The 112,623-nt window shown below is 35.9% G+C and overlaps 10 protein-coding genes across 22 annotated transcripts; 6 read left to right on the plus strand and 4 right to left on the minus strand.

Annotated features, from left to right (window-relative positions):
• Nucleotides 1-11,565: 11,565 nt before the first annotated feature.
• On the minus strand, nt 11,566-15,864 carry LOC113634977 (sialidase-3-like). The gene is made up of 3 exons (XM_027134203.2): nt 15,622-15,864; nt 14,002-14,249; nt 11,566-13,914 (listed from the first exon to the last, which is right to left on the minus strand). The coding sequence occupies exons 2-3, from the start codon at nt 14,230-14,232 to the stop codon at nt 12,973-12,975; spliced, it is 1,173 nt and encodes a 390-aa protein (XP_026990004.2). The 5' UTR covers nt 14,233-14,249; nt 15,622-15,864; the 3' UTR covers nt 11,566-12,972.
• Nucleotides 15,865-25,251: 9,387 nt separating this feature from the next.
• Nucleotides 25,252-28,896, minus strand: LOC113634918 (sialidase-4-like). The gene is made up of 3 exons (XM_027134103.2): nt 28,836-28,896; nt 27,679-27,926; nt 25,252-27,591 (listed from the first exon to the last, which is right to left on the minus strand). The coding sequence occupies exons 2-3, from the start codon at nt 27,907-27,909 to the stop codon at nt 26,650-26,652; spliced, it is 1,173 nt and encodes a 390-aa protein (XP_026989904.2). The 5' UTR covers nt 27,910-27,926; nt 28,836-28,896; the 3' UTR covers nt 25,252-26,649.
• A 2,403-nt stretch (nt 28,897-31,299) lies between these two features.
• Nucleotides 31,300-36,274, plus strand: wdr73 (WD repeat domain 73). Of its 2 annotated transcripts, none has more exons than XM_047805865.1 (9): nt 31,300-31,419; nt 31,633-31,723; nt 32,048-32,115; nt 32,596-32,681; nt 32,762-32,850; nt 33,909-33,976; nt 34,215-34,376; nt 35,517-35,753; nt 35,842-36,274. In XM_047805865.1, the coding sequence occupies exons 2-9, from the start codon at nt 31,677-31,679 to the stop codon at nt 36,078-36,080; spliced, it is 996 nt and encodes a 331-aa protein (XP_047661821.1). In that variant the 5' UTR covers nt 31,300-31,419; nt 31,633-31,676; the 3' UTR covers nt 36,081-36,274. The 2 variants fall into 2 exon arrangements, with proteins under 2 accessions (XP_047661821.1, XP_027016758.1); XM_027160957.2 differs by having other exon boundaries at nt 31,303-31,419; nt 35,385-35,753.
• LOC113651969 (sialidase-3-like) lies at nt 36,087-41,545 on the minus strand. Of its 6 annotated transcripts, XM_047805864.1 has the most exons (4): nt 39,855-41,051; nt 37,600-37,835; nt 37,193-37,499; nt 36,877-37,092 (listed from the first exon to the last, which is right to left on the minus strand). In XM_047805864.1, the coding sequence occupies exons 2-4, from the start codon at nt 37,828-37,830 to the stop codon at nt 37,013-37,015; spliced, it is 618 nt and encodes a 205-aa protein (XP_047661820.1). In that variant the 5' UTR covers nt 37,831-37,835; nt 39,855-41,051; the 3' UTR covers nt 36,877-37,012. The 6 variants fall into 6 exon arrangements, with proteins under 6 accessions (XP_027016757.2, XP_047661817.1, XP_047661818.1 ...); XM_027160956.2 differs by lacking the exon at nt 39,855-41,051 and adding an exon at nt 41,340-41,545 and having other exon boundaries at nt 36,087-37,499; XM_047805861.1 differs by having other exon boundaries at nt 36,087-37,499; nt 40,695-41,020.
• xrra1 (X-ray radiation resistance associated 1) lies at nt 40,965-50,461 on the plus strand. Of its 6 annotated transcripts, none has more exons than XM_047805855.1 (19): nt 41,898-41,976; nt 42,102-42,155; nt 42,233-42,345; nt 42,939-43,114; nt 43,346-43,417; nt 43,488-43,560; nt 43,734-43,831; nt 44,090-44,238; nt 44,337-44,438; nt 45,182-45,261; nt 45,395-45,447; nt 45,527-45,592; nt 45,695-45,788; nt 45,888-46,021; nt 46,154-46,450; nt 46,646-46,814; nt 46,895-47,001; nt 48,278-48,374; nt 49,911-50,461. In XM_047805855.1, the coding sequence occupies exons 3-19, from the start codon at nt 42,255-42,257 to the stop codon at nt 50,063-50,065; spliced, it is 2,013 nt and encodes a 670-aa protein (XP_047661811.1). In that variant the 5' UTR covers nt 41,898-41,976; nt 42,102-42,155; nt 42,233-42,254; the 3' UTR covers nt 50,066-50,461. The 6 variants fall into 6 exon arrangements, with proteins under 6 accessions (XP_047661814.1, XP_047661813.1, XP_047661811.1 ...); XM_047805859.1 differs by lacking the exon at nt 49,911-50,461 and adding an exon at nt 48,457-48,850 and having other exon boundaries at nt 41,899-41,976; XM_047805858.1 differs by lacking the exons at nt 41,898-41,976; nt 42,102-42,155 and adding an exon at nt 40,965-40,983.
• A 2,147-nt stretch (nt 50,462-52,608) lies between these two features.
• On the plus strand, nt 52,609-66,541 carry chrdl2 (chordin-like 2). Of its 2 annotated transcripts, none has more exons than XM_027160947.2 (11): nt 52,609-52,796; nt 53,291-53,394; nt 53,566-53,659; nt 54,824-54,969; nt 55,889-55,982; nt 57,176-57,231; nt 57,625-57,793; nt 58,520-58,708; nt 58,813-58,989; nt 61,062-61,154; nt 62,040-66,541. In XM_027160947.2, the coding sequence occupies exons 1-11, from the start codon at nt 52,712-52,714 to the stop codon at nt 62,171-62,173; spliced, it is 1,341 nt and encodes a 446-aa protein (XP_027016748.1). In that variant the 5' UTR covers nt 52,609-52,711; the 3' UTR covers nt 62,174-66,541. The 2 variants fall into 2 exon arrangements, with proteins under 2 accessions (XP_027016748.1, XP_047661984.1); XM_047806028.1 differs by having other exon boundaries at nt 52,659-52,796; nt 53,308-53,394.
• Nucleotides 66,542-72,045: 5,504 nt separating this feature from the next.
• pold3 (polymerase (DNA-directed), delta 3, accessory subunit) lies at nt 72,046-80,345 on the minus strand. Its single transcript, XM_027160959.2, has 12 exons — nt 80,203-80,345; nt 78,985-79,040; nt 78,802-78,904; nt 78,475-78,514; nt 77,521-77,653; nt 76,379-76,634; nt 75,364-75,436; nt 75,114-75,282; nt 74,815-74,924; nt 74,647-74,726; nt 73,873-73,948; nt 72,046-72,564 (listed from the first exon to the last, which is right to left on the minus strand). The coding sequence occupies exons 1-12, from the start codon at nt 80,257-80,259 to the stop codon at nt 72,347-72,349; spliced, it is 1,371 nt and encodes a 456-aa protein (XP_027016760.2). The 5' UTR covers nt 80,260-80,345; the 3' UTR covers nt 72,046-72,346.
• Nucleotides 80,346-96,612: 16,267 nt separating this feature from the next.
• Nucleotides 96,613-98,575, plus strand: LOC113651962 (olfactory receptor 142-like). The gene has a single exon (XM_047805826.1). The coding sequence runs from the start codon at nt 96,951-96,953 to the stop codon at nt 97,893-97,895; it is 945 nt and encodes a 314-aa protein (XP_047661782.1). The 5' UTR covers nt 96,613-96,950; the 3' UTR covers nt 97,896-98,575.
• Nucleotides 98,576-100,424: 1,849 nt separating this feature from the next.
• On the plus strand, nt 100,425-102,814 carry LOC113651964 (olfactory receptor 142-like). The gene has a single exon (XM_027160951.2). It carries the CDS (start codon nt 100,919-100,921, stop codon nt 101,852-101,854), a length of 936 nt encoding a protein of 311 aa, XP_027016752.2. The 5' UTR covers nt 100,425-100,918; the 3' UTR covers nt 101,855-102,814.
• Nucleotides 102,815-109,336: 6,522 nt separating this feature from the next.
• On the plus strand, nt 109,337-111,407 carry cbr1l (carbonyl reductase 1-like). Its single transcript, XM_027160952.2, has 4 exons — nt 109,337-109,727; nt 109,830-110,010; nt 110,314-110,437; nt 110,987-111,407. Exons 1-4 carry the CDS (start codon nt 109,439-109,441, stop codon nt 111,224-111,226), a joined length of 834 nt encoding a protein of 277 aa, XP_027016753.1. The 5' UTR covers nt 109,337-109,438; the 3' UTR covers nt 111,227-111,407.
• The last annotated feature ends 1,216 nt before the right edge of the window (nt 111,408-112,623 follow it).

Genomic DNA, 112,623 nt, shown 5'->3' on the forward strand with positions numbered 1-112,623 from the left:
TAGGATGATAGAGTTTCACCTCCAGAATGCCTATATTGAATCAGCAATGCAGAAGGGAGGAATTCCAGTGTGCTAGACTGCTTGGAGCACACCGACACCATCACACATCTGATCAGTGCAGCATGAGAGTTAAAATTACATCTGGTTGTATTGTGGTTAAAACTTGCTAATGCATCACAGGCTGTGCCATCTAAGTTGGTTGAGGTTGCACTGACCCAACATTGTGTGCCTAGGAAGGTTTTTGACATTTAGAATTATTACAGCTTTAGGCTGAGAATCACTGCTGTGTTCTTAACATTGTAGCATCAATTGGACAAAGGCATCATCACATGGTGATTGCTATGAACATAATGGTCAAGGCAGCTGAGGTTGAGTGCCAAGTCTGTAGTGTGACAGTTCCTAATTAAAGCTTTTATGAACAACCTTACAGGTACAATGACATCAGTCATGGGCAGGAGATGGATCCTCCAAAGCCTGCTAGATCAATCTAAATCCAGGTCACTTAAGCTAAAGAAGGGTAGACATGGTGGACAAGGTCTGCTTTTCCTTTGGTGTAATTTTATCTATTTTGGAGAAGCCAGTCTAGAGTCTAGGCAAGATCTGTGACTGCAGTTTCAGGTGTGGCTCAACACTGTGTACAAGTCAGGTTTACCTGGCAGGATCAGGACTTGGTTTTTCAAATATGAGATTCTCCTTAAATTCTCTGGCTTCAAAGAGGCTATATGAAGGCATATGGAGTTATATTCTCATCAACAGAAGTTCCTGAAAATGTTTCTAGAGTGATTTCAGCTGTTCTTAATAATAAGTGTCATTAACCTGTGACTCTGCAAATCTTGCAACCCTATAGCTGAAAAAGATTTTAAGATATTTTATTTAATATTGACAATTTGCCTCACAAGAGGAAACATGGTGGTTTGTCTCCCCCTGTTCAAAGACATACTGTAGGCTGTGTAAATGTTTGTAATTGTGCCCTGTGGTGGGTTGGTGTGCCTGACTTGTGCCCTATGTCTCATGGGCAAGACCAAGAGTCCAGTCTCTCCAGCACCCTGTGTGGGATAAGTGGTTCAGAATATGAATGAATGAATGAATGAATGAATGAATGAATGAATGAATGAATGAATGAATGAATGAATAATAGTTTCAATCAAACATTCTCCAAATAGGGCTAATAGTATAAATTGTTTCAAAGAATACACTCAATGTATTTTTGTTATTTCTTCCTATTTAGTTAACAGTGAAGGCTATATATAAAAGCTTTCTTGTTTTCTTACAACAGCAGGAAGTCAATATCCTGACACTACCCCATAATTTATTATTTTCATATAAAAACATGCCTCAAAATCTATTTATTTATTTTATGCATTACAATGTAATGTCAATTTGACATATATAACACAACTAACAAGTGTAAGTGCAGTTCTGTGTTAATGATTCTGTTACATTATAATGGATTTGCCTTTAATTACTCCGTTGGCCACTGTGTTTTGTTTTGAGCAAAACTGCAGAGAAATCCAAAAGGCAACATACTGAATGTCCAACCAACAAATATTAAAAGTCCAGGAAAGACTGACCTGTCCTCACAGCTAAGAGAATGCTAAGTGTCAAGCATCCAACAAAAACTGTGATTATAAAACTTGTTTACAGTTAGCACCAATGGAAAGCAGTGAATTTACTGAAATGATGTAGGTTGCAAATGGCCTCGCTAGAGATGGGGAAGTCAGTCTAATGAGTTCAGAGCAAAGCAGTCAATCAGGTGTGTGGACTTACAAAGTGCCTCTAACAGTCTCTTCTGTGCAAATGGCACAAATACTTTAGTACTCTTAGATCAATAGTCAATTTGGGAAAGGTTGTCAGAGAAAAAGATAGACAGGTTACACAACACTGGTTCTATCGTTCCTAAGCAGTGATCTGACTCTGCACTAACAGCATAATCTTTGACAGATCTATCAACTGTTACAGTTTCCTGTGTCAAAACCACAAATCTGCACTTAAATTAGTCTCTCTACTTTATATTAAACATCAAATATGACGGTTACTTGTCTGTTTTTTTCAGATTTAATATGTAGACTTTCTGTCCTCAACTTTTTCCTAAGGTTTTTGCATGAGATTCTTTGACAGGAAAGTGTGATAGCAATCCTTGTAAATCTTTGATGTTTCAAAAAAAAGAACATCTCCTCCCCTAAGTATGGAATCTTTGAAAAGGAGGCATTCAGTGAAATTACTTTGAAGAAGGAATAGTGTTAGTTTGATAAGACTTCTACCAAGCAAAGTGAATTTTCATGTTATTTTATGCTGTGTGCATTCAAGCACCTTGACATTGAGTGTGTTGATTTTAGGTTCCATGGCAAGGTCAGTGTTTTGTGTGTGTGTGTGTGTGTGTGTGTGTGTGTGTGTGTGTGTGTGTGTGTGTGTGTGTGTGTGTGTGTGTGTGTGTGTGTGTGTGTGTGTGTGTGTGTGTCACTGCTTGCTACTTAATAAGATGGGAAGAGTAATGTAAGTTCATGGTGCATTTCTAATAGCTGTTTCAGTAGTTTCACCATCACCATATGTTGCAAAAGACTGTTGAAGGTTCTTGTTTAAAAACTAAAATTTGCATGCAATGTGTGTTGTCCAAAAAAGGGCACGTAAAAAGTTTTAATAAACATTTAATACAACTGCCTTCAATTATCTTTTAACCAGACTACGCTAAAGTACTGATATACTGAATATAATATGGAATAGGTTCCGCAGATGTCATAAAGTTCTTCAATTCCATGGTTAAACTTTTCTTTCACATTTTGATTTAGTGTCCATGGTGATTAGATTGAGCATACTGTATTAGGATAAATCCCTGACCCTCTTTTCTTTCCTATTGTTATCCTGAGCTTTTAAGTTGTTCTTTTTCTTAACTGTAAGTGCTTTTAGTCTGTCTACACTGAACAATGAGCTATGCTAAAAAGCCTCTTAATAACATATATGACTTCTACAAAGAATACTTAATGACAGAGAAAGAACAACATGATTAATAGATGAATAGTGGCACCATATGCTGTATATTTAATCCATGTAGTTACATGAGTACTATGACCTGAGTTCAAAAAGATGTAATAATAATAATAATAATAATAATAATAATAATAATAATAATAATAATAATAATAATAATAATAATAAATAAAAAGAAAAAATATTTATTTATTTGTCTTTATGCATCAATATATTGTGAACTGGGTTGTTGTGGATGCTGGAAACGTGTGGTTCAAGGCAGGATACACCCTGAATGAGAAGAATGACAAACACACTCTTCCAACTCCAACAGCAATTGAGAGTGGGCAGTCCACCTACTGGCTTAACAGAGCTGAGGATCTGACTGCTATTGGCATCTCTACATGGCATTACCAAACTTATGATACACGATCTAGGCACCTCTCCTGATATTGCTGTCTAGTCTGTGTGTATGGTTGTTGTTATTGTTGTTGTTGTTGTTGTTGTTGTTGTTGTTGTTGTTTTATCGTTGTAAGGCTCTATTGGTTTTTCTTTGAAAAATGAAAGTCAAACAAAATGTAATAATAATGAAAGGTATTACAATTAACAGAACATGCTAAAAACATGGAAATATAAATTCAAGTGATATAAACCAAACGATTCATTCAACGTGCGAAAATGGAGTTCACTATTGTATCGAGTCATAATGCAAGTGTGACATCTGCTGGGTGGTGAATCACTGACTGAATTTTTCTTAAAACCTTATAATGTACAATCTTGCCATGTGAGCTTGTATTGCAAATAGGATATGTACTCCATAACTGTCATACCAGGAAAAATGTCTCTGTCACAGCTTGGATACATGATTAACAATTCTGGATATATGATTAACATTTTAAATCTTAGACCTACCTAGGTATTATGTTATATAATAGCTCCCATTAGAGCATGAGTAATTAAATATGTAGTGTTGTTAATTAAATAATGACCATGTACAAATGTCTTTTCCTGTACTGAAAGGATTAACATTCAGTTAATATAATATGCAATGGATAGTTTAATGTAAAAATCTGATTAAAATTTCTACATAAGTTTAAGGGTATGTATAGGAAACCTATTGTCCAGCATATTCATATAAGTGCATATATTGGATATAAGTTAGCTAATTAATAGAGAATGTTAATGCATAACTATTTATGAGTTTACAGACTGGTCTCTAAATGCCAGCTCCTGGATGGTCCATATGTTTACTTTTTCTTCATATATAATACATGAATAAAAAATTACATAAGTTCCACATTAATTTTATATGATAGGGTAAAAATGCAATATACTGTATAAATATATTATTATGGTTTAAAAAAACATACTTAAACATAGGGATTATGTGTGTTGGTCAGTTTAGGTGTATATTATACAGTATAGCAGTTGCATTGCCATAGCTATAAGCATACATTATATGAAATGCTGCTCTATGTTCCCTCTCATCAGTAAATCTAATATTATTTAAAAGAAGTTAGTGTTTATTATGATGTAAGTCATCACCATTATCTGGATGAAATGATGGATAAAATTAAAAAAGGTAAAATAATCTTGTATGTGTTCATGCGTTTGTTGAATGATGTCACGTTTTGTTTATGAGACATGCTTCACCAAAACTTGTGCATGTGTGATTAGATAAGCTATCCTGGACTCCACCTTATTCCCCTACCAAAAACAATATAAATGCAGAATCAGCTATGGCAACAACAAAGGCCAGGAGAGGATACAGAGCCCAAACCAAGTGCAGACCAGACCTAATTATGATTTTGCTGTTGCTGGTGATCTCAGCTGGCCATGGTAAGTATTAGATATATGTGTGTACATATATAGTGCAAGATGTTATATTAGATGATTGTGATTGAACATGGCTCATCATTTAGCATTATTAAGAGAAAAGAACATATAGCAGCAATTTCTTCTTTACGCTAACATGGAAATGGATTTTTTTTATGAGAGATTCTGTTTCTTGGATGGCTTAGATTAATACTAACATCATATAGCTCATTCATCTACTCTTAATAAAAAAAACCTGGGAAGAATCTAGAAAAAAGTCATAAAGATACGATGAAAAAAATGTTTCGAAATTGTACACAGACAATAACCTGAGCTCAGCAATACTACATGCTGTGCCGCCAGGAATGTTTATTTATTTGTTTTTTTTGTTTGTTTGTTTGTTTGTTTACTTTAGTCATAATTCATTTTCATATGAAATCCTTATCTAAGCTATTTAAATATTAATGAAGAATTCTAAAAAGCTAGCCAGATACAATACATGCAATGTTATTATCAGCATCTGTATTATTAGCACTTAAAACTTGCACTTTTCTAAAGCTTTCTGTACAACACACACATCTTACCTGAATTTTGCACAGCATATTCAATTATACATGAAATTACACACATCTGCACTTTATTCAAAACAGGCCTACTGATCTGGCCATTGATCTGCATTCCTATTATATTTTTATATTTTCTTATTTTCCCCTTTGTTACTTATAAAATAATATTTACATTTTGAATTTGGTTCATGCATGTATTTATGTAGGTAGATCAATAGATAGATAGATAGATAGATAGATAGATAGATAGATAGATAGATAGATAGATAGATAGATAGATAGATAGATAGATAGATAGATAGATAGATAGATAGATAGATAGATAGATAGATAGATAGATAGATAGATCACTTTATTAAATCTCTGTGGGAAAATCACAAATTCACCAACAGAATAGTATTTACAGTACAAAATATAATAATAAAAAAACATATTCAATAAGATTGTAAATAGTAGTAAAAAATAAGTAATTCTAATTATATATCCTCTCTATGTAGTGCAATTATATAATGAATTAACAACAATACAATAAATGGAAAGCAACCAAGTGCAAAAATACAAACAGATGTCTAATGAGCTTATTCAAGAAATAAGCACAGTGAGGAATGATCACAACTGGTATAAAAATAAAAGACTTCCAATAACATTTCTTGCTATAGTGGAACTGAACGAGTATCTTGGAGAATGAGCTTTGCTGTTTGACCAATAAACCCTAAAGAGACTGTCATTTACTGTCCAGAATGAATACTAGTTTGTTTAGAGTTTTGCTTTCCATAATCACATCAAAACTGTCCAGGGAGCATCCCAGGACACAGACTTTATAATCAGCTTGTTGTTGACGAACCTTGCTTCTCTTACTCTAATGCCGCCTCCACATCATATTGCTAAAAAGAAGACAGCACTCACAATAGACTAAATTGATAACATATTGCTGCAAACATTAAAGAATATGAGTTTCCTCAGAAAGCAAATAGAATTTGTTGATCCCCTTCCTGTACACAGCTTTCCTGTCATCCTTCCACTCCAGTCTGTTGTTGTGGTAGACACCAACATATCTGTAGGCATCAACCACCTCAACATCCTGTCCCAGCTTCTCAGGCACACAAAATGAGTTCTGCATTGAGATCATGTTGTGTCAACTCACGTTTTATCCATCTTCTCACTTTGCAGAACAGGTTGGATGGTATTGAATGCAATTGAGAAATCAAATAATGTGATTCTCACTGTGCTGTTCTTGCAGTCCAAATGAGATTTAGTCCTTGTGCAGTAAATAAATTACTTAATTGTGCACACCTACCTACTCCCAGTGGTCCAAAATTGGGCTTACTGGAGGGCGAAGGTGTGCCAAGACCATTATTTACAGGACATTCATTACATGTTATGAGTGGGCAACTAGTCTATAGTTATTTAGGAATGATGGAGGCATATTCTTTGAGAATAGGGACAAGACATGGGGTTTAATTTTTATAATTATGTTACATTCCAATATATTCCATTCTATGGAACTGTCTTGACACAGAGGAGCTCACACTTTGATAATAAAAAAAAGTGATCGAAGGGCTATAAGAGGAATAAATCACAAAAATAATTAACTTTGGGGTGGTAACATTAACTCGCTTTTTGATGGGCTGCATTACATAATCCATTTTATTTATTTATTTGTAACAGCAAGTCTCCTGTTCCTTACATCTCTTTGTCAGCTCAAGAATTTGAGATACATAACTGGAGGTGTGGCTACAAAGGACTTTGTAGGCGTCTGTGCTTCACCCGAGAGCACAATGCATGTTATCATGGCTGTCCTAACAGATACAAGTAATTTCCAACTACCTTGAAGGATTTGTGCTGTTCCTGAAAGCTTGAAATCTCAAACCTAGCTTGAAAAGTCTGACTGTTTTATTTTTTGTATATATATCTCTTTGCAGATGCTGTGCTGTTCGATTCAAGCAAATACCAAATAATACTGTGTAAAAATCAAATCCTGCAAATGAAACATAAGGATTTGCGAAGATTTTGGTCTACAATGTTTTTGCAAATATAAAGAACATAACTGTAAGACATGCATTGATTGTTTGCCGTTGTCATAGGTGTACTGTACATAACCCAACAATTTAAAAATAAACATGACAAATGTAAATAAATAGAGCATGAGAAGAGTACAATTACAACACTGTGTAGGGAATAAAACAGTAAGGGGCATGCTATAATAAGAAAATAATTAACAGTCAGTTGATATTATAGTCTACACACAACGTGTTATTCCATTTCAACCCTTAAGATACTGTAATTATTCTCCAGTAATTTCATCTAGTCACATTTTTAATTTAATTGTAGCTTGTTTTTGAGAAATTACAAAAATATAATATCCACCGTATATATCAGATATATGTTTTAACCATTTATTGTTAGTGATAAATGATGTACATTGTCCACAATACAAAGTTGTGTGGAAGTTTTCTGTATAGAAAAGATAACATTTTTGAATGATTACATTGATTAATAAACATCATTGCTCTCAGATAACAATGGCGATGCTGTAAGAACACTTTCCCACCTGCCAGAATCATTCTAGCTGCCATATGCTGTTGTATACACCGTATTACTTGTAGAGTGTGTGATGTATTTTTTACAGACTACTAAAAACTTTTAAAACATTCTAAATAAAACAACAATGGATTGGATCTTTATTTTTCATTATTTTTAAAGGAATTTGATACGTTTTGAAGTTCTGAAAGTGTTTTTTTTTTTTAATTGCGTTAATGTCTTTGTTTATTTAGTCATATTTAGTAGAGGCTTTAGGGAAGAGGTGGCTTGGAAGCCGATTCTGAGATGTCAGGAGTCAGAAATAAACAAACACACTATCCACAAAACAAACTAACCACAGACTCTAATACCCACAATGCACCAGCATACAAACATAACCACACCAGGTCCACTTCCAAGTCAAAGACACCGGACTTTTAACGTGACGTACCTGTTCCTGAGCAAACACACACACACACACACACACACACACACACACACACACACACACACACACACACACACACACACACACAAACAAACACACACCTTTAGTCACACTTTATAAGAGACTTTCACATACCAAAACCTTGTGAAGAATATGTTCATCGTTGCCCATGTTTCTAACATGACCAATCCTGATGCACTGCCATAGTCATTCTGCTTTTTGCCCATAATTTAGACTAGTTTAGCCTGTTTGCTTTATATAACTTAGAAATAGTCAGATATATAACAAAACGTTATAGAAAACCTTTTGATATTTTCTTAAACAAAAACAAATTATGCTGTCAATTCACTGCCTCAACCTGCTGTATAATAAGTGTATAAATATTAATTCAGAAATTATTGTCATAATTTACTATTCATACTCCAACATGTGGCTTATTATGCCAGAATATGTTGAATTCAGTTAGTTCATTAAAGTCTTCCTGACAAATGTTCAGTATTTAAGGAAACTCAAATTTTCAATCTGAGTATCGTTCACATGATACATACAAATGTTTGCAGTATACAGGAGGAATATGAGAACACAAAATAAACACTAACAAGCTTAAGTTTTAATAATAAGCATATTTATTACTTATAAATATCTAATATATGACCATTATACTGGCGTGTTACAAGACTTAATTGGCGTATTAATGAAGTTTAACTGATTAAAAATATGCTTCTTTTATTTTTAAAAATTAAATACAATTAAATGAAATTAAATTACTAACATAAAATATACGATTTATTAACAAAAGATACAGACGAGAAAAATATCACGATCACTGGAAACAAGAACAGGTAATACAAAATAAATCAATTACAAACAGCTGAGTAGCTACAAGACACGTGACAAAAAAACACACCACAGGAGCGCCCCCTAATGTTCCGGCAGAGAATATCCATGCAAAAGTCCTGAAAGTCTCTAATCACTATAGACATCTAAACATACTTGTTTGTGCTTTGTAATCTCTTTGCTTATATTAATATCTCATTTGCTGGCGCCTCAGGAAGGCTGGGGACTCGTGCTTATCACACACAAAAAAGTTTTTTCTTTATAAGTTTTATACAAGACACATGATAAGATGCGTGTTAATCAACCATTCCTAAGAATATCTAGGCTCATGATGTGTTGTCTGTACAGGGGGACCTGATAAACATGAATCCCCAGACTTCTTGAAGCACCAGCAAAAGAGATGTTAACATCAGCAAAGAGATTATAAAAAGCACAAACAACTATGTGTTGATATCTACAGTGATTAGAGACTGAGCAGCCAGCAGAGACTATTTATATGCAGAAATATTCTGTTTTTAAGTAACTGGGTCAAGGAGAAGACATACACAAAAGGAAAAACAGTCCATGGAGAGACATTTTGGCAAATGATTCCATGAATTTTCTCTTCAATCTATTTCTCATTTATTCCTATACTGTATATTTTGTGTGAATTGATATAAGCGTATTATAAAAAGTTTGAGCTTTAGAAAATGCATTTAGAAAGGAAATATCAATGCATTCATTATTCAGCCATCATGGTCATTTTTTTTTACAATCGCATGAAATGGTTACATCCAGTTTGTGCCTTACTAATAAAGAATGAATAAATGCATGCTGTAAATGCATTCATGCTAATGAATGGAGACTCTCTTTGTCCCAGAAGCTTTATATTTAACAGCTCACCCACATGAAAATACAAATCTCCAGTAAATATGTAACTTGCATTTCAGTACTGATGCACTTGAGCTTTTATCCATAGTGACCTACATTTATTTCAATTTATACAACTGAGCAATTGAGCATTAAGGGCCTTGGCAGCTTAGTAGACCTGGGATTCAAACTCATGACCTTCTGAACAGTAATCCAACACCTTAACCACTGAGCTACTACATATTTTACCTCATATTTTGTTCATGTGAATTCCTCTAAAATTAAACAATTTTATTACATAAACAATGCACATAATTTTATGTACTGTGCATCCACAAAACAAGTGTTAAAAAAATGTTTAAAAAATATTTTATTTTTATTTTTTGTTCAATAACAATAATTTTTTAATCCATTTATGAATACACAACTTTGATCAAAGAATACTATAAAACATCACTGTTGAATTTGCAAAATTTCTTGTGTGTATTTATACATATGCATTTCAGGCAACACTGCATTTATTTTATTTATGACTATTATTTTGTTCAGCTCTTCTGTTCAACACTTAGAGTTTGTTCAGTGTCTATTTTTGCAACACACTAGCCCTCTAAGTGCCTTTTGTGTCCAGAAGATGGAAGCATACACCACGGTATTAAATATAAAATGAGGAACTGCAGTGATATGTCCTCAACAACATTCAGCTGGGAAACCTTGCTCGTTTATGTGGATGCCACTTATGTAGATGTTACTCTGAATTGTACCATCTACATAAACATTATTGCGGACCAAGTGCACCTATTCATGACTCCTTGCCGCACTGCAAAAATTACTGAGAAATGTTTTGAGGAATATGACCTACAACTTCAGATCTCAGTCCAATTGAGCATCTTTGGGATGTGCTGGACAATAAAGTCTGATTCACAGGGGCCCTACAACACAATTTACAGGACAGCATCTGCTGCTTTGGTGCCAGATTCCATGCCTCAGTGGGTCAGAGCTGTTTTGACGAAGCAAATTATTAAACTTTTATCATACAACAAAGAATTCTCCAACATAAATCAGCAATCCTGGCGATTCTATTTCCCCAAAAAAAAAAATATTTTAAAACTTTTTTATATTTTTATAGTTTCCATCTTATTACACCTCTGTGCTCTGGTTAGTAAACTGATGACTGCTGACAAAAAAAAAACTATGAAGACAGAATGTTTCAAGGTGAATAGATTAATAAGTATGGATTTATTCCCCCACATCAAATTTTAGAGACGTCCCATCAGTCCAATGTCCATGGCTTATCATTTAGCCGTTGCTCATTTCTCGTTAAGCCATTTCTTGTTTCTCCATAACTTATTTCATTTTTAACTCTGGTGCTTTTATCTTAGTTTTCCTATTTTCTGTGTTCATGCTTACTATAATCCATTTGCTGATTGCCAACATGTGATTGTTTAACTTAACTTAACTTAAATTAACAATTTTTTTCTTTTTCACAAATGCATTATTCCTTAAATTAAAATATAATATCATTCTCAAAATCAGTTGTATATTTGCACAGTAAATCAGAAACCAGGGTGATATAAATATTGTGGGATTTATTTAAAAAATGAATGCATAATCAGGTACACAACTACCAAATAAAAGAAAATGATTTATTTAAAAAAATCACTCAAAATTAATTTAAAAGATTTCACATTGACATGTCTCCATGAGCCATTATGTAATCGTAGTTCTGCTATTTGGAATATAATAAATCGTGAATAAGTAATATTGTGGAAAAATATACTGAAATGCAACCATAGCACTCCCTTAATTATAAGATAGAAGATGCTCTCGTAAAACATAATACTACTGTTATTTATATTTATTAATATAATTACAATCACAAGATCACAGTGGCACATCACTTTTACAATATACATCAGAAGCATCATAATATGATAAGAAATATAAAAATAGTAATGTTTATGGCACAAGATGATGGAAACCTTCCTTTGAGATTCGGGTCCATGTTGGCATGATTTTTCAGGTGCACCTTCATGCAAATCTCCTGTTCTACATGCCACACTTGTTCTAATAGATTACATTCTGGTGAATTAGAAAGCCACTGAAAAGCACTGATCTCATTGTCGTGTTCATGAAGCCAGTTTGAAATGGCATTTACTATGTGACATGGTCCATTGTCATGCTGGATGTAGTCAGATAGGACATGGGTAAATTGTGGCGCACACAAAAGTCAGTAACAGTACTCAATACTCAACAGTCTGTGAAATTTAAGTGATGATTCATTTGTTTGAACAGGCCCAAAGTGTGGCAAGAAAACACCACCTCCATCATCCTGGACTGTTGACACAAAGCAGGCTACAGCCATGGTTTCATACTGTTGGTGCAGATTCTGACCCTGCCATCTGTTTGCCTCAGCAGAAATAGAGATACTCTGAGGTTTCCATTTGCAGAATTCCTGCTGACTGGATGTTTTTTCTTTGTTGCACAAGTCTAAATAAACTCTACAGAATGGTATGTGTGGAAACACCCCAGAAAACCCCTGGCACCAGCAATTATTCAACAGTCAAAATCCACAAACTTTTTATTCTTATTCTAATGGTTGATGTAAACTTTACATTACACTACAGTACCTGAAGCTGCATGATTTTATGCATTGTACTTCAGCTGGCTGACTGACTGACTGACTGACTGATTAAATAATTGCATGAATCTGTACAGGTGTTAATTAAAAAAATGCTCACATCAAGCAAACATCATCTCAAACTGGTTTAAAAAACATTGCAATTTCATTGGAAAAAGTTCAGTATCACCTGTAGCTTTCTCATTAGGTATGGACATCGTTATTAGAATTTCTATAAAGCTTTTTGTTTTATCTATTGTTATAAGTGCTACACAATTTAACCAAGATAGTAATTTTATTCTGATTTAGGTGCTTCTTATTTAGCATTTAGCATAATACCATTCATGTAAATATAGCTACTGACTGTTTAGGATATCACTGAGGGAAAACTCCACAAAGGCTATTTCTTCAAGTTCACTCTTCTTTCCACACTCCATGAGGCAAGCAAAGCGATCAGGTTCCTCACATGGAGTCAGATCTGAATATCCACTGGGGCCATGATAAATGATCCATGGTTTACTCCAACCAGAGCCACTAAGAGGAGATTTATTCATATAAACCCCAAGATCCTTTCTCTTCGTTTTGTCAGTTGGATGAGAATAAATTAGCCAGCTCTCAGTATCTGAAGTCAAGTTCTTTTGTTCTTTAGGTACAGTGATGCTCAACACACTACCCTGGCAACCACGACCACATTCTATCAGGTTCTGGGAAAAATGAGATGGATCAAAATCCACTCCACTACTCTTGCTCAAAGCCTCAACTCTTTGACCTTTAGTGCTTCTTGCATTGCAGTACAATTGACTCTTGCCCTCTTGGTCAATGATCTCTGCTATTATACACTCACAAGATTCTATGCTTATTCGTTCTCCGAAGTGCCATGTGCTCCCACAATCATCACTATAAAATGCAAAAGCTTGGGCCATTGTATGTGGTTGGTGACCGTGATCATTCTTGTACTTGTAATAGACATAAGCAGGAATGATGAGTCTACCATTCTTCATCTGAACGCCGTGACCAGGTCCAACAGCAAACGTGGCCCAATTTTTAATCTCATGTCCAATTACCCTTTCCGTCAAGTCTACTGTGCTGCTCCAATTCTGCCCATTGTCCTTGCTAGTACTGTAACACAACCGAGCCTTGTTCTTACCAGTGCGAATCTGGTGATGTTCAGTGGTATTACCCACCACACAGATAAAGAACAGAAAGAGAGTCTTAGACTCTTTCTCATAGACCGGACACGGGTTCATAGTGCGATGTCCAGGCAAGCAGGCAGCGTCAAGTTCCTGAACAGGTGACCACTGAAAAGAAAAGAAATGCATTTCTATTACCATTTTGTCAAATGAAAGTAAAATGATAAATACAAGCAGTGATTACATTAAGATTACCTGAATGGATCCATTCCTCCGTGCTCCCCTCCTCATGTACAGGAAAGTGGCATCATGATCATTTACTGATTTTCTTTTCTCAGCAAAAGCAAGAAAGGTTTGAGAATCATCAATGTAGATTATAGCTGGGATTCTGTAATTTAAGCCATTTGGCTCTTTACTGAACAAAGTCGTTTTTGGTGGGTCTGCTTGGAGTGTCTTGGTATCACTTCCTGAGTTTCTGCTGTCCATATCTCAATGTTTTTTATCTGGAAACACAGAAACGAATCGGATGACATGCGTTTCCTACTCATTCTGACAAAGTAATACATTTATTGATTATATTTTATGTCCCCTATAGGTTTAATCAGTCACTTTAACATCAGCAGCCCTTACATGGAGGAAGATGGGGAGGATGGCGTTTGCAGTGTATTTTTGATATAAAGTCTTGTCTAAGCTAAAAACTGGACTCTATATGTATCTGGAGTTTATCAGTATAACTATCACACACTTGGAGGAGGATGGGCTGAAGCTATCATGCATATGTTTGATATAGATCCTAGGAAATGTTGGCACGTCCAAATACCGCACCTTCTTTTTTAAAGTGCAATACAAAACATTGATAAAAGTTAGCTTGCATTTAGTTGTTCAGACCTCAGCTTTTGAAACAAAGTCAATGAAATATAGTAGCACAAACAGTGACTTTTAGCTGTGTCCATAAAATATGTTCCCTCTAAAAATAATCAGTATAAAGTGCACAAACTTAAAAATTGTAACCTATTGTCCCATCCAAAAGCATTGGAACAAAAACAGATGTAGATGTGTTAGAACATGGACTGATGCCAGTGTACCATGGGAGATCACCAATATACCATCCATATGTACACACGCCATCTGATAGGATTATAGGATTTTATTTATATAAAAATAAGTTTTTAATATATATTTATTTCTATCTATATAAATATTTAAATATTTATTTACATTGAGTTATATACCCTATACATTGTTTACATCAGCTGACTTAAATTTATAACTATTGCCTTGTCGACAATTGCTTTTTGCTTTGTTTTTGTTCACTTCAATTCTTAAGGCGGATGAAAGTTTGTATGTTTATAAAAATTCACTGACTTCTACAGAACCTTCACTGCAGGTCAACCCAGCCCTGATACAACATTACACATCAGCAACCGATTTGTGCCAAATTCAGTTGAACCCTGACTTTATGCCTTTGTCAGTTAACAGTTAAACCAGTCACTCTTTCTGACAGCTCTATTAATCTAGCAGCAGGTATGTTGACAAGGCCTTTAGCTAAATAAAGGTAATAACCCTGAAAAAGGAACGTGTCCTCGAGGTCCTACACAACAACAACAACAACACAACTACAACTACAAATCAATTATTCATCTTTAAAAAAAACTTAAAATTTCCTCCTTAAAAAGTGATCAATATTTATAAGCATACAGGCTAAACGTTCCATAAACATTTACATTTAAACATGTGTAAAATGTACTGTACTGTTAGACTTGTAACAATAATGTCAGTAATATCGTATTACTTCCTGCGCTTTTCTTCATGTTATGTACCTTAACTATGTCAGAATAATTCATAAAAGAGAACGAGTAAATTATTCTCTTTTACCTCTTTATAAATTTCGCCTCTGCTGCACTTTCAAACTGAAAGTTAAAAGTTCTTGGACCGTTTCTTGGCCGTTAGTCTCGCCGTGTGCACCTCGGAAACGTTCAGTCGCACGGTTTACTGTTAGAAAAACGTATGCGCGTGTACACTAAGCTTTACGGTAGCCTTTGGTTTCAGTACAACACATCCGTCACTGTACCAGTAGCTTTATAAAAAGCCCCAACATGAGCTGATGAGATCTGATTCTTCTTTGTTTGGACAAGATGAATTAGAAGTTCTGAAGAATTGTGACAGTGTTGCTTACATCAATGATTCTGATATTTATTTAACTCTATTTAATATCAGAATCAGAATCGGGTTTATTGGCCAAGTGTGTTGACACACACAAGGAATTTGGTTCCAGCTGTTTGTGACTCTCAAGAGTACAGACATAAATAACACTATAGGGGAGACCGGGGTTGGTTGTCACAATTGTTACTCATGCATGAATTGCTCATCTTCAAAAAATCTTTCAGCAGTAATTCCTACAGGAAATGAAAACTTGGGGTCTTGGCTTCAAATGTGTATACTTTTTACTTTTAGAATGTATTGTAACATGAAGTAATTAACCATCAAAGACACTCCGACACAATGTGACACGAGGTATGGGGTTAGTTGTCCCTATAGAGTTTCAATAGGATTTCAGTGATAAATTGGGATCTAAAAAGATAATGTGTAACTTTTTAGTTTTTTAAGCTAGAAACTGCAAATAAGTTTTAATATGAATACCACCCCTATGATAGTTGTCTCCCCTATGATAGATGCCTCTTATGTTTAAACAATGGGATTAAAGTGGGTAATCAGTTACTTGAATTGTCTACTGTGTTGAGAGGTAAAATGAAATAATATTTAGTGCTAAAACCTCTTTATTATAAATTCATTATGTAAGTTGCCTAACAGCAAACAAAACCAAACAGACCAACAGTCTTAAAAGGTCCACATGTCCAATACTCTTAACAATTTGAACTAAAGTAGGAAACCCTGCACAGCACTGGCTGTGCTTCATTCAGTCACAAGAATCACAGTTTTGCCAAATGTATGCCCCTGCAAACAACAGCAAACAAAAACAAACAGAACAACAGTCCTAAAGGGATAGTTCACCCAAAAATGAAAATTCTGTCATCATTCACTCACTCTCATGTTGTTACAAACCCGTATACATTTCTTTGTTCTAATGAACACAAAGGAAGATATTTTAAGAAATGTTTGTAACCAAACCGTTCGTGGACCCCATTTACTTCTATAGTATTCTTTTTTCCTACTATAGAAGTGAATGGGGTCCACGAACGGTAAACATTTCTCAAAATATCTTCCTTTGTGTTCATTAGAACAAAGAAATTTATACAGGTTCGTAACAACAAGAGGGTGAGCAAATAATGACAGAATTTTCATTTTTGGGTGAACTATCCCTTTAAAAGATCTACATGTACAATATTATTAAAAATCTACTGAACTAAAGTAGGAAACACTGCAGAGCACAGGCTGTGCTTCATTCAGAGTCACAAGAATCACAGTTGTGACAAATGTATGCCCCTGGATTGTGTGCCCACATTTGGCAGCGAACACATCTGAGCCATACGTCCCTGGACTTACCAACAAAGACACAATATATCACTGTCTGCACATTCTCAGTTAAAAAAAAAAACAAATTCTAATACTTGAGTGGTTGGTTGTCACTTGTGCAAACCAACCCCGTGAGCTATGAGACAACAATCCCCAACTGACTTCTTGAAAAACATGCTAAGCTAGCTGCCACATGGCTTTTACTTGATAGCTAAAATATGACTCTAAATAAAGCTACTACTTTTGGCTTTTTAATGAGTGTTTTGTTTTTGAATGACTAATATCCTACAAGCTCTCAACACAAAAACAACACCAACATGAAAATTTACTCTGACCCATGAAAATAAAAAATTGTCTCCTCACCTCAATGTTTTGTGTCTACTCAGCAAAATTACAAGTGCAAATGAGTAAGCTATCAAAGGCTGACAGATTGATATCAAAATTTTACCACAGCGCTATCTAGTGTGTCTGGAATAAGCAATGTGACAACCAACCCGTGAGACAACCAGCCCCGGTCTCCCCTACTATACATTTAGCTTGGGCTATACAAGACAAAACAGACTATACGAGACAATACAAAACAGACGAGACAAGACAAGACGAGACAAGACAAGACAAAACAGACAAGACCAGTGTTGTAATGTAACTACGGAGAAGCACAGGCATGCGCAGCGTGCACGCGCAGTCTAAGCTGTAGGCGTTTAATCGGCTGAAAGCCGCAAATACGGCAATCAAAAGCAGTGAAATGTCACATTCTTATTACCAGAGTTGTAGCACAAACAAAACATTAATGCAAACAATCCATTCAATACTAAATAAAAATAACATTTATTGATTTGGTCTTTGTCTTGTGAATATTTGTTTATTAATGACTGCATTAATTGGACACACTGTTTGTTGAGAATGCACACATACATGAACTGATTTGATTCAAGACTATGGAATAAAAACACTGTCAATAATAATCGTACGTAATTCAAAGCATTTGTGTGTAAATTTCAATTTTGCCGAGTTGGATCCCAAAATTTTCGGCCACGACAGTTTACAGATACGAGGTTTTGTGTGTTTGTTCAAATACAACTCCAAAATGTACGACTATGGCAGTTTACACACACAACGGTTGTTTTCACAACACCTCTTTTTCACACACGAAAACGGTCTGCTGCGAAAACAACTGTCAAAAACACGTCAACACTTTCACAGGCATTACTATCCGAGGGAAGATGAATCGATTCCACGAAATGCATACGCCCCGCCCTCTTTTAAACCACTGGCGAAATGGCGGATCAGCAGCCAAGCGCTCACTCATCGTCAGTGTTGTATAAAGTATAAGAAAGCAACACTTGAGTAAAAGTACAAGTATCATACTAGAAAAAGACTTTGGTAGAAGTGAAAGTCACCTTTTAGAATACTACTCAAGTAAAAGTCTTAAAGTATCTGATATTTACTGTACTTAAGTATCAAACGTCATTTTCTGATATTCAATGTACTTAAGTATTTGAAGTAAAAGTAAAATTTCAGTGATTTTCGGTAGGTATAAGATCAGGGGCAGTTCTAGGGTTTCATCTTTAGGGGTTTTAGCCCTCAGTGAGAATTTAAAACAAGAGTTTTATATTATATGACTACATAGTAAGCCAAAAGTTATGGTATTATTAAATGGCAAAAGTGGACACCAAAATTTTATGCATGATGTAAGGATGCCAGTCTTGAATCAAATCAGTTCATGTATGTGTGTATTCTCTACAAACAGTGTGTCCAATTAATGCAGTCATTAATAAACAAATATTCACAAAGACCAAATCAATTATGTTATTTTTATTGAGTATTGTATGGATTGTTTGCATTAATGTTTTGTTTGTGCTACAACTCTGGTAATAAGAATAGTGAAATTTCACTGCTTTTGGTTGCTGTATTTGCAGCTTTCCGATTAACGTTATACATTAACGCCTCCAGCTCTGACTGCGCATGCACGCTGCGCGTACCTGTGCTTCTCCGTACAGCGTGCAATGCAATCTAGGAGTAGTGATTCACCAAACCTCTCTTATTGCAGTCACACACATTTCTTCTGATTCTATTTTGTAGTAACGAAGATGCTTAGTGGAAATATAACTGAGTAAAAGTATACATTTTATCTAGGAAATATAGTGGAGTAAAAGTGAAAGTTGACATAAATTTAAATAGCGAAGTAAAGTACAGATACGTGACATTTCTACTTAAGTACAGTAACGAAGTGTTTTTACTCCGTTACATTACAACACTGCTCATCGTCTCAGGTAAGTTGGTTTTTCCTTCCAAATTCGGACATGTTTAACTGTTAGTTATCACTAATAACAGAGAGGAGTAATATTACAGAGACAGGTTAACTATAGTAAGTAAGATTAGCTCTCAGAGTAAGGTTACATTAGGTGCTTAAAGAATACAGCTGTTTAGGAGGTCATCACTGCAGTCTGTAGCGTGATGAGATAGGCCTACATAAAAGAATTAGCAATTTTAAGTGTTAACTTACTAACAGCTGTGTACATGCACTGGAATATGCAGGTCATACAATATGTGTTCACTGCTTAAGTGTTAAAGTCATATTTTATTGTTTATCAGGTTCCATTAGGTGACATCTTGCACTCAGCCCTGAATCTGGTGTCGATCTTGACCGACACCTTAAGTGTTGGACAACAGAAAATGGCGAACCAGTCCAATATCAGTGGACAGTCAGCACAAGTAAGAAGGTCCAAGTCAAATGGGCAGTCAGTGCAGCAGGAAATGGCTAGGTGTGAGGTGTGTGTGTGTGTGTGTGTGTGTGTGTGTGTGTGTGTGTGTGTGTGTGTGTGTGTGTGTGTGTGTGTGTGTGTCTTTTATGTAGGCCGATCTTATGGAATAAAAACACTGTCAATAATAATCGTACGTAATTCAAAGCATTTGTGTGTAAATTTAAATTTTGCGGAGTTGGATCCCAAAATTTACGGCCACGACAGTTTACAGATACGAGGATTTGTGTGTTTGTTCAAATACAACTCCAAAATGTACGACTATGGCAGTTTACACACACAACGGTTGTTTTCACAACACCTCTTTTTCACACACGAAAACGGTCTGCTGCGAAAACAACTGTCAAAAACACGTCAACACTTTCACAGGCATTACTATCCGAGGGAAGATGAATCGATTCCACGAAATGCATACGCCCCGCCCTCTTTTAAACCACTGGCGAAATGGCGGATCAGCAGCCAAGCGCTCACTCATCGTCAGTGTTGTATAAAGTATAAGAAAGCAACACTTGAGTAAAAGTACAAGTATCATACTAGAAAAAGACTTTGGTAGAAGTGAAAGTCACCTTTTAGAATACTACTCAAGTAAAAGTCTTAAAGTATCTGATATTTACTGTACTTAAGTATCAAACGTCATTTTCTGATATTCAATGTACTTAAGTATTTGAAGTAAAAGTAAAATTTCAGTGATTTTCGGTAGGTATAAGATCAGGGACGGTTCTAGGGTTTCATCTTTAGGGGTTTTAGCCCTCAGTGAGAATTTAAAACAAGAAGAGTTTTATATTATATGACTACATAGTAAGCCAAAAGTTATGGTATTATTAAATGGCAAAAGTGGACACCAAAATTTATGCATGATGTAAGGATGCCAGTCTTGAATCAAATCAGTTCATGTATGTGTGTATTCTCTACAAACAGTGTGTCCAATTAATGCAGTCATTAATAAACAAATATTCACAAAGACCAAATCAATTATGTTATTTTTATTGAGTATTGTATGGATTGTTTGCATTAATGTTTTGTTTGTGCTACAACTCTGGTAATAAGAAAAGTGAAATTTCACTGCTTTTGGTTGCTGTACTTGCAGCTTTCCGATTAACGTTATACATTAACGCCTCCAGCTCTGACTGCGCGTGCACGCTGCGCGTACCTGTGCTTCTCCGTACAGCGTGCAATGCAATCTAGGAGTAGTGATTCACCAAACCTCTCTTATTGCAGTCACACACATTTCTTCTGATTCTATTTTGTAGTAACGAAGATGCTTAGTGGAAATATAACGGAGTAAAAGTATACATTTTATCTAGGAAATATAGTGGAGTAAATGTGAAAGTTGACATAAATTTAAATAGCGAAGTAAAGTACAGATACGTGACATTTCTACTTAAGTACAGTAATGAAGTGTTTTTACTCCGTTACATTACAACACTGCTCATCGTCTCAGGTAAGTTGGTTTTTCCTTCCAAATTCGGACATGTTTAACTGTTAGTTATCACTAATAACAGAGAGGAGTAATATTACAGAGATAGGTTAACTATAGTAAGTAAGATTAGCTCTCAGAGTAAGGTTACATTAGGTGCTTAAAGAATACAGCTGTTTAGGAGGTCATCACTGCAGTCTGTAGCGTGATGAGATCGGCCTACATAAAAGAATTAGCAATTTTAAGTGTTAACTTACTAACAGCTGTGTACATGCACTGGAATACACAGGTCACACAATATGTGTTCACTGCTTAAGTGTTAAAGTCATATTTTATTGTTTATCAGGTTCCATTAGGTGACATCTTGCACTCAGCCCAGAATCTGGTGTCGATGTTGACCGACACCTTAAGTGTTGGACAACAGAAAATGGCGAACCAGTCTAATATCAGTGGACAGTCAGCACAAGTAAGAAGGTCCAAGTCAAATGGGCAGTCAGTGCAGCAGGAAATGGCTAGGTGTGAGGTGTGTGTGTGTGTGTGTGTGTGTGTGTGTGTGTGTGTGTGTGTGTGTGTGTGTGTGTGTGTGTGTGTGTGTGTGTCTTTTATGTAGGCCGATCTTATGGAATAAAAACACTGTCAATAATAATCGTACGTAATTCAAAGCATTTGTGTGTAAATTTTAATTTTGCGGAGTTGGATCCCAAAATTTACGGCCACGACAGTTTACAGATACGAGGTTTTGTGTGTTTGTTCAAATACAACTCCAAAATGTACGACTATGGCAGTTTACACACACATCGGTTGTTTTCACAACACCTCTTTTTCACACACGAAAACGGTCTGCTGTGAAACAACTGTCAAAAACACGTCAACACTTTCACAGGCATTACTATCCGAGGGAAGATGAATCGATTCCACGAAATGTTGTTAAATGGTAAAAGTGGACACCAAATTTTATGCATGATGTAAGGATGCCAGTCTTGAATCAAATCAGTTCATGTATGTGTGTATTCTCTACAAACAGTGTGTCCAATTAATGCAGTCATTAATAAACAAATATTCACAAAGACCAAATCAATTATGTTATTTTTATTGAGTATTGTATGGATTGTTTGCATTAATGTTTTGTTTGTGCTACAACTCTGGTAATAAGAATAGTGAAATTTCACTGCTTTTGGTTGCTGTATTTGCAGCTTTCCGATTAACGTTATACATTAACGCCTCCAGCTCTGACTGCGCGTGCACGCTGCGCGTACCTGTGCTTCTCCGTACAGCGTGCAATGCAATCTAGGAGTAGTGATTCACCAAACCTCTCTTATTGAGGAAAATTTTCAATCTGAGTATCGTTCACATGATACATACAAATGTTTGCAGTATACAGGAGGAATATGAGAACACAAAATAAACACTAACAAGCTTAAGCTTTAATAATAAGCATATTTATTACTTATAAATATCTAATATATGACCATTATACTGGCGTGTTACAAGACTTAATTGGCGTATTATTGAAGTTTAACTGATTAAAAATATGCTTCTTTTATTTTTAAAAATTAAATACAATTAAATGAAATTAAATTACTAACATAAAATATACGATTTATTAACAAAAGATACAGACTGGAGAAAAATATCCCGATCACTGGAAACAAGAACAGGTAATACAAAATAAATCAATTACAAACAGCTGAGTAGCTACAAGACACGTGACAAAAACACACCACAGGAGCGCCCCCTAATGTTCCGGCAGAGAATATCCATGCAAAAGTCCTGACAGTCTCTAATCACTATAGACATCTAAACATACTTGTTTGTGCTTTGTAATCTCTTTGCTTATATTAATATCTCATTTGCTGGCGCCTCAGGAAGGCTGGGGACTCGTGCTTATCACACACAAAAAAAGTTTTTTCTTTATAAGTTTTATACAAGACACATGATAAGATGCGTGTTAATCAACCATTCCTAAGAATATCTAGGCTCATGATGTGTTGTCTGTACAGGGGGACCTGATAAACATGAATCCCCAGACTTCTTGAAGCACCAGCAAAAGAGATGTTAACATCAGCAAAGAGATTATAAAAAGCACAAACAACTATGTGTTGATATCTACAGTGATTAGAGACTGAGCAGCCAGCAGAGACTATTTATATGCAGAAATATTCTGTTTTTAAGTAACTGGGTCAAGGAGAAGACATACACAAAAGGAAAAACAGTCCATGGAGAGACATTTTGGCAAATGATTCCATGAATTTTCTCTTCAATCTATTTCTCATTTATTCCTATACTGTATATTTTGTGTGAATTGATATAAGCGTATTATAAAGAGTTTGCGCAAATTTGATCATTAGAAAATGCATTTACAAAGGAAATATCAATGCATTCATTATTCAGCCATCATGGTCATTTTTTTTTTACATTCGCATGAAATGGTTACATCCAGTTTGTGCCTTACTAATAAAGAATGAATAAATGCATGCTGTAAATGCATTCATGCTAATGAATGGAGACTCTCTTTGTCCCAGAAGCTTTATATTTAACAGCTCACCCACATGAAAATTCAAATCTCCAGTAAATATGTAACTTGCATTTCAGTACTGATGCACTTGAGCTTTTATCCACAGTAACCTACATTTACTTCAATTTATACAACTGAGCAATTTAACATTAAGGGCCTTGGCAGCTTAGTAGACCTGGGATTCAAACTCATGACCTTCTGAACAGTAATCCAACACCTTAACCACTGAGCTACTACATATTTTACCTCATATTTTGTTCATGTGAATTCCTCTAAAATTAAACAATTTTATTACATAAACAATGCACATAATTTTACTGTTTTTTAATTTTAAATGTACTGTGCATCCACAAAACAAGTTGTTAAAGTTACAGTTTTAGATAATGTTAAATATTTTCTTATTTTATTTTTAATTTTTGTTCAATAACAATACTTTTTTTAATCCATTTATGAATACACAACTTTGATCAAAGAATACTATAAAACATCACTGTTGAATTTGCAAAATTTCTTGTGTGTATTTATACATATGCATTTCAGGCAACACTGCATTTATTTTATTTATGACTATTATTTTGTTCAGCTCTTCTGTTCAACACTTAGAGTTTGTTCAGTGTCTATTTTTGCAACACACTAGCCCTCTAAGTGCCTTTTGTGTCCAGAAGATGGAAGCATACACCACGGTATTAAATATGAAATGAGGAACTGCAGTGATATGTCCTCAACAACATTCAGCTGGGAAACCTTGCCCGTCTATGTGGATGCCATTTATGTAGATGTTACTCTGAATTGTACCATCTACATAAACATTATTGCGGACCAAGTGCACCTATTCATGGCTCCTTGCCGCACTGCAAAAATTACTGAGAAATGTTTTGAGGAATATGACCTACAACTTCAGATCTCAGTCCAATCGAGCATCTTTGGGATGTGCTGGACAATAAAGTCTGATTCACAGGGGCCCTACAACACAATTTACAGGACAGCATCTGCTGCTTTGGTGCCAGATTCCATGCCTCAGTGGGTCAGTGCTGTTTTGACAAAGCAAATTATTAAACTTTTATCATACAACAAAGAATTCTCCAACATAAATCAGCAATCCTGGTGATTCTATTTCCCCCCAAAAAAAAATATTTTAAAAAAATCTTAGTTTTCCTATTTTCTGTGTTCATGCTTACTATAATCCATTTGCTGATTGCCAACATGTGATTGTTTAACTTAACTTAACTTAAATTAACAAATTTTTTCTTTTTCACAAATGCACTATTCCTTAAATTAAAATATAATATCATTCTCAAAATCAGTTGTATATTTGCACAGTAAATCAGAAACCAGGGTGATATAAATATTGTGGGATTTATTTAAAAAATGAATGCATAATCAGGTACACAACTACCAAATAAAAGAAAAAGATTTATTTAAAAAATCACTCAAAATTAATTTAAAAGATTTCACATTGACATGTCTCCATGAGCCATTATGTAATCGTAGTTCTGCTATTTGGAATATAATAAATCGTGAATAAGTAATATTGTGGAAAAATATACTGAAATGCAACCATAGCACTCCCTTAATTATAAGATAGAAGATGCTCTCGTAAAACATAATACTACTGTTATTTATATTTATTAATATAATTACAATCACAAGATCACAGTGGCACATCACTTTTACAATATACATCAGAAGCATCATAATATGATAAGAAATATAAAAATAGTAATGTTTATGGCACAAGATGATGGAAACCTTCCTTTGAGATTCGGGTCCATGTTGGCATGATTTTTCAGGTGCACCTTCATGCAAATCTCCTGTTCTACATGCCACACTTGTTCTAATAGATTACATTCTGGTGAATTAGAAAGCCACTGAAAAGCACTGATCTCATTGTCGTGTTCATGAAGCCAGTTTGAAATGGCATTTACTATGTGACATGGTCCATTGTCATGCTGGATGTAGTCAGATAGGACATGGGTAAATTGTGGCGCACACAAAAGTCAGTAACAGTACTCAATACTCAACAGTCTGTGAAATTTAAGTGATGATTCATTTGTTTGAACAGGCCCAAAGTGTGGCAAGAAAACACCACCTCCATCATCCTGGACTGTTGACACAAAGCAGGCTACAGCCATGGTTTCATACTGTTGGTGCAGATTCTGACCCTGCCATCTGTTTGCCTCAGCAGAAATAGAGATACTCTGAGGTTTCCATTTGCAGAATTCCTGCTGACTGGATGTTTTTTCTTTGTTGCACAAGTCTAAATAAACTCTACAGAATGGTATGTGTGGAAACACCCCAGAAAACCCCTGGCACCAGCAATTATTCAACAGTCAAAATCCACAAACTTTTTATTCTTATTCTAATGGTTGATGTAAACTTTACATTACACTACAGTACCTGAAGCTGCATGATTTTATGCATTGTACTTCAGCTGACTGACTGACTGACTGATTAAATAATTGCATGAATCTGTACAGGTGTTAATTAAAAAAATGCTCACATCAAGCAAACATCATCTCAAACTGGTTTAAAAAACATTGCAATTTCATTGGAAAAAGTTCAGTATCACCTGTAGCTTTCTCATTAGGTATGGACATCGTTATTAGAATTTCTATAAAGCTTTTTGTTTTATCTATTGTTATAAGTGCTACACAATTTAACCAAGATAGTAATTTTATTCTGATTTAGGTGCTTCTTATTTAGCATTTAGCATAATACCATTCATGTAAATATAGCTACTGACTGTTTAGGATATCACTGAGGGAAAACTCCACAAAGGCTATTTCTTCAAGTTCACTCTTCTTTCCACACTCCATGAGGCAAGCAAAGTGATCAGGTTCCTCACATGGAGTCAGATCTGAATATCCACTGGGGCCATGATAAATGATCCATGGTTTACTCCAACCAGAGCCACTAAGAGGAGATTTATTTATATAAACCCCAAGATCCTTTCTCTTCGTTTTGTCAGTTGGATGAGAATAAATTAGCCAGCTCTCAGTATCTGAAGTCAAGTTCTTTTGTTCTTTAGGTACAGTGATGCTCAACACACTACCCTGGCAACCACGACCACATTCTATCAGGTTCTGGGAAAAATGAGATGGATCAAAATCCACTCCACTACTCTTGCTCAAAGCCTCAACTCTTTGACCTTTAGTGCTTCTTGCATTGCAGTACAATTGACTCTTGCCCTCTTGGTCAATGATCTCTGCTATTACACACTCACAAGATTCTATGCTTATTCGTTCTCCGAGGTGCCATGTGCTCCCACAATCATCACTATAAAATGCAAAAGCATGGGCCATTGTATGTGGTTGGTGACCGTGATCATTCTTGTACTTGTAATAGACATAAGCAGGAATGATGAGTCTACCATTCTTCATCTGAACGCCGTGACCAGGTCCAACAGCAAACGTGGCCCAATTTTTAATCTCATGTCCAATTACCCTTTCCGTCAAGTCTACTGTGATGCTCCAATTCTGCCCATTGTCCTTGCTAGTACTGTAACACAACCGAGCCTTGTTCTTACCAGTGCGAATCTGGTCACGTTCAGTGGTATTACCCACCACACAGATAAAGAACAGAAAGAGAGTCTTAGACTCTTTCTCATAGACCGGACACGGGTTCATAGTGCGATGTCCAGGCAAACAGGCAGCGTCAAGTTCCTGAACAGGTGACCACTGAAAAGAAAAGAAATGCATTTCTATTACCATTTTGTCAAATGAAAGTAAAAAGATAAATACAAGCAGTGATTACATTAAGATTACCTGAATGGATCCATTCCTCCGTGTTCCCCTCCTCATGTACAGGAAAGTGGCATCATGATCATGTACTGATTTTCTTTTCTCAGCAAAAGCAAGAAAGGTTTGAGAATCATCAATGTAGATTATAGCTGGGATTCTGTAATGTAAGCCATTTGGCTCTTTACTGAACAAAGTCGTTTTTGGTGGGTCTGCTTGGAGTGTCTCGGTATCACTTCCTGAGTTTCTGCTGTCCATATCTCAATGTTTTTTATCTGAAAACACAGAAACGAATCGGATGACATGCGTTTCCTACTGTCCCCTATAGGTTTAATCAGTCACTTTAACATCAGCAGCCCTTACATGGAGGAAGATGGGGAGGATGGCGTTTGCAGTGTATTTTTGATATAAAGTCTTGTCTAAGCTAAAAACTGGACTCTATATGTATCTGGAGTTTATCAGTATAACTATCACACACTTGGAGGAGGATGGGCTGAAGCTATCATGCATATGTTTGATATAGATCCTAGGAAATGTTGGCACGTCCAAATACCGCACCTTCTTTTTTAAAGTGCAATACAAAACATTGATAAAAGTTAGCTTGCATTTAGTTGTTCAGACCTCAGCTTTTGAAACAAAGTCAATGAAATATAGTAGCACAAACAGTGACTTTTAGCTGTGTCCATAAAATATGTTCCCTCTAAAAATAATCAGTATAAAGTGCACAAACTTAAAAATTGTAACCTATTGTCCCATCCAAAAGCATTGGAACAAAAACAGATGTAGATGTGTTAGAACATGGACTGATGCCAGTGTACCATGGGAGATCACCAATATACCATCCATACGTACACACGCCATCAGATAGGATTATATTTTATTTATATAAAAATAAGTTTTTAATATATATTTATTTCTATCTATATAAATATTTAAATATGTATTTACATTGAGTTATATACCCTATACATTGTTTACATCAGCTGACTTAAATTTATAACTATTGCCTTGTCGACTGCAGTGATGACCTCTTAAACAGCTGTATTCTTTAAGCACCTAATGTAACCTTACTCTGAGAGCTAATCTTACTATAGTTAACCTATATCTGTAATATTACTCCTCTCTGTTATTAGTGATAACTAACCCTTAGACATGTCCGAATTTGGAAGGAAAAAACAACTTACCCGAGACGATGAGTGAGCGCTTGGCTGCTGATCCGCAATTTCGGCGCTAGTGGTTTAAAAGAGGGCGGGGCGCATGCGCATTTCGTGGAATCGATTCATCTTCCCTCGGATAGTAATGCCTGTGAAAGTGTTGACGTGTTTTTGACAGTTGTTTTCGCAGCAGACCGTTTTCGTGTGTGAAAAAGAGGTGTTGTGAAAACAAGCGTTGTGTGTGTAAACTGCCATAGTCGTACATTTTGGAGTTGTATTTGAACAAACACACAAAACCTCGTATCTGTAAACTGTCGTGGCCGTAAATTTTGGGATCCAACTCCGCAAAATTTAAATTTACACACAAATGCTTTGAATCACGTACGATTATTATTGACAGTGTTTTTATTCCATACAAGACTGGTATCAATGCATCATGCATACAATTTTGGTGTCCACTTTTGATATTTAATAATACCATAACTTTTGACTTACTATGTAGTCATATAATAGATAATATAAAACTCTTTTTTTAATTCTCACTGAGGGCTAAAACCACTAAAGATGAAATCCTAGACCCGCCCCTGCTCTTATGCCTACCGAAAATCACTGACATTTTACTTTTTACTTTTACTTCAAATACTTAAGTACATTAAATTTCAGAAAATTACTTTTGATACTTAAGTACAGTAAATATCAGATACTTTAAGACTTTTACTTGAGTAATATTCTAAAAGGTGACTTTCACTTCTACCAAAGTCTTTTTCTAGTACGATACTTGTACTTTTACTCAAGTATTGCTTGCTAGTACTTCATACAACACTGGACGAGACCAGACAATACAGACGAGACAAGACAAGACAGTGTGAGACAGCGTGTTTCCTGAAAGAGAAATGCAGAGTGATAACTATGTGATGAAACAATTCCATCTGAATTTAAATATGAATACAAAATATTGCTGTGTATCAAATCAGAGATAATCAGCACATGATAATACTCACGGGCTTGTGTCCAGATTCCCTCACCTTCAGCAGAGCATCCATTTTATCCACCTACAAACGAACAAACATGCCTATTCATATATGTGTTATAAGTTATATACATATGAAGATATAAAGGACTGATTCTGTAATTGTGAATATGTGTAAATGAAGAATTGATGAGTGGTTGTTCAGAAGTTTGCCATTGAGCTCCTTCATCGCCCAATTCGCTGCTCCTCAGACTCAAACTGGACATTCTCATTAGCAACAACCTTCAGGAGAGGCATGTTACTGTATGTCAACACAGAATTAATATACAACTTTACTATTTAAAAACAACATGCTAATCATGTTACACAGATGTCTTTCAGATCCAAACAGTTCAAATCCATGCATGACAGGACCTTCCCAAAGCTGGAGAAGGTTTCAAAAAGGGTCACGTTGTCCTCAGTTTTCCTACGCAGCTGTTACTAAGAGCCGGATCTCTCTGATACCACATGAGGTAGGAAAACTCTGAGGCTACAAATGTCCCATTTATATAGATAGTATGTTCCATTTATGTTTCATTTTTTTATCCATTTCTTATCTATGTAAGTGCTCCATAAAAACAAATAACTTATATTTGTTATATTTAACAAAACAATTAACAAACAGTTCTGCTGCAACTGCACTTGAGATTGAACTAGTAATGATTTTTGATCAACATGCTTTGTTTAGGTCACAATTTATAAAAATGTGAATTATTAATATAATAAATCATGAATGTAAGTAAAATATAATAATAATAATAATAATAATAATAATACACATTACGCATTACAATAAAACACACACACACACACACACACACACACACACACACACACACACACAAACACACACACACAAAGACCGTGACACACACACAGAAAGTGACACAGACACGCACGCACGCACACACACACACACACACACACACACACACACACACACACACACACAAACAGTGACACACACAAACAGTGACACACACAGACATTCATGGGGCTATTATTCATGCTATTTTATGACTATATGATAGATATGCATGATGAACAATTTGTAGTTTATAAAACAAATGTACAATGATCAGAATTAAGTCACAAATAAATTGCCAGTGCATGTGAAAGGATGTGCAGTGTAAAAATTTGCAGTATGAAGTTAAGTAGCCAGGGATGAAAAATCCCTAGCTATACTATGGAGTACTATGGAGTATCTAGTATATACTAGATTATATAAATTTTCTGTATTTTTCTCAGCCTTTGCTTGGGGCAAATGGTCACTTTGGTGCACATGCCTTGCTGATGTATGGACATTATACACTACATAATCCAGGTTTCCTCTCCTAAACCTTACAACATATCTTGCAATAGAAATGCTTTTTTGTGGACATTTTATAGCAAGTACTTGGAATTTATTCATCTTCATTATTTCTAATTGTTTGCTCTAAAACTGTAAGTGCAAAAAAGTCTCTGAAGTGTTTTTCTATCTCTGTGCATCAGGTGGCAGCAAACAGCACCCTGGGCAGAAAGTGCGTCATATTGTAGGCAACGAAGAAGATTTTCCGGAACTCAATCTCTATTTAACAACACGCCGTTAATCTGTATGGACCTTCTGTAAGTGCACATTGTAGGGTATATAATAATAATAACAACAACAAAAACAGTCATCATAATAATAATAATAATAATAATAATAATAATAATAATAATAATAATAAAAACAACCTTCATCTTGAGGACTGTTTGGTATTGAATCCTTAGTTACATTCACTAAACTACAGTATTGTCTCAACTTGTTTATTATATTTATATTATTATTATTTATAGTGAGTCAAAGAGTCAGAGAGAGGAAATCTCTTGATATTAACATCATGTCATCTGATGAAGAAGAAGAATGGTTTATGCAGTCATTAACCCTGTAAGTCCTCGGGATTTATTAGGGGTGTGTGTGTGTGTGTGTGTGTGTGTGTGTGTGTGTGTGTGTGTGTGTGTGTGTGTGTGTGTTTGTTTGACGTTGCATAATTGTTGAAATTTAAAATAATAATCAGTATGTAAGCATGGGATATCAGTTAAGATCAGGAGTCAAATACGACGATTTATAATGTTAAGAATTATTTTGACCTACTTAGACTTCTGGGGTTTATAAATATGGGTCAAAAAGATTTTTTCCACCTCGTTTAAAACACTCGAATGTTTAGTGCACTTTTGATGTTTTCATTATGTATGTTGTCTTTCTTTGCAGCTACAAAGACCTGCATGTATTTCAGCTCGAGCATCCAACAAAAACAATTGAGTGGACTGGCGAAAAAAGTAAAGTATTTATGTTTAGTTTAATAGATAAGAACCTCTGTTCCCTAAAAAGAATAAAGAATAACATATCCAAGAATAACATATCCATATCTTTATAATCCTATAAAGAATAACATATCCAAGTTCTAACACACTTCCAGGGATGTGCTGTTGGGAAATAATTGTGGTAAAAGTCCATTTTTTTTATAACAATAATTATATTCGCTTTTATTCTTCATATACTACAGCAATTATTTAAAGAGTAAATGTTTTCTTATGTCTTTTTAATGGGTTATGGTCAGTAGAGTATCCACCCTACCAGGTGGTACTTTGGAAACAATAACATATTAGAGCAAATGTGTTAATATTTGTAGTGAAGGTGCACTTCTAACATTTTCTAAGAAGTCAGATTTGTAAATTCATCAGCGTTTTGATTTAAGAGAGAACTTGCATGGTGTATATTTTGGATTGAACTGTACGGATGCTTTTTTTTTGTCGCAGGTGTATGTGTTGCAGGCTACTCGTCTGAGAAGAATGAAATTTTAGAGCTGCTGTTGCCTTTGAAATTGTATGCAAAGAAGAACCAGGTGAGTCGGGAACCCGAATAAATTTACAAACGCACTACCAAGACTAAACTAAATATAATTTACATCTTAAATGTGCACAGGGTCTCTGTCCAGAGCGGGACTTTAAAGTGCAGCATGGTGGATTCAGCGATGAGCCGATTGAGTGTCTCAGACATATCTTTGGTAAACGGTAGGTTTACTGCATGAGTTGAATCTTGCTAATGGCTATGTAGTGTTATAATAGTGTTCGTTTTAACGGATGTGCTCATTCGTTCTGCTGGATTTCTAGGCAATACAGAGGGTTGTGCAGATATTTTGTAGATCAGAACTGAAATTTTACATTGATGCATAGAATGTCAGAAATCTAGGACTGTTTATGCCTAAACCATCTAGTCTGACCGTGTGTCCGTCTGTCATTCTAATTAGCACTGTATCTCAAGAGGTACTGAATGAGGTACAGATACAAATATTTGGATCACTTAACAAGTACACACCGATGTCGTTACATTACACCCCTCCAGGTAATTATATGTATTAAGGATGCCTCCATTAATCTGGATTAAAAATGGTCAAAATGCTACTTTTGGTTTTCTGCAAATGTAGATAAATTATAACAAACACTAATAACTTGTATATTTTGAAAGTGATTATTTAAAAAAAAAAACCTTTTTGATTATTTTCCTTTAATAATAGTAAGAATATCAGCTTTTTAGACATTAGACAACTGATATACAAAATAATTAACATTTATATCAAAAATGTTATGTCCCTCTGCTGAGATTATTACAATATGCAAATTGACTGATTTGTTGTGAAAACAGAAATGTAGTGGGAGGCACGGTGGCTTAGTGGTTTGCACGTTTGCCTCACACCTCCAGGGTTGGGGGTTCGACTCGCGCCTCCACTTAGTGTGTGTGGAGTTTGCATGTTCTCCCTGTGCCTCGGGGGTTCCCTCCGGGTACTCCGGTTTCCTCCCCCGGTCCAAAGACATGCATGGTAGGTTGATTAGCGTCTCTGGAAAATTGTCCGTAGTGTGTGATTGCGTGTGTGAATGAGAGTGTGTGTGCGCCCTGCGATGGGTTGGCACTCCGTCCAGGGTGTATCCTGCCTTGATGCCCGATGACGCCTGAGATAGGCGCAGGCTCCCCGTGACCCGAGAAGTTCGGATAAGCGGTAGAAAATGAATGAATGAAAAACAGAAATGTGTTGTAGAAGCAACACTGTTTATCTGTGACCGTTTATTTGCAGATGTGTTGTGACCAGCGGACAACATAGTTCCAAACTCCAGGTTTGGGACATTGGAGATGATGATAATGGTATTTATTCTGATTACTCCTTTACTTTGTTTGACTTTATATATATATATATATATATATATATATATATATATATATATATATATATATATATATATATATAGTTAAGCTAATTAACTAGAAAACATTTTTTCTAACCTTTTACCAAACCTCACCATTCTTCAACAATTGCAACAATACTTCTGGAGATGACTGTATTTTTGGAATAATTTAAACTTTGCCATCTTTTGGCATCCAGATGTGATGAGGAGGACAGGAGTTATAAATTGCAGTCACACATCAACCACGGGCAGAAAACTTGCCTCTGGTTTCACCGAGGATGCTTCTGTTCTTCATGGCTCTACAGTCCACGATGTTCAACACACTGATGTAGCATCAGGCAGAATGCTTTATGCAGTAGGTAAAGATGAAGTCTTCTGTTTTATATTTACTTCACATTTTGCCAAAAACCTCTGGTTATTATCGACTGGAAAACTATAGTCAAGATGCAGACCCTGCATAGTATTCCAGCAGGCTGAATCCATCACTTACTAATAAATACAATAGCAGAGTCAATAAACATATTCAAAAAATGGCATTTCAGCAACTTCAGTTTTCTAAATTGAACCAGGTTGGGTCTTGTAGCAGATACTTTGTCTAATCACATGTATTTATGTCAATTGTTTAGCTGATGGCAGCTCATTATACCAGAGTTTATTCAGTCTCTCCAGGATTTTGCTGATTGTTGTAGCTTTTTGCAGCAGCTTTTTTTGCCAGCTCTGAAGTATTTTGTGCTGTTTTGCCTAAATATACTTGGATTGGCAAATCTATTAAACTGCTGCCTGTAAAACACACATAATTACTTTCTGTGATAGCTGTACCAATATTGAATCGAAGAGTTTTTGGCTGAATTCATGCAGTGATGATGTGAAACAACATGTCTTGTCCCAAACCTTCAAAAAAATTTGGAACGTCAGAGTTTTGCAGCTTTGATTTTGCATTCATTTCTGCAATCACAAAATTGCAAAATCCTTGAGCGACTGATTAGCTACAGCGGTAAGGATATTAGGCCCGAAATAGAAAAGTTTTCACAAATGTTTTGACCTTTTGTAATCTGATTAATGAACTAATAATTGGAAAAATTAGGAAAATTTGTTTGGTCAAAGACCAATGGACTATACATGTGTTTTAAATTAGAGGTCTCATCTGCTTAAAGTTTAATTCAAACCATCAAGCACCACTACAAACGAAAGCAATCACTTCAATTGGTTTTATTTATAGCCAGTATCATCTATTAACTGGTTAAACATCAATAGGTAATCCACAATTTATTCCTGTTAGTTTATCTGTACCATTGTAAGCATAGAATTTCATGCAAGTGGACCATAACAAATTTAGTTTTAAACGGAACACATTTTGTTGTTTACAGAAACGGACTCCTTGGATGTAGTGAACTGTCTACAGTTTGTGAATACAAGTACATTTGTTATTTGTGCAACTAATGGCACTTTGTACATGGGAGACTTAAGAGATCAAAAGGTCAGTTGTTATGCTCTCTCAGAGAATACGACTGGCTCAGAGTGGGCTTTTGGATTGAGGACAGCTGAGCCACAGTGTGACCCTGCATCATGCATTGTAGCAAGACTGTCCTCCTCTGGTCAGGTAATCGTATCTGATCTCCGAAACCCAAGCACTCTAGTCGGACAAGCCCAGCTTAATCTGCAGCAAAATCATCTCAGTAATGAGTTTCTGACGGTCACATGGGCTCCTGCTCTCGATAACCATCTCGCTGTATCAGGTATGTCATATTCTTGTATCTTCTATGTTAACCTGAGGTCTTTGTTTGGGGAAAAAAGGAATGACCTTGTTGATGTCTTCATTTTAAGGATTTGATGGAACAGTGCAAATCTTTGACACACGACGCTGGAGCATTGAATCACAGACGCCTCAACCAATATTTGTGCACCGTGGTCACAACTTCTCATGTGAAGAAAATTCTGATACCTCACTCCTGGTGACTACTCATGTGTGGCATCCACAGAGACCAAGAACCTTGCTCTCTGCAGCTTCAGATGGATCTATACATGTTTGGGACTGGGTAGATAATGAGAGTTTAATAAAATGACAAAAGAGAATTCGATCCCTTTTATTAATTAAAGGAAATAGATTTTTCAAGTTATAGTTGAAACTTGTTTATTTCTGTACATCTTACATTAATACTTTTGTTTACGTAATTTTTTTTTTTTATGATTACAGAAATATGGATTTGATATCATTGGCACTGATAAATAACAGTAAAAAAAAAGTTTTTGCTCAATATGCCATGAACATCTTATTGTTTTGCTTTTTCTCCCATCAATGGCTACATTCACATGCAGATCTCATACATTTCAGTAACTATATCTGAAATATAAAGACTAATTATGTCCGAGTTTTTTTTCAATTGATTATCTAGGACTACAATATAAACATAAGTCATAGTCTCTTCTGTGTTAATGTGGATATTGGACATCGCCAGAATGTATTTACGTTGCTGTGATGCTGATACATCTACATCTGGATACATCTGTACAGCTGCATATTAGTCCTGTATACATAGCTAATGATTGTTCATGATATCACTGAGGGAAAACTCTACAAAGGCTATTTTTTCACTCTTCTTCCCACATTCCATTAAGCAAGCAAAGAACTTGGGCTTCTCGCACAGAGTGAGATCTGAGTACCCGCATGGGCCATGATGGATGATCCACGGTTCGCTCCAACCAGAGGCACTAAGAGGAGACTTGTTTAAATATATCCCAAGATCATTTCTCTGTATTCTGGCAGTTGGATGGGAATAAAGGAGCCAAGTCTTTGTATTTGGTGTTAAACAGTTCTCTTGTTCTTCAGGTGCATCAAAACTCACCACACTACCCTGGCATCCATGACAGGGTTCTACTAACTTCGGTGCAAAATGAGGTTTATCAAATGCTGCTCCACTGCTCTCGCTCAAAGCCTCGACTCTTTGACCTTTAGTGCTGCGTGCATTGCAGTATAGCTTGCTTCTGGAATTCTGTTCTACAATCTCTGCCATCTCACATTCACAAGACTCAGTACGTACTCTTTCTCCAAAATACCATGTGGTCCCACAATCATCGCTATAGAAAGCAAAAGCATGGGATTTTACACATAATGGAATATTAAAGAGGAAGAGCCATCGATGAATATAATAGACATAAGCAGGAATGACGAGTCTACCATTCTTCATCTGAATGCCGTGACCAGGTCCAACAGCAAACGTGGCCCAGTTTCTAATCTCATGTCCAATTACGCTTTCCGTCAAGTCTACTGTGCTGCTCCAATTCTGCCCATTGTCCTTGCTAGTACTGTAACACAACCGAGCCTTGTTCTTACCAGTGCGAATCTGGCGATGTTCGGTAGTCTTACCCAACACACAGATAAAGAACAGAAAGAGAGTCTTAGACTCTTTCTCATAGACCGGACACGGGTTCATAGTGCGATGTCCAGGCAGACAGGCAGCGTCAAGCTCCTGAACAGGTGACCACTGAAAAGAAAAATGAACATACAGTATCTATGACATATCTTTGCCCAATGAAAGTAAAACAAAGTTAAAGTAAAACAATCAGAGTTTGCACCAGCATCACCTGAATAGACCCATTCTGCTGTGCACCCCTCCTCATGACCAGGAGAGTGGCGTCAGAATCATCTGCTGATGTTCTTTTCTCAGCAAAAGCAAGAAATGTTTGTGTTTCGTTAATGTAGATTAAAGCTGGGATTCTGTAAGTTATACCGCTTGGCTCTTTACTAAACAAAGTGGTTTTTGGTGGCTCTGCTTGGAGTGTATAGGAGTCGCTTCTTGATGTTCCGTTATCCATTTCTCCTAAAAAAAACATATGAATTAAATGTTATGACATTTCCATCATTGAACCACCTTCTGTTTAATCACACAAATATGCAGTGTGGGAATATGATTATTCAGTCTTTGCATGGTCTCAGGTCAGAGTTCACCAACGGCCAGAGTCATAATCAGACCTGCCAACCTTGGAAAAATTTTTTTGAGTAGCAACTTACTGCAGTGACGCAGCGCGAGGTCAGGCACATTTGCTGGTTAGTGTTCACAAGCTCACACATCACAACTTTTTACTATATTTTCCTATATAAATACTGGCAAATAAAGTAAAATTTGATCTGTGCATAAAACTTAAACTTGAGGCACAACACCGGTCAAGAACTTCTGAGGGGCATATAATCGCTTCTTTTTAGATTTGCTTCCCTCTCTGTCAGTATCCTCATCTGACATCATGAGTATTACTAACTGCAAGGCACACACAACACACACACATCATCATTCTCATGTTTTTCATAATAGGTTTCCATGCGCGTTTGCATGAAAACACTTTGTACATTATTAATATGTTTTAAGGCACAAATGGCATGTATGAAGATTTGCATTTTACAGTACTGATGTACAAAATGTACAATAATACTTGGCTGCTACTGAAATAAAGAGTATAACGTTATGTTATTACGCATGACCGTTTGATTATAATGTCTGCATACTATTTTAACAACTCTTTATGTATTGCCATAAATTAGATCTAATGAACTAAACAGTAACTTCATATCTGACAACACATACATGTGTTAATTTTCTCAGCAATAATGTAAGACTCTAGACTTTGGGTTTGACTGGCTGATCATATAATAATACCTCCCTCATCATTTCTACTTTCTGCTTCTATTTCCCTGCTTTTCACAAAAAAAATCTGATGTCCATCAGATGTGATCTACAGGAGCCAGTAACAATCGAGTCAGAATACGATTGATATTTAAAAATGACATTAGTTTCGTCATGTTATAGCATGACTGCGTGCTATAAAACGGATACACAGACGCTCGCGGATATTGATTTCTGCCTGCTTGCGCCGGTTTGTCTTTTCCATTAAATTACGACGGCAATGCGTTTACAGGCATGACTTATGTTTCCTATATAAATACTGGTAAATAAAGTAAAACTTGATCTGTGCGTAAAACTTAAACTTGAGGCACAACACCGGACACTTGGCACATGCCCCAGTAAAGGAGTCTAACGACGCCTGTGGTTCGGCAGGCTTATTAAAATGGATGAAATTCACAATTCTGGCCATTTACCTTTAAAACGTTAAGTCCTCACTTGTAAAAAACAGTCACTGTAAGAAGAAGAAGACGGACAGAGAGAGATGAAAACCACATTCGTTTTGACGGCTCTCCGCTTGTAGCGATGAAGAGTTTTAAACTTGCGCTATGATTGGTCGAATTATTATTTTCCCAGGTTGCTGCCCAATGCGGTTACACCCATAGGCGCATTGCCCCGTGAGCAAATGCACAGACAGTTGAACTCAAAGGCATCAATGTTTTTTACAATGCGTATTTTGAAGTGACAAATCGTAGCAGCGTACTTTGATGTCTAAATGCGTATATGCTACACAAAATGCGTAAAGGTTGGCAGGTCTGCATAATGGATCTGGATCCCATCCCAATAACACATAACACCGGACATAAGGCAGGAATACACATTGGATGGGATGCAAATCCATCACACACCACCATGCACACACACACACACACACACACACACACACACACACACACACACACACACACACACACACACACACACACACACACACACACACACACACACACACACACATACAAACATATAAAATAAAACCTCATTCAAACCTAAGAACAATGTATTTTAACCAAGCCATCAAAGGAGGAGGAAAAGCATGCAGACACATGCAGGGAAAAAAACAGGACAAAACAGTCATACAGGTAGATTTATTTTAGAAAACAAATAAACAACCAAAAACTACGGTTATGGTTAGGGTTAGATTATCAAATAGGCCACGCCTACCAGATGATGCAATATCTGTCACGCTGTTCTGAAATCCCTGGAAATAAGTGCATCCCTTTCCTAGATGGTGCGCTTCTTCGGTCAGGAGACCTCTTATAGATATATGAGGAGACCTTTGTACTCAGTCTGGAAATCGCTGACCCATTGCATTATGGGAAATGTAGTCCCCCGAAGTCACATGTCTTTAAATTAGTTTAACGTTATATATTTTATTTCCTCCAATATATGGAGGAAAACATGATTATTAGCATATAAATATTGTATGTATTGTATGGGATGTGGTAGGTGTTGGGCTACAAATCAGACGGTTGTGAGTTAGAATCCAGGTCCACAAATCTGCCACTGCTGGGCCCCTGAATAAGGCCCTTAACCCTTAATTGCTCAGTTGTATGAAAAAAAGAAGTCGCTCTGGATAAAGGTGTCTGCTAAATGCTGTAAATGTATGTCTAATAATTCAAAAAGGTTCATTTGAGAAGTTTGTATAGAATTTATCCTTGTCATGCACTTCTGTCTAAGTACAGTATTGTGATGTGAATAATAATATGCACCTTTTGTGAACATAAGAATAATCTGGTTATACGAATACATAAAAATAGTTAACCAGAACAGAAAAGTGCTACACGGCGCCCCCTTCTGTTTAATTTCAACGACCTCACCACGAGTCTGAATTCCCCTTATCTTCCAACTAAAGCCCTATTCGGACGGGACTAGTTTTACAGGGGGTCGTTAGAGAAATTTCAGTTTCACAGACTTACTTTGTTATTTTAATCCCGTCCGAATCTGCCATGTCTGTCTTTTTCTCATACGACCTGTGTAAAAATTGCAGAGCAAATTACCTACTGTTTTTCAGCTAAATCGGCGCTCCTCTGAGAAATCTAATCCCGTCTGAATGCGAATGTCTGTGATTGCCGAAAATGTTTTTTCCAAAACGCGTTTTCTTGTCTGTTTTGGTCAACGTGAACTACCGTATTAACCCTAGCACACCGGTATTCAGGTTTCTGCTTTCTGCACACCAATAATGGATGTAAATGTGTTTGCTTACCATGCGAAGAAATTTAAAAAATGAAATCAACAAGAAGAGCCAAATCACGTAAATTGTTAAGACTGGCTACTGTAATATCAGTTTTAGGTATCAGTTTTTCATTTCTATAGTCAATTACATAACGTGAAAATTATATAAAAACGTATTTATTCCAGTGGGTTTATAAGAAGTTCTATATAAAACCATATGATGTTAAAAATGTATTACATTTGTTTTTGTTTTATTATTTTTAACATTATTATAACGTGTATAACATTTTTAAACACTTGACAATTTAGGATGTTTACATTTTAAAGTGCTTAAATGTAAATTTACTTCATTTCAAAATACATTATTTTTCGCCACCATTTTACTATTGATCGGTCATATGACCGAACGCAATCCACCCATCCTGGACATGTGGTCTTGTGCAATGCCCACATGTAAAACACAGACACTCCTACCTCCGTAATAAACACAGAGATGTTAGTCCCGTCCGAATCCATACATGAAATGACAGACGTCGGCTGAAAAAAAATTGTAACACAAACGTCGTATGGAAAACTAGTCCCGTCCGAGACTGTTGTCTGGTTTTGTTTCTTTTTTTTATCTTCCATCTAAGCCTAGGGGTTTGGTACTCAAAGTTCCCCTTATCTCTAGAGATATCTTTAAAAGGTCAAAAACATATCTCTAATATTTTCTAATCCTCTATATTATAGAAATAACGAGATAGATTTAATATTAGAGAATTATATTAGAGAATTATTATAGAGTCTATAATAATTCTCTAATATTTTTCTATCTCTATTTTTTTCCTGTTTGTGTTGCACCAAGGAGTATTTTCTACTATTCTCTCGTTATTTCTCTAAAACAGATAAGCACGTTAAGCATTTATTTATTTAGCTTTTAGCATTGAGCAACTGTAGCATTTATTTAGTCTGCCACTTTAAATGCCAGCAGCACGTGATGAAAATGACAGCTAAAAGCACTTGAACTGAGTGCGGATCTTGCCCGATTGCATTATGGGAAATGTAGTCACATAAAGAACACTATCGTCATTAATTTGAACTAGTTTAAGGGTTTTCTGAAAAAGAATAACAGGTATGTTTTAATATTTGTTGACGAATGCTATAGTAAACTGCCCAATGTTGCTGTTTTTTTAGCGTATCTTTTAGCAGCTGTGTTAAATACTACAACTCCCAGATATGTTTCGTGTTTGTCGCTAGGAGACCAGACTACAACAATCGCCTTAATTGCTGGGAAATTAAATAGGTTAGCAGGTAATATATCTGCAAAATGTACCGTATGTTGGTGGCTAATATTAAATTCGACATTTTAATTGTTTTCTCCACCTTAGACTCTCCTAAAAAAGACTAAATATGGCTGGTTTGGGAATTTACAAACTGGACAATGGAGAAAGTTTTCCTACAAATTGTTTCCCAATAAGGTCGTTTCATCAGAGTAAAGAAGGTATAAACAGTTATATTTTATTATGCAATTAAAACAGTGTTACTGTGTATGTATATGAAACTATACCTCACAATGTTTTAGGGAATACTTAGTGCTAAAGGAAAGCCTGAGATGTTTATTAGTGCATAATACAGAAGGAAGTTTGGGCAAAAAACATTATATATATATATATATTACACACACACACACACACACACACACACACATACATATATATATAGAGTACAACAAAATATGACGTTTCTTATCCAAATGTCAAGAATGCAGAAAATAAAATTGATAGTGAATCATTTAAAATATATAGAGAAAAGGATATGGAATGACTCACTTTTACTACTGTAAATATAAGAAACTATTTTAGAAGTGTGTGCGTAGGGCAAACTGTGATCAGTGATTAATTAATAGAAACGATGGTGATCACGGAATAATGACCAGTGATTAGTAATTGACAACAATGGAAAACAGTGATTGTTTATTGGGCACAATGGAACAGTGATTGGTCATTTGGAACACAAAAATGCAACTCAGTCTTTATGCACTACAGCTGTTTGGGATGCTAATTGTTCAAAGTTATTATTGTTTTCTCTTTAAAGGAGCAGGGCGTTGGTTAATTGCCCAAAGAGTGAGTGTGGAGGAACGATATAGGCTCCTTAAGCAACCAACATCATTAAAAAACTCTTGCACAAGACCATCGGCTCAGTCTGAATGTGAAAGACTTGAGCAAAGGACAATAAAATGTTCTGGAAACACTTTAAATGGAGAGATTTTGGTGAGAATGACTGCCAGCATTTGTTCATTATTTATCACAGTTTTTAAAATGCACTCCATTTATCACTATTTATCATCCAGGTCACTCTGTAAGAGTGCAGTAACTGGTGTATGTGATGTGTGCTGGATTGCACAGGCTCATACCTGTACAACCTATGCTTTCTTTTTAATAGTCTATTTACTGTTTAAATTTGAACTGAATATGAAGTGTACTTCTCTTATTCTTCTCCAGATGGCTCTGCACTGTGTGGAAAGACCGTCTGATCTCTGCTCTGTGGACATAAGTGAAAGAAAGCTGGAGTCGGTAGGACAGATTTGGTTTGGTTTTTTTCAATTTCAGTTTCCTCTGATCTGATTCATCTTTGTTTGGACAGGTTACACTTGAAGGGTTGGAGCAATTTGATAGTGTTGCTTACATTAATGCTTCTGACAACTTTTTAACCCTAGGTAATATACTTTTTACTTTTCATATCATGAAGAATATTCTATTTTAATCATGTTTTACACTATTATTAAAATATAATTATATAATGGATAAACAATTTTTGGGATTTTAGGAAAATCAATTATCAGATTTGGCCATTGATCAAACCCATATGGTGTTTATCTGATACTTTTAGAGGCTTTTAGCAGGTTTCCTGCACTGAGGGAGCTGGAGTTGTTGTTGAATGGACTCAGCACTGTGGAAGTTAACGCTGTAGATTTTCCTAGATTAGAGGTAGGTATTATGCCTGTAATAAATGCTATAGAAATCAGAATCTTCCATGATTAGCTTGAATTCCATGCTGGTCTGAAAGGTTTTATGCCGCATGGTGTTGGGTGATGAGCCAAACTTTGTCAGTGAAACTGTATTTTTCTGATGTAGCTCACATAATCTTGCAGCCAACCTGGAAAAAAAATATTTTGTTTTTTTATTTTTTTAACTAAAAGATATTTTATTAAAAATCTTTTTAAGTATTTTTTTTTCTTGGTCTAGGTCCTGGACCTCTCCTACAATAATTTATCAAGTAGCGGTATATTAGCCATTGGCCTTCTACCAAGATTAAAGGTGCTTCATCTGACCGGAAACAATCTGCAGACACTTCCACCTGATATGGCTGGCTTTAATACTCCCGATGGTGATGTGTACGTGGTGTTTTTTTGTTTGTTTGTTTTTTTTACAATCCTGTTTTCTATATAATATATAGTATTTGCACAATAAAATTTTAAATTGACTTCAACAGAGCACCAGAGTCCAATACGTTGTTTCAGGCGCTTGAAGTGTTGATGCTGGATGATAATAAACTGACTTCATGTGTCTTCAGAAGTCTTTCAAATCTAACAAGGTTAGATATTTCCATCACTGTAACGCTAGGAATGTTTTGGTTGAAAGAATTACTTTTGCATTGATGCACATTCAGAAAAAAAGGGAAATAATCTGCACTTGTTTATGATGATAATTTGAACATTGATTATGTAACTTTAACCTAAACACTTCACTCTTAAAAGTAACTATAGTTCAGTCATTTTTAAATGAACATTATATGAAAATTTTCAAGTGAAAGATACAAAAATAAAGATCCAAAAAATTGACCCTTAAGGTTAAGACCCCAGCAACAAGGAGATTTTGTGTTAAATGTTACATTAAAGGTATATTTTAGTAATTATTCTGAAATGTATATAAGGTTTAATTTCATCATTCTGAATTGTGTACAATTCCCAATACATTATTTGAGGCTATGATTGAAAGATGCTTAGCAATATATCCATACATACTATCAATAATCAAGTTCCTGTGAAATAAATTCCTCTTATCATTACAGCAGCTACTGTATAAGCAGCTATAGCTCTGTTTTTCACATTCTTGTAGTTAATAAGACAAAAATGCAAGTTGTCATGTTACAATGCAAACTATTTAAGTACATTTACTGTATATAACCTGTCATGAGCTGTTATTGAATATTATTCACCTTAGTAAATCAGAAATTTGGTATAAAAATGTATTATGATAACTATAATAGTTTTTCACTTATTTGCACTTTTTTTTAAATAATATTAATTTCTAAACTATTAATGCTTATTATTTCAGGCTTCAGCATTTAAATCTAGAAGGGAACGCCATCTCTGAAGTCCCTTACCTTCAGCCGACACCTCTGCTACAGGTGCCAGGTGATTCAGATCTGAAAATAGTGCTTACAAACAAAAAATGCCATGATTTTATATATAATGATACTCCATTGGAAGCCCTTGACGTTCCATTAATTCTCTCTTTTCTTTTTCTTTAATTCCTGCCACTCCCAAGTGAACCAACAGAAACGTTTTAATATAAATACTGATATGAAGTCATCACAGTTGGTATTAATATCATTCTGTTATAAATACTTTTTTATTTTCAGTAGAATTTCTTCTTTTGAATTTTTTTCTTCATATTTAGGAAAATGAGGAAGATTTCTGTCCACCATTACCAGAACTTCGATATCTGAATCTGGCAAAAAATAAGGTCTGTTTACCATCTGCTTCCAGCTGTCACAGACTTAGTATATTAAAAAAACAGTGGTGTATATATAATTATTATTTGTTTATATATTTATTATTTTTCCAGATATATGAAGAAGAGGCTTTGTTGGCTGTGGCATTGCTTCCTTTCCTTACCGAGCTTGTTATCCACTCAAACCCTCTGACTACACAGAGGAGTGGTAAGCTGTTTGTGCTTTAAATTTTTTTTAATGCTATAATTTAATGTCAATTTAATGCTATAAAGTTTTCCATTTTTTTCTATTACGTCTGTGTTTTAGGTGATCCACCAATGTTGACCTGGTTTCTTCAAGACAGACTTGGTATTAAAATAAGACGTAAGAAGTCAGATGAAAGACGTAAGAAGTCAGATGTAAAGCCACATCTTGTGCTCCCTGTCAAGCCTAAAAGAAAGGTTATTTATCCATTTATGGGTCTCATATTCTTTATTTTCTTTAGGCCTCTGATGAATTCTCAGATCTAAGTGGTCTGAAGTTAGACAGTAGCTCCAAAATGTTACATTCATCTTTTCCTCTTACAAATGCAGGTACAAACCAAAATCCCAAAGGAACGAAAGGTTTCCTCGATCACAGAGGCCTTGTGTGCTTCAGAACTCTCTTCTACAGACAGTGGCTCTAAAGAACTAAACAGACAACAGACATCAGATTCCATGTGCTCTGACACATTGCATCTCAGCTCTCCATGTACCAACACTGAGGGGATGAAGAAGGAGATAGAGAAGAAGAATGTCCCTGCTTCCAATGTATCAAATCCTTTGGAAAGGGAAAATGCAGAAATTCACAGCGAGAGTCAGCAAAATGATGAAACATTCTTTGTAACAGAGGTGATTTAGCTTTAATTATGGGAATTATGAAAAAATGGAATAGCTGATAGTGTTAGTATTACACGAGCAGAAGTATTTGTTCATGTAAATAATTCTGATTAAAACTGTATAGCAGTTGGGGCAGTATTTGGTTTTTGGGGATTATCAGGCTGAATTGCTGATTCAAAATGAAAATGTTATTCTTCTTTTTGTTAGTTCCCACAGGTAAATGATTTGCTAGAACTTCAGTATCAGGACAAAACAGAGCAGTCAGCAGACAGCACACATCTTGGAAGAAATCATGATAAACAATGCCCTGAGAAGCTCCTTGGTTATGAAGTTCTGCTAGATGATAACCTGGACTTAGACAGGCCCGAGCCTGTTGGTAAGTGATGGCCTTAATAGGCCATGATGATAAGGTAATATTTAAAGACGTAATATTTATGGCTTTTTATGGCTTGTCAGGAATACAGCAGACCGTAACAGCTTTGGAGAACATGCTGAAGAACCTGCTTGTGTACAGAGATTCCAAAGCAAATCTACAGAGACCATATAAAGAACAATCTAAAAAAGTAAGAAACTATATTATTTATCCTTACCTAACAACCTATGTTGTGATTGTCTCATACAGTGAATATCATTATTTGATCAAGTTATTAGATAGTTACATGCCATAAAAAATGCACTTGACCACCTCCGTTTGAAATCAGATATACATAAGAATAAGAATGCATTTAGGTAATAGAACCAAAGTGACTGAATTTATGACTGAGAATTCAGTGACTGAGAGAATTTTTCCCACCAGTGTTAGTAAAGAGATAATGAGAAGACTCGTGTTTAAATTCTGTGAGAGACCTTTACCTCAGTTGATGAGACGGACTGATGTAGATGATCCAGATAATCAAAGAAAGGCCCTTTAAAATTTCCCATTGCAAACTTTAAATAATAAAATTTTACAGTAATGTTGTTTTCTATAAGTAGATTTAATTACAAATGCAGGGGTAGGTGGTGGCCTTTCATTGGAATTGATATGAAATCTTTAAATAGCCTTTGTTCCTTTTCACTTTTGTGGCTAACCAGTTTTGTTTTCAGATTTTACTCAGATACAGTCTGTAGTCTTCAGAATGATGTATAGTAGTAAATGTCAAAATTACGAAACTCGGAAGCTCATAACGTTAGTGGTAATGCTGCCACAACAGAAATGTCCAAATCTATTCCTGTGTCTGCTACTGAAGCTATGCACAGTTATATCACAGAGCACAGAAATCACCCAATTCAGATAGACTTTATCCCTCTAGGACTGAAGCAGCCTGTTGTTTTTGCAGGATTTACACTTGTCTGGTTTAGTCTCTTCAAAATGTTGATTTACCAAGAACTTGCTCAATGATGCCATCTAGGGAAGAAGTTGAAGGAAGACATAAAGCAGATTAGCTTCTCCATTTTAAATTTCTTTGAACACAAGCTGGGTTAATTTCTGGTGTTATCATTTGATTAAGAAAAATTATAGCTCATAGCATGGTATTATGGTGATGATGATGAAGATGATGATAATAATAATATAGATATAATACAGTTTCTTACTGAAGAGCATTTAACGTTTCTTGGTTTGAAAACATAACTATTAACGTAACCATGGTTTGAGGTTCTGGTGTGATAACTTAGATATTCAGTTTGAAGTGGTTTCAGTGATTTGTTAGCTACATAAGGATTGTAGCTCTGGAAGAACAATTAAAGAAGCAAACTTCAGACACTAAACAGGTCCTGGCTGACAAAAAAAAGGAGAACAATGATTTGAGATTTTGGGTTTGTTTGTTTGTTTGTTAACAAAGTAAAACATTCTTTTTCCAGATAAAGAATTTGCTTCCACAAAACCCGAAAGGAGAGAAAGTTAAAAAAATTCTCACAGAGATGAAAGAAAGGAAAACAATAAGTGAAGTCCCTCTTGGTAAGCTTTAGAATTTTATTTAGACAAAATAGTGCTTTTTGTTGCCAGTTCTCTAGATTCTTATTCATTGTGTTGTTTGCAGGTTGGGGTTTTGAATACATTAAATTAAATGGAACTATTTATACCACAGCATTGTTGAATTCTTCATTTTGATTGGTCAGATGGTGTTGACTAATTTTCTGTAACAGCAGCAACTGCACAAGAATTAGACAGTACAACAATTTGAAATGGTCTGGAAAAATCACATGTGTACTAACAACCAGACCTAGACAGGTCATCCAAAGAAAACAAAGGCAATTGATGGCAGACACAACATTGTGAGAGCTGTGAGGGGAACACCTATAAAACATCAGTTAGTGTCATCAGCAACAACTTGCACAGGGCTGTAAGAGGAGACTGGAGGTAGAAGCCTTTTTTAATTACCAGCAAATTGCTGCGGTATAAGTGGAATATAACACCTCTGGATGTGTTATAGACTTTATATATACTTGTGTATATGTGTTATATACTTTAGAATGGTAAAATTCTCATTCACACCAGGTAGCACAATTTGTTATTGATTGTTTTTCTATAATAACATGCCCCTAAGTCTTTTTTTTTTTTTTAACTTGGTGGTTCTTGCGGTTCTTACACATTTCCATCTCTGTCTTATAACAATTCAACACAATGCTGCCACTTTTGTTCTGTAACCCACTGTAATAGAGAAATAATCTATGCTTCTATATATAATGATCTGTTCTGCCGTAAAGAGCTGTTCATCACAAGCAATTACATCTCTGTTCTAATCACTGGAGAATATGTACTGTCCTGACTAAAAATCATGACTTCTTATTTTATGTATTGAGTGGTATTATTATGTATAATATTTTAATTGGGTGGTCTGACCCCAAAGTTGCCATGTTCTATATTGTTCAACATGTCTAGATGTAAATATCAGGAAATTAAAGCAGAAAACTGTTGTCTTTTATCTTTTGTTCTCAAAGCATATAGCAAAACAAAATAATTGGCCCTTCCATTCCAGGACTTTCAGAGAGGACTTGGATTTTTTTTTGTATCAGAATATTTCCGGTCCATGTTGTTGAATATTTGTCTTGTTGCACCACCTGGCCTGATCAGTTAAGGTTACACAAATGTAATAATCTGGAGACTGAAAACGATTCAATAATAAATATGCTTGAGTCAGAGATGAACTGTTGAAACTCTTGAGAAATAGGTTTACTGGAAAGTGCTCTGTTTGGCATTGCAGCTGTTCTTTTATTATCTCATCACTTATCAGAGCAGTCCGGGTATGATTGACTGAGCTGGATTCATGCTGCACAGTTGTTATTGCTATTTTCCTACACTGAGCACATTAGACATGTTGAACATTAGTATTTACAGGAGAACAAGGGAACAATTATGCTATATGACTTGATATATTCTATATATTATAACAGTGATTGTGTTTATTTTAGACCATATTTTATATAAAGTTGTGTAATCTTATACAGAGGTTTTATGGTATTTATTATTCTTGTTGTTCATTTCTTTACACAGACAAAGTTCTTCATGGAAAAGATATATACAGGAATGAATATAAAAAGGCACTGATATTACTAGAAGATATGAAGAGCAAGTACAAGATGATCCACTTGAAATCAATGGAGCAAGCAGCACAAATTGAGAGCAACTATAGGACTAAAGAACAATAATGGAACAAATCCACTAACATAAATTAAAACCTTAATCATGGCTCAGTAAAAACATTTTTTATTGATTCTTATTAATCTTCTAACAGACTTTAACAGTCTGTAGTGACAGATGCAAGACAAAGCATCTTCATTTAATGGTTTTAATTAAATACAGTATCTATAGTCTATTTAGTTATAGTCTATAGTATTAACTAAACATGGACTTATACAGTATGTTACATGCTCCACATAAACAAATGTTTTAAATGTGTGTAATATAAATGTGTGTAATTGTTGATACTGTGGTGTTTTTAGTGAGGAGACATTAATTTTACATTTTTGGGAGGGGTCTCTAGTGTTTACGTTTTTCTTTACATTTTCTAAAACAGAATATTTATTAAAGCTGAGTGATTTTTATATTGTGGTTTCTTGATTTTTGTCTTATTAACTTCAAGAAAGAAAAAAAAAATCCAGGTGACAGAAAGACGTTTATAGACGCTATAATAGTGATAGCAGAAACTTGTTTTATAAATCCACAGTTCAACAACATCAAATATCACAATAAATTGATAAAATGTATGATGTTTAATGAAGTGAAACTTTGCTAGCATAGTGCAGTGGTATAAGCATAACACAATGCTGCCACTTCTGATCTGAAACACACCATAATGGAGAAATAACCTATTGTTCTATCTATAATTATCTGTTTTGCTCTGTTCAGCAAAAGTTCTTTAACAAAACTCTTTCCTCACTGTTCAGATAATTGGAGAACATTAAATAGTATGGCGCCTGTTCTGCCAAAAAAATAAACATCACTTCTTACTTTGAGTGTTATGTGTCTAACCCCAGTAAACTAATGCTTGTTACATCAAGAAGAAGTGTTATGACTTGATCTGTCTACAGCCTAATCAAGGGCCCAGTGAGCATAAAGACGTTCAAAGACATTATAAAAATATTTTTGATTTTGGCTAGTGAGAAAGGATTTTCTTTTGAATACGGAGAAAAGATGACTTTTATTACCATATATAAGATTTTGACCAAAATAGGACATCTCTGTAGGGTATAAAAGTAATAACAAGCAGAAAAAATAAGTAAGGTATAATAATAGACTCATGAGATAAGTGTTATTGTAAATACATTCATCATATAAAAAGAAGCACCTTTATCATCTGTATATCACTGGATCCTTTTTCCAGTCTTTAAATCCAAAGGTGAAATTTGTTCGTTGTAACTTTACATTCCTGTACTTAGATTTCAGGGCTGCAAAAGCATTCTGAAATGTTTTTCTGAACCTTAAGGTGGATAGGCTACAACAAAATTGGAAACATCATGGAAAATATCATTGGAAAAAATCACTCCATGTAAAAAAAGTAACTTTAAGTTTTCTGAAACTCTCTTATTAACTTCAAGAGAAAAAGACTGGTGACAGAAAGTCTGCTATATATTTATAGATGCAATACTGTAAGTAATTGCAGCAACTTGTTTCACAAATGTTCCACAACATCAAAAAATAACTATAAATGGCTAAAATGGTTGAAACATCATACAATATTGATTAAACACATTTAATTTGCTGTGTTAAAAGCTGATTTACATTTACATTTGGAAGACGCCTTTATAAAGAGCAAAATGCAAAAGTGATTTTAAGTCTCTATCAAAACTGCATAGGGTTGCATCCAAAAAACTTGTTGTTCAATGCATGTCCCCAAATCTTCACTTTTATAATTTAAATGTTGGTGGTTCCTTCATTCGTGTTTTAGACATGAATTCACTGTAATGGAGAAATGAAATATTCTATTTCAAATGATCTGTTCTGCTTAGGTCATCAAAGCTCTTCAACAAAGCTCTTTTGAATGGACTGCAACATTGGAAAAGTGTTCCGAGATGCATTTCTATTTAACATGTATGTAAAAAGTATTTTTGCCATAGCCTTCCTGTCAGTTTGAAACAATCTGGCCATTCTCCTCTCAGCTCTCTCATCAACAGGGTGTTTCCACCCTCATAAGTAGCTCACTGAGTTTTTATTTGTTTATTTGTGTGTTTGTTTGTTTGTTTCTTTTTGCCCAATTCTGTATAAGCTCAATAGTGTAATGCATGAAAATACCAGATGCGCACCCATCCCACAGTCACTGGTATCACATTTTACATCATTCTGATGTTCATGATGTGAATTTAATCGATTGCATTTTAAAGTAGATTTATTATTGTATAGGTCGTAATAGAATTTGTCAAAACGTTGTCAATTACCTATTAAAATAGCAGTTAAAAATATTTTAATCATTGCTGTGACAGGGATGTGGTAGTTCAGAGGTTAAGGTGTTGTATTACTGATTGGGAGGTCATAGGTTTGAATCCCAGGTCCACCAAGCTACCACTTCTGGGCCCCTGAGCAAGGCCCTTAACCTTTTATTGCTCAGTTGTATAAAATATAAGTCACTCTGTATAAGGGTGTCTGTTAAATGCCTGGAATGTGAATGTATTTTGTGTCTGGTTTTACCCGAGGCACTTGTGTAATATAGCCCGTGTTCCTGTAGGGGGCGCTTTTCTATAAACCCCGCGAGCGCTTTCGGACTGTAACAGTTTCTCCGGTAGTCACTGCTGTCGCAGTTACTAAGAGAAAACGTTAAGGATATCTGTTCACTGGAATTCTTTGTAATTAGGAGAAGAATGGCCTGCCTGAAGCATGTTTTTATTTTAGCCGCTATGCGCTGGTTTGTGGTGTGTGAGACAGAAGCTACTCAAAGTCGAAAAAGTAAGTGTCAGACGACTGACTACATTAAGCAGAATGTTGAGATGTTACTCACTATGGGCTATTTGTATAACCGCAGAGCTGGTGTTAAATTTCATGATGAATTAGCTGTTTGAATGTATTTCTATCGGATATTTTCTTGTCGATTTTATAAAGCGCTTTTTGTCACCTGCTCAAGCTCGGATTCACTCATCACTCATTCACATCATTCACACCATTCACTCATCACTCGTTCAGTCATCACATCATTCACATATCACATCATTCACTCATCACTCATTCACATCATTCACCCATCACTCATTCACTCATCACTCATTCACTCATCACATCATTCACTCGTTCACATCATTCACTCATTCACTCATCACATCATTTTATATATTTTTTTAATTATATTGATTATTATACTAGTAATTTTTTGAAGCCTAAGCTGTAATCCTCAGTGGTAAATTGCAATGTTATGTCTGAGCCTATTTTCTGTGTCATATGTGTAGTGTTTTGCACATTTAAGGAGAAGACGTACAGCCCAGGAGACAGCTGGCATCCTTATCTAGAGCCGTTTGGGTTCATGTTCTGCATGCGCTGTGCTTGTACTGAAGTATGTATTGTACTCAGATAGCTACAGTGAATACTGTGTATATTGTGTGTTTGTGTGTGTGTGTGTGTGTGTGTGTGTGTGTGTGTGTGTGTGTGTGTGTGTGTGTGTGTAAACGAGATTTGTCTCTATATTCTTTCTGACTGACTGTCATGCACCTCTGACCCCTCAAAGTCTGGCCATGTCAAGTGTAACCCCATCAAATGCCCAATTCTACGCTGTGACAATCCAGTAACTGACTCACGGCACTGCTGCCCGCGCTGTGCAGGTATATACACACACACACTTACACGGAACAAGGAATAGATAGTTAGTCAAACAGACAGACAGAGAGATAGGCACAGTTTTATTATATATTATAGATATATACTACTGTAGATATAGATATATACTATCTTTTCCATTTTTTGGTCAACTGTCTGTACACAAACAGATATCGATATACTTCAGATCGATAGATAGACAGATAGAAGAGGCAATATTTTATCAGATTACTAACAAAGTATCTATCTATCTATCTATCTATCTATCTATCTATCTATCTATCTATCTATCTATCTATATCTCTCTCTCTCTCTCTCTCTCTATATATATATATATATATATATATATATATATATATATATATATATATACACACACAGATTAATAGACAGATGGACAAAAAGATGGAAAGAAAGAATTATTAAAGATGACTCCGTAACTTGTTCTGTACTTCTTATTAATCTGTCCATCTGTGTCTATCTATCTATCTATCTATCTATCTATCTATCTATCTATCTATCTATCTATCTATCTATCTATCTATATACATACACACACACACACACACACACACACACACACACACACACACACACACACACATAATCTGTCAGTCTATTGATCTAACTGTGTACATATTCACCCATTAAATGCTTTATTTATAGTATTTACAGACAGACAGAGAGAAAGGTAGGAAGACAGACAAATAAAATATGAGTGACTCTTTTTAGCATTGCTGCATGGATGAGCAGTGAGACTGTCTTCATGTCCTGTTCAGCACAGAGGGCATTAGGATTTTTATAGGAGTTGTTTAAATTCCTTTAATATTATTCATGTGACATGGTTAGTTTAAGGTGACGCCTTGTCTCAGCTGGCTCTGTCATTTTTATGGTTCGTATTTCAGTAGTTACACTCATTATTATTATACATGAAATGCTTTGAGTTTGTGTTCAATTCCTGCCACTCTGTTCTGATTCTCAGGCAGAGGAAATTAATGAGCAGCATGCTTACACTTACAGAGTGTATGTCACTTATAATACTAGTCTGATTTTCTGCCTGTCTTTCTGTTCATGGATGTATAATAGATGGATGGATAAATATGTTGCTTGTCATGTATACTTTTTAATGTTTCCTTATTCGATTAATGTATTGCTTTATTTTGGCACAGATGAGCAGAGGTCCCCGGCAGGTTTGAGGGCTCCTGTTAAAACCTGTCGCTACAATGGAACCACATACAAATTTGGCGAGACGTTCACTAATCACGATCTGTTCCCATCCCGGCAGTCCAACCAGTGTGTCATGTGCACATGCTCTGTAAGGGATTGCATGTTTTGCCCCACATACCTTTTATATACTTAAAACACAACCTTGCCTTCTCTTTTGTACTGTAATTTTTTTTTGTGCCAGCTACAATGCTGTAATTTATGAATATATGCATGCCATTATATTAATATAAGATTCTGGATGGTAATTTAGTCAAAAATAAGTTTACTGCATATACCTTATGACTTGAGGATACCCTTGGTCTTGGTGTAATAAGTTAAGAACAAAACATTTTCTGCTGTTATTGGAAAATACCCATGGGAACGATGGGGTGGTCCGGCAAAAAACAGAATTACTGTGTCCACCTTGATCTTGATCATTTTGTCTATAACAGCTGTCTTTTATTCTTCTCATAACAAAGCATTTTTAAATTCTTTTTTCTTCAAAGAATGAAGCTTCGTCCTATATTAGAATACATTTAATCTTGTGAAACATCTGCAAAACAAGCAATCACTTTCATTATAAAGTTATAAACAGGCATTCCTTCAACAGCCTCATTTTTTTTCTCCTTTACTAAGTTAATAAGACAAAAATGCAGCTTATTATTTTACTGATAGTCCACAGTCTTGTCTGTCCTGAAGACTTTTCTGTAGGGGAAAACAGTTACAGACTTACAGTATGATTAATCTTCTTAATTGAGTAATTGTCTCCTTGAAGGTAAATTCATCATATCAAATATTGTGTGTGTTTTAAAAATCTATGAATTTGGAGTGCAGACCATATAAGTCACTGTATAAGTTGTTACTCTAGAAATAATGTATTAGGAGGCATATTTGAAGATTTGAATTTTAGATTATAGATTCTTTAAAAAAAAAAGGTCAGAATATAATGTGGTAAAATGATGATTAACTCAGTTAATGTAATTTGTCAACATTGTCACTTGTCTTTCTTTTCTTTCTTGGCCTCCAAGGGTGGAAATATCTTTTGTGCACTGAAAACCTGTCAGCCCATCACATGCTCTTCACCCATGTCTGTTCCAGATACATGCTGCTTTGTTTGCAAAGGTGATCATTAAAGAAGTTAATATTTAAGATAATAAAAAATGTAAGGATTGAAACACTTTGGTGCATGCCAGCGATCACAATTATTAATTCATTAATGACAAATTAGTTCCTGCCACTGCTTATGTAAGAGCATCTATAGAAAGTTCATAGCACTCATAGCACACAATCCTGTATTCTTTCCTTTCTATTTAATTAATCAGACAACAATCACAGCTTGTCATGTTACTGATAAAGTGGCAAGTCCTCTATCATGAAACACTAGTGGAAAACTTAGAAGCAGTAACAAAAGTCTGTCACTGAAGATTCCTTCCATAATTTATAAAGGTTTCTTTATAGAAAACTTCACCATATCTATTATAATGTTTCTCTTTGTTAAATAACAACACATGTAAATTTTTTTGTTAGATGTCAATTATGTAAATTTTGAGTTGTTAAAAACGATCATTTATATTATCATAGAATGAGCACTTTAAAAATTACAGTATTTGGCAGATGCCCTTATCCAGAGTGACTTACAGAAGTTGTAAGAAGACATTAAGTAGACATTAAGTGTAAGAAGACATTAAGTATAATTACCTATGTATGTACAGAACATACCATTAGGTATCATTTGAATTACTAACTTCATAGTCGAAGCTGCTGCTGCTTTTGAAAATGAATCACTACCTTCTGGCCAGTTAGATTCAAGAATTCACTTGGTTCACTTTATAAGTTGGGGGGCACGGTGGCTTAGTGGGTAGCATGTTCGCCTAACACCCGCCTCCGCTCCGGGTACTCCGGTTTCCTCCCCCGGTCCAAAGACATGCATGGTAGGTTGATTGGCATCTCTGGAAAATTGTCCGTAGTGTGTGATTGCGTGAGTGAATGAGAAGTGTGTGTTTGTGTGCCCTGCGATGGGTTGGCACTCCGTCCAGGGTGTATCCTGCCTTGATGCCCGATGACGCCTGAGATAGGCACAGGCTCCCCGTGACCCGAGGTAGTTCGGATAAAGCGGTAGAGAATGAATGTGATGAATGTGACTTTATAATTAGTAATTATAAACATCATGCTCATGCATGCATCATGCTCATGTTTTAAAATGAATTGTATGTGTATAGAAATGTTTTATTTTTTGATTATTAAGAATAGTATACATGCAGTTTTCAAGCAGATTTAAGGAGACAACCTGACTCTTGTTTTTCTTTCATGATCAGAGGGTCCACCTGACAATTCAAATGATGATGGAGGATATCAGCTGAACCGAGGAGTAGTATGTATTCTTGTTATTAACAGTGCATCATTACTCATACATAATACATTTTTACATTTATATCGATAAATCTGCTCTGCATAGCCTAGTGCTCAATTGTACGATTTCCAGTGAAATTTAACATTATACATATGTGATAATATGATGCAGGGGTCTTCAGTCTTATCCATAAAGGGCAGGTGTGTACTAAACCCCCTTGCAGAGTCAGGCTATAAGAGCTGGATTAAATTGTTCAGCATTATTTTTGTGAAAGCAAGTCCTTAATTAAAAGAAATGTATTAAATGTTTTGAAGCACATTCAGTTTTGTTAAAATAAGCTGTTTGAAAGGGCAAATTAGCTGCGAGTCAATTACAAAGACCCAAGATCTTCTCTTTTATCTCCTCAAACCAAAGAGGCATTCTGTGGACCAGTGCCCTGGAGAACAGATGAAGAACCAGGCAACACGTGTAACACCAGCTGCAATTAGAGGTTCACCAAGAGGCCTTAACATACAAACACTGCACCTTAAAGGAGCAGCTGATACCACAGTGAAGATCCTCTTACAGAGACAACACCAAAGAGGTGAGCTCCCTAAGATCTCTAGCTGAATTAGTCGGTACGGAAGAGTGAACACGTTTTTTTTTTTTGCCAGGTAGCTAGCATTAGCTAACATTATATGATTTCTGAGAAAACATATGAATAAACTAAAAATAAATTTTGATGTCCAGTTGCTTACACAGAAATGCTTTATGATTGTGACTATATTTAAGTTCATGGAAGGGCTTCAATTTTATTTGCATAGCACTTTAATCGATAGAACTAATTAGTTAGAATGCAGCATTACATAAATCTGGATGTAGATTTTAGATTTAGATCCTTAATGAGCAAAAAAAAATTAAACAGGCAAAGAAAAAATGACAAAACAATATGAGGAATAAACTTAAGAACAGGCAGAGTCAAAAGCAAATGTATACTTTTATGGATGACAGCAGATAGTGAAATAATACATCATTTTTCATACATACATTAACAACATGCTATAAAGACAAATAATACCTTGTGAAAGGGTGTTCAGTATTAGCAAACTAAAATAAAGCATCTTGGGATAAGTGCATGATAGTGGTTTATGATTACAGTAACAGTTCTTAAATACAAATTTCTAGTATACATGTGAGATTATATGCAGAAGACAAGACAAGATCTTTTCAGTTATACTTCTAAGCAGATGTGAAGAAAATACAAACAAGAACACATACAGTATGCAAAATATTTTTGGAGCCAGTACTTTCTCACAGTCCTTTGTCTAAGCTTGCACGTACAGTGGGAAGACCTACTCCCATGGTGATGTGTGGCACCCCATGCTGGGGAAAGTTCTGGAGTGCATCCTGTGCACCTGTAGAGATGGCCTTCAGGAGTGCCGACGCCTAACCTGCCCCGACCAGTACCCATGCAAACACCCCATGAAGATAGAAGGGAAATGCTGTAAAATTTGCCCAGGTAGCATAACACACTTTCAGCTTATTGTCCAGTGATCCTACAGTATATGTCCCTGCGTGTTTTACATGTTGGAATTTCTTTTATATTTTTTCCATATCTGACAGAAAGTAAGAATGAGAACAATAGGACAGATTGTTATCCAGGACAGGACAATAACAATCTTCTGGTGTATAAAGTTGAATCTTCATCTGCTGCACGTGAGGAAGATACGGTGCGAAAAATTGCCATTGAGAGACAAGGAGCCACAGAGGTTGAGGTGCAAGTATGGAAAACAGTAAACGGTAAAAAATATGAATACCTACCACTTCTACCAGCACAGTGTAGCTGAATGTACATCACCTACTCACAGTGATGTGCCTTTGATAGATTGATGTATTTACATTTCTCATATGAAATGCATCTCAGATTTAGGTTGCATTTACACTTTTATTTTTGTGGATAGTCTCTGTAGTCTACTGTTTGATGATTATGAAGTAAATAAATAAATACACATAAAACGTCTAGCTGTAAACAATACAGACGTAAGATACCATTAGCCAATATCACTGTTCAAAGTTTTTGTTTCTTTGTTTTGGTTTTTAAACACACACAAACAACAAACAGGGACGAAAGTGCTAGTTGAATTGTTTCATGAATAAGATGAAGTTTGAAAATATCCAGTGACTCAGCTGTCCAGTGCCCTAGGGGAAGTACATTCCACCATCTTGGTGCCAGAACAGAAAACAGTCTTGTTGTATACTTTCCTCTTACCCTGAGAGATGGTGGGACTAGTCGAGCAGTGCTGGTAGCTCTGAGGGTGTGAGGTGCAATGCGAGGAGTGATGAGGGCTTTGAGGTAAGAGGGAGCTGGTCCATTTTTTTGCCTTTGTAGGCAAGCATCAGTGTTTTGAATCTGATGCGTGCAGCTACAGGAACCCAGTGGAGGGATCGCAGCAGTGTGGTGTAATGCAAGAAATTTGTCAACTTGAAAACAAGTCGTGCAGCTGCATTTTAGATCATTTGACAGATTTTGTTCATAGGTAGACCTAACAGTGAGTTGCAGTAGTCCAGTCTTAAGATGACAAGAGACTGAACAGGTTCCTGGGCAGCCTGTGTGAACAAAAATGACCTAGTCCTTCTAATGTTGCAGAGAAGGAACCGACATGAGTGTGTCACATTAGCAACATGCAAGGAAAAGGACAGTTGAGTGTCCATGGTTACCGTTACCCCAAGGTTGCGAGCTGAAGGGGAGATCAGATCGTTATGCAGGGATATTGCAATTTTATGACCTGTGGATGAATCACCTGGGATCATCAGCAGTTCAGTTTTGTTAGGATTGAGCCTCAACTGATGAGCCATCATCCACAGTGATAGGTCTGCCAGACATGCTGAGATCCAAACAGAAGTTGTGGTATCTGAGGGCGGGAAAGAAAAGATAAGTTGAGTATCATCAGCATAGCAATGGTAAGAGAACCCATATAAGGAAATAACTTCACCAAGAGAGTGAGTATACAGGGAGAAAAGGAGAGGACAATGTACTGAGCCCTGTGGGACACCAGTGGAGAGTCTGCATGGAGCAGATGTCACTCTCCTCCATGTTACCTGATATGAGCATCCTTCCAGCTAGGAAGCTAACCATTCCCACACTGATCTGCAAATTCCAAGACTCCTGAGGATGGACAAGAGAGTCTTGTGGTTGACTATATCAGACGCTGCTGAAAGGTCGAGGAGGATGAGGACAGATAACAGCTTGGCTGATCTAGCATCATGTAGTTTCTCAGAGACATCCAAAACGGCTGTCTCTGTTGAATGTGATGCTTTAAAGCCAGACTGGTAGGGATATTGAAGGTTGTTCTGTGAGAGATAGGCAGACAGTTGATTATAGACAATGCGTTTATAGACAGAATTATGCGATTATAGACAGAACTTTTGAAAGAAAAGAGAGAAGTGATACCTAATGTTACTGTTACTATTGTTGATGTCTGATGGATCCAGAGCAGGTTTCTTCAGGATGGGAATAACCCTTGCTCTATTGAAGGAAGTTGGTACATGATCAGATGTTATGGATCCATTGATAATAGCTGTCTGGAGCATAGAGGAAGGGAGTTGATCCAATAGGCAGGTGGTAGGATTGCAAAAGTTAGCTACATTAGCCTCATAACTGTAATGCAATAATAATGCTGTAAGTGAACACATCAATCATGACTTGCATGGTCATTGACTAGAGGGGAAAATTGTGTACATTTGGTTTTATTTTTTAGTGAACTATTATTTTAATAGACATTACCAGACCTTGTGGTAACGTTTGAATAAATTAGAGACTGCAGTAAAAACTAGAAGTTAAGTTGGAAGCAAATGATTTTTAATATTTCTAGGGGTACTACATCTGATGGAAACTGGTGATGTTCAAAAAAAGGACCTTATAGAACATCCAGAGAATTATATTCTTCTCACTATGTTAGATGAGGGTGAGTCTTCCCCCTTATTTTCCTCCTTTCTTATTTTTTGTGTTATTATGTTAATGCAGTATTTCATGTACATATAGATAAGAAACTGCAGACGAATTGCATGTACAAGTACATAGTGAATGTGTATGAAAAGAATAATACAGTAGATTATTTGAGGCTTATTTGGGGCATCTGCAGGTCAGGGCAGAACAACAGACAAAAGTACATAAAAAAGAAACATTTTTTGAAACAACGTGATTTTCTATTTTAATAGTTATTGTCAGTAAGCAAACTTGACACAAAGTTCTGTCTTTCTTGGTGATTTAGATTTTTTAACATTAGACCAATTATATTCTTGATTCTGGTTGGTCAAAAAGTGTTGAATAATTATCATTAAATGAATTTTACCAGCTATGCTTAGCTTTATGTGTAAGACAATCCACAGATTTATATTAAAGCACTAATTCTAGTTATTATTTCTATAGTAACAACTTACACATTGATTTGTGTGCTCCATATAAGCGAATTTTAAAAGCATCAGCAACAAAAATGTGTCAGAGCTTATTAACAGTCAGTGATAAAGATGTCGCTTTAGGGGTTTTTGATGGCCTTTTTGATAACAGAAATTTCTACAACATTAAGAAAAACTTGGATAAAAGGTATAATGTGTATTTTAATAAATAAAGCATCTAGGTCAATTTTAGGTAATTGGCATAAAACACTTCAGGACATGCAGTTGTTATATCTCCGCTTCATCACAACCCTCTGACATTGATTATTTTTCTATAACAGCATCATGTCCTGTCATGTTTGATTGTTTTTTTTTTCAGGATTTTTACTTCTTTAATGCAATCACACAATGGAATTTTAGTGTTATAGTCTGTGTATATATTTTTTTTCTTTTAGATGCTTGGAGAAAGTTTAAAGAGGAAGAAGACAAAGAGAAAGACTTCAGTAGAAACAGGACATGTGAAGTTGGCATTAAGGAGGTAGTGAAGTACTTAAATCCAGATCAGCTGGACATTCTTTGCACGTCTTAGTCCTCCAAGTGTCCTCTCTGGTCTGGAACAATGTATCAGCTCAGCATCCAACACCTCTTTTATTACCAAAACACAAAACAGAACACAAACAATGTGTTTTAGTGGAAAAGCAAATACCGGCAGAAGAACTCTGCTGTCCCACGTGAGATGTAGCTTTTGTAGAAGCCTTGAACTGGATTGAAGCTATTGGTGTGCTCAAAATACAGAAGGGAAAGTGAACACAAGATATGTCTCAGTTCTGACACAAGAAAGGGAAATATAGTAATATTACTTTTTATTAAGGAAAATCATGTGGGTGTGATTGCTGAACAAAGCAATCACTATATTTGTACAGTAATTCATGTGAGATAAGAATGTAAGCAGATTATTGGCCGGGATGCTTTTATAAAGTTGATAAAGGCCACATTTTTATCACTGTCATCAATTATACACCCATTAAATAATTTTAATACTAAAAAGAATGTTAATATTTATTGGAATTAAAAAGAGATGGAATGGAAACACGCATTAATGAATGGTCAATGAAAAATTTTGTCTGTATGCACAGAACAGTTTATACCATGGTAGTGAAATTAAATGTGAGAACTTCTGACCTGAGGCAAGTGTTCTTACATAAGCTGTTCTGGCTGGACAATGAACCATTGAAGGCACTTTAGGATTTTTAGGATTTGTGGCTCTTACTTGCTCTCCTCTAAAATTTTGGCATGCGCTACAGTGTTATAGTTTGTTTTCTCAAGGGTTGTGGTAGTCTAACAGCATGAGTGCAACAAGAGAGCTCTGTTAATTTGATATAAATGTAGGTCAGAATTTTCCAAGAAAACCGAACAGGACAGGCCTTGTTAGGAAAAACAATCCTTATTTTAACTGCAATCACTAATATATCTAGTATTTGTAAAGTTTACCAACTGATCAGGCTTTCGGCCACCTGCTATGGCACATCACTGTACAGTTCAATTTTCATGGCAGAGGCAACTGACATGATTTCAATAACAAATTCACAAAGGATTGTTAGTTTAATGGAGATGTCCTTCTGCAGCCAAGCCGGAGGTTTGGTGAGGACGTGGACTGTCAGCTGCTTGTCAACAGCCTTGTTCGGGTCACCAGGTGGAGGATAATCCATGCTTGTTCACAGTGAACTGGGCCTGGCCACGGACCCAGACTGGAGAAGTTCAAAGAGTAATATCCACTTTCCCTTTTCTCTGAACCCCAAAAGCCCACTTTCCCTCCCTCCTCAAGCACAATGAGTCATTGTCCTGGACTCACACATAGTGCCAGACAGTGCTGCTCATCTCTCACTGAAGGCCTGACAAAATATTTTGCAACAGAAGCCCCTCAGTTGAAGACCTTAATAGTCACACAATGAAGCTGTGAATTATTTTTGCTGGCTGTTGGATCTGGCACTTTCTGGCAATTTGTTCTCTCCTGAGTGGCTCAGAGGCAGACTCTGTGCTCCAAGGGTGGCTGGTATAAATAGGCTCTAAAAAATTTTAAAAAGGAATTTAAGGTTTTACTTTTGCCACCAACAGCAGAAGACTTGCTGTTAACAAATATATTAAAGTGGATTATTTTGGACTTGAACACAACAGTAGAAGTTGTGAGATGGTATGAAAAAACAAGGCTGCAGCTGATCCTGTTCTAGACCAAATTGTAGAATCATGCAGTTTTTAAATGATGGTCATGTCAATCACCTGATTCGAGTGTAATGAACATGAACAAACTTATTTATTCTATTATCCCTTTTTCACCCAAAATACCTTGGAGGAGAAGCAAAAAAATTATTTAAAAAATAGAGAGACTAAGCACACATTACACAAAGCAGTATAGATTACACAAAAGAAAATACTATACGAAAAAACATAAGTAGAATTTTTTTAGTTTCAACATACTTTTCTGTTTTCCCTGCTTGGTATTCAGAGGAAACATGCCATGAAACCAGTATAGACATTTAACAATTTAAAAATTTTAAATCACAGTTGCAGCTGTCTAATCTGCTTTTGTGTGTGTGTGTGTGTGTGTGTGTGTGTGTGTGTGTGTGTGTGTGTGTGTGTGTGTGTGTGTGTGTGTGTGTGTGTGTGTGTGTGTGTGTGTGTGTGCCATAGCGCATCTCATAAATCTTATTATGCAATCAATGAGATCTTGTGATTTAATTCATTGCTCAACTTTAATGCGTTTGCTTTTCAAGCTACTAATACATATTAGATTTTAACCTATTGTACTCTTCTCAGTGTGTTTATTATCAGAGTGTTTGTTTAATTCATACGTTGATAAAATATTTAAGAATGAAAAGTGTATACCATAATGCCTGAGAAGGAATCCAATATGTTTTTATACCTGAGTTATATTTAGTTCGATGAGTTTGGAACGTTCTGCAACATTTCCCACAGAGTTCAACACTTGTTGCTGGAGCACAAACTTGATTTTAAGCATTGCCATCTTTGGCATCTTTATGGTCCTTTCATTGTTGGATGGAGGTTGGTTTTGAATTCCCTCTAAATAGCATTTGGCCAATTCTGCTATGCATGCTTAGTCTTGGCTCTGGCAATTTGAACAGCTGGGGGCAGTCAGTGGGCATAAATCAAGCAGAAGGGTCAGTTCTCTGTGTGAGTGTTCCTGCTCATGCTTACTACCAGAGATACAGTCATGTTAATACTTTAAATTTACAGGGAGAATGTTTTTTTTTTTTGGTTGCATGTTAGTGTGGAAAATGTGTTCTGGGTTAAATGGAATTGTTCATTAAACCTCACACAGAGGAGACAAAAAAGTATTGAAAAATATTTGTTCAACAATATTTACAGTCCTGCAGCATATAGGCTCAACACAGTCTCTAAATCAATATACAACCTGTTTATTGTGTCTTCATGCCATAAAAATGAAGGATTTCATTCAACAACTGCAGACCTAACAATATTGTTATCTCTGTTGTTAAAAAGAGGAAACTAAAGGCTAAAAAAAAAAAAAACAATATATGGGATATTCATCTTCAGTTACTGTGCTTCATCTTGATCAGGGTCACACTGAGGGCTATCCCAGAGGTGGAAGTACAAACTAGACAGGATGCCAGTCCTGCAAATAACATCATAAACACACACATTCACACCTAGGGGCAATTGAGTATAACCAGTCCAACTACTGGCATGTTTTTTATGAGTAGGAAACCCATATAGACAGTAACCTAAGCTCCGGACAGAACAAGGGACGTGGTTCGGTGACACAGAAACGCTCCCAACTGCACCACCGTACTGTCTAATTATGCCCTGATTAGATACAGTATAAGACCTTTTGAAAATGATTCAAGTGTAAATTCTAAACATGTGGGATTTAAACACACATTTTCATATGTACTGGATTCCTCCATTATCCTGCATGTGTTTTTATTTTGTCATGTGATTGTTGTAGTTTTTTTTTGTTGTTTTTTTTTTTTGTATTTGAATTTTTTGTATGTTCATGCATTTATTTAATCAATCAGACATGTGGCAGCAAGGTATAGCATAAAGTCATGCAGATACAGGTCAAGAGCTTCAGGTAAAGTTCATATCAAACTTTAGAATGGGGGAAAAGTGTAATCTATGAGACTTTGATCGTGGCATGGTTGTTGGTACCAGATGGCCTGCAAATTTCCTTGGATTTTCAAATACAGCAATCGCTGAATTTATTACCGAATGGTGATAAAAAAACATGAGTGAGCGACAGTAATGTGTTTGGAAATGCCTTGTTGATAAGAGGTCAGAGGAAAATGGTCAGATTGGTTAAAGCTGCTAAGAAGGTTATATAATAGTAACTCATAATCACAGAAAAGCATCTCAACATACACAAAAGTGCAGGAGCTACAACAGCAGTAGACCAGATAGGGTTCCACTCCTGTCAAATAAGAACAGGAATCTGAGGCTATTATGGGCACAGACCTATTAAAACATTCCAGTCTTCAACTGTACAGTTTCAGTGAGCCTGTTTCCATCTGAATGTTTGATGTATTGTTTGTTTTAAGATGCTTTTCTGCACACTATGGTTGTAACGAGCTATTTTATCTTATCTGTAGTTTATCTGAGCTATTGTAGACTTCAATAAACAAGGTGTTTTGCCCTGCAGATCCTCTGCACACATTTCTTTTGCACTATTCCGCTAGAGAATGTCGTGTGTGAAAATCCCAGATCAACATTTTATGAAATACTTAAGCCAGATCATCTGGAACAAACAACAATGCCACCATGTCACAAAAATCACAAAGATTTTTCTTCGTATTGATGTTTGATGTGAACATTACCCAAAGCCATTGACCTGATATTCGGGCTTTTATTCATTGGTTTATGCCACATGATCAGCTGATTAGATACCTGCATAAATGAGCAGGTGTTCCTAATAAAGTGCATGGTGGATGTATTTTCACATTTAAATTTTTCACATTTCTCATATGAATCATTTTTCTTCACATATGGTCTTGTGTGAATACTTGCACATGATCCCATGTTTTCACAAGCAGTATCAGGTCATAACACGGTAAAATGCATCATCACACATAAGCACATATACAGTACTTCACATAATCACATTCAAAAATATTTCATGATCACATGAAACATGTGATTTTTTTCTCTAAAGCAAACAACCTTGTAGAGATATTTTTCTTAGAGCATACTGCTGTATTTAAGAAATAGTGAATGAGTGTGTACAAATTCTGCCCCTGAGCTGCTGAACTCAGTGCCTCACGGATATCGAGGAACTGAAGCATTGCAAATCAATTAGATGGCCTTCTGACTCAAAGGGCGCCAAACCAGGGCTATAAGGCAATTAACTCTGATGTGTTAGATTTTATAACTGATTAAGGTGTTCAAAGAACAGTCAAATGAATTCCATTAATACTTCCGAAATCTTTTAAGAGTGCTGCGATGGTTACATTCTCTCACTCTGTTTCATTAAGTCAGGTCCTGATCGTTTCAGCTGGTGATCAGATTCATGCCAAGGGAGTACAGGCGGTAGCAAGCTACAAGTCAGAAACACTTCAGAGTGATGCCCACTGTTAAAGGGTCACAAAAAACACTCAAATGTAATGAACTGATGGAGAAAAGGGGGAGCATTTGGTTGAATATATAAAACAAAAGTGTTGTCAGCTGTACTGCAAATTAGTGGCTTAATTGTACTAAAATGAGTGAAAGTCATTTGTTTAGCCTCTGCCAGAAAAAGCTTGGAAAACCACCCCACAATTTCCACATAAATGTTAAATCAAAAGGATTATGATAAATGGACATCCAACTCAGTGACACATTGATGAATGAGACCCAAAGTGTTTGAGGTGCAATCAGAGCTTGCATGCACACTGTTTGGCGATATTCATAAACCATCTAAAAACGTCACTTCTTGATCCAAAACGGTAAAGTACCTCTGACCTTTACATTTGCAAAGATTATTCCAGATGTGGAGATCCAACACCTTCCCACGCACACCGCAAAATAGGCTGTGACACTGAGCTCCCAGAATCCCAGGAGAAGTACAATATGCTCCCACATCCCACATGATCCAAGCCATGTCATACATATTTTCCAGTTTGAACAGAGATATCTTCCTCAAGCCAAATTTGATTATATCACATACTCCCAAGTGTAAAAAACCTGTTTTCAATCAGCATGCAGTGATTTACTTCATATATTTGCTTGCACATAATGAGAAGCAGATTTTAGAAGTTGTTTTATTAATGTTTTATTTTAGAACACTCTATTAATTCATTAGTGTTTTATTATAATTTTGTTAGTGTTAAAGAAAAAACAAGGATTTTGTAGCAATCAAGTTCAGTTTTATAGATATGAAATATGGACAAATTGTTTTTAGAAGTGTGTAATGGAGGGAGAATATTTTTTTAAATCATAGATAGAAAAATGATCGTTCATTTTCAAAAGAGAGAAAAAAAAGATGTTAAGGCTGACTTATCTGATAATAGGTTATGTGTAACAGGAACTATCTTATGTTAAGGATGTTCCACAACATTCCATTAGTAATTTAGTAACTAGTAACTACTGCTATGTTATTTAAAAAGATTGCATTGACAGTATGTGCTGTTATAGAAAAATAGTTCTATTCTGATCAAAATTGTATTGTAGCTAAATCTGCTTCACTTAAATACTTTCATATTTAATGGCTTTGCAGATAGCCTGGGGTCAGTTTGAATTGAATAATGTGGATTCACTTGATATATTTTTTAAAATGCCTATTGATTTATTCCACCTGGGCTGAAAAATGCATTCCACATCTGTGAGGCTGGGCAAGAGGAAGAGAGCTGAGTTGAACACAGACATTGGGCAAAAATGCTGAATGGAACAAAACAAGGCAAATAAATACACACACACACACACACACACACACACACACATATATATATATATATATATAGATATGTATAGAGAGAGAGAGAGAGAGAGAGAGAGAGAACACATTTTTGAGACTTTTAGTGTATTGTTTTATCCATTTTTAAATCGACTAACCTTGTTAAACACTGTGTGATTATTTGATATTTCTCTACAGACTTAATTAAAGATCAGTAAATTTCAGCAGTTTTTTGACAGGATTGTTTTTGACATATAGCTGTTTTGATTTCTAATTTCAAATTTAGGATCAGGAGATATGAACCAGCTCAACCTGTGTGCAAGTACACCTTTGAAAACAAACCTGGAAACAGTTAATCACACTCGCACACCACAATGCCAATTCACAAGCACTTTGAAGTAGCCTAGCTTATTTTTCCGATGATAGCCATGCAATCGAGCAACAGATTTTCTCCGAGACACAGAGGCACCTCGTGTTTTAAACAACAGTTCAATGAGTGATCGAGAGCAGGCACCTCACGCATGTTACCTCTGCATGCAGAAGGGTTTGTGGAGAATGTTGTGTAAGCTGTGGATTAGCAGAATAGTGACACAGAGATCCATCAGAATTTCACACCTGTGCATGAGTAAAAGTCACGTTTTATCTATTTTTACATTACATTTTTTCACATGAATGGAATATGGTTTCATTTTTCAGATGTGATTTACTCATATTAAGAATTAATAACTTCCTGTTTTATGTGAGTATTTGACACAGCTTTCACAGTTTCAGTGTATAACATAGTGAAATACACCTGTTCATATGATCATATATGACCCCTACTAAAGCACTTAAAGGGTTGAGACAGTTAGTGTTTTTTATCTAAAGTGACTCAAAAGTCTAACCCAGATCATAAACAACAGATCATCATAATCTATGTGCTTTATTCTGGTCATGGTTCTCCATAGCTGACTATGTTTCAAGGCAATTTGGGGTATTGCATAAAGCTTTCAACACACTGGCTAAACCTCATAGCCTACAATACTGCCATTGTTCAAAGGTAATGCATTTTCCAGATTTTTCTTTGTGTCTGAAAGATTTTTCCTCAAATATTTGCATTTGTTTAGGCTATTCCAACGATGCCTAATTTAATTACATGTGTGTACTTGTTTATACCTATTAAAACTAAACAGCTAATGGCTACACATTGTTTTAATGGATAATGAAATCCAATGTTTATTTCACTGTGAAGACACTTTCAATAGAAAGACTTTTACATTAGATGGCTATTTATTTGCAGCAGAGAAATAAGCTTTAGTTTTAACTATTACTTTTTAGTCTGGAAATATTTCTTGTCAATACAAAGTATTTTTAAATTACACAATTGTGTGTTTTTGTTGCAGATAGTAAGGTTCATATGGTTTAGAAAGTAAATTGAAATGTTATAATGGTAAAGGATTTCAGATCAGGTGCAGATACTGGCAGAAAAAAGCTTTACAGCGACATATATTTCATTGTGCAATCTGGGCCTTACGTTAAGAATTTAAAGCTGAAAATAAAAAATAAATATATATATATAAACATTTAAGGGGGGGCACAGTGGCTTAGTGGTTAGCACGTTTGCCTCTCACCTCCAGGGTTGGGGGTTTGATTCCCGCCTCCACCTTGTGTGTGTGGAGTTTGCATGTTCTCCCCGTGCCTCGGGGGTTTCCTCCGGGTACTCCAGTTTCCTCCCCAGTCCAAAGACATGCATGGTAGGTCGATTGGCATCTCTGGAAAATTGTCCATAGTGTGTGAGTGTGTGAGTGAATGAGAGTGTGTGTGTGTGCCCTGCGATGGGTTGGCAGTCCATCCAGGGTGCATCCTGCCTTGATGCCCGATGACGACTGAGACGTTTGACTGAGGAGTTCGGATAAAGCGGTAGAAAATGAATGAATGAATGAAGGATAAACATTTGAAATAAAATTGATACCAAGTAGACAGAAACAGAAAACTTTTTTTCATTGTTAGTTTTATAGTGTAGATGACATGTTATAGATTTAAAGCAGTTGCTTAAAGACCTGAAAATTTATCATTTGAACGGATACCTTTTACATTTGTCAGGTGTTGTTTTTTCTTTTAATTTAAAACAACTATAGCGGAACCACAATGCAATGAAAAAGTTCTGGGTTAAATACCCAACAGTTACAGATTAGCAGTTCTGTGATTTGAACTCACAACCTTCTGCTCAGCAGCTTAAAGACTTGAGTTATACAGACACTGCCCCACAGATGTAGTTTTACTAGTGCTGTGGTGTTTGGTGTTCAGTATCTCCGTATCTAGAAGTGGTTTCTAACACAGTGTTACATACCGACATCTAAAATATGTATTAAAATAAGATGCCACAGACCTCAAAACACTTTAAGCACCATTCTACCACAGATCAAGTATACAATGACTAGATTGTGATTACTGGGGCCTGCACCTAGAGCAAGGCTTTGGACGTGGTTTAGGGTGTGGTTATCCACAGGTGAGCATCTCATGAGAAGGCCACCAATGTCACCCTGCTGGGCTCAGAAAAAAATGGCACTGTGGCACTATCTTGTGGGCTCATCATGTGGAGGTCTGATGCCACGTCAGCTAGACAACCGGCAGGTGATGGAGAGCCTTAAACTGTCTTTGGGAACATAAAATCTTAGTTTGCTGGTGGGCTGAAAAGCCTGAGCCTGAGTTAGTGTGTGTGATGGAAAGATATGGATTATATTTAGATGGCTGGGGTTTATGCCCATGACAGCACAAGGACATAGACAATTCAGGAGTGTCAAAGAAATCAAATCAATGCACCTATGAATGGACAGAAGCCAGTTGATAATCAACTGGTGCAGATACCCAGGATACACTTGAGGAAAAAGTGAAAGGAATAAGGGAGACTGGAAAATAAAGGCACTGACTTGTAGCAGAATCACCTTTCTACCTTGATTTGTGTATTTTAATGTAAATAGCATAGTGGACTGCAGCAAATAATTTCTGAGGCAGTGTAGTTATTCTAAATTGGAGGCTATAAGCTTCCTGTATTTGCATCAAAATTGTAACTCTAGTACAAAACATAAGAGTCGGGATGATTAAATACATTTGGTGTACATTTCATTCTTGGCTTAAGTGTTCTTTTAAAACGGTGTTAACCTTTAATAATCGCTGACTAAACTCTATAAAAATAAAGTTTAGTGACTGCCAGGGAGAAAAAAGGTAGGGGGAAAAGTTCTAGTTGGCATGAAAAGCTCAAATTCTCATACATGGCAGCAGATCAGAGAGACTTCATTACACATTTCCAGATCCATGCCATCCCAAGCTGTCAGTTTTGTTTTAATAAATCACAACCCCTAGAAATTAGGCCAAGAACAGTGCCAGAGACTGACGTTATGTAGAAATGTTTAGAAAAAATAAAAAATAAATAAAAAATTGGCAAGCACAAATTCTGCAAAAAGCAAGCATTCTGAACTAATTATATCATCTTTAGGATCTACACATGGCTCATCAATGAGTCCTTCAAAGTACAAAGAAAAACTGAAGAAGTGGGTATGAAAAGGCTAGTGAGGACGGTGTAATTAGAAATAGAAGAGTTTATTGTTTATAGTAAAGTTTAATATTAATAATATTTGATATTCAGGATGTGATCACTGATGGGTGATTTTTTTTAAATAATCACAGACAAAAATCTTTCACATACAGTCAAAGATATTCCCAGCATCTCAGTGGTTTCCTCTATGAAAAACAAATGACCAAAACATCTGATAAACCTTACAGGGACACCTACTGGTTTGTTATTGTACTGAAGACCAGTACAATAAATATGCAGTAATAAGAGTATGGGATGGTCACAAAGCAACAGATCACATATGAAGTTCATTTCTTTTGGAAAAAGCCTTTGATAGATGCTTGTTTCGTTGCTTTATTCGCAGCAGCAGAAGCCTTCTTCTGTCCTTTCTCTTTGACCTTTTTCACTTCATTCATTCTTGTGTGTGGCTGCTTGAGTGAGCTTGAATCCTCAGAAGGTTCAGTAGCTGCCTTGGATTCGTCTTCACTCTCAGAGTAAGATTCACTTTCATAGCCTTTCTCGGTCACTAAGTTAAAAACAAATGAAAACAATTATACTATAGAGCAGTTAAACTCTTAATACTACTTTGTCAGAATGTGTTCATTTGTTTTCTATAAATCACAGCTCTGACAGAAAGCTTGATTTTACCAAACATTTTCAATCAATTACCTAATTTTAAAAACAGTGACTGAAAAAAAGGCCATTCATCATTTATATAAAATAAGACAATCTATTCACTCCATTCATTTTGCATCCCTAGACACAGAAATTCAAAACTGCTCTAGCAGCACATTAGCAGAAGAAATTCCCTCTGCATTTCTTTTTTAGCAACACTAACCATAGGAGAACTGCACACTTCCATGTTTACTAAAACAGAAGAGTTTGTAGTAGTGTTTAACGGCTTGTGAGTAAATGCACATCACAATCACTGTAGTATCTACAGTATAAATATTCATGTAATTGACCATACATGAGGTTTTCTTCATTTCTCACTCATTTTCTTGTAAAAAAGAAATGGCTTTGCACTATCCACTAGGATAAGGGTGAAAAATTGCCTGTGGCTAATATTTCAGCACGAAAAAAAAAACCAACCACACCAAAACCACTGACCATAAATGCAAAAAACATTGGGCTATAACCTCTCGATTTGAACGGACAGATCAAACATCTGTTATCTGTTAGAATGTTTGTGACGCTCAGAAATGCCAGTAATGTACGTGACACGAATTCAGAAAAGCTAGTGTATGAAAGAAATGCTCCTGTCTAGACAACAAATACACAACTGTTTCTCCTCCAGAAATACATACAGTGTCACTCATGCACTTCAGTACATGAATTACGACTAAAGTGGCAACAGACATGCATGATCCTCATTACCAGATATGACGACACACAAAATGTCTCTATTGTTCAACTGCCTAATAGGGGGAAAAAGTGTCAAACAAAAACAGACAGATGAAGGAATTTTTACAACACTGTCCATCAGAGTGACTAATATGATTTTATGCAATCTCTGTCTCTGTTTATATTAACTTTACAGTATATTAGGTTTTTCCACCATGAGAAGTCTTCAGGGCAGGATAACAGGAATTATCTTGGCTCTCAAATTAGACCAACATTACAGAGGTAATGTAAATATAAACCGTTACATGAATGACATTTCCTTCGTTAATGAATGAAGAAGAAAAAATTCTAACAAAACAGGTCAAAACTGAATAAAACACTTTGGGACTTGATGTTATGGCTGTAATAGTACCTCCATTTCACTGTTCATTAGTTATCAAACATCAATCATATTATTTGAGTTTCTGGTCCTCTGTGAACTGTAACCTACCAATACAACCTTCATCATCAAGAAACGTGTTGGACTTCAGTACCCGTCTCCTCTTCCTCCTCTTAACTTCAGAGTTCTGCAGTAAATAACAGAAGATCAGCAATTCATATTACACTATAATGCTTATACATATTTTTCATTCCAACTACATTATTACATTCCAGTGTTACATTATAACGTTTAAAGCTCATTAGAAATTTACAGAGATAAATTTATGGAAATTAGTCAGGTTTTTATTTATGTGGAGAATGTATTGTTATATTTAAAGCATCTGTACAGTTACAATGTGGAAGTAACTTCAAGTGGTTCATCACCCAACCAATCACGAAGCAGCTTAGGGTGTTTCAGAAAGTTTCAGAATCGATGATATTTTGAGTCTTTAGTGAGATTTTTGAGAATTTAGTGAATTTTGAGTCTTAAAATATTCATTTTAACATGAAAAGAAAAACATACAAAAACACCAACATCACCCATAAGGTAAAGATTTTAATATGGCTCCAGTATGAAATGCTATAGCTAAACTGTAAATGCAAGCAAAGCTACCAAAGAATTAATCTAGTCTTTATTTAATATTCATTTAAAATTATAACCTGTTAATTAATTTAGCTAGCTAATCAACCAGTACAGTTGGGTACAAAGCCAACATTACACTATGTTTCACTGTTTGAATGAGCTTTCTTTTATATCAGTATAATAAACTAGCTAATAAACAAATATGCTCTTTAATATTCATTCATTGTTTAAATGTTAGTTTTCTAAATTTTAGAGTCTTACTTGTGAAACTGGCTCCTTCTTCACGTGCTTTTCGGGACTTGGTGTCTGCGGTTCAGGTGCAGGAGGAGAATCGGGAATTACTAAGGAGAAAGGATTAATACTGTCAGGTCCGATTTAATAACTATTGTGAAATTTCCTGCAGGTGGAAATTTCCTTTGCATAACCTACCATCATCATCACTGCTGTCAGGCTGTGGCTTTTTTATCCTCCGTCTCTTTTTCATCTGACTCTCCACTTGCTCATCTTCGCTGTCCGAATGCTGCAGTCGCTTTGTTTTACTGTTTAAAGAGGGATTTTTTTTCTCTCAACACAAGTCAAATATGCTGCACCCATGTGAGCACCTTCTAAAAATAGTACAACAGTAATATTGTCTAAATAGATGGAGTTATTTTACTGTATAAAGTTATATACTGCCCTGATGCTCTTATATAAACAAGTTCATTCCAGAGAGAATATCTAAAGCCCACCTCCGGCTATCTTTGGAGTCATCTTTAATCACTTCAACCTCCTTCGGTATCTCCACCTTTATGTCCTGTTTAGGTTTGGGTGAAGTCTCTTTTGTGCTTCCTGCAGCTGATGATGTTGGAGCCCCATCTGCCTTTTCTTTTATGTTTTTGTCTGGTTTCTGAACCTTTTCTATAAATCACAGATTAAATAGAGGTCAAAAATGGAAATGAGAGCTTGCTGAACAAGTTTAATAGATATATTAATACTCACTGTCAGCTGCTTTCCCGAAAAAAATGTTCATAGTGCTAGCTTTGGAAGATGCCTTGGTTTTGGGTCTTTCAGCCTGAAATGGAAATGTTTATTATTACAAGATTTTTATATCAGAATTCTGAATTCCATACGTAATTCTTGCATAACTATTAACCACCCTTTACCTTTTGTGGTTTTACCTGGAACTGAAATAGATATAACTGGATTAGTTACCACCTGATACATGCCTATAATGTTATTATAACAACATGTCTAACATTGGAAGATGTACATTACTATGCTCCAGCTATGGCTACAAAGCAACTGGAAAATGTTTCAAATTGTTTTTTAATTTTAATTATTCTTCCTAGTAAAGTTGCTCAATCTCTGTCATATTGGACTAAAACCAGTGTTTTTTCAGCATTTTCAAGTCTATCCCCAGACTAAGGTCTGATTTCATTACACAATAAATGTCAGGCTTTGGCTCAGGTTTTTGGAAAATCATGTGCTGTATCAAAACAGACAGAAGTCTAATCAAGTTGGTTTGTAATCAGATACTGGCTGTTAAAATGGCTGTAATGCTTCAGCGCTCTAGTCAAACAAATATTGTGGGGGAAACCAGATTTCAAGATGCTAAATCTTCACAGCTGAGATACATGAAGAGAAGAAGCTTTGAGCTCAGTAAAGTCTGTCATTTTCTCCTGTAAGATATTTTTTAAAACTGTAAACATTTCACAATTTTAATAACAACAAGGAATTACAATGACAAGAAATACAACTATAACTATTTCTGACAAAAGTCTAGATTAATACTAAATTCAAAAGGATAAAAAAAATAAAAAATAAAAGACAAAAGGAAAAAAAAAGCTAAAAATTGGCAGAATTAAAAAGTTTAACGTGTCTTTCTTCCTTATCACTACATTTTGGTTTCACTCACAATACACACACAACACCACTGAAGGCATTATCTGGATAATAGAATAGTGTTCTTGAGCAAAATTATGTTTTGTGCTGACTGTGCTATGACTTCATTTACCAGAGATGGTTCATCCGTCTGCTCCACCTTCACCTCACTGCTCTGCTCTTCACTTTTAGTAGAGTTTTTACTTGAAAACATTCCCATGATGCCTTTCGGCTGTTTGGAGGTGGGTTTGGAAACAGGTGCAGTGCAGTTGTTGACAACAGGTTTAGTGGCTTCTTTGTCAGTTGCATTAGACAAAGTCTTTTCTTGAGCTCTCTGTAACTCTGCTGTGGACATCTGTACAGCAGCGGCACAGCGAATCGCACTGTACCTGTGAACAGAGAAATACTCTGTTAGAGCTACAATAATGCTTTAAGGCTCCGAGAAAACAACAATTTACTAAAAAGAAAAGAGCGATTATTTAGTTACAAAATAAAACTTAACTTTAAGATAGTTTATAAGTCTTTTCAGGTGTTCTAAATGACTAAAAATTGACTTAGAAATGACAAGAGAAATATTTAAATGGGAAAATCCTAGTTACTAATAGATAGTAACACAGCCTATGGGTAACCACAGCCTAAAATGTTTTCTTTTGTTCTAAATATATAATGTTTTGATCAGGTAGTCCATGTTCATCCACAACTAATATTCCATGTCTTCCCTTCAAAGCTGCATTCACAAAACATGACATGATTAAGGTGATAATTATAAAAAGAAGAAAAAATAGTGTAAACAGACAATCTACTACTACATTCTGACCAATAAGCCTGTATACATAGTGTAAGCAATAAGGATTAAAACACACTTGGAGGTGTAATATGAAATCAGAGACAGGGAGGCATGATGAAATGGACTTACTTTTACTTCCTCAAAGTATATTATTTTCATAATAAAGCACATCTTGATATATTTTATTATTCCTAAACTATATTTGCCAATGATTATATTTTTATTTATAAGAGAATGACAGTCATTTTTACCCACCTGTAGTTATGTTTCAAATTGTGAGGCAGCCTTAAAATAGGTTAGTCATCACTTTCATTAGAGCAGCTTTAAGAATAGTCCAGAATTATGTGTTAAGTCCAGAATTAACACTATAAACTCCTTTTATAAATGTTACATAAACATCCCTTAAAGCATATACTGTTCCAACAACTTATTAGAAATAAATGTATTACAATCAGAATCATTCTTTAAAATCATAAACATTCACATACTTGTTGCAGTTTTTAAGGTTCTCTTTCATAGCATCGTAATCAGTACTGTAAAGTGGTGCACTGTCCTTCAGCTCAGCTTTCTGCACGCTGTACACATGCACACTACTCATTACATCCAGTTTGGATTTTACATCTGGAAAAGATTGAAGATTGAGGATACAAAGGAATCAGCTCCAACATAATTACAAAAGGTTCAAAACTTTAATGCTGACACCAAGATCTAATAGTAATACTAGTGTGATTGAAAGAACGACAAAAATAAACTCTTTTCATTGTTTAATCACCCAGTGATTATGGCACAAGACACACAAATATATCCAAACTAGTTTTGATTAAATCTTTTTTGTGGTTAATACCTCAAATATCGAAAGACAAAATAATTACATGGACAATAACTCGACAGCTCCAGCTGCTAGGCAAGTTAAAGGCTTATTATCATTTCTAATTTAAAAACATACACAGGGACTTGTATAAGGACATGCCACATAAATGGGTTAACATTTACGGCATTTAGAAGACACCCTTATCCAGAGTGACTTACAACTGAGGGTTAAGGGCCTTGCTCAGGGGCCCAGCAGTGTCAGCTTGGTGGACCTGGGGTTCGAACCCATGACCTTCCGATCAGTAGCCCAACACCTTATACAATTTGTTTATTTTACTAAATTTTTGTTTATTTTACTAAATTCAAGAAAGGTAAAAAAAGAGAATAGTAAAACTTGTTTATAGCTGCTATAAAGTATATTTTTTGTGGACTGTCATAACATTAAGTGTAACTTAAGAGTATAAATGGTTAAAAGTATGACTTGAATAAAGAAGGTTCTGTGGAGTTAATAAGAGGTTTCTGCATACACATGTGGTGGAAAGAATTAGTGTTCATGTTTAGCCTATTCAACTGTCTCGCCATGCTGTCTGGTGTTTCTTAATTGCAGAACACTATAAGGTAAAGAAACATACCCGCAAGTTTGTCTTCACGCACTACTGACACCTTATGACACTAGAGGAAATGACAGAAAAATCAGAAAATGTACTTTGTAGCATTTGTAAAAGCATGGATTTTAATGACCATGAATACTTGTTCCAATCTTCACTAACAGCAATGTCTGTCCAAGAAATTATATTATTCTAATTTATTTATGTCAGAATCAATGGCTATTTTCATGGTCAGATTGATGAAGGTAAATCAGGGCATTCTGTAAATTTTGAAACAGCAAATACTGACATCTTTTTAACTTATAATATTTAGTAAGAATTTCCATTGATTCAAGGAGTGTCTGAGCTCACCATGCTCCCATTCTCCAAGCACTTCCCAGAGATCAAGTAAGTTGCATGCAGAGTATTTCCAGAACTCTCCTTTCGTCGCTGCTCTATGTAGTGATACAGCATCCTGCAACAAATCCAATAAATCCAATTCAACAACAACAATAAGTTTGTTCAAATTAAATGCCACCAAAGAAGGAGACTTACTGTTTAGCTGTGTTAACATGGACACCAAGGGTAAGACTCAGCCATTTATAGGTGACCTGTTTGGACAAAATCGGTGTAATAGGTAAATATCTGGAAAAATTGGAAATCTACTGTTGGCAGGATATAATTGGTCTGTATATCAAACAGATGTAGTTTTAACATTTTAAAGCATCTCGAAGCATCTTAAATCTGACACCATGTTTATTCACGTTCAGAGTATATTAACCATATAGAGTATATAATGTCATTTTGGGCACAGTAAATGTATTTTTGTGGGAAAAAAATCTTTACAAATGAGCAAGAAAACTAAAAGTCATCATACAGTTTTTTAAAACAGCACCTCTGACAGTAAAGCAGAGCAAAACAAACAAAATAAAAAAATGTAGGGGAAGGAACAACTGTATATACCTGCAATAACGTAAGTGATAACAGTAACTACCAGTTTCGCTGATGTTCCACAGCATTAAATTATATTTTTTTTATATATATATTTTAAAAAATCATATGCAGTCATGCTTTTATTAATAAATAAAAAAATGCCAACTTGGCAAGGAAGAAAGGAACAAACAGCTCAGGAGTTGCTGTAGGAGAATAATCACACAATCATAACACCGTATTGTTTATTATTTACTTTTTAAAGCATATTCCTTACATGTTAAATACTATAAAATGGCTGCTGTTAACATTTTACATGTTAAATAAATAAATACACACTATAAAATGTGTAATATGAGTCTTTTTCAATCAAATATAAAACAGCAATCACAATCACAAAAAGTTTGTATTCTTTAAACCCCCCCCCCCCCATGTAAAGATGTTTATCTGCCATAAAGTTACAAAACACAACTTAATTAAGCAAAAAACTAAAACCAAGTCAAAACCACGCTTTCTGTCTATACATATGACTGCGCATGCGCCAGGTGTACAGCTTAAACCAGCTAGGTCCAGAAAACATCAAACTAGTGATAATAATTATCAATAAGCGATAAGGTAGAATAACACTGATTAGACGTCTCAATTAGCTTTGTCTACATTCGCTCTACATTCGCAGAGAAGCAAAATTACGACATTATTAACAAAAATACAACAGTTTCCCTCCGTCCAATACTGCAGTGCTAGCTAGCTTTTTAGAGTTATTAAATGTATTAAGCTAAGAAACTGAATTTATTACAAACAAAAAGAGATCGTACGGCCAAAAGAATACGATACACGACTTACAATTTTATTCTGATCGTTAACATATTCGTCAATGTTGTCTAAATAAAGATCATCCATGGTGGCGCACAGTGGATCACCCTGGAAACACTCTACCGCGTACGCGGGAATTTTATTTACTTCCGGACACGTGAATAGTTTAGCAGATTCCAGTGTTGCCAGATCAGAGATTAACCCACGGGCCAAGAAGTACTCATCTAGTTACCTCCTATTATTTTTTTGCAGATTTGAGTTTTGCATTGATTATTTATATTTATATAATAAAACAAAATGACTGTGACATAAAACTGATATACTTAAATGTTTGCAAAGTAATTCATCCATTCATCTATCCATCCAATCATTTGTTTATTTGTTTGTTTGTTTGTTTGTTTGTTTGTTTGTTTGTTTGTTTGTTTGTTTGTTTGTTTCATTTTCATTAAGTACTTTCTTCTGATCTGGGTTGAGATGGATCTGGAGTTAGGTTGCTGAAGATGTGGGATACTAGTTATGGGACACCAGTCCATCAACACCCTGCACAACACCTAGGACACCTTGTACAAAACATTCACACATTGTGTATGTACATGTATAATGTACATTAGGTGTACCACCCATAGTGTACCACCCACCCATTCTGCATATTTTAGTACCCAGATGAACTCACAATGACTGTTAATGGAATAGAAGCAAGGAAATGTAGAGGACAGGGAGTATCCCAGGACCGTGTCTTTGAAACCTGTGGCCTAGGCTAAAAAAAATCTATAATTACTCTAGCCTACAAGTACCCTTCGACATCTACATATTTATTTAATATGTTAAAACATTCTTTATGCATAAAATAATTATTTATTTATTTTGCTGATGCTTATTAAAGGAGATCGGTCTTTACTGTAGTAATTGTTAAAACCACAGTTTTGTGATATTCAGTAACAGATTTTGTCTTTGTTTTTACAAATGATGTGTTTTTGTCAGGACACATGACAGTCCAGTCCATACAAGTACATTAATTCTAAACAGCTGGTGCATATTTATTACTGTCATTTAGTTTGTGTTGTTTATTTTCTTACTGTTCATCTACTGAAAATTGTTGTTTTTCATTTATTTTAAAAACTAAAATAGATTTAGTGTTAAATACAGTACTATTTATCAAAAAAGCACAACTCTGATTAATGACTATAACTCAAATTAAAATGTTAATGTGTTGTGAGGTGAGTAACATTAAATATAAAAATATAAAAAGTTATGAATGCAAAATGATTTCAAAGTTACATTTAATATAACACACAATGTATAACACACACAATTTTTGTTGAATACTGCAACATTATTCATACCTAATTCTATAAATATGAAGCATGACCTATTAATTAATCGGAAAAAAACGCATAACAGTAATAGTAGGTGCAGCAAAGGTTAATTAGCATTAAAACACAAACACAAACAAACACACACACACGCACACGCACACACACACACACACACACACACACACACACACACACACACACACACACACACACACACACACACACACACACACTTGGTAAATTTAAACTCCTTGTTGGTTCCAGGGGTTTGGTTGTTATTAAAATCACATGATGGTCAGGACCTCAGGTACCTCTGCTGTTTAATTTAATTTTCAGCACTTAAAGGAAAAACGACACACAGCATCTGGAAAAATAAATACATACAATACTTTGTGGCAATGAAATGGCAATATTACTTATAATTTATACATGATTTTAATAATTGTTGTGACATGGACAATATTTAAGACTATCATAAATAAGATACTCACAAAGATTCCTTTCCACAGCCTAATGGTCCAAAGTAGAGTTCTGAAGGCAGACACGATCCTTGTCTGCAAACTCCATTGAGGGCAGCACAGCTCCAAGGGAACGATACAGCTTCATTTCCTTTAGCTTAAATCAAATGACATTAATTTGTATCCCTGTCAATACAGTATACCAATTAAGGAAAAACAGGGTCATCCTGTTATGGAAATATAATCCACACTGTTTGATATGGTCCAATGTTACCAACCCAACACTGATTCATTCTTATTACATTCCTAACAACCATTTTGCAAGCATTTACAATTTTTTATTTATTATTCAATGAAATGTCTTGTTTTTATACATTTAATTTATTGGAAGATCTGTGAAGACATGTTAATGCCTGTTATATTTCATAGTCTTTCCATGATCAGCATTTCTTTATTACCTCTCTTTATTCATGAAAATGAAGTTTATGTTACTAAGAAACGATAAAGAATAAATGTCTCTGTACAGAAGAGTGTCTAGTGTTACAAAGCCATTAAAAGCTTGTATTTTTAAAATATATAGATATATTATTCAATTAAAGCTAAACTACTGTCAGAGGTGCTGTTGTTGAGTCATACCATTAGATTTGAAAACTCAACTTAAACGATTACATTCTTTTTATGATTGATGCTATGTTTGTAGCTTGCCATGGGTATCCTGAGATGTATTTATAAATTAGATTCCACAGACAAAGCATCCTGCTTCTTATTATATTTCTTTTTCATTTTTACCCACAACAACACAAAGTTATACCAAAACATTTCTAGACAGATTAACATAAAGCCAAAGCTTATTAAGAAAACTTACAGTGCAGTGATAAGATGACCAGCAGGACCAGAACCAGTGCACACTGAGGTTTCATGCTTGCACTTCATGTAGTAATACTTCAAATTGGCCATATATTCTGGTCAAACTGTTTTATTTTCTCATGTTTATGAGGGAGGAGTGAATGTAATGAGGTGACTCCGATTTAGATGACCAGGTCAGAATTGCATTAGGCAGCTGCATGAGTAGGAATGCTGTTCTTAATCACATTTATTAAATCGTCTGTGAGAGGGATTCATGTCTGTATGTCACACGACTGGGGCTACAACAAATAATCATTGTGGTGAAAAAAGCTGATTACAAACACATGGAGTGTCCAATGTTCATGTAAGCATTTGCAAAATCTCAAAGATTCAGACAGTCCATTATAAAATATGACACAGATTTTATTTGCACATTTGCTATTAGTAGGCATATTTTCTATGGGAGCAGATTGTTCTGGTTAGCTTATTGGTGAGTCTTGAATCTGTAACCTTTTGGTTTGTTACCAAACTCTCTAAACTACTTTTACTAATAACCTCAAAGAACACATTAGGTAATTACTGAATATATATATATATATATATATATATATATATATATATATATATATATATATATATATATATATATATATATATAAATATTATTATTATTATTATTATTATTATTATTATTAATATACAATACATTTACAAAATATATACTAAGTAAACATGTTTCCTTACAGCTTTCTACTGAAAATATTTAAATGTATTGAAAATGTTGTGCTCTTCAGACCTGCTTGATTATTAATCTTGATGCTCCTCTTCTGCTTGTAGCTTAAGCATTAAAGACTCAGTTTCTGCAGTTGTAGATATATACCTACCCTGTGAGTACTCTTCTAACACTACCCAAAACAGCTTATTTCCTTAAGCTGAAGTCTTGAAACTTTAATCCTATATTCACATAATTAATTGCTACACAAGTATAAATAAATATTGTCGGTGAGACCTGCACTATAGTGGAAAAGCACAAGGCACTGCAGTTCCAGAGAGTTTGTTGCTTAAAGCATCACAGTGAAAAGATGACTAATGAGACAAAGTACGGTTTCTATTGTTAGTTTAAAAAACTCAGCATTCACAGAATATCTCATTTATTGCTCCCATGCTGAAAAAATTACGATTGGCTAACTCTGCTCCTTTTAATGTAGGCACTTCAATCTGGCCACTTAAATCCCTATTCATTACTGAGCAAATAGTCCTACATATTAAACTTGAAAATAGCCCTGTGCATGTGGTATTTATCTGTACAAATAAATTTGCAGGAACGCAGCTGTTCACTACTTTATGGTCTGGCATCTTTTTTAGATTTTAAGCACACATATTTGCCATTTACAAGAGTTGCTTTTGAAAAGACCTCAAATCCACAGCCGACGTGCAATGGTGCTCTGTTGTCAAATTTTTAGCCATATTATTTAATACAGACAGATCAATGTTTTTACTTACTGTTTCTACCTGCTTTGTAATTCACCATTAGGATTTTTGAAATACTTGGATGTTATGCACATGCACTTTAGTCATTTTATTAAACAAAAAAAAAGACTGCTAAATATTTTGACTTCTTAAATCAGAAGGTCTGCATTTATTTTCAGTAACAGCATGGCTCTGACAGTAGTTCTTGCAGTAACATCCATGAAAGGGTAGGATTATGCAAATGTAATAGGTTTTGTATGTTATTTTTCCCGTGGCAACACCTCATTCGCACTGACATACAGTACATGGCAAATGTGCCCCATAAAATGTCTAACAATCCATGGATTAACAAACATGTTGTTTAGCAAAGAAAACATCATATGTTGATTTGGAGAGTGTTAATCATAAGGAATATTTAGGTAATAGTTATCACATAAGTCATAACATGGGAATCATGTTGATGAGTACTTTTTGCTTTCTGGGTTCTCAGTCACTCAAAGAGATATGGATATTACACTTTAAATATAGTAAAAATTAATTAATTAATTAATTAATTAATTAATTAATTTAATTAATTAAAAAAACTTTCAAAAGAACAATAGGTATAGGAGAAATAGCACACACTGTAATATGAAAATAATAAAATTAATTTTGGGCCAAACCACAACACCCTAGCATATACTATTTTTCTATAAGAGCACAGTATATGATGTGTTATTCCTGGCATAATATATAAATCATCCCAATTTCAGTGCAAGAAAAACTAAATAATGTTTGATGACCATATCTCTTTTTCATGTCATAGAAGAGGTTTTACAGCCAGAGTCCACCAGAGGGCATGACAAGATTGTTGTTGTTTTTCTCTATATTTATTTAGTTAAATTTAGTTTATATAGTATATTGTTGTTTTTACCTCAACAATATAAATAGGTTTCATGATGTACATACTTCATTAAACTAAGTGCTCTTGTAGTGACAGTGAAAAGTCACTTGTTTAGTGATCTATTTATCTATTTATTTTTTAAAAGATGGTGCAGGGTTATACATGAACATTGTTTATAGGTTTTTCAGGATAAAGTAATGGGAAAATGTGCTTGTTAAATGTCAACAAAATTTAATTGTTGTAGTATTATTTTTCAACTGTTTTCATCTGTAATTCTCATTTGCTAAGTTGCAATTTAAAATATAAAATAACCCTTTCTCGAAAATGAAAGCCCAAAAGAAAGATATTGAAATAGTCATAATGATGGTAGCGTTGTATAACCAGGTATCTGTCAAACACTCTTTCTGACAAACAAAACACATTTTTGTGCAGATATTACAGATGAATAATACATTTGATTTTTTGTTAATACATAAATTACACAAGGAAACATTTTGACATACAGCATATAACCAACATTTAGTCAAAACATGTAGGTAGTCATAGTTACCAATAGTAGTGAAAGACATTTATCACTTTTGTAGATCTAGATGAGTTGTACTGTATTTGCTCCACAGATTGAGTATGGTTAAATCTTTGGCTTCTTTCACTTGCAATTGGACCAGAAATGGATCAAATTCTTGATAGGGAAGAAGGAAACATTTGAGAAGAGTCTCTGGAATTGACCTGCGGAAACCTTGAACTAGAGATTTTGTTTGAAGGTGAAGATGAAGCCATAATCTATACCTGAATCCCTTCATGGTGGGATCAAAGCAACAACTGTATCTCAGCATACTTCCCTGACAAGAGTTGGTAAACCTTTGTCTGTGAAAAACATTAAAATGAAGCTGGTGCATTTGGTTACAAGGAAGAGGCCCTAAATGAAGGGTACTTTTCATGTCATTTACACAATATAATTTTTATAAATATAATTTTTTTGGGAATTAAAGCAATCCAAACAGGCTTAAACTACCTACAAGCCAATGGGTTGGCACTTTATTAAAGCACTTAAATTATAATTCACAAATGCACACTTATGCAAAATAGGAACAAATGTTTGTATTATTCATAGTAAGGTAGTTGCCCCAAGACCTTCGCAGGATTTCTGCATAGGTGAAAACCTGTGAGTAATAACAGAGAACTGTATTAAGATCATTCCACACCCAGTAAAAATATATTCAATTTATCATGAACATGGGGAAAAAACATTAGATTACTTAGGGCAGGAAATTTTTATGTCTAAGGAAATCCATATGATACTGGGTGTTTAATAGACTCTCTCAACTGTGACAATTCACACAGAACACAACAGTGCATTTAATTTGACTAAATACAAAGGAAAAGTGGTTCAGGAAGAATTATGCTAAGACTGGATATTTTAGTAATATGAAATATTTGGAACAGCCCTTCCAGGTCTGCATGGATCTCATGGAGTAGTTTTTCACTTCCAATGTCTTGTATGGAAAACCTCTGGGTAATTACCTAGATTACCTTGGGTAATCTAACCAAGAGCTATTAGCAGATTTCGTTGTGTTTTTCCATCTGAAAAAAAAAATATTTTCCTGAATCTTACAATAATTATTCATTAATTTTTCAGTTGCATTACAACACTCCTAAAATCTATTTTACTTTAGTACATTTGGTCTATTTTAGCACTATAAATATATTTTGGTATGTTCATCCTACGTACTGTATATTTATTTTTCCTTCTAATATCAAGCATGACACAGTATTTTTACAGATAATTATGCTTCATCTATCATTTACTTCTCGAAAGGACTAATTATAACCATAATTATGCTCTTCAAATTTAATGAAATCCTTGTGCACCATTCTTCTTCTGTAATAAACACAAATGTAGCAATGTCATACTGATTGTAGAGGTTCATATTTCAGATTATTAACTCTGTGTACTTGAACAACCGTGTACCTGAACAACCAATTTAAAAAAAAGCCACCTCATTGGCCAGTGCTTACACACACCTTTACCAAAACTATGAAGTCTAGTCACTGCTAATTTGTAGAGACCTGAGAATGGAATTGCATTGCTATGTTTGGTCTTGGTTATCCATGTCTTGTGTACTGCCAACAGGACATAGGGAAGTAGGAGCTCCCAGTTCCTAACTTATTCCTCTACCACCCAGCATAGAGTCCTCTGTCTGATTGAACCTTTCAACCGGGACATTTGTTAGTGGGTGGTAGACAGTAGTGGTCTTGATACTGTATGCTTAACCTGCAACAACTGGCAGAGTTCAAATGTTAACTAAAACAGAAAGGGGCATCTTGTGTTTTGGGGAGGATCCTTTTTAGGATCACGTCAGGGTTCTGGGTGTAGTCCATAATGTCCTGCACAGTGGGATCTGCACTGGCAATGAAGGCACCACTGGCAGAAGATTCTTTCCTTCAATTAGCAGCACCTGCATCCAACTGTGTTTCAAGTAGTTGTTTTCTGTCTGCTTCTTCCCAAAGTTGGACTCACTGGTAGTCTGGTGATACACAGAGGAGCCTGGAATAGTTAGGTATGTTGGCCGGACGTGGCCTTGTTTCTGCCATGGTTTTCTGCCTCATCTCCTGTTCCCCATCATCTGCAGGGAACACTTTCTACATAAGCAGAGGAACAGTTACTCACAAATCTGATTTGCAAAGGCCACCTCATGCATGCCTTAATAGCCCAGGCCATTAAGTGATGGTGAGGGCTCTGTCTTAAGTGGGGGCTCTGGCTTAGAGGTGAGCCAGCATTTGGTCCATTCATTCTTATCATGTATGAGCAACAGCTGATTCCATCTGTTTAATCAGTTTGTAGAACTGTGGCTTCTATTGGAATGAAAACTTGTTGGATTAAGAATGTCTTGTTTGCTTACCCAAGATCTAGGTTTCAACAAGATCTAGGTTTTAACATCCTTGGCTATAAAGAGCCACCAGAAAGTGTTCCTGAAGAGTTATATAGTCCTTTGGATGTCTGGGTGTCCTGAGCTGAGTGACATGTGGACCCACTCTATTGGCGGAAACCAGTGGAGACATATTGACAAGATAGGGGGCATTCAGGGGGTGGTGAATGGGGCAATAAATACCGGGGACGGAAGGTTGGCTTGAAGGTCGTGTCCCATCTGTACGGGGTCAGAGTGATAACGCCTCAGCTTTGCTGTTCTTGGAGTCAGGCTTCTAGGTCATGGTGAACCGGAAACGGGTGAAGAATAGAGCCCGATGGGCTTGTCTGGGATTGAGTCTCTCAGCTCTTTTAATATACTCAAGATTTTTGTGGTCAGTGAGTACTTGAAATGGTGTAGAGCCCCCTCCAGCCAGTGTCTCCAATCCTCTAATGCCTTTTTCATCGACATTAATTTCCGCTTTACGACATTATAGTTCCACTGCTGTAAGCTTCCGTGAGAAGAACTTGCAGGGGTGGAGTTTTCCTGGATCCCCATGGTGCTAGGAAAATACTGCTCCAATTCCACAGCATGAGGTGTCTATTTTGTCAACAAACGGGAGATTGGGGTCGAGGTGGTATCGGGGTCGATGTGAATTACTCCTTGAGTTGATTAAAGACTATTTGGGTGGTGTCAGACCAGTAAAGCTATTTAGGTTTCCCATTGAGCAGGTTTGTGAGGGGAGCGGCCACTGAACTGCAACCTTGTATAAAGCAAAAATAAATATTTGTGAATCTTAAGAAGTCACTGCGCTGACCTTGCTTGTGTCCATCTATTACATACCCCAAAAACATGATCATGTGTCTATGGAATTCACATTTCTGCATACAATACAGTGCTACTGCAGTTGCCGTAAGTTATTTAAATATATAAATATAATCTATATAGACTATGATGCACTGGTTCAGGAGGTCTTTGAAGATTTCATTGACGAGCACCTGGAACACTGCTGGTGCACACGTTAGCCCATAGGGCATTACTAAATATTGATAGTGTTCCTGTGAGGTGACAAACACCATCTTCCATCTCCCTCCCATATGCAAACCAGGTTGTAAGTGCTACTTAGATCCATCCATTCATCTATCTTCTACCGCTTATCCGGGGCCGGGTCGCGGGGGCAGCAGTCTAAGCAGGGATGCCCAGACTTCCCTCTCCCCAGACACTTCCTCCAGCTCTTCCGGGGGAATACCGAGGTGTTCCCAGGCCAGCCGAGAGACATAGTCCCTCCAGCGTGTCCTAGGTCTTCCCCCGGGGCCTCCTCCCGGTTGGACATGACCGGAACACCTCCCCAGGGAGGCGTCCAGGATGCATCCGAAACAGATGCCCGAGCCACCTCAGCTGACTCCTCTCGATGTGGAGGAGCAGCGGCCCTACTCTGAGCTCCTCCCGAGTGACCGAGCTCCTCACCCTATCTCTAAGGGAGCGCCCAGCCACCCTGCGGAGGAAACTCATTTCGGCCGCCTGTATCCGGGATCTCGTCCTTTCGGTCATAACCCAAAGCTCATGACCATAGGTGAGGGTAGGAACGTAGATCGACCGGTAAATAGAGAGCTTCGCCTTGTGGCTCAGCTCTTTCTTCACCACAACAGATCGGTATATCGACCGCATCACTGCAGAAGATACACCAATCTGCCTGTCGATCTCTCTCTCCATCCTTCCCTCACTCGTAAACGAGACCCCAAGATACTTAAACTCCTCCACTTGAGGCAGGAGCTCTCCACCAACCTGAAGGGGGCAAGCCACCCTTTTCCGACTGAGAACCATGGCCTCGGACTTGGAGGTGCTGATTCTCATCCCCGCCGCTTCACACTCGGCTGCAAACCGTCCCAGTGCACGCTGAAGGTCCTGGTTTGAGGAAGCCAGCAGGACAATATCATCTGCAAAAAGCAGAGACGAAATCCTGTGGTCTCCAAACCGGACTCCCTCTGGGCCCCATACTGCGCCTAGAAATCCTGTCCATATAAGTAATGACAAAGGGCAGCCCTGCCAGAGTCCAACATGCACCGTGAACAAGTCTGACTTACTGCCGGCAATGCGAACCAAACTCCTGCTCCAGTCATATAGGGACCGGACAGCCCTTAACAGAGGGCCCCGGACCCCATACTCCCAGAGCACCCCCCATTCTCTATGGCCAGTGGTACCAGAGGAAAAGTGTAGGGATGCTTCACCTTGATGGCATTAAGGAACCGATAGTCAGTGTATGGTTGCAAGCCACTATCCTTTATCTTTACAAAGAAGAAGCCTGATGCCTTTGGTGATGTGGTGGTCAGATGAAGCCAGTTTCCAGAGCCTCCTCAATATATACTTCCATTTCCTTTGTCTCAGGGGTGGACAGGGAGTAGATCTGGCTCTTTGGTGGAGTATTGTTGTGCCAAGGTCAGTGGGGATGTAACCTTTTGGCCTGTTCCTTACTGAAAGCATCCTTCAGGTCTTGGTATTCCCTGGGTATGACCACAACACGGCCTGTGTCAGGAATTTCTTTGGTGGTAGTACGGCAGGGCAGGTGCATGGTATGTTTTAGGCAATGGAGTTGACAGTGGGAGGACCAGTGAGTAATTTTCTTTTAGTGAGAGGTGTGTGGGATCATCCACAATGCTGTTGGCTTTGTGGATACAGCATTTTTTATGAATGTATGTGATTTAGGGAAGAGAGATTCTGATGATGGTCAGTGGTGTGTTTTTTCTAGCATTCGTAGGAAGGACGCTGTAGATTATAGTATTATTGAGGCAGGACACTGTAGACTTCTTTGGCACGGGATAAAGGTGGTTGTCTTAAGTAGGAACAATGGCGCTACTCAGGAAAATGTTGAAGATATTAGTAAAGACATCCTCTAGCTGTTCTGCAAATTTCCTGAGCACTCTACCAGGAATGTTGTCTGGTCCAGCAGATTTCTGTGTGTTAACTCTACATAGAGTTCTCCTCACATCAGCCATGGTTAGACAGAGTACCTGTTCATTGGCAGGCGGGATGGTCTTCCTTGCTGGTAAGTTGTTCTGCACCTCAAACCAAGCGTAGAAGTCATTCAGCGCATTTGATAGTGAGACGCCAGGTGTCTCCACTTTCCAGGACGTGGCAGAGGATACTTTGAGCATGTGCACACTTTACCTCTCTGATTAAGATAAAAAAAAACATCATCGGGTTTGTTGTTGCATGATTACTGTGCTTTAAAAGCATGTGGCATTTATATACATGAATACTGCTGTCAGGTGTCCATGTACTTTGAAAAGTAGCGCTAAACACATAAATAGCACTTTTTGTATCTGGAGTGGCCACTACATGCTACTAACACTCAGCAATCTTGAATAATCTGTGGGTTTTGATCTCACAGCCAAGGATTGATTGAAAGTGATTTTCATAGGCATCAGGCTGGTTCTAGAAAAATACCTCATATTGCAAAATGAAGCCTTTGTATGTTTCAGCGGTGCCATCAAATCTTTCCAGGAGCACCATGCGCACCGCCTCTTTGTGTGCTGTGGTAGGGGTAGCGAGAGTTTGTAGCAGGCTTGTGTTAGTGGCTTGAAGGTTAGCTAGCTGCTCCTGATAAGCTGCAATAGCTTGGCCCTGTTGAGTGACCATGTAGCTGCTGTACATCCGCTGGATCCATTGTAAGTGAAGTATCCTGTAATGAAAGAGGACTAGAATCCATGTGCAGTGTAAGAGCAGTTTAATGTATGGATGTGACACAGACTATACACTAGCGTCCCAAAAGGCTCAATACTTGGTTCTCTCTTTTATCCCTCTATACCAGAAGTTCCCAAAGTGGAGGTCGGGGGGTCATGAGATGATTTCCAGAAACTTTTATTTATTTATTTATTTATTTGTTTGTTTGTTTGTTTGTTTGTTTATATATTAAAAACGGTTGTACTGATGTCCCTTTTGGATCACTTTCATAAGTATTTCCCTAAAGGAGACGCTCCCAACCAATATGACTGGATAAGGTCACCATTCAATGTAACCACGGCAAATAATCTGGCGTCAGATATGGAAGATGTGCTGATAGAACTTTCAACCGATCGAACCCTGTAGACGGCATTTGACGGAAAGACGCTGGATGAGTTCTGTGTTTCTGTCGCGCTGGAATATCCACAGTTGTTGAAAGCCGCGTTGGATGTACTCATGCAATTTGGACCAACATATTTATGCGAAAAGACATTCTCCGTGCTGACTTACATTAAGAATAAACACATGTCTTAATGTGGAAGATGATCTGCGGGTGGCGATCTCCAAAATTGAACCTAGAGTGGACCACAGGTCATCAGCAGTCTAATATTGGGGGTCGCGGTCTGAAAAGTTTGGGAACCCCTGCTCTATACCTGTTTTCTTAGTAAAGTTATATCCTAAAAAGTGTTCTTATATTCTCATACTACCGCTATACAGATGACATGCAACTCAACTCAACTATGCTTCCATCCCTTAGACACTACTGTTTCTGTTCAGTTTTCAGCACGTCTGGCTGATATTTCCTCATGGTTGCCAGCTTAACAGTGGAAACTTAATCCCAACAAAACCAAGCTCCTGTTCATCCCAGGTGATTCATCACCATTTCAATGATCTTCCCTTTGACTAATGCAAATATCCTTGGGGTAACATGGACAATTAACTGCCCTTTTCCATACACTTTGCTTATTTGATATGTTTGTATATCATTTACGATGCCAGAAAGCTTCATCCATTTATATCTACACAGGCCATTCATGAGTGTTTTCCTCTGAGCACAATTTGACCTCTGTAAATGATCCAAAATGCAGCTGCGTGACTTGTTTTCAACCTTCCAAATTTCTCCCACAACATCCCTTTGCTGTGTTCCCTTTACTATCTAAATTTTTTTTAAGATTTAAAACACTAATGCATGCCTACAAAGCAAAAAAAAAAAGGAACCGCACCCAAACACCTCAAAGCTTTTTTCACTCTCTGTCCCCATTAGGTTCTCAAGCACTGCTTGACTGGTTCCCCTTCTTTCAGGGTACTAGGTAGATAAGTATAAAGTCTCTTCTCTATTCGGGCACCTAGGTGTTGGAATGAATGTCCGCTAGATGCCAGAACAGCTGCTTTCTTCAAACAAACATGTAAAGACAAACATCTTTTTAAAATGCATAAACTAGCTCTTTTTTGTTAAAAGATATGAAATACAAACTATAAATAAGAAATATAAAATATAATTTTTCCTACCCGAGTTTTGTATTCAGTCATATGGTTCACATTTGTATCATATCTTGTCCTTTAGGGAACGTAACATTTAGGATAAAGTCTGACAAATAAGTGAGTTGATAAACATGTTTATCAGCTGTGATTACTTGGCCAACTTCCCCATTCCCAGGGAGGCAATTTAAAGTAACCACTGATGGTCTATGAACACCAAGAGAGCAAATTGAGCCCTCAGTGGACAGGAGCAAAAGGCTAGAGGATGGCTTCAGGATATAATCACCACCTTTGAGAATCACTGATATTGCAACACTGTTTGAACTGCATGTAATCAACAACAACAGCAATATTATCTGCATATTGAAGGTCAGCAATGTTTATGGTGATACATGTTTTTCTGTTACACTTAAGTGATCTAAAGTGGTATTTTATTGATAAATAAAATTATGCAGATTATGATAAATAAAAAATACAATTATGCAGATGTGACACAGTGAGTTCAGGTAAACCTAAAGTAAAATAATTTGTCATGTCATAGTTATTATTTTTTGCCTATACAGTATGTGATGCTGCTGGCTAAAGAAACAATGGCCTATACAGTATGTTTTAGGCCCCATGACCCTAAACCTTCTGTATCCCTCAGTAAACAAACATAGATCTTGGAAAAGGCATAAAATCATTCCTAAATCTTACTGAAATTTACTGGGGTAAATGGTATGAGAGCTGAACAAAGAACTAGTGGCAAATCTGACAGAGCTTCATACATCCTTCAAACAGATGAAAGAAGCTAATAGGACAATCATCTCAGAAATACTCTATTAATCAAGCCCGTATGGTATCTTTACTGGCATAAGGCAGGAACTTAAAGGGCTTTTAGTGTCAGGGCCACCCCAGGTAATTTCCCCAGACCACCAGTGAGCACTCTTACACTTTGTTAAAAAGCACTTATAAGTTGCCATGATGAAAACCATGCAATTATCTCTTATTTGGAGACCTGAGTTTGAATATGCTATACTATCAAGGCCTTCTCAGATATATAACTACCAGTGGCAGCTAGTAGGCTTTAATATGTCTCTGCATCCATAGATCCAAGTAAGAGCAGGAAAAAACTTCCAAATTCAAGCAGACAACATTAGTATGGTCTGTCATCACATAGATAGCTAAATTTCACTTAAGGAGATAGCTAGACCACAAATTAACAAAAATACTTAAATAAATAACACAAGTAATCAAATATAACTTTATACAAATGATTTCTATTTTTACAGATACAATAACGTCATACAAGTTGTGTAAAACAGGTACGGATTAGGTTACTTAACCAACCACTGCTGTAGGGCTAATCCCTCTGTAGCAATATGTTGAAGCTTTGAAATGTCAATCATGTTCATTATTGTTCAAAGACTGCTTGTCAAACCCTTTTGATAGGTATTCCAATCATCATTTGGGGAAGCTCTGTATCTGGGATGGACAAAAGTGCATTGACTATGCAGCTTTATAATGTGTCTATATTATTATTTTAGCTATTTAAATTTTAACATCATCAGCAATTTGTCACTGTTCACTTATATAACAAAATCTCTTTCCAGTGGATAGTACAGTCTGCATGAAAATATTATTTTTAACTAGTAGAAGGACCTCTGTTAGAATTTCATTGACAGCTTCAGTGTGATTCTATGGCACATACATATACTGTACTCTGTGTTATATGGGAGGATATATTAAATAGGCTACTAACATTTTGGGTCCCACACATTTAGATTGTTTTTTTAATTTATTGATAGAACAAGCTAGTTATCTGTCAACACCTGCACTACTGTTCAACAGTTTGGGATCATTTGGAAATTTCCTTGTTTTCCAAATGTGCACAGGGCCTCCCCTTTTTGGTGTTTGGTTTATAATCAGTTTGCATTGTTTTATGAAGGGAGTAGTTAACACAATGTTAAGATAAGTCTTTAACATTAAAAGAAAGAAAGATAGACCATTTTGAGCCTGTAAAGAAACTCACAATTCCAGATGCTCCAAATATTAAACTAACCTAAAGAAGTCCACTTTAATCAGTACAACAGTTTTTAGCTGTGCCAGCACAATTGCAAAAGGTGACATAACATAACATTCATTGAAATTTAGCAACCATGTTTGCAGCTTAGCTGCTTTGTAGCACTTGGCAGACAGTACCAATTTATTGACTTAATTATGAAAAAGCAATGTTTAATATTTAATGAAACAAAACAGAGAATTAAATAGAAGACCAGGCCCACATTTAATGAAATAAATTTATTAAATAAATTAATTAAAAAGAACACAGAATGATATATATACTGTACATACCCTAAAACACCAACTGCTACTATCTCTGTATTGCACTGCACATACAGGGTTTTCTGTTTAGGGTCAAGTGCTACTGAATGATTAAAACTATTATTTTTGAGTTCTGAGTTGAGGATGATGTTTGCAGTACTCCTATAATCAATATGAAAAACTCACACGTGCATTACACTTCCCTATTGAATGATTCTCTTTCAATGTCCAAAAGATAATAGCTGGACTTGTGAACAGAAGAATGTCAACACAGTAAATTACCTTTATAAAGCTCTCAACCTTTAAATAGAAAAATGTAAAGAGCCATAAAAAGCCCACTATAAAATACATTATGTTATTCACTTGTTTTTCAATAGGAATTAATTAATTAAGTTTTGTTCATATCTACTGTATATGTGCAAATCTACTGTATATGTGCATAACTGTATATGTAATTACCAAAAACAGTAGTGTCCAAGTGTAGCTTGACATGCGGTTCTCAGCAGTTGAATGTTTTGTCTTTTTATATGTATATAATTATGTGATCTCTATATATAAATGAACATGTAATTTCTTTGTCGATTGTGTCTTGCCTCTTCCCCTCTCAGTTTTATCCAACCTTGCCACCCTCCTCTGAGTTTACAATCTTTAACAACTTATAACTAACGGTCTTTTTTTTTGTTTGTTTATTTTCACAAGATGACATGATGGAAATACTAAGAGACATCTAACAGGCCACAAGAGATGGTAGTATTGTAGACCATCCCATTTTTTTTAAGCCATAATAATCAGCATGTTAGCCAAGAAACTCATTTCATTAGAATATTCTCCTTCTCTGCATTTCTCCAAAAAGGTGAGACAACTGCTTAGAGTGAAGGTTATATATTTCCATGATCATAAATGAAAAGTAACAACAGATCCATAATACAGTTGAACTGAACTATTTAATTGATATTTGATGATGGAATTATTAAATAGAATTGTCTTACATAGAAACTTTCATTTACAAAACAAAATTTATAAAACAAAAATCAGACATGCTAGTAATTGGTGGGAGAATTAAAGTCAGTACTTTTGATTCTAATTTTGATAAGAGATTTTTCTCTTATCTATAAAATCTACCAAGGTACTCTTGTGCTTCATTATAGCCACTATAGCAATTTAACAATTAATATGTTATTTTATGGTGTATTGGAAGAACTATAACGTTTAAGAAGAGTCTTATCTGAGGTACACTGGCATGAAAATTTATATTATACAGCATCTTTATACACTACAACAACATCATGTTTTAGATGTGAAAATATTCAAACAGATCATATAAAGTATTTTTTTAAATATCTGCATTATAATTAATGTTTATTTTTCTTCCTTCTGTAGCAAAGGTGAAAACACTATGGAAAATCGATCAACTTTTACCACATTCACTCTGAATGGCTACTATGTAATGGACCAACAGAAGCATTTCTTTTTTATTATTTTTCTCCTACTCTATGCTACAATTGTTATCTTAAACTCACTTCTCATTGCTGTGATCTATTTTGAAAGAACACTGCATAATCCAATGTATATCTTTGTATGCAATCTGTCATGTAATGGCATCTATGGCAGCACAAGCTTGATTCCTCATCTGTTATTTAATCTCACTATTGAGGAGCATAAGATATCTTTAACAAATTGTTTCATACAAATATACTGTTTACACACTTATAATATCATTGAACTAACTATATTGGCCTTAATGAGCTATGATCGTTATGTTGCTATTTGTTACCCACTTCACTATCATTATATGATGTCGACAAAAAAGATGCAGGCATTTATATTTTTTGCATGGTCTTATCCATTAGTTACTTTTCTGATATATGAGTCATTCACGATGCGCTTAAACTTTTGCAGAGAAATTATAGATAAAACACACTGTGTCAATTTTGAACTCATAAAACTATCTTGCACAGACATCACTATCCACAGCCTAATTGGACTTGGTACAATGGCTTTTTACCTTATTCCACAGGTTCTAATAATTTTATTCTCTTATGCATTGATTTTGCGTGTTTGCATCTATTCTTCAAAGGAATCCCAAACCAAAGCCCTCCAAACATGTACGCCTCATCTTCTTACTGTTTTGAATTATTTTGTCGCAGTATTTTTTGAACTAATACAAAGTCGGCTAAATTCAAGGTATTTGTCTTACGATTTCCGAAATTTCATGTCTTTATATTTTATGATATTTCCTCCTCTGTTAAATCCAGTTATCTATGGCATGAGTGGTCAGGTTATAAAGAAACATATTCAAAATTTTTTCTTTGTTAAAAAAGTGTCTGCCTTAAGATATTAAGACAGGGTGAAAAAATTCACAAGCTGTTCTTATCTCTGTTTTGTCTTTTATTTTTCCATTATTATTCATTGAGGACCAATTATGTTTCTTCTACTGTATATGGATATCCAAGTAAAAATGACTTTAATTTAATTAACTCGCAAATGCATTGCTTCTAAGAGCCACTTTTAATCGTAACCTTTCAGGCCAGTTTTAACATTTTTGCATGTTATTGCCTGTGAAATACTTCAGATGCATTTTTGTTAAACCTGATGTTTAACTGAGCTCTTGTAGAATTAAATTTGTTTGAATTGTCATTTATTTCCTTTCACATATTTAGCTGTTCTTTGTGCTTCTTGATATATTATTTTATTTATTCTCTATTTTGGTTGACAATTAACTCATCTACAGGGCACAAGGAATGTTTAGGTTGACCAAATTGATGTCATATTTTTCTGGTGCCTTTTAGTGGCCCAACATCTTTTTAAGACATTATTTTACTTGCCATCTATCATCTCTTTATACCTGTGTTCATTTGTAGTTGTTTTTAGTATCAATGTTACAATAAAAAAGAGAAAATGTAGCAAATGTTAGTACAATCGCAGTGTTCATGTTTTGGACCACACAGAACTACACTATATAACATATGTTTTGTCCACACCTGACTGTCACTTCTTTACCTTTCCCTAAACATCACATTTCAAAACATTTAATATGGACTTTGTCCACCACTTGCTGATCGGACAGAGAGGCAGCCATGTCATCCTCTAGACGGAGCTCTGTGCTGGAGACTCATCATGAAATGGTCAACACCTGCACTACTGTTCAACAGTTTGGGATCATTTGGAAATTTACTTGTTTTCCAAATGTGCACAGGGCCTCCCCTTTTTGGTGTTTGGTTTATAATCAGTTTGCATTGTTTTATGAAGGGAGTAGTTAACAAAATGTTAAGATAAGTCTTTAACATTAAAATAAAGAAAGATAGACCATTTTGAGCCTGTAAAGAAACTCACAATTCCAGATGATCCAAATACTAAACTAACCTAAAGAAGTCCACTTTAATCAGTACAACAGTTTTTAGCTGTTCCAGCACAATTGCAAAATGTGACATAACATAACATTCATTGAAATTTAGCAACCGTTTGCAGCTTAGCTGCTTTGTAGCACTTGGCAGACAGTACCAATTTATTGACCTAATTATGAAAAAGCAATGTTTAATATTTAATGAAACAAAACAGAGAATTAAATAGAAGACCAGGCCCACATTTAATGAAATACATTTATTAAATAAATTAATTAAAAAGAACACAGAATGATATACAGTAATCCCTCGCCACTTCACGGTTCAAGTTTCGGGGCCTCAGTGCATCGCTGATGTTTCAAAAAAAAATTAATCGAAAAATAAAGATTAAAAACGGTGTCCCAGGATGCCAGACAAAGAGAGAAACTCTCTCAGAGGCTTTGTACATACCCACGGGCACTCAGACAAGGCACATGATTGGTTCCCGGCACGAGATCTGAGCTGATTGGCTGCGCATCATCGCATCCTCTACCAGCTTCTTCCCTTGTTGTATCTCGCCACTCTCGTTGACTCACGCTCTCAACTGTGTCTCGCGTATTGTGTTCGAAATTAACTTTTCGTTAAGCCCTTACAATGCCTCCTAAGTGCCGTGCCCCTGTGAAAGATTCCTCTAGTGAGCCCAAGAGGAAGAGAAAGATGATGACCATCAGTGAAAAGGTCAAACTTAGGGCCAATCCTACTTCGCGGATTTTCACCTATCGTGAGGGGTTCCAGTCCCCATTAACCGCGATAAACGAGGGATCACTGTATACTGTACATACCCTAAAACACCAACTGCTACTATCTCTGTATTGCACTGCACATACAGGGTTTTCTGTTTAGGGTCAAGTGCTACTGAATGATTAAAACTATTATTTTTGAGTTCTGAGTTGAGGATGATGTTTTCAGTACTCCTATAATCAATATGAAAAACTCACACGTGCATTACACTTCCCTATTGAATGATTCTCTTTCAATGTCCAAAAGATAGCTGGACTTGTGAACAGAAGAATGTCAACACAGTAAATTACTTTTATAAAGCTCTCAACATTATTTAATAACCTTTAAATGGAAAAATGTAAAGAGCCATAAAAAGCCCACTATAAAATACAGTATGTTATTCACTTGTTTTTCAATAGGAATTAATTAATTAAGTTTTGTTCATATCTACTGTATATGTGCAAATCTACTGTATATGTGCATAACTGTATATGTAATTACCAAAAACAGTAGTGTCCAAGTGTAGCTTGACATGCGGTTCTCAGCAGTTGAATGTTTTGTCTTTTTATATGTATATAATTATGTGATCTCTATATATAAATGAACATGTAATTTCTTTGTCGATTGTGTCTTGCCTCTTCCCCTCTCAGTTTTATCCAACCTTGCCACCCTCCTCTGAGTTTACAATCTTTAACAACTTATAACTAACTGTCTTTTTTTTTGTTTATTTTCACAAGATGACATGATGGAAATGCTAAGAGACATCTAACAGGCCACAAGAGATGGTAGTGTTGTAGACCATCCCATTTTTTTGAGCCATAAATATCAGCTTGTTAGCCAAGAAACTCATTTCATTAGAATATTCTCCTTCTCTGCATTTCTCCAAAAAGGTGAGACAACTGCTTGGAGTGAAGGTTATATATTTCCATGATCATAAATGAAAAGTAACAACAGATCCATAATACAGTTGAACTGAACTATTTAATTGATATTTGATGATGGAATTATTAAATAGAATTGTCTTACATAGAAACTTTCATTTACAAATTTATAAAACAAAAATCAGACATGCTAGTAATTGGTGGGAGAATTAAAGTCAGTACTTTTGATTCTAATTTTGATAAGAGATTTTTCTCTTATCTATAAAATCTACCAAGGTACTCTTGTGCTTCATTATTCTAAACAGATGATGAAAGTATTTTTTTAAATATATTTTATAATTAATATTTATTTTTCTTCCTTCTGTAGCAAAGGTGAAAACACTATGGAAAATCGATCCACTTTTACCACATTCACTCTGAATGGCTACTATGTAATGGACCAACAGAAGCATTTCTTTTTTATTATTTTTCTCCTACTCTATGCTACAATTGTTATCCTAAACTCACTTCTCATTGCTGTGATCTATTTTGAAAGAACACTGCATAATCCAATGTATATCTTTGTATGCAATCTGTCATGTAATGGCATCTATGGCAGCACAAGCTTGATTCCTCATCTGTTATTTAATCTCACTATTGAGGAGCATAAGATATCTTTAACAAATTGTTTCATACAAATATACTGTTTACACACTTATAATATCATTGAACTAACTATATTGGCCTTAATGAGCTATGATCGTTATGTTGCTATTTGTTACCCACTTCACTATCATTATATGATGTCGACAAAAAAGTTGCAGGCATTTATATTTTTTGCATGGTCTTATCCATTAGTTACTTTTCTGATATATGAGTCATTCACGATGCGCTTAAACTTTTGCAGAGAAATTATAGATAAAACACACTGTGTCAATTTTGAACTCATAAAACTATCTTGCACAGACATCACTATCCACAGCCTAATTGGACTTGGTCTAATGGCTGTTTACATGATTCCACAGGTTCTAATAATTTTATTCTCTTATGCATTGATTTTGCGTGTTTGCATCTATTCTTCTAAGGAATGCCAAACCAAAGCCCTCCAAACATGTACGCCTCATCTTCTTACTGTTTTGAATTATTTTGTTGCAGTATTTTTTGAAATAGTACAAAGTCGGCTAAATTCAAGGTATTTGTCTTACGATTTCCGAAATTTCATGTCTTTATATTTTATGATATTTCCTCCTCTGTTAAATCCAGTTATCTATGGCATGAGTGGTCAGGTTATAAAGAAACATATTCTGAATTTTTTCTTTGTTAAAAAAGTTAAGCCTTAAGAAATTGAGATTTGTCTGGTTTTGTATCTTATTTTTCCATTATGTTTCTTCTACTGTTTATGGATATCCAAGTAAAAATGACTTTAATTTAATTAACTCGCAAATGCGTTGCTTCTAAGATCTACTTTTAATATTAACCTTTTAGGCCAGTTTTGACATTTTTGCATGTTATTGCCTGTGAAATACTTCAGATGCATTTTTGTTAAACCTGATGTTTAACTGAGCTCTAGTAGAATTAAATTTGTTTGAATTGTCATTTATTTCCTTTCACATATTTAGCTGTTCTTTGTGTTTCTTGATATATTATTTTATTTATTCTCTTTTTTGTTTGACAATTAACTCATCTACAGGGCACAAGGAATGTTTAGGTTGACCAAATTGATGTTATATTTTTCTGGTGCCTTTTAGTGGCCCAACATCTTTTTAAGACATTATTTTACTTGCCATCTATCATCTCTTTATACCTGTGTTCATTTGTAGTTGTGTTTAGTATCAACATTACAATAAAAAAGAGAAGCTTGTGAGTAGCAAATGTTAGTACAATTGCAGTGTTCATGTTATGGACCACACAGAACTACACTATATAACATATGTTTTGTCCACACCTGACTGTCACTTCTTTACCTTTCCCTAAACGTCACATTTCAAAACATTTAATATGGACTTTGTCCACCACTTGCTGATCTGACAGTGAGGCAGCCATGTCAGCCTCTAGAGGGAGCTCTGTGCTGGAGACTCATCATGAAATGATGCTTGGAGTTCTGCATTTGGAAGCCATCCTGTCAGCCTCTAGAGAGAGCTCTGTGATGAAGGTTGTCCTGTCATTTTCATCTTCACATGGGGCTAGGAACTCTTTGCATTTGAGGCCACTCCAGTAGCCCGAGCAAGTTCTTGAGTGTTGGAGGCTACCCTGCCCATCCCTGGAGGGATTCTCGTGGCAGAGAATCATGAAAATAATCAGACCTGTCAGCAAAAGAATATCAAGTCTACCAGATATTTTTGCTTAAAAACAAACTAAAATAAGATTGTAAAAGGTCCCTAAATTTAAATAAATTTAATTTAATTTAATTATTAAAATTATTTTCAATTCAGTTTATTTGTATAGCACTTTTAACAATTCACATTATCTCAAAGCAGCTGTACAGAAGTATAGAGAAATAATTTAAATAAATAAATAAATAAATAAAGATAGATAGATAGATAGATAGATAGATAGATAGATAGATAGATAGATAGATAGATAGATAGATAGATAGATAGATAGATAGATAGATAAATGTTTAAAATAATATATATCTATCCCTATTCTAATGAGCAAGATGGAGGCAACAGTGGCAAGGAAATACTCCCTGAGATGATATAGGGAAGAGACCTTGAGAGAAACCAGAGTCAGAAGGAAACCATGGTTCTGGAGAAACATCTCATTTCACTATGTACTGCGTCAGCTATATATTACAATTTTTCTCTCTCTCTGTTGATCTATGCCACTCCTGAGCTCCCAGTGTTCCGAATTCTTAGCCTGATCATTTTTTCTTACAGAGCAACTTTGTCGATCCTGATGTTCTATCGCTGGCTAGAGTCTCGTTGCCCGGTTGTCACCTTGTCAGGGATTGATCTGGATGGTCAGCCAGTGTCTCATGGGATTGTTGTGAATGAAGCTGCCCGGAGACTGTCATGCCTTCTTTTGAACCAATGTTGTGTCAGTCACCTGTATGGTCTGGTCTTTATTAGCAATCAGGTCTGTGCTGAACTCAGAGTTTACGATGACCCATTAGGAGCTCTTAGTTGCACTTTTATAAACTGTCTTAGAAATGACATTATTTACATTTACACTATTTACTGTAGAGTGTCACCCAAATGAGGATGGTTCCCTTCTGAGTTCCTCTCAAGGGATCTTCCTTGCCGCCATCGCCTCTGGCTTGCTCAATAGGATAGGTATAAATATATAGTATTTTAAATTTTAAGTTAATCTTTTTAAAATTAATTTTTCTTCTTGTTTTTTATTATTATTATTATTATTATTATTATTATTATTATTATTATTATTATTATTATTTCTTTTTCTCTCTCTCTCTTCTGTTTCCATGCTTCTGTAAAGCTGATTTGAGACAATGGGAAATTGTTAAAAGCACAATACAAATACATTGAATTAAATTGAATATATGGTTGAAATGACAATAAAAGCTTCTTGGCTTGGCTTGACTTGACCCCATGCCCATTTGAGTGAAACTGGACATTAAATAATAGAAATGAAAATGTAATTTCTGCAACAGTTTATAATAGTGAAACCAAGAGGAACTAATGGGTCAGCACAAAGTTCACCATGGACCCAACACTAATTCCTTCCTGCTAAACTCTTCAAATGATTGCTGATAAAGACAAGACCATACACAACAATGGTTCAAAGAAGGCATGACAGTCTCTGGGTGCCCCATCCAAAGCAATCCCATGAGTCACTGGCTGACCATGTAGATCAATTCCTGACAGAGTGACCACCAGGCCAAGAGGTAGAACCTCAGGATTGACTGTAGGATTGACAGGATTAAAGTAGGTCTGTAAAATGAGATGATCAGACTAGGAACTCTGAACACTGGTAGCTCGGGATTGGCATGTATATCTTAACAGAGAGTGAGAGAAAGAGAGAGAGAAAATTTAGATTAGGGTTGAAGAAGATTATATACAGGTGCATCTCAATAAATTAGAATGTCGTAGAAAAGTTCATTTATTTCAGTAATTCAACTCAAATAGTGAAACTCATGAATTATATAAATTCAGTACACACAGACAAAAGTAGTTTAAGTCCTTCTGGAAAGTATGTTCATTTGCTGTATATGTACTCAATACTTGGTAGGGGCTCCTTTTGCTTTAATCACTTCCTCAATTCGGCATGACACGGAGGTGATCAGTCTGTGGCACTTCTGAAGTGGTATGGAAGCCCAGGTTTCTTTGACAGTGGCATTTTTTGGTCTCTTGATCTCTTAGATTCTCTATGGGGTTCAGGTCTGGTGAGTTTGCTGGCCAGTCAAGCACACCAACAACATGGTCCAACTTTTGGTGCTTTTGGTGTCAGCATCTTTAAAAAGTTGGTCAGCAGAAGAAAGCATTAAGTGCTTTAAAATTTCTTGGTAAACAGGTGCAGTGGACCAACACCAACAGATGTTATTGAACCCCAAACCATGACAGACCATGGAAACTTAAAACTGGATTTTAAGAAACATGAGCTTCTCCACCTTTCCTCCAGACTCTAGGACCTTGGTTTCCAAATGAATTACAAAACCATCTGAAAAGAGGACTTTGGACCACTGGGCAACAGTACAGTTAAAATAAGATAAGATAAGATAAGATAAGATAAGATAAGATAAGATAAGATAAGATAAGATAAGATATACCTTTATTTGTCTCTATACTTTATTTTATTTGTCTCACAATGGGGAAATTCCACTGTTATAGCAGCCAAGAGTAATAAAATGCAAATATATAAAAAGATATACAAAATGTATAAAAAAAAGATGTATATTGCACATAGGTAATATTCCACGTTTTTCAAAATTTCTGTTATTGCATGTTTTTCAAAATTTCTGTTATTGCACATGATTAAAATACTTTGTTACTTTGTTATTGTTTATTATTGCAGTTAAAAACACTAAAAGTGTGTATTATGGTACATTTTTACATTTACAGCATTTGGCAGACGCCCTTATCCAGAGCGACATACATAAGTGCTTAAATCTCTAACATTGGATACATTAATGCTGGTTCACTAGGTTACATACTTAAGATACCATGAGTTTAAAACATTTGTTCAAAGTTACAATGAAAAAGTGTCAAAGGTTTTTTTTTTGTTTTTTTTTTGTTTGTTTTTTTTTAAATGCAAAAGATAAGGAAAGAAGTGCTAGTTGAAGTGTTTCCTGAATAAGTAGGTCTTCAACCGGCGCTTGAAAATAGCCAGTGACTCAGCTGTCCGGACCTCTAGGGGAAGTTCATTCCACCACCTTGGTGCCAGAACAGAGAAGAGTCTTGTAGTATACTTGCCTCTTACCCTGAGAGATGGTGGAACCAGTCGAACAGTGTTGGTAGATCGGAGGTTGCGGGGTGCAGTGCGAGGAATGATGAGGGCTTTGAGGTAAGAGGGAGCTGGTCCATTTTTGGCTTTGTAGGCCAGCATCAGTGTTTTGAATCGGATGCGTGCAGCTACCGGAAGCCAGTGGATGACTATGACTGGTTCACTGGGAGCAGCTTTGATTGTAAAGTCTAATAGCAGCAGGGAGAAAAGCCCATCTGTATCGCTCCTTCAGACACTGAGGATGTAACAGTCTGTCACTGATGGAGCTGCTCAGAGCTGAAACCATTTCATACAGGGGGTGAGAGTCGTTCTCCAGCAATGATGATAGTTTTGCTACCATACTTCTTTCTCACACCTCCTGTACAGTGTTCAGAGGAAACCCCAGGACTGAGCTGGCCTTTCTGATCAGCTTGTCCAGTCTTTTACTTTCTACAGTAGAGATGCTGCTACACCATAGAATATGGCTGAGGCCACCACAGAGTCAAAAAAGTTATTCAGTAGCTCAGAAGAACTAAGAACTAAGAACCCAGCTAAGTTCTTCTTCTCCTTAGCCCAGCTAAGATGCCTCTGCCATCTGTGGTTCAAGAGTGGTTTAACAAGAGGGATAGTACAACTGTAGCCAAATTCCTTGACATGTCTGTGTGTGGTGGCTCTTGATGCCCTAACCACAGCCTCAGTCCATTCCTTGTGAAGTTCACCCAAATTCTTGAATCGATTTTGTTTGAGAAGCCTCTCAAGGCTTCAGTTCTCTCGGTTGGTTGGGCATCTTTTTCTTCCACACTTTTTCCTTACACTCAACTTTCTGTTAGCATGATTGGATACAGCACTCTGTGAACCGCCAGCTTATTTGGCAATGAATGTTTGTAGCTTACCAACCCGGTGAAGGGTGTCAATGATTGTCTTCTGGACAACTGTCAGATCAGCAGTCTTCCCCATGACTGTGTAGCCTGGTGAACCAAATTGAGAGACCATTTTGGTGGCTCAGGAAACCTTTGCAGGTGTTTTGAGTTGATTAGCTGATTTTTGAATTGGTGTGTTTTTGGTAAATGTGAACCAGAATACTTCAGTCTGTGTGTACTGAATTTATATAATACACGAGTTTCACTATTTGAGTTGAATTACTGAAATAAATGAACTTTTCCCACGACATTCTAATTTATATCATCCCAGAGGAACATCCATGAAATGCATTCTAGCACAGTCTACTGGGACTTCAGTAGAGAAATAATAAACACACTGAATGTGAAAATGCCCAAAGAGTAATCTTGTTTCTGGTGTGCTTGTTTTTTACTTTTACCTAGTCCTACTGTTTGTTTCTAACTTGACTTGATCTGTTTTTTATTTACATATTGTATATGTCTGCAAGCTTTTAGGTCTGTGTACGTTTTGCTATTTGATGTTATAAAAAAAATTACACTGAAAAAGAAAAACAGATGCTTATTTGATTTGATAAAAAAAAAATAATGCGTTAAATAATTAGTAAAAAACAAATGGATGTTGTCCAGAGCCGATACTGACCTCACTGGGGCCCTAAGCATAATTCTGTTAGGGGCCCTCCTACCTGACCCATGAGCCATGTAAACCCTTTGCCACACATTCACTCACTGCTCCCACTACAAACCTCCCTACTTTTAAAAAAGTTTGCTCCCTCTCTCGGTCAAAGAGTAAAACAATACAGAATTAAATGAGGTATAAACAAATCTTTATTGAATGGAATATTCTAAATAGAATTTTGAGTTGAATTTAAGCAAGTGAATTTAAATGTAATTCCTGATATCAAAAATATGGTTACTACTAGAGATCACACTCTTAATATTTACATTTTAAGTACTGAAAACTGAATACTTGATATCAAAAATCCATTTCATGTGAATGTATAAAAGCTAAAATAGCTTGCCATACCGTATCACTGTGTTTTATAGTATGCATGAGAGCAATACTCGATCCCTGATGTTTATTATTTACTGAGGGATGTGCATTCATATTGACCTGGCATTATGCCCATTCCAATGTAAATCCATTGGTTTCCATATTGCATTAACGTTGTTGTAACCTTGATTGAGAGACTATAAACATTGTCATTTAGGAGTGTTATCACGCTACTTTTTGTACTAGTCCCCACACAGATGTTGCTGCTGGAAAGCGCGCGTGTCATTTTGTGCACGATTGCATGCGCAGCGCGGTTATCGTGCTGCCATTTATAAACACGTTTATTCACTGAAATGTTCATGCAATGAATTGTTGTGTGACTGATAGGCCACGAGATGCACTGGCAGCACTGCACAGCTAATTTATCTAGTCAGATAGAGAATCACCTCAACTTTACTGTTATTTGCTCTTGCTGACATCAAACTTGAAGAGAACAAAAATTTACCTGATTGCTGTTCTCGCATTTCACTCTCATTTTGTTTCCTTTTTTCTTTTCATGGCCAGATGGATAGCTCCGCTTCATATTGTCATCTACACATTAAATATTAACACGCGCTGTAAAATGAGGCAGGTGGAGGCGGGGCCTTGCATAATTCGCGGGGATCTACGCAACTCGCGTAGTGTGCGTATAGGGCCGATCGGCTCTGATGTTGTCAGAGTAAGGTGTGCGCCAACCGGCATCTCCACAGGCAAGCTACTGAAGCTAACACCGCTCCAATTGGTCATGGAAATTCATAGCTTTGGAACATTAACTCAAACAATTTTAGAGATCAAATCAAGTAAGTATCACGAGAATATGGAAAAGCAAGAGGGTTTTCCACAAGAAATATCAGAAAATATCTGCTCTAGAAATTTCCTCGTCCCTGGCTGACACTCTTTTGTTGTTTCGGAAAACTAGAGAAAATTATACCAAAAAGTACACGGACCGTCCACCAGGGGGAGGAGCTGTTTTCGTCATCAGAATAAACAACTTTATTATATAATATACAGAATATACAACAAAATTGCCTGTGTGTGATTTTTAAAAAATCTAATTTATAGGATACTGATAATTGCATCAGCTATCAGCAGTGCATTAGATCCTACTCTGTACAATATTTGAACCAATTTGCTGTTGCAAAAACACACAATGTAATATAGTTTTTCTTTGTGACTTGAGCTTGGTGGTGTTAGAATGTAACATGTGTTGAACTAATCAGTAAATGACAACAAAGTTCAAAAAAGTGGTTGAAGTTATTGATGATCAAGTGGAATCACAACAGTTAATGAATGAAAAGATTCACAATTTTTTATAAATAAAAAGGTTATTAAATGTTGGCCAATTTTCATCAATAAATAAATGTGAAACTTATACTGTTTGTTATTTAGTTTTAGGACTTAGATAAAGATCTGATCACATTTCAGGTCAAATCTAGGCAGAAATATAGAAAACTGTAAAGAGTTTACAAAGTTTCTAACGCTAATGTATGCGAGTCGGCTCTCAACATAAATGAACCGGTTCAAAGAACCGAGTCATTCCTAGATGACGTACGATCGACTCAAATTACACTCTATAGGTATAGTATAGTTAGTGAATTGCACAGGTAGGAAACATGTCTACAAAGGTCGCTGTAGTCACGGGAGCCAACAAAGGCATCGGACTGGCCATAGTGAAGGGACTTTGTAAAGCAGGGTACAGCGGTGATGTTCTCCTCACCGCTCGCAATGAGGCGCTGGGAAAGGAGGCGCTCGAGCTGGTGAAAGCTGAGGGTTTCCAAAATGTCGTCTTCCATAAACTCAATATCTGCGACCAAAGCAGTTGCCTGGCGCTTGGAAAGTTTCTGAAGGACAAATACGGAGGCCTGGACGTGCTCATCAACAACGCAGGAATCGCTTACAAAGGTAGATGAACATGTTTATCTAGTGCACGTTAAATGCTTCGGTGAATTTACTAAGAATGCACGAGCACAATAGTGAATACATGACGTGTTGTCTGTTTATTAGCGAACGCCACTGAGCCGTTTGGGGAACAAGCTGAAGTCAGCATGCGCACCAACTTTTGGGGGACACTGTGGGTGTGTCGTGCTCTGCTCCCACTGCTCAGGCCTAATGCTCGTGTGGTCAATGTGTCCAGTTTTGTCAGCAAGCGGTCTCTGGATAAATGTAGCCCAGAACTTCAGGCAAAGTATGTAGCCTAACAACATCACTTATCAGTAACCCTTTGTTTTTTTTTACCATGTTACTTCCTCATGTACGTGTTCTATTGTATCTCATTATCTTTTTTATAATCATATTGTTGTTATTTTTATTTATAACTGTCAATAGAAGATTTTGAAGAAATAATTAAACAAAGAAAATGAAATGTTCAAAGTCTGAACTTTTGATAACTTTTTGGGTCGATTATGTTTTCATGTATTTTTGTCTGCCACTGAATGTATAGTATGCCTTTCAGTTAAAACACATTGTGATGATAATCTGTTTGTGTCAGGTTGAGAAGAACAGACCTGTCTGAGGAGGAGCTTTGCTCATTGATGGGGGAGTTTGTTACTGCAGCACAGATTGGAGCTCATGAGGCTCAGGGTTGGCCGGACACTGCTTATGGTACCACCAAGGTACTGTTCACAGGCAGAAATTTGTTTGACAGTGTGACCCATTTGATATTATCATCTAACTGTAATAAATAAAATAAAGAAAGAAAGAAATTCAGATATTATGTAGATAATTATGGTATAGTGTTATGCGAGAAGTAAAAGCTGCACAAGGTAAGAACCTTAGAGTTACTATTCAATAATTGTTAATTGTTAATAAGTGTCTTCAGTAATGTAAATGTAATGTTAATAGTCTGCAAGGTCATGTTTGCTTTAGTAGATGAATGATTCAAATATGACTAAAAACAGGTGTAACACTGCAGATAATATTACAGTGTGATTTCTTTTATGACTATGTTTTCAAGCCATACACACCCATAAACTTTGCACTTTGGTTTGTTTAATAATATAGAGATTATGTGTGGTGTGCAAACAAACCAAAAGCATGTGCTTTGATTGAGGCTTAACAAATAGACTAATGTGAAAGCTCCCTTCCTTAGTTTGATGCTGTGTATCAAACAGTTAATTCAGCAGAACAGGGTTAAAGGTAACTATATGCTGTGACTCTTTCAGATTGGAGTGACTGTTCTTTCAAGGATCCAGGCACGGGTTCTTAACGAAACCAGACCCGGTGATGGCATCCTTCTCAATGCTTGTTGCCCAGGCTGGGTTAGAACAGATATGGCCGGTTCAAATGCCCCCAAGAGCACAGAGGAAGGAGCGGAAACTCCAGTGTACCTGGCATTGTTGCCAGAAGGAGTCAAGGAGCCACATGGACAGTTAGTTTGGGACAAAACTGTGCAAGAATGGTAGAAAAATAAAGCATAAATGATGTAAACAGAATAAAATGTACTAAAATTAATGATCAATTTTAACTGGAAAGGCCTGTATCAATTGTTATACTTTCTTTACATGATGATAACGATATTGTTTCTGCCATGAAATATTTTTACTACAGATAAGTTTGATAATAAAATGGCCAGATGTAATGTTATTAATGTGTCTTATTTTGTTCAGTTTTCTTGTCCTTTCTGTGTGACAAATCGCTTCATGCTGAACGCTGAGTTATCCCATATGATAATCCAGAATAAATATAGAAACTACAGTATATTTGTAGTGTAGTTCCTACTCTAGAAGAGCCCTATGTAGGCTCCATGAGTAGATGATAACCGACATTCAGAGATCATTTTTATCTTTCAAAAAGCCATTCAATAAAAGCAATAATAATTTGACAACAGAAAATTGTTCCATTGTGTTTTATTGATAATTTGATTTGCCAGAAATCTCCTCAATTAAGTTTCCTCCATGGGAAGGTCTTCAGGACAGAGGAGTTTGCACTTTGTGGCTAATCTGTATCATGAACTGCAATTTTGTCTGATCTTCAAATAAGAACAAAGAGTGGCTGGGCAGGGAATGTTTAAGATATTATATCATAAGCGATAAGTGGAAAAACAATCTCCAGGGTCCAGTTGTTCAAAGGTAAACTGATCGGATTTTGGTTATCGGATTGGATTAAATCTTGAAAATGGGTTGTTCAAAAGGGAAAGAAGGAATCTGAAATCTGATTAGATTACGCAATCCAATCCTAGTTTTAATCTGGATCAAACCTTCAGTTTGTGTTGTTCAAAACTTGTCAGTAGGATTTGGATAACATTGATCCAAAAAAAACAGGATTATCCTGATCCCAACAGGGGGAAGGATTTCAAGGTGGATTCCATGAGGAAAATGTAGTAAAACTTTAAAATGGGTCAAATAATACATTTGTATAATTTAGTGTATATACTTTTACTGAAGCAAAACTTCAAAACAAAACTTCAGACCTCCTAAAAGCAGAGCTTGGAAGCGTTGGTCTCTCGTCCTCAGATGAAAAAGAACCCTGAACATTCTTTATTTTGTTAACTATTGGACATTTAGCCATTTTATTTTTTTAAGATGTTTTCAAAATATCCACAATTTGTTAATGTATATTTATTTTTTATGACTAAGATGAGGGGTCATAAAAGAAATTATGAATGGAAGTGGATGTTTGTTATTTTGGGGTTTTGTCTCAAAATAAAAAACTCTTACAGTGACCCCATGTTGGCTCTTCTACCTGTTCTTCACATAGCTGGTAGGTAGCTCATGTTGTGATATGTTGTCCCATTTAGAGCACCGGTAATCCGGATTTGGTAATCTTGAAAATGGTGTATCTGGATCAGGGTGATCAAATC

This window comes from Tachysurus fulvidraco, chromosome 21 (assembly GCF_022655615.1).
Source record: "Tachysurus fulvidraco isolate hzauxx_2018 chromosome 21, HZAU_PFXX_2.0, whole genome shotgun sequence".
NCBI lineage: Eukaryota > Metazoa > Chordata > Actinopteri > Siluriformes > Bagridae > Tachysurus > Tachysurus fulvidraco.

What these genes read in the sequence shown, in the direction of transcription:
- wdr73 (XM_027160957.2), top strand. Translation starts at nt 31,677, where the DNA reads ATGTCATCTGATGAAGAAGAAGAATGGTTTATGCAGTCATTAACCCT. An exon ending in TGTATGCAAAGAAGAACCAG is followed by an intron (nt 32,682 to 32,761) that starts GTGAGTCGGGAA and finishes AAATGTGCACAG; the next exon opens with GGTCTCTGTCCAGAGCGGGA. An exon ending in AGACATATCTTTGGTAAACG is followed by an intron (nt 32,851 to 33,908) that starts GTAGGTTTACTG and finishes GTTTATTTGCAG; the next exon opens with ATGTGTTGTGACCAGCGGAC.
- xrra1 (XM_047805858.1), top strand. Translation starts at nt 42,255, where the DNA reads ATGGCTGGTTTGGGAATTTACAAACTGGACAATGGAGAAAGTTTTCCT. An exon ending in CTGTCAAGCCTAAAAGAAAG is followed by an intron (nt 46,022 to 46,153) that starts GTTATTTATCCA and finishes TTACAAATGCAG; the next exon opens with GTACAAACCAAAATCCCAAA. An exon ending in AAACATTCTTTGTAACAGAG is followed by an intron (nt 46,451 to 46,645) that starts GTGATTTAGCTT and finishes TCTTTTTGTTAG; the next exon opens with TTCCCACAGGTAAATGATTT.
- LOC113651962 (XM_047805826.1), top strand. Translation starts at nt 96,951, where the DNA reads ATGGAAAATCGATCAACTTTTACCACATTCACTCTGAATGGCTACTAT.
- chrdl2 (XM_027160947.2), top strand. Translation starts at nt 52,712, where the DNA reads ATGGCCTGCCTGAAGCATGTTTTTATTTTAGCCGCTATGCGCTGGTTT. An exon ending in AGCTACTCAAAGTCGAAAAA is followed by an intron (nt 52,797 to 53,290) that starts GTAAGTGTCAGA and finishes TCATATGTGTAG; the next exon opens with TGTTTTGCACATTTAAGGAG. An exon ending in CTGCTGCCCGCGCTGTGCAG is followed by an intron (nt 53,660 to 54,823) that starts GTATATACACAC and finishes ATTTTGGCACAG; the next exon opens with ATGAGCAGAGGTCCCCGGCA.
- pold3 (XM_027160959.2), bottom strand. Translation starts at nt 80,259, where the DNA reads ATGGATGATCTTTATTTAGACAACATTGACGAATATGTTAACGATCAG. An exon ending in GCGTGAAGACAAACTTGCGG is followed by an intron (nt 77,654 to 78,474) that starts GTATGTTTCTTT and finishes AATCTTTTCCAG; the next exon opens with ATGTAAAATCCAAACTGGAT. An exon ending in TGACAGCAGTGATGATGATG is followed by an intron (nt 74,727 to 74,814) that starts GTAGGTTATGCA and finishes CTTTCTCCTTAG; the next exon opens with TAATTCCCGATTCTCCTCCT.
- LOC113651969 (XM_027160956.2), bottom strand. Translation starts at nt 37,830, where the DNA reads ATGGATAACGGAACATCAAGAAGCGACTCCTATACACTCCAAGCAGAG. An exon ending in AGCAGAATGGGTCTATTCAG is followed by an intron (nt 37,500 to 37,599) that starts GTGATGCTGGTG and finishes TTTTCTTTTCAG; the next exon opens with TGGTCACCTGTTCAGGAGCT.
- LOC113634977 (XM_027134203.2), bottom strand. Translation starts at nt 14,232, where the DNA reads ATGGACAGCAGAAACTCAGGAAGTGATACCAAGACACTCCAAGCAGAC. An exon ending in GGAGGAATGGATCCATTCAG is followed by an intron (nt 13,915 to 14,001) that starts GTAATCTTAATG and finishes TTTTCTTTTCAG; the next exon opens with TGGTCACCTGTTCAGGAACT.
- LOC113634918 (XM_027134103.2), bottom strand. Translation starts at nt 27,909, where the DNA reads ATGGACAGCAGAAACTCAGGAAGTGATACCGAGACACTCCAAGCAGAC. An exon ending in GGAGGAATGGATCCATTCAG is followed by an intron (nt 27,592 to 27,678) that starts GTAATCTTAATG and finishes TTTTCTTTTCAG; the next exon opens with TGGTCACCTGTTCAGGAACT.
- LOC113651964 (XM_027160951.2), top strand. Translation starts at nt 100,919, where the DNA reads ATGGAAAATCGATCCACTTTTACCACATTCACTCTGAATGGCTACTAT.
- cbr1l (XM_027160952.2), top strand. Translation starts at nt 109,439, where the DNA reads ATGTCTACAAAGGTCGCTGTAGTCACGGGAGCCAACAAAGGCATCGGA. An exon ending in AGCCCAGAACTTCAGGCAAA is followed by an intron (nt 110,011 to 110,313) that starts GTATGTAGCCTA and finishes TGTTTGTGTCAG; the next exon opens with GTTGAGAAGAACAGACCTGT. An exon ending in CTGCTTATGGTACCACCAAG is followed by an intron (nt 110,438 to 110,986) that starts GTACTGTTCACA and finishes TGACTCTTTCAG; the next exon opens with ATTGGAGTGACTGTTCTTTC.